The sequence below is a fragment of the Maylandia zebra genome, linkage group LG5 (genome assembly GCF_041146795.1).
Source record: "Maylandia zebra isolate NMK-2024a linkage group LG5, Mzebra_GT3a, whole genome shotgun sequence".
Lineage (NCBI taxonomy): Eukaryota > Metazoa > Chordata > Actinopteri > Cichliformes > Cichlidae > Maylandia > Maylandia zebra.
In genome coordinates this window covers 27,851,247-27,969,125 of record NC_135171.1, presented here as the reverse complement: position 1 = coordinate 27,969,125, position 117,879 = coordinate 27,851,247, and the positions used below count along the sequence as shown (strand labels likewise).

Sequence of the window (117,879 nt, the reverse complement as noted above, 5' to 3'; positions counted from 1 at the left end):
GCTGGTATCATCTCATCCCAATCCCATCTCATGGATGGGTTGTCATTTTTTGATTGCGTTTACTTTGTTTTTTGATTGATAGCCACTCCAGACACACATGTGAATTTCTGAAAGAACCAAGAAAAAGTAAGCAAATACCACAACCTTCCACCCTATTCAAGTCATGCATCGCTCCAACATGTAGTTACATTCCTCAGGGCATGCATGCCAGGTTACATAGAAGGTTATGACGCAGAGTTAAACTGGTGTAAGCTATGACCTAGATCTGACGCAGAAATACAATTCACATGGTAGGACATCTTGAGCACCAGCCAAGATGTCCTCACCCCACAAATTATAATTCACACAATGCAAATTTGTCTTTTTAATTATTAATGGATTTCCCAACCTTTTACCCGATCTAAATCTGATTGTAATCTGAACCCCTCAACAACCATCTAAAAATTGGCCTGAAAGTGAAAACTGGCCAAAGAGCTTAACCCCCAAAAGTACAAAGCTCACAACCACATAAGACTAGTTGTAAGTTATGAATACCTGTTTATTTTCCAGTCTTTTACTTAAATCTGAATCCTAAAACCAAGTTTGCAGTCTTGCCAGCCTGTGAATGTATGTCTCAAAATGAGCACTGGCTAAGATGTCCTCAATCCCCAAAGTACTAATCACACAAACACAGATCAGTACTGCAACAACATTTCCCAGCCTTTTCTTCCTAATCCAAGGGTGGAACCTAAAAACACAGGGGGGGAATCCCTTTGAATATCACTTCAAGAAGGTGAGTACTGGCCAAACTGTCCCTGTAGGTCCCCCCACAAAGATATGCGTGCGCAGTACACGCATGCACGCGCGCTCACCTCCTCCGTCCTCTCCTCCTCGCTCTCAGAGTTGTTCAGACTTGAGGGAGGAATGGCGGCCCCTCGGAGTTTCTTCATCTCTCTCTGCGGTTTATACCTGCTTTTATATTTCCCATGTGGATCTACGACATCGGGCACCAGAAGAGCGAATCAGGATCGATGCGGGTTTAAGGTAAAGCACAGAATTAAACATTATCCCTGGTGTTCAGCGACTTTTCGTTAAAGCTGTCGCTGCGACGTCTCAAGTGTCCAAAAAGTTCCGTTTTCGGAGACGGTCGTGTTTTTATGTCACTTCTGTAGTATATGCAGTCAGGTTCTTGATGAATAAGCCGCCAGTTTAACACATTCACGTGTGAAGTTAGAGTTATGCTCGCTTTTTATTTAATTTGCTGTGTTTTTAATCTCAGGGTGCGTTACCTTTACCTGTCTGTCTGCGGGGTTCTAGCTGCAGGTCTTTTGCGTAAGGCTGCGAGCCAAACTCCGTTGGAACAAGAATTAATTTATCTTTTTCTCCTTTTATTGGAAATTTGCAGCCCCTCATAAGCAACTTCAGACAAATGTCTGAATGAGTCTGATATCATGTTTAATTCGGCATATACCGGTAATAAAATAAAAATGATTTTAGTTGCTTGACACTATTATCCTTTACCTAATCTCCAGTCTGGTTGGAAGCGTAATTCAAAGAGATAGCAAGGGGGGTGTTTAAAAGTTTATAAACAAAAAAAACTTATTGATGATATTTATGTGTTGTGTTTGCCGAGTTGAACGCATATTTTTCTGCTTTTAACCAAAACGCTTTAAACATATTGTCGATATAAGTTTTGTCGCTTTGTGGCAAGTCTTAATATCCTTAATTATTAGTCATCAGTGTTTGGTGTTCCCTTGTCCTGTTCGGCATTTATGTAATGCTACAAAGTGCACATCACTTGGTTAAAACTCTAACCCTAACAGCCAAAGTCGAGGCGATATTTGCAGGCCCTGTAAATTATCGTAGGTCGTAAAGCTGATTTCCTGCCTTTTGTGTAATCTTTTAAAAGCAATTGATGTGGAAAACAGGAATATGTGAGCTGACCCACCGCCTCCAAACGCCTGTCCTGCTTTTGTACTTCACGGCAGCCTTGCTTTTGGCCATGAATGAACCAGTGTTTGGTCTGTGCCAGTTCAGAATAAGTCTCTAGATTCCGTAAAGGCCAGTGTGCATGAATTTCACTGCAATGTGAAAAGAACAAGTCTCAGAGATTTTTCATTTGTGGGAATTTCTATAGTTTCTATCCTCAGCCTTGTTTTCTCCTCCTCTCTGTAATGAATTTAAACATCATAAATGTTAGTTTATTTCAAAGGTCCCAAGGACCTCATGTTTGTGTTGGGTTTTCTTTATTACTGAAAAAGGTAGATTTTTTTTGGCCATTAGACTTAAGCTCCTGCAGTTGATAATTCAACATTGAACGTTTGTTGTTTTTGGCCAAGTAAAATTGTATCATGTGCTTAGGCTGCACAATTAAATAATTAAACAACTAAATATAGAAAAATTGATAAAGGCAGGGGAGAGTTGTCAATAGTTATTTCTTTCAAATATAGATTTTTATTTTCTTTCTCTGAATCACACCAACAGGTCAGGGAGCACAGACTAAGCTAAGATTAACTGATGAGTTTCAATCATTGCCAGTTAATCTGTAAACCCATCTCAATTATTCAGTCATTTATTTTAAATTTGGCTCATTAAAGTTGCCAAGAGTGCCAAATGTGACGTCTTCAGGTTTTTTAGTGTTGACTATTATTTACACTGATCATATACTCTGGTTACTGTCATATATGACAAAAAAGATAAGCAACCTCTCACAATGGAGAAATTGAAGTTAGAATATACTTGTCAGTTTATCTTCCATAAAATAATAACTCTATTATGAAGTGTTAAGAAACTGTTTTTTGTTTCCATGTTTTTTTTTTAAGTGAAATAAAAGTTTCTCTGGTTGCATGTGTGTCCACTCTGCAGGTTTTAATTTTCCTATGTTGATAGATGAGTCCTACATGCCTTTGATATGCTCACTCTCCTTGTGTGTGTGTGTGTGTTATCCTGGTTTCCTCTTTGGCTTTGAAGTGTTTTCTACAGGAAGCTTCACACTGTTTACTCTGCTGAAACATTCCTTCCTGCAATATACCCCCCCCCCCCACTCACCCCCCCTCCCCAGACACACAGACACACACACACACAGTCTGCCACCTCCCCCTCTCTTCTTCTGCTTCCTCTCCTTTCACACACACTTCAAAGGCTGCTGGATGGGGGTGTGAGGGCCTGCTATTCTACAGGTGTGAGGTTATTAGAGCTGTGTGTGTGTGTGTGTGTGTGTGTGTGTGTGTGTGTGTGTGTGTGTGTGTGTGTGCTAGTTTTACGTGTCAGCATCATGCAGGAAAAGGCTCCTGATTCAGGATAGATATTAAGTGTCATTTTAATAACCTCTTGGTTTCAAACACTCCATCTTCTTCCCACAGTCCAGTGACATGGATGATGTAAGGATGCGCTTGTCCAACATTTTCCACTTCCAGTAGAATATTGATACCTTTGTGTTGTGCTAAGTTATTAAGCTATATGAAGAAGAGACTGGGAATCATTCCTTTGTTAGGGACGTGGCTGCTTTGACTGTCGTGTGTCCAGGTACAGGCTGTGAATGCCAGACCTCACCTAGTGTCACTGAGCTGTATATCTACTCTGTGTTCAAGCTGTTGGTGCCTTGTAGAGTATTTTCATCAGACTAATATTCTGGCTTACTTAATGGTACAGAGCATGCAATAAGTCTGAGATTCAGTTTTTGTGAGTAAAATCTTAGTATTTCAGCTAGCTAACCCAATTTGCTAGTGCTAGCTGATGCATTAGGACTGAAGCTTTTTGATCAAATCTGGTAACTTCTGAAAGCAGAAAAGCACCAGAAAAACCCAAACTTTGAGGCGTCAAAACACAGTCTTAAGCCAATGGGTGATGTCACTATAGCTACCTAAATCTTTTATACCCAGTCTCTGGTCCTGAAACATTTGCAGATGGTACTCGTTCTTTTTTTTTTGTTTTTTTTTTTGTTAGGATTATCAGACTCAGAATAAGAGTCAGCATACTTTATTAATCCCTAAGGAAATTATGTGGGTTACAGTTGCACCATTATAAATACCAGTAACAGAAACAGACTATTTAACAATACAATATGTTAGAGATTTAAGAAATTTAGGAAATATGAACAATATATATAAAAATCGCTCAATAATAAATATCACGGATTGACAGAGGTGATTATTAATCACTCGGTACAGATATCCCGGAAAATACTCAATACCATTTTCAGTGGTATCAGTTGCTGCTTAAATAGTTGGGGGGTTTTTTGTTTTGTTTTTTTTAAGCAGGATGCTGCTGTCCTTTTTTGCTGGTAGACTTTACAGACATTAAACATTACAGATGGGCACGACTTTAAGGCTCCTTATCATTTTATTATTAGCTGCTAGCTGCTAACTTAACAGATGGCTAATGTGGCTGTCAGACTAACGGTTGCATTTACGATGTGTCTTTAATACTTTACGGACCTCCCGAAATTGCTCATGACATTTGTTCTGTGGCGTCAAGATCAACTGCTTCAGCTGCTAGTGAGGGGAGGGGCTGTGTGCCTGCCTATCTGTAGCAATTGTGTGTGATGTTGTGCATTAATACTCCTGCAAATAAGTATCTCATCTGTTTATTAGTATCGATTAATATCAGATTTTTTTGATAAACCTACTCAACATTCCTGCTTTGAAGAGCTACATGTTGGTCAAACTCAGTGAAACCTTTGTAATCCAGATGTTGGCTGCAGTGCCTCTAATGATGCTATGAAGTTTATTTAATTTAATTAGCTAATGTAGCCTGTAAGCTCCAAGCCTCTACATTTATTTTAACGGTCTTTAAATTGCTTGCTCAGATTTCTTCAGCTCCCTCTGGAGCCTTGCAAGACTATTGCAGTTTTTACAAAGATGGTGTAGTATTCATCAAAACAATTAAACAAGCTTTTATGTGTGAAAACAATTGTGTTTGTCTACATGGATAAATAGTAGGGTTTGTTTTTTTAAATTGCAAATGTGTTAAAAGGAGGTTTGATATTAATCCTGAAACTCATGGAGGAAACCTCCTTTTTTCCCTACATCATCCAGAAACCCGGTTACTGCAGAGAAAGCTAGAATGATAGATGATTTAAGTCAACGTAAAATCTCTTTTTGTAGTGAAACACATCTGCTGAAGCCATCACATCTGTCTCAGCGGAGGAAGTAACTCATTCGGCTTCCTCCTCTCTGTATCCCTCTCTGGATTCTTCATCCTCCCGTCTCTCTACCCTGCCATCATTTTTCAAATAAGGTTTCCCCTGTGAAACCATGTCACATATCTAGGGCGTCGGTGTGGTTTTGGCATCAGGGAGCCTCAGAGGACATCATGGCTGGGTAGGCGTCGGATGGGAAACGTGTGTTTTCTGATTTCTGGCGGCTGAAACAGGCAGAAGGTGAAGCGTGAGTGCTGGAGCTCCACCTCTATCATAAAACAGCTCAGGGAAATATTTTTCATCGCTGTCCTCTGAGGCTTTCTGAGGAAAAACTGAGTTTTACAACTTGAACTTTACTTACGTATGCGCTGGAAATGTCCTAAACAGCCCTGAGCAGAAGTACGAGGTAATAAAAGGAAAGCGAGGATGCTTTAAAAACTTATGCAACGAACAGTTTTGATTTATTGAGTTAATATTTTGTTCTTAAACCTTTGGAAAACTTGCCACAGTTCTTCTGTGGATTCACGCTGCCTCAGTGTGATTCCATCTCTTCATGTCTTCATGAGTGAATGATGTTAAGCTCCGGTCTGCATGCCAAAGTCTCCCTGGTACCTCCAGTTGATCTATGTTGCGTTTTTCAGAATGTGAAAGCACTTAGGTAAAGAAAAAAGTGCATGTGTGGATGGTGAGTGCTCCAGTACAGAAGAAAAGTGCTATATAACAACTAGTCCATTTAGGATTCTAAGTATCTGCTATTCTTCTGGGTGAAGATGTTTTTTTTAAAATAACCATTTCAACACATGTACTGCAAATCTTAATTTTTTTAGACACCTTAACAGAAATATAAATGATCTTCGGTGGATCTTCCGACTTCCATCGTCTAAAGTCTGTCGTGGTTTGACTAATCCTGTGAGAATGGAGCAGGTAATTGGTCAAATCACTGCAAGCTAATGGAGTCTCTACTTGGGAAGTAGTGTACTTTGAGAAGTGAGAACGTGTTGGGCGTGCACTTTCTCCTGCTGTGTGGCTACACGTGTGAAAGGGAAACATCAGACAATGTCCCGACCTGATTCCTGTGACATTGTCAGGAGCTCATGTGTAAAAGTGGGCCACAGCTCTTCCTTCAGAGTCAGTTTTGTTGCAAAGAGATGGCCCCCTGACGGTGGTGGAGAATTTGTGTATTTTTATGTCCTTCAAACAAAGAAGAACTTTGTAGTGAAAGGAAGATGTTGGATGTTAAAATCCTAAATGAAATTAAAATGGAGTTTTCTCAGGTAACAAATGAGCGTCACATGACCTCGTTCTATAGATTTGGACCGTCACTCACTACACATGTATAGTGTTGTCTAGGTCGTGTATTTTCAAAGGAAGTCAGGATTTGGCCTGCTCAGAGTCTCTTAAAGGACAAACCATCACAGCGGGAGTGAAGCAGCTCCTCCTGGGTTAGGAGGAGGAGTCCTGATGAAGAGGGGTGGGAGGGGTTGGGGGACATTGAGGAGCAGTCATGCAGGAGGAGGAAGCCGCAGGTTTTGTTCTTGCGGTGGGAAATCTCTGGTTGGCTGCTCCCGAGCTCACACTCACACAGAGTTTGTATTGTTGGACCTCACTTTTGTTTCCAGCTTTTTCTTTCTGGATTTGGTGCTGAACCGAGATCATACATGATTTCATGTTCCTGTTCAGCAGTTTGTCATGTGACAACAGATGCGTGCGTTCCTGCTCTCCATGTTTAGCCATTAATAAAACATTTTGACTGGACTGCACTCACTGATTGGCAGTTCCAGAGTCGTTGATGATGCACGGTTTAGGTCATTTCTAGTTACATTGTACAGTTATTTCATTTTTAACCTTAATTTATATTTTATTCCTTCCTAGTTAAATTTACCCTTTTAAATTTTTCATATTTATTTCCTATCTTATTCATAGCCTTTTCCTTTTTTGTTTTCTTTAGGTCACGAGCAGTTGTCCAAGCATTTCACTACATATCGTACTGTGTATGACTGTGTACGTGACAAATAAAATTTGAATTTGAATTTGAATTCTAAAGATGATTCACCAAAGTCAGCCTGTTTGCGAAATACTTTGTGTCTCCAATTTTCATCTAGCATGTCTGACCATCTTTATCAACAAGTACATGCTCCTCACTTTCGATGCACCCTCTCCTCTATGTTCTTTCTCCGGATGGATGCACACTTCCTCACTTAATCTATGATCCCACAGGGTTTCCTATCAAACTGCGAGCCTGTTAACTTGAAAAAGGAGCAGGTCTGCTGTTAGTAAATTTTACTAAAAGAAAAACTATAATAGAATGAGAAAATCAGCTAAAAGGTGTAAATTAATGTGGCAACAACCCCATCTTTAGGACACGGGAACGACTGACTGCATTTGTAATTAAGTGCTCTATTGGGTAAGCATTGGGGAGCAACTTGGGTTAACTGTCTTGTCCAAAGATAGTTTGACATACAGACAAGAGAAGTTGGGGATCAAACCACCAACCTTCTGATTAGTAGATGAGCAACTCTACCCCTGAGCTATAGCCATCTTTCCTCAGTCTTAGGCTTTTACTATCTTGTATATTTAATAAGTAGCAGAATATTTTGCTGCCTTTTCATCTTTACTGGTTAACTTATACACTAAATGCGTGAAATGATTCAATTCAGTGCCATGTGGAGGCAACAATCTAGCTGCACTTTTAAGGTGGAACACTTTCATCCATCCTACTCACACTGACTGAACAGAATCTATGAACAGATCTCAACATAACAGTTTTAACCGTGTTTTTACTGGCTGCCTTGTATTAAATATGCTTTAGTGGGGATTGAAATGTAACTGTACTATGCAAGAATCAGTTTGAGTTATTAAAAAACACTCATAGTGTGTTGGATTGGTGTGTTTTATGCATTGCATGTTGAATATCTGTTCCGTGTCTCAACAGTATCTGGTTCTTTCATCAGTATCACTCTCCCGTGATTTATGAGGATGAAGTTAAACTATTTCTCAGTCCATGCTGAAACTCCCAAAGCCCTAAAAATAAATCCTTTAACTTTTCTTCTGATAGAAGAATAAAATAAAACATGACTCCATTACATCAGAAAGATTTAATCTTTTGCCACACAGTTCATGTGTCCTGACATGATTTTAAAAAACAAAGTTCACCAGGTGATCATAATAATTATAAAGTGCATAATTTTCTCTTGTGTAAAATACCAGTTTACAGGGAAGGATAGAAGGAAAGTACATTATCAGTGTTGATTAAAGGTCTCCGTCCGCCTCAAAAACAGCCTTTTTCCCCTGTGATGATGATCACGATGATGATGCAGCGATTCGTCAGAACTGACAGTCTGCATCTGCTCCAAAACGGTATTTGACACACAGTGAACAAGATCCTACAAGACCAGCACAGACTGAATCCAACTCCGACTCAGGCGCTTTGTTATCAGCGGCCTTGTTGTGCCATATGGAAGTGTTTGGAGGTGTGTGTTTGTCTGTAAAAGGCAGGAAGACATTAAGAGGGCTGAGTTTTTAGCCTCGAGGCTTTTGCATGAACAAGGACCTCATCAGCTTCACACGGTCTCGCTGTTCTTTGTGTGCAATGAAATCCTCAGTGAAGTTTCAATGAAGATAAAAAGGTTCAGGTGGCTTTTTTGAAGTAGTTGCCATAAAGGAGCATTTTCTTTGGTGGGGTAGTCTCTGGAAGTTCGCAGAATTGCTAAAAAGTGGTCGTATTGTGTCTTATCTCATCTGCGTGCAGAAAACAAGTTCTCTAGAAGCAAATACTCAGAGACGGACTCAGGAGGGGAGATGAGTAAAAATATATCAATTATAGCTTAATAATATTGACATGATTAACATGATAGGAGTAATCGAACTCAACTTTTCACTTAAAGAAAAGCAATCAGATGTCCCCGACCACATGTAAGCACACTTCATTTTTATCATAGCAGTCCCAATCATTCCTTGGGATCAATCTAAACAAATATTTATTGATTAGACTGAATGAACTGAAATAACAGCTGGAGCTCTCTGAATGTTGATTGATTGTGCCTAGCAGTTTTGAAAGAAATAAAACAGGGGAACCAGCTCCATCTTCATCCCTCAGGTTCTTTCAGTTGGGCATGAATGTAGGATGGCTGGTTTAAGGTACAGCCTACTGGACCATCACACAAGCAGCTGTGATTACTGTGGCATATTAACATCCAGGCCTGGCAGTGGGCTGGTAGCCTCCGGGTGCTGCTCAGAGCTTTGGAGATCCACATCTGCATGTTGTAGTTACCTGAGGGCAGTGTCAAAGACATGTAGAGGCTTTTCACATTTCCTGTAAGCTACTGCTGTTTATGTTTGTGGTTTTGCTGCTCCCTTAGCATTGACTTAGAAGTTATAATAGACAAAGAACTTTATTTTATTTTATTTTCAGTGAAGTGAAACCAAGTGTTGAAGATAAATACAGCTTTAACAATGTGCTGAAGAGCTTAGTCTCATGTTTTATTTGTATTTATTTATTTTTAATTACCACGAGCCTGGAAAAACTCTCGGCCTCCTCAGCTTTTTATTAGCACTCTCCATGTGTAGCATATCTAATGTGTATATTAGCCTAACCATTAGTTAGCCCATCATTACATGTGAAGTTCAAAGTTACAGTTGTGCTGTATGATTTTTAGAAATACTTCACTTAGTACATGGTAAGTCAGCTTTTTATGGAGACTTCCTGCCTGCAATTCAGCTGAAAGCTTTACGTCTTCTTTTTTCATTGATGGAAGGATGTTAAACTTTATTGTAGCACCTGGAAGAACAGCAACACTGAAAGAGTTTGGACTGTTTTTAACTCTGTGGTGATTGCTTTTGCCCAGTGTTTGTTTGCTTTTGGGAATTCAAGGACCATTTTAATACGGAAATACCCAATGACGGCAGAGTTAGCAAGCAGATAAAGATAAGATAACATAAATGACTCTATGAAGACTGATTGCTAACCAGGTTTTAACCCCCCTTTTGTTGAGCATGTTACACCCTAGTAAAGCATATGGACAAAACTGGAGAGAAGTCTGAACATTAGGACCTGAGCTGCCTGAACTGCAGCTTGATGGACATTTATGAATTCTGGAAGAAGTGGAAAAAATGTTGTCTAAACCCAAGTAGCTGCACATGAGCTTAAATGGAACTGCGTTTTGAAATCTGTGATTTAAATCTGAAAATATCTGAGAAACAAGTGAGCAGCATCATAAGTGATGGTGCCTGACAGACGCTCTGCTCTGCAGGCACTTCAGCTCATCGTGCAGCTCTAATCTTCCTCTAATCTTCCTCCCCTGAACGGAACTTTTGTTTATGCTTCAGCCCAGGAGGAGTATGTTGATTAGAGGTCAGCTGGGAGTTTGTCCCCACATCTGGAACTGGTCTGGCTGGCCCAAACAAAACGAAGCAGAGGAGAAGTCTGCTAAGTGAACCTTAAAAGCTGTAATTGAAGAAGTTCCTGTTTAATCAGATCCCTCCTTCTCTTCTTTCCTCCTTCCTTCCTTCCCTTTTTCCTTCCCTGCAGGCTCGGTCATTACTTCTCCCATCATCCTTTACTCCCCCATTCCTCTCCTGAGTCCTTAGGTCTTTTCCTCCCTTGTGTGCGCTGATTAATTACTGTTTCAACTAACTGAGCCTGCAATTAGCTGTCTGATTACCACAGGAACTGATTTTGTGTGTGTGTGTGTGAGTGATGTTTGGGGATTCCCAAGGGAAATTCAGTGTTTCTTCAAAAGTTTTTATGTTGTTTAAAGAGTTTTGTTCTTCTTGTCTGAAAAAGTGAATTTTTTTTTTTTTTTTTTGGACTGGTTTGTTTATGTGTCTGCGGACAGGATGTCAAACAGCTGCTCATCTGGTCATTTATTGTGAGTGATAATGAACTACTTGTATTTTCAGTTGTTTACTGATGTGGATTCATGTCTGCTCGGGCCTCAGGGGATGTGCGTATTTTTGTGTGTGTGGATATTTGCAGGGGAGAAGCATAATGATTATTACTAGTGAGAAACACCTGGCAACAGGAAAAAAAAGCTTTTTGTGTGTGTGTCTGCTGTAAAGTATTAAAGTTTGACTCACAGCGGTGGGCGGTTTAACTGGTGGTGAAGAGGGGTAGAAATAGTTCGTTAATTCTGAATTATCTAAATATGCAAGTTAGTAAAAACTCCAGGTGTTTTTACACAGCTGGGTAACTTTAGGATAGCTTAGAGTTGCCATTAGTTGGAGTGTGAAATGAACAAGACACCTTTTACTAAACGCTGAGATTTAGCCCCTTAGAATCAGGGCTGGGTGGGTAAAGCACTTAATTAATGTATGGTTAAATCTACCTTGTAGTCTCAAGTAAGTTGAGTCTTCAGTAAGACTAGAAAAGTGCTACACAAATACCAGTGAATTTCCAATTCTTGTTTTATAAATTAGGTGCACCCCTTTCCTTTCCGGTGTGCCTTTGTCTCTTGCTGTTTTGTTCACCTTGACCCAAAAAGACTAAAAAAAAGGAGCCTTTAGTTGACAGGATCTCAGTAAATGTCACAACATTTTTTTTCTGTAGGTGAACCAGTCGATGCTTTTTACCTTCAGATCAACAGAGGTCTGCTAGCTGTTCAGCTTTGAATGGTACGCAGTCGAGGTGTAGGTTGGATGCCTGCTTTGGCCCTTCGTTGCTCTTCCTGTAGCTAAGCTTGTCGCATGGGCCTCACTTTTCTCTTAGTGCCACTGCAGATTTTCTGCCCTTGCACGATGGCCAATATAGTCAGTCTGGGCCTGACCCCCAATTGGATGGCTTTTACTTATTTGTTAATTATTGAAGACACAATGTTTATACCATGTTAAATGATCAACCTTAAATTTGCTTACCAAAATAACATTTGCTTTGGATTGGAAACAAATAAATTCATAATGGACTGTCAGACAGTGAAGATCAGAGCCAAGTCAAGTGTTTCTGTCCTGTAAGATGCTGGAGTGTTTGAAGAGATACAGGAAATGTTGTAATGCAAAACCCATAACAGAGTAGGAGCGGATCAAAAGTACTGTCTTAATTATAATTTATGTATTAAGACATCACTATTAAATAGACTATTACTTAGAAAAAAATATAAAAAAATTAGAATGACTGAAGTCTGATATCTTGAATAGTCAAGTTAAGTAAACATTGGTGACTTTAAGAAGTGCCAGCAGCGGCGTCACGGCACATTTATTTTTTTGCATTTTAGAATATTAAGTTTGTTTATTTGATTAAAAAAACTTTTTTTCCCTTTTCTTAGACAACGTGTGATTCTCATGAGTTATTTTATTTAATCATAATAAAACCACTGATGCTTGTCAGTTTGTCCACTGCAGCACAGCAAAATAATAACTGTTGACAAGTGAATTCAGCAACAAACACCGTGCACCGTGCATTGTAAACAAACACCGTAAACAGTGCTTACTGCTACGGTGTGACACGGAAAACTCAACCTGTCAGTCACAGAGGCTGTGGTGACAGTGCTGTTAAAACTTGACAAACTTGTAACGTCTAACTGATTCATACCAGAGTGAATTTGAGGAATTTAAATGTGTGTTCGCAATGAGTACTTGACCTGTGATGTAAAATTATTTACTTGTTATTATGTTTTATCTCGTAAGTTTTTAGCAAAAATGTAGTTCCATGCAAAACCAGGTTTTTGTGGGTCAGTGCAAGAAACCAGGAAGTCCCTTTTTTTTTTTTTCCTCCCCCTGTGCTGTTGGTGGAAAAAACGTCCCCCTTGATTTTTAATTAGCCTTTTAGTTCATGCTGCCAGCGGGACACGTGCACACACTGCAGCATATAAACTTCTAAAGGTCAAAGTTCATACAGCAGAGGCCAACTTAAAGCACAGCGTATGATTAATGCAAACATGATTAGATGAAACGTTGTGTGTGTCTGTGCGGACTATTTTATTTATTTATTTTTATCATTGTTGTGTTGCCTTTAGGTGTTTTGCGATCTGGACAATGAGGGACTTCACAAGTATGTCATTAAAAGTGTGTGTGTCTTTTTGTATGGATGGGTTGTATTTGTGAGGTACAGTGGCTGCTAATAAACAGCACACCGTCAGTAACACTCGCACACACTCAGCTGGGTGTCTCTTTGATTGGTTTCAGGTGTGTGAGACCAGTCTGACACCTCTGTAATAAACCTGAGGGGGGTGTGTGTGTGTGTGTGTGTGTGTGTGTGTGTGTGTGTGTGTGTGTGTGTGTGTGTGTGAGAACATAAAAAAGGGTCAAAGCCGTAAAACTGCTGAAACAGTCGAGGCTGAAACATGCGTAAAGAAAGTCCTCATCTTTGTGTGGGAACATGGAGAATGGGCTTCTGGGTAATTGTAGCTCACAAGGGAGCTGATGTCTCGTCTTATCTTGCTGCTCATCATGTGTTACTGTATCTGCTGTTCTTTGTATTAAATAGACCTCATGGGTGAGGTTGCAAGGATAGCCCAGTCCCGTCTATTAAATGGAGATTTGGTGACCTTTCTCAGGCGCCAGCTTTTATCTTACAAAAATGTAATTATTGCTAAGATTTCCACTGCTGACACCATCTTAAGACCAAGTCATGGCTTTTACATCTGCATGGCTAGAAAGCAAGTAGACTTAATGTCTGTTCACCGTTATTGTCATTTTGTTAAAAAGAAGTGAAACAGCCATGCTAGGTGACTGGTTTGCATAATCTTCTGCTAAAAGTTTAAGCTTTTTCACGCCTGTCACCAGGAGTGGTTACTTTCATATGTCTCATATATCTCTGTTTTCTCCCTCAGGTACCTTCAGGTGCAGATGGAGGCCGCAGGCTGGCCGTTACCTTCAGAGCCGACAGTGAGTTTCTCTTAAACATCGTAAATCTGCACAAAGTGGCTGACTAAATGTAGCAAAAATTGTAGCACACATGGTACATTTCCTCTGGTTTGCACATTGCATTGTCTGCATCAGGTGTACTCTCTTAAATCTTTACCCATTAAAAGCATACTAGGAGTAAGGAAGCATCGAAGCTCTGCTGGTGTCCGTCATATTTCAGGCCTGCTTACAGAACAAAATAATTGTGTGTTCATCAGAAGTTTGCAAGAAGATGATCTGTAAACTATTCTAATGGTCATGAAACCACTTTTATTGATACATACTTAGGTGTCGAAACTTGTCACTATGGGTACAAGAAAGGTCATCAGATGTTGTCTGAAAGGGGGGGGGGGGGGGTTGAGGTAGACTCCATGTGTTGCTGTTCAATTATAATCCTTGTTTATCTTACATTGGGTCGTAGCAAGTCCATGTATAAAAGAAGCTGCTTCATCTCTTCACCCCTCAAAGTCAGCTTCTTTCTGATTGGCTTCCCCTTGTAAACATGAGCTTTGAACTTAATGAGCTGAGCTGTGTGAGACTGAGATGGCAAAAAACAGTCCAAAGTGTTAAGACCAGTTAAATTTGCAGACCTCATTACTGGACTCTGGCCATGTTTAACATCAGCCTCTAGAATATATAACAAAAAATAATCTAATCTAGTTCTGATTATGTTTGCTCTACCTAACTTGAATTTCAAGGTATTTATTAGTTAATCCAAATAAAATCACATTATAATATCAAATTTGAAGTGTTACAGACTAGAAGAGAGCTTTCATGCAGGCATTTTATGGAGATCGTTTTGTATTTGACACGTAAAATCCTCCACAGGTGTGACTCGTTCCTCTGAGGGTAAACCTAAAATCTTTCACAAAGATCAATTTGATCATAAAATAGTTTATTTTCTGTCATATTTGATATGAAAATCTGCAAGCCCTCCTTACCCTCGCCCACATCATCTCCTCTGTCCTCCTCCTCCACCTTTTCCACCACCACCCTGCGCCTCCTCTTCTTCTTTTGTTCTTTTCTCTGTAAAAGTCAAGTTCCTGAACCGTGGCCGATCCCTCCCTCCCTTCTTTGTCTGTGACCATGAGTGAGGAAACGCTTTCAGATCCCTCAGAAAGTGTGTGTGTGTTGTCTGCAGTGTTATTGCAACCCCTGCAGCTAACAACTACATGCGGTTTAACTATGGAGTTTGCTCGTGTTGATTGAGGAGTTTGAAAAAAAAAATTGTTATATTTGTGCGATAGAGAAAAATATTGTCATAAATACAGATTAAATTTAAATAAGAAAACCTGTATTTGGATCTAGGGACTTGATACATGGATGGAGTGGACAACAACTTCAACCTTGGTGGAGATTATTCCGTGTTTCATCTAATAAATGTAAAAAGTCCTCCTTCCTCCTTCTGTAAGGTCCAAGATGTTAGTTAGTTTAAAATTGTGCATGAGGGAAAAGTGCAGCAGCAGATTTAATTTATTAACTGTTTGTGCCGTAACTGCAGTTCCTGTGTTCAGTGATTCTGAGTTGATTCACAGGTTCAGTTTTTTAAAAATTAGAGTGAGTCTGATTTCTTAAAGATTTCCTCCCCTGTGTTTGGACACAGTCAGGTCAGCTCTTTCCTTGTGTCTCCAGCACTTATGCTACGCTAACATTATGTAGGTTTGTATTTGCTGACATTTATCTGCAGATTAAACCAAATCACCCCGTATTACCCAAAATGTCAAACTGCATTATTAACAGAATGTGATTCTTTTGTCTGAGGGTCGTCTTGTGAGTTTCTTCCATTTCTCTGATTTTCATTTAATCTAGCTTTAACACATATTATGTAAGCAATGACGTGTGGGTCAGAGGTCAGAAGATCATGTGAATTCTGAAGATCAGATGAAATGAAAACACGCTTGGAGCTAAAGTGAAGCGCTCAAGTGTTTTAGCATGACAATCAGAGTGTGTGTGTGTGTGTGTGTGTGTGTGTGTCACACCTCAGTAGTTTGAGGATCAAGGAGAGCCAGAGGCTTCCTCTTTCACACCCTCTCTTTGCTGGAAGTGATGTCATGGGAATTATAAAGCAGGGTGACCTTTGACCTCCAGTAGGTTCCCTAGAAAGGATTGTAGGATCAGCAGTACGTTGAGGATAGTTTATTTATTTATTTATTTATTTATGTATTTGGTGATGGGTTTATCATCTTTGCTGCAAACACACCATCCTGCTGTGGGAAATTCTCACCAGTGATCAAAATGTTTTTTTTAATCCACACATTCAAACAAATGCACATTTAAAAACTGTGATGTCCGGGATTTTTAAAAACTCCTGGATATTTTGTCAAATTAAAACCGTACATTTGTAAGCTCTGTCAGATACCTGTCCAGTGTCGTGTTTGGGATATTTTCTGTAGCTCTAACTTACAGACGCACCCATAAACTGCTCACGTCCCAGCCGTCATTAATCGTGAAAACATTTTTGCCACAATATTAGACCTCCTCTTTCAGATGATTTCAAACCTGACATCACACTTCCTTGTGTAACCGAGGCTGACATATGAAGATAGCGAGCTTCATATAGAAGTGAACAGGTGCCTTATACCTGTACAAATCCATGTCTCCTCTGGTCATGATAAGAAAGAAGTGTGACTGCATCGAAGTCCATCCTTCAGCTCCTTCGATAACCTTAGGAAACACTTTCCTGATGAGAGGAAAGATTTAAGGTCTTTGTTGCTGGTTTCAGCACTTACTTAATACACCAGTTTCAGGGGGCCGAAACTGGAGCCTAGTTTTAAAAAGCAAAGCTAGTCAAAACATTTATTTGAGTTTTATTCTCCATGGATGATCTCAACATAGCTATGTCCACGGATTGTGCTCCAGCTGGGATAGATTCCAGCCCTCCCTAGCTGACAAAAGTGTTCAGAAAATTAACTGAATGGTAACTAATTGTTGGCTTTGGTCTTCGTTTGCTGACAGTATGTCCAGGATTTGAGCATCCAGTCGGAGTGCCTCAAACCGCGTGACATGCTCCAGAGGATTTAACCAAAACTAAAGATTATGCATTTTAGAAATCTGACAGTGCCTCACTGTCATTGAATAATTCTAATTTTTTTACTCAGACTGAAATCTGCTTCAGAAGAACGTCAGCTGAAGCTGATACTTTAAAAACAGTAGGTTCAAGTTGTCATAATTCTACTTTGAAGGATGAAGCATTGAAAGAAGATGAGGATGCACAAATAAATGGAGCAACTGTGATGGTCTCCTTCAGCCTCCTCTTCTTTCTGTGCTTTGTGTGAGCGCCTCCTCCTATGCTTCTTAAATTGGAAAGCGAACAGGAAGAAAAAAGGGGACAGCTAAAGAAAACGTTTGCAGTGAACTTTAGCCCTCTTTTCGTTCTTCTGTCTTTACACTGCTTTGTTTTATAAATGCTGAAACCAAAGATTAGGGAAGGAGGAAGAAGAGTAAAAAGAACTGCAGCCTTCCTCTCCTCCATACATCCTACGGAAGATGGAGGAAGAGGAGCAACCAGCTGTGACCTTCTCCTTTAGCCCTGAACATGACCCTGCTTTGAGGAGGATGAAGAGGCGAGAGCAAGAGGAGCAGTGACTCGTGTCTAACGTTCTCTCATCCGTCTCCATCTTTTATAAGCTCTTCTCTCCCAGCTTCTTCCTCCTCTTCCTCACTTCTGTCAATCGATGGTTAGCAGGAGGAAAGGGGAGCAGTCAGTCGTGTCTGAGTTCACGCCTCTTTTCTTTCTACATCCTAAGTCCATCTTTTTTCCTCCGATCCCTCTCGGTTCATGGCTGGCTGCTCCTCCTCCTCCGCCCCTCCAACTTCGTGTCTCTCAAGATAAAACAAGAGAAATGTTGGAGACGAGAGGAGGTGAATGACAAACAACCCAGAGCGACTGAATTAATGAAGGTGCGGTTAATAAAATATGGATGACAGATCGGACAGCTGTGGAATCTGCTAATAATGCATTTCTTAATTTAACTCAAAGTATCTCCTTAGAGGGTTATCTAAAGATAATGACACACACACACACACACAAAAGATGTCAATCGTATGACTTTTAAAAAAGTAGAGCTGTTATGTTCAGTCATTCTGGACTCTCATTAAAGTAGCTTTAAACAACTCACAGTTCAAATTAAGCCTTCTTTAACTTAGTTCAAACAAGCTGTTTTAGCTCCGCCCTTTAAGTCTAACTTTCTCCTGATTGGCTGCAGAAACTTTAACCAGGAGGTTTATGGAGCTGTTGAAATGAAAAGACGACATATGGACCTAAGAATAGAAATAAATGTCTGAGTTTAAGCCTGACCATTAAGGAAAGGTCAGTAGCGCAGAGCATCTCCCACCAGAGCTCTGGACCATAAACTTTCTTATATTTTAAATTCAGAATTACATATCCTTCATTTTAGCATGATCTTGGTCTATTGTACCTATAGTTTGTATAGTTTTATGGTTTTATTTGTTTATTTTCCCATTTTTTCAAGTTATTCTCTCAATTTTGTGTTGTTTTCTCAGATGTTTTAGCTGCTAAGTAGAAATTTCAAGATACTTAATTTTAGATTTTAACTTATGGATGGTAACAAGCTGGAAACTATAATAAAAGAATCGGCAGAGTTGACAAAAGTCCATAACCTTCCTGCAAGAATCTGGAATTGAGCCTGAATGGTCCTTAAATGGCTGTGAAGATGTTAACTGCAGTCTTTAATCTTTACTCTGTCCATCAGGCTCAGATTTCTGTTTCAAGAACCATTAAATCTTTTGTTAAAGTGCGGCTCTCTGTGCTGTTGTTAATCTCTTCATATCTCTCTGTTTCTCTCTGCAGACTGCTCATTAAACTACCCACTGGGGAAGCACATGATCCGTGAGGTCACCAACGTCTCCTTCAGTCATCTAGCCTGCGACGATCAGGCCGCCGTGGTTGTCCACTGGTCTGCGAGCCCACTAGGTCTGTTTACCTGTCGGCCTGCCTGTTTGCACGATCATCCGGAGAGACAGTTTTAGAGAGAGAACAGGGAAAGTTGAGGGAAGAGCAAGAAAGTTCAAAGTGCTCAAATCGTAAGATTACCCAGCTCTGTGCGTGTGTGTCCCTTTGATCGGGGCCGGAAAGAGAGGGAAAGAGGATCGCATCTCACACAACAATGCCGCGATTTGACCGTGAAGGAATGTGTGTGCGCACAGTGTAAGGTGAACCTCTGCTGCCTCTCCCTCTCTGTGACAAAACGGCCCGTTGTTTTCTCACACAGAGAGGGAGAGGCAGAAATCTCCCTGAAATTCTCCATGTCATACTCACATGTTGCCAGATTTCCTCTTTGAGATCTGCACAGCTTAAGGTTACTGCTGTAAGACAGCCAAGACTTTACCGACAAACCCAGAATTTATCTGAAACAAGGCTGAAGGCTGTGGCGCACCAGATGAGTAAAATTAGGGAGTTGGGCAGGAAGACTTTTTTCTTTTTTTGGTCACCCGAATTAAGGTCTGTGACTAATTGTTGTTAACTGCAGTGAGAGCTTGTTTTGCATTGCCAGCATTAAGTTGGACTCATTCTAGGTTGAAGTTGGTTCACGGATCTCATTCAGAACTTTCATGGACAGAATTCTTAAAGGGGTGGAGGTTGTCGGATTCGGAGGTCTCAGGATCTTGTGTGAGTCTGTCAGCTTCCTTGAGCCATGACCTCCACCGTGTGCTGAGTCACAAGTCTGAGGCCATGGTTCCTAGCCAGCAAAGAGTGGATTGCCCACTCTGGTTTGGGAACAAGCTGCTTCCCCCGGGTAGGAGTAGTAGGAGTCTTGCGGTCTTGGTCACAAGTGATTGGTGTGGTGTCTGCAGTGATGCTGTACAGGTTTGTTGTGGTGAAGAGAGAACTAAGCATGAAAGCAAAGCTGTCAACTGGTTGATCTACATTCCCACCCCCAGCTGTGGTCACGAGCTGTAGGAAGGGTGGCTGGACTCAGCCTTAGAGACCCTTGGGGTGAGCAGCTCTGTCACTGGGGGCAGGCCATGGACAATCTGGAGAGATTATCGCTCTCTGGCTTGGGGACATCCAGAAGAGCTGGAGGAGGGTCTGGGTATCTCTGCTTAAGCTGCTGCCCAAACGACACAGGATAAGTGGCAAATAACAGATGAATGGATAGCTGGTTAGATATTTCCACTGTGTTTTTCCCAGAGAAGGCAAAGCTTCTACATGTTACGTACCAGGGATAAATAAGACTAGTTGTTGGAGACATTTAGCATCATCACATTAAACTGAGCCTAGTCTTAGCGTTTAACTTCTTGCAGCTGCATTTAATCTTCAAAAATAATGTCAGGGAACATGAGAGAGAGATGCAGTAGAGCATCTACTGCTGATCACTTAAAGCAACTCAACTACAAGCTACTTTTACTTGTACTTTCACTCTTTTTTTCTATAGATTTTATTCCCTTGCTCACATGCGGAGCCCATATAGAATCACAGATTAACTTTAACTTGTATTTGGGGGGTGGGAGGAAACCGGAGTACCTGTAGGAAATCCTCACAGAAAGGCCCCGGGTGACGCAAGAAACTCTTTCCTGTGAGGCAACATAACCATTCATGCCACAATTCAGACTACTCGATCGACTTACAAAAAATACCGTCCACCACAAACAATAAACTCTTTACATGTGTCCGATCTTATAAAAGAGGTGAAAAGGGGTCTTTTTAGATTTGTATTTGTGATAAACAGATACTCGTGGTTCTTGTTTGATTGCTATTGAGTTTGAATAAAGATTGTCCAAATTTATACTGAAGAGAAGGAGAGAAAGAAAAACAGATCAATTGTGACCTCAGGCTGCTTCTGCTGTTAAAATGCAAAACATCCACGACTCACAAAGAGGGAGCGAGAGAGGTGTTCAGAAATATGCCTCAGGACAGAAAAACCTGTTCTGCTGCATCTCTCTCTCATGTTCCCTGTCTTTCTCCTGGAGAGCTAATATGAAAAACATGTCCGGTCGATGTATAGGTATAATTAAAAGACAGGTGTGCTTTCAAAGAGGAGTGACGGGGGTTTAAGGAGTGGAGGATTGTAGGAGAAGTGAAGAGGACTGAAAATAAGGAGGGTGGAGACGAGAGGAGATGCATGCAAATGAAGGAACAGAGTGGAGGGGGGAGAAAAATGAGAACTGGGGGATAGGCGGAGATATAAGGAGGCACAGGAAAGAAGGAAACAAGGGTAGGTTTGAGGCCTTGTTATCACTGTGTGAATTAGCTCTACACACTATTTGGTTTTTAATTGTAGCTATCTGCCGTGACTGGTTGCTGTTTAGCTGGGATGATTCCCAGCTACACTGACTGGTTACTATCTGTAATGTAAAATAAGCTGTAGAAAAGTACCAGGTATCAAAACCAGTTAGACCTTTCATGGTCTGAAAAGAAGAGTTGAGGAAAGGGCACAAAAAGATTAGCTGAAGGAAGCATCCTGAAAGAGTTGGCAAGACTGTAAAGAAGAAAATTAGGCTATTAGCTGCTATGTGCCCATTCATAATCACTGATTAAGGTATCGTCTTTGCCCTACTGCTTATTAGTGCTACTTTCCTTTCTCTACATCAAATATAATTTTTCATAACTAAATGCAAGATTTTATAGTACTGTTTAGAGTTAATGTTGACACTGCAAATCGCAAGATGTTTAGTGGTCTTTAATCTCCCAGCTCCTTAGTACAAAGTGAGAATACCACAAGTAATAGTCCACTGAGTTCACAGTAAGCAACGGTTGACCTGTGGCCTCGATTCAGGCAACACTTGCACCAAAAACAACATGTGTTTCTGGCAGTGAGAATACGTCTGCAGATGACTCATGCTTCGGAGTCTCCTGCTGTGTGTTACGTATCAGAAAGGATAACAGAAGAAAGTCCACAAACTGTATTATCCCCATGATGTCCGGAGTTCATGCACAAAAGTGGCACAACACATCAGATTCCCACCTTTTCAGTCTTTTGCCTTTTTCTGACAGTAAGTTTGTCGATTAGCTGTGACAAGCATGCACTGGCAAGGTATTACGTTAAACCTATTTCTCCTGTGTTTATATCAAGGTATGTTCATGCAACTCTACCATGACCACCTAAAAATCCCACCTCAAATCAAAGGGCTACTAATACAGTAGAACATTTACTTAACTGTGCAATAGAAATGAGTGCAGCAGAGAAAAGGGGAAAGATGGATGAAGAGGAGGGAACAAGGAAAGGCAGAAAGACGAGTAAGAAGAAGGTAGGAATGAAACTAGATCTGGTTAGGAGTGTAGTGTAGAGAGTGAATAAGGATATGGATGTGTTGGTAAAAGGCAAGGAGAAAAGACTGGTGAGGAAGAGAAAAGATGGATGCAGACGTGGTGAGACTGAACTTGCTGTTGCGTCTCTGCAGGGATTGAACACATTAAAGGCTTCAGAGTTTACCTGGAGGACAAGAATCCAGAAGGGAAACAGTGTCAACACCTCATCCTCAAAGACCCACGACAGCTCAACTTCTCCTACAAGAACACGGTAGGGCCATTTCCACAAAAACACTTTGAACTGCTGGCTTTTCACATTTCCCGCAGTAGCACATCGCTCAAAGGATAAGATGCTTCTTCCAAATGTAAGCATGTTAGAGGCGGCTATCGAGGGTGCTGGAACAGGGGGACAAGGAGCCCTGAAGAAAATGTTGTTTTGAGGGATAAGCATGTTAATCCCTGCACACTTTTTGTAAAATGAAGCAGACATGCATAAACAAGTCGAACACTCCTAATTCTTTCTATTTTCAAAATAGGGATTTGTAATTGACACCATTCTGGGTTTGCTTGGGAGTGGACAGAGAGCCTGGGTCTCAATAAGGCATACCTCTGGATCTGCATCTGCAGTTTCTTGGGTTGTTAATGCATATTAGGCTTAACATCAGCAGTTTGAATCATTGTGCAGACCTCTCAGAATATAGTTATGTGTATTTGTTTTACTTCATTCTTTTGTTTTTTGTTGCTTTTTGGCCCTCGATCGATATGAAATTATTTCAGCTCCCTTGGTGGTTTCAGTCAATCCTTTCCGCTGCAGGCTGGCTGTGTAATAATCTCCTCCTAAGCTGATGGTAATGTGCTGTAAGAGATCAGAAACACAATCTTCAGTCTTCATTCTTCCAAAATATCGTCATTATAGGACACTGACAATAAACTCGCACATGACTGCCTGGACAAAGATAAACACTTGAATCCTTGAAACATCTGTGGCCCTGAAGCCTTGAAATAATTACCACACAGTGTAAGCTGGCTCACTGAGTCACTCTTCTGTTGAGATGTTGTATTTAATAAGTCCACATACATGCTCATTAGAGTCTGCTTTTATCTTTTTTACTGCTTTTAATCAATTCATGCCTGCAGCCCACAGATAAAAAATGTTGGCACAATGACCCCAATTAATGTGCACTGTTCCCGATGAATGGATGAAGCAAACATGTTTGTGCTTTATTAACTCGGAGATTTACCATTGCTGCTAAACTGTATTATTTCGATTTACTTCATTTCCTCTGAAGACTGTCGCTCATCATTTCCTTCTAATTTCACCGTTGAACGTTTGTGTTTGTTAATGTTTTCATGTACAGAAGCTGAGCAGTCAGCCGTTCAGCGGTTTGAACTTTGACACCGACTACATGGTTCGTGTGGTTCCCTTTCCATCTCAGATGAACGAGAGCTTCTTCCCTCCGTCTTTCCTCAAAACTAACTGTGAGTCCTACACGTCTCACAAATGTATGGGACTGAGTTTTTAGCCGATCAGCTGATTCACTGATTGTTTAGAAAAGCCTTTTCAGGCGCCTCTTACATCATCTTACTGTTCCAAATCCCAAAAAGCCACCTCGAGGCACTTTACACTTTAAGGTAAAGACTTAACCAGACTCAGGGAGGGGCAGCCATCTGCCACGACTGGTTAGAGGTGAGCATAGTTTTACGTTTTCTTTGTTATAATATAATTGTCCCATTTAGGCTTCCAAGGCACGATAAAACAGAGTATGATTTAGGGCGTGGCTACCTCAGGATGCACAAGCCTCTACCATGTGAGTGTTTATATATACAGCTAGTATGTAATACATGTGACGACATAAACAAAAACAAGATACAAGATGCTTTGTTTTTATGTTTTCTTTTTCTATTTAAATCAGTTCAATTCAGTTTTATTTATAAAGTTAAAGTATAAAGACTTAATCACAACAACAGTTGCCTTAAGGCGTTTTATATTGAAAGGTGAAGACCCTACAATAATGCAGATAAGCAATCAGATAAGCAAGCACTTTGCAACAGTCGGAAGGAAAAACTCCTTTTTAACAGGAAGAAACCTCCGTCAGAACTGCAGTGACTGGTTGGGGCTGAGGGGAGGGAGACAGGATAAAAAAGGCCAGGAGATTAATAATAACTCATGATTAAATGCAGAGAGGTGTAAACATGCAGTGAGTGAAAACAGATGTGAAAAGAAACGCTCAGTGGATCATGGGAAGCCCCAGCAGTCTAGACCTATTGCAGCATAACTTAAGGGAGGACTCAAGGTCATCTGATTCAGCTAAAACTGTAAGCTTTATCAAAGAGGAATCTTTTAAGCTTGTGTTAAAAGTAGAGGGGGTGTCTGTCTCCTGAATCCAAACTGGGAGCTGGTTCCACAGAAGAGGGGCCTGGAGAGACTGCCTCCCATTCTACTTTTAAATACTCTAGGAACCACAAGTAAGCCTGCAGTCTGAGACCAAAGTGCTCTAATGGGGTGATATGGTACTATCAGGTCATTAAGATAACATGGGGACTGATTATCAAGGCCTTGTATATGAGAAGAATTTTAAGTTTGATCCTGGATTTAACAGGGAGCCAATGAAGAGACGTGACGTCAGTGTCCTCACCTCTTGAGACACTCCTGAAGAAAACAGTGTTTACTTTCATGTGGAGTCAGATGGAAACGTGTTCATTAAATACTGGAAGCAGAATAAAAACAAAAATGCTGCTAGACTGACAGATTTACTGCACTGCTCCGAGATGCATGCACCACCTTGGAAGTGAGTTTAAATGGATCACAAGACAGAACATGCATAAAGCTTAGGAGTTGCTGTGAGGTTGTGTGTTTCACTATGTGCCAAGCCAGACTAGTTTTCCCAAAACATCCCCTTTTTTTAATAAGCTGAGACAAAACTGAGGCTGTACAATGAGAACAATAAAACAAACTTTGTAACCATCTCTCTGTGTGTTTTGTTTTTTTGTTGTTTCCTTACAGCGTGTGAAATGCTCCTCGGATCAGACAACCTGGTCTGCAAACCATGTAAGTTCCTCAGTGTCGTCGTCATAACCAGAGCCACATGTAGGCCGACTTAGTCGGGAGCTGGTTACACTACCAAAGCTGGACCCAGCCCCGCCTCGCTCTTAGATCAGTTTATTGTGAATTCGTTTTTGCACAAACGATTCAAGTTTTTCTGTGTAGGTGAAATGATGAGAAATAGGGGAGGCTACGGTGACCTTAAGCAGAAAAAGACAACAATGTGGTCCTACATTTCTGAAATGTTGCTGTATTTTTTGAAAGGTTCTTCTTGTACTTGTTTTATTGCAATATCTAAGAGGTCGTGGGAGTTTAGAGTTCTTATTTCTTGTGTTTGCAGTCTGGACACCAAAGACGCTGAACGTGTCTCAGCTCGGATCGAGCCTTCATGTGGCCTTTGATCAGGCTCCGCCCTCCTTTGGTTTCCATTTCTACTACCTGTACTACAAACTGCGACCGGACGGACCCTCCAAACTGCAGCGCTGCAAACCGGTAAGATCAGCTGTGTTTAATACATTTTGACATCAGTAAAGTTCAGATTTATAAAAGTTTTCTAAAACCCGCCATGTTCGAGCAGGTTTTCGGTGACCTCTAATGAGAAACGTGACAGTTGTTGTAATAAATACTCTAATAAATCTCCGTAAACAGATTCAAATTCAAAGGACTGTGTAGGCGAATGAAAATATACTGGGTAGCAGGAGATGACAGAACCTGAGGAACTGGTATCATATTTAACCCTTTGTAATCACCATTTCCATATCTAGACCAAATAAATTATAGCAATAAGTCTTTCTGCATGCAACCGAACTTAAATATCACGAGATCAGCTGTCCCAGAGCGCTGTTTCCTTTGGTACTCTATCAATCTGACCAGCTGTTAACAACACTTGGAATATACGTTGTCACCGTGAACTACCACGTGGTTTTCAGCAACAGCGGAGAAATGATGTCATTTCCCGAGCAGCTGTAGTATTTATTTATTTTTTTTCTCCAAGGCCTATCGCAGATCCACTGCGGCTGCTGAAAACTGTTTAACTTTGTGCCTTTGCGCATATAAGCTGAACGCGTAGAACTTTGAGTGCACTACTGGAAATAGTTAATTTTGCTGTACATGCTGTGTTTCTTCAAAGTGCATATGCATTTTATTTTTAATACAGTTTATAAAAATGAGTGCATTACAAACATTTATGAACACACTCAAGCTAAATTTCCTGTTTACAGTTTTGAGGGACACACCCATGACAACTGTGTATCTAGAAAAATGTGTAAAAAAATTCACTTTTAGTAATGTATTTGGTTACTATGGACTTATTACATACACGTTATTAAAATTTGGGCTCTATCAATAAACAGTAAGTTGAATTTCTCAAAAAACAAAGGCAGTACAGCATGTAAAAATATGAAGACAAGCTTGGGTGGACTCTTTCTGTGATAGTTAAACTGGAAGAGGTTATATTGGTGCCTATTGAGTACCTGTAGACCACCAGAGATTTTCTCATGAAAGCTCTTAAGTTTTGTTTGGAAAAAAGGGTTTAATCGTTTGAGGGAAAAAGCTGAATTAAACTGTATGGAAAATTACCAAAGAATGTTTTTTCTTCTTTGTTTTGGAAAGCAGATCAGCTTGTGGGTAAAAAGTGAATGCTGTTGTTTCCAGAGATGTATTTATTTAGATTACAGAAGAGGGTTTACTCTGTCCTTTTTTTTTTCTTTTTTTTTGCCACCACAAAAAGAACTGAAATGCTTTTGTTGGTCGCTGCTGAGACCCTGTAAAGACGTGTTTTTATTGAATTCTTTCCTTTCAATAAATACATTTGTTTGGACTTGCCTGAAAAGAACATTTGAGATTGCTGGCCATTGGAGTCCTATCTGAATCTAATAGACATAGGCATCATTGGACCTTATTTTGCTTCACTTGGTGCTTTACAGTTGAGGGGTTCGCGGTAGAGTGTGTGATGCTCTAAAACATGGGCTCTTGTGGCAGATTCACCCTGAAATAGCAAGTTAGCAGTCTGTTACAAACATGTGATTTCTCTGATTCTCCAAACTATTCTCATAGTTTCTTCTAGTATTTTCTGTGAAAATGTGTGTTGTCCCTCCCCCTTCCCGGCTCTATATAATGGTCATATTTTCACTTCGCCTTCACGTGTGGCCAATGTGGAGCAGCTGTAAACACATTTTATTTGCGATGAATTTGATGTGGAAGCCTATAATTTGCCCCTAAATCTCATCCAACCACATCCAGAGTTTCTACCCGATCATGTCCGGACTGGAAGGTGGCGTGAAAAGCTTTTGTTCCAGCCTCGTCCTAACTGCATCCTCCTTGATCTCGCTCCAGCAGCTCTTTTCTTTTGTCTGTCTTCGCAGTATCAACACCATCAGGAGACACACAAACTGCACGCACACACACACACACACACAAACGGCACGCACACACACACATACACATACACACACAAACGGCACACACACACATGCACACGCACACACACAGTAACACAGCAACTCCTAAGCAATTTTGTGAAGAATGAAAAAAGGCACACCTGTCCCGTCACTATATCAGGGTTGATATTAAGGCGGCACCAACTCCCCACTGATACTGACACCACTGTTTAATACTTGTACAATAAACTGATGAATATACTGTTCCCATGTGCTTTGAAAACATTTTTAAAACTTCTTTGGCCTTCAGTTGTACCTCCTCTCCTCCTGAGCAGGCTTTTGTTTAAGTGTGTGCGTTGTCAGAAGGAGTTTGGGATTTAATCTGGAAGCTAAAATTTAATTGCAGATGTTAGTCTTTATTGAAAACTAAAGTGTCGTGTTTTACCATTTCCAGGATGTGAATCAGCCCAGAACGACATGTATCCTCCAGGACGTCACTCCAGGGACCTACACTATAGAGGTACATGAATGTAGCACAGAGCTGAGCTCCATTTAGAGCATTCACAGCTGGTTAAACTGGTTTCTGCTGGAGCCTAGTCCTCACCGAAGATGATTTATAGACCAAAAATGATCAGTTTTAAACAGTACTCTCTTCTCTTCTCTTCCTCAGTTGAAAGATGACAGCAACACCACCAGGATGCACACTCAGCACCACGTCAGCCAGGGTGAGATGCACACAACCACACAGTACGCTGTATATAAAAGACGGCCACAGACACCTTGACATCCCACCATTTCATCTTTAGTATTGTTGGGTCTTTAGTTTGATTTAAAAATACACCATTAAGTAAATATTCCTACGATGACTGCACTAAAAATAATTGAGCTGAATCCACTGTGAATAGCCCACCTGTGCAACACTGCTGTTCCTGATTTACTGACAGTCTTAATGCATTTTTTTAAAGCCACTGAGGGGCTGTCATAGTCAGACATTAATGAAATGTTTTCAGTGAATGCTCTGGTCTGTCCATGACTCTGTATATCATCTTACCACATGCTGAGCACAGGGCATTGTCCACATTGAGGAAATAGACTACAATAAAATACAATGACATGTTGGCAGCCAGAAAGGAGTTTGCCTCTTCACTAATTTGTCAGCTCATTAAGGATCTCTGACTTTTCTGATTTCTTTAACTTATAATAAAAAATTAGCACCACCTAGTGGCTGGAGGTGTAACTACAAACCAAAATTGATTCTACACAACAAAGGGGTCCAAGGTGAATTTTAGGAAAATAAAGTTCAGCATCCTGCTTCCCCCCCAGTTTAAAAAAGTATGTTGGACATTAGGATGCCTCCCGGTAGCCTCCCTGTAGAAGTTTTCCTGGCACGCTCAACTAAGACGAAACCCCGACATAGATCCAGAACCCACTGGAGAGATTATGTATCCACTGGATCTAGAAACGAGTCAGGATTACTCCAGGAATCAGTTCTCATTGTGTGCACACAATGAAACATCAACTTCAGTTCAGACCTATTGACTCTGCCCTGCCCACTACTATCATTTTTTTGTGGCAAAGAAATACTGAAATAACAGTCTGATCTAATTGCCTCACAAATGGGTATGTTTGTTTCCATCCTCCAGTCCACTCCCCCTGGGCGGGACCTATCCGTGCCATGGCCATCACGGTGCCGCTGGTTGTCATGTCAGCATTTGCAACCCTCTTCACAGTCATGTGTCGCAAGAAGCAGCAAGGTGAGGGGAACCATGATTCATATTTTAAGGGGCTCAGTTTCTTCCCATTTTAACATTGTTAGTAATGATTAGTGATAGTGATCATCTGCTGTATAAATGACTTTCTTTCCTTTAGACAGCAACTGGCCCCAGATTTACTATCTTGAGAGGTGTACACAGTATAAAGCAATTACCCTTGTAAACCTTTGCATTACAAAAGGGTGAGAATATATAAGTGTTACTTCTTTCCACTCCTTTTCAAGCACTTGTACTAGAAGACAGTATTAGCTGTATTCATGCTCGGAATAAATGATCAGTCAATCAATCAATGTGACTGCACGACATCCCCGTTATCTTAATGTTTTTGTCATTTGTCATTCAAATGCAGTTGCCGAATTTCGGTCACCATACTTTAAATTTATGGCTGCATTTTAAAACAATCCTCTCTTCCCTCCTTTAGAAAACATCTACAGTCAGCTGGATGAGGAGAGCAGCGAGTCGTCCAATCACAGCGCAGCACTGACCACTGAGCGGCCGTGGCCCCGCCCCAAAGTCTTCATCTGCTACTCGAACAGAGACTGTCCCAAACACACCAGTGTCATCCAGAGCTTCGCCTTCTTCCTGCAGGACTTCTGCTGCTGTGAGGTGAGACGATCATGAAGAAGAAACTGAGGACCACTAAAAGACTTGGAGGAAAAAAATATAGAAAACATGAAAAAAATCAATCTGATTATTTTCACTCATGTTCAGGTTGTGTTGGACCTGTGGGAACACCTGGAGATGTGCAAAGAGGGTCAGATGTCATGGCTCAGCAGACAGCTGGATGAAGCAAACTTCATCATCACCGTCTGTTCCAAAGGCCTGCGGTACTCACCTTACCCTCCTGTTTCTATAGAAAAATAAGCAGACAATCACATTTATTAGAATTTAGATTTCATTAGTTTGATTTGGTTTTATTTATTTTTTATGCTTAATTTTTATGAGTGTACAGTATAATTTTAATTAGTCTTTGTTTCTGAAGTCTCATTCTTCTTTTTTAAATTTAGCCAGGGAGACTTCTCCTCCCTGGCTCAGAGTGAATGTTTTCTTCATATTTAATTGTATTTTTTTGTGAATATTACAGTTGAGGCGCTGAAAGTGCCTTCAGCTGCAGTTCCTCAAATGGCCACTAGATGCCTCTAACACTTATCAAAAGTAAACATCAGAATTTGAACTAACAAATAAGTCAGGGGTTCAGTAGTTACTTTATAGTAAAATCTTTTAAAATTGTTGAATTAAAACACAAAATGTGTTGAAGATGCTGATGCATATATGATTTAATTTATGGTAGGCTCACAGGTTTCTAAACCTAATTGACGAGTGTGTCACCCCTCTGTCCCACCTCTTTTTACAGGTGTCATGTTTTCTTCATTGTGTGTTCACTTGTTTCCGTCTTTCCTTTGGTCTCTCTTGTCTTCTTGCCATACCCATGTGCCTTTTCCTCTTCAAGAACATTTCAGGTTTCTAAAATACAAAAAATGTTAAGTAAGGAGTCAACTAAAAATGTACCTTTATTCTTTTCCTTACCATATTTTTTTCAACCCCTTTTGTCATAACTGTTGTTTTTTTGCAGCTATTATGTGGAAAAGAAGAGCCGTCGAGGGAAGACGCCAGTGAGCCGCCGTAGTAATGGCAGCAGCTCTTCGATTACTGCGGTTGGTGGGGACCTGTTCATTGTGGCGGTTGCCATGATTGCTGAGAAGCTGCGGCAGGCGAAGCAAAGCGAAGACAGCGGGGCACAGGAGATGAACCGATACATGGCAGTTTACTTTGACTATTCTACAGAAAGCGACATCCCCACCATGCTGAGTCTGGCTACCAGGTAAAGACGGGAACAATGAATACAAACTTTAATGAAAATGATAAATACTTGCAGCCTGATAAATAATTTCATTTCCTGTTTAGGTTCAAGCTGATGGACCAGCTGCCTCAGCTCTTCAGTCGGTTCCATTCGAGTCATTCCAGTCTGACTGATCGTGAGCAGCAGCCTCTTAACATTTCCCGCAGGAACTATTTCAGAAGCAAGTCCGGGCGCTCGCTCTACGTTTCCATCTGCAACATGCACCAGCACATCAGCCAGAACCCCGACTGGTTCGAAAAGCAGCTTGCTCCTGCTGGAGCATCCTCTACCTCTCCTGACTCTTCCTCCAAACATCCGTCTCTCGCTGCTGTCCAGGCTCCGAGCCTTCCGCCCAAACCTTCCTGCTCCTTGTCATCTCAGGCTGAGCAGAGGTTTGACTCTGGCTTGGTGCTGAATGAGGTGGTGGTGCGAATGCCATCGCTGGAGAGTGGGGAGGGCGTGATGGGGAGGAACGTACTCCAGCTGGCCCATGGTTCCAGCCCTGATCCCAACCTTTGCCCGAGTCCCAGTTCCACCCCTGACCCCTGTCCCAGTCCTGGTGTCTGTCCCAGTCCAGACCTACCACACTCTTCTCTGTTCATGCTAGATCCCAATTCAAGGTAAAGGAAAGTGTGTTACACCTCATTTTTGTTTTCTTTTAATTTCACTGATATAACAGCAGGTAACATATAACTATTATTATTATTATTATTCTGACTGCAGATGCTTTTTCTGTTACAGGTCTGCTTCTGGAATATCTGGACTGTTATCCGAAGACTCTTCCTCCTCCTTGTCCTCCTCTGGTCCTTCCATCCTCCAGGATGGCATTTCCCCTGGTCAGGGACAGGCTGATGAAGGCCGCCCCACTGTTCCAGAGATCCCCCCACCTCGTGATTCAGGCATCTATGATTCATCTGTTCCTTCATCAGAGCTTTCTATTCCCTTAATGGACGGACTGTCACATGACCAGGCAGACTCCTCCTCCCTGGCTGAGAGTGAATCATCTTTCTATGGTTTGAGTAAGGCCTCAACCTCAACAGATGTTTTATAAAATCGAACTTTGCTGTTTGTTCTGTAGAAAAAGCAACATTTTCAATAACATGCATGTGCCAAATTTCCCTGACTTATGTCCTCATGTGACTTTTGCACAAAGGTAAATGATTCTTAAAGACTGAAGGTGATCATGGTGCTCACACTTGGCTATGTGTCTTTCAGGTGATGAAGAGGCACCCGCTGCCACATCGCTCAGCTGCAGCGCTGCCACGGTGTGCAAAGCTGAGCTGCACCACCATCATCACCTCGAGCAAAATGATGCTGTTCTCACACCTGTGGCATCGTTGTAGGGGTATGCCTTCAGCCAATCAAAAGAAGGCTAGCCTGGTGATGTCATCTTGTAAATCAATGTGGCAACTTGGACCAAAAAGTTGCCTTTGTGAAGAAGGCGAAGCTGGAAGAACCGGAGTGGGAAGCAGAAACTGAGTTCTGGAATGCTGATCTGTCATAACTATGTTAATCACTGAGTTCTAGAACACTATTCCATGGTAACTATGGTAGCCACTATGTTGTAAAACACTTGACCATAGTGACCATGGTAACCTTTGAATTCTAGAATGTTGATAAATAGCTATGAAAACTATGGAACCACTGAATTCTATAACAGTATTCTTTTGTAACTGTGGTACCACTGTGTTCTAGAACAGTAATGACTGTGATTGCTATAGTAGCCACTGTGTTCTAGAGCAGTATTTCCTGGTAATTGTGCTAATCACTGATTACGAGAAAACTTTGGTAATTGCAGTTCTTTTTTCTTTTTTTTTGTCCACTGGAGGATTTTTGAAGGACTGGAACTCCAGATGTTGGCAGAGGTGACCGTTTCAAACCAAAGATGGCTTCAGGCCACAGTGTCCTGATTGGCAGACAGAAATGTATGACTTGATGTCAGGTACCAAAACGTGATGCTGTAACAAACCAGCTGTTCCAGTACTGTTTTGATGTGAAAATGCAAGATAAAGCAGAACCTGATCAAAGAGTTTACTTGCTGCCCAGGACTGTCAAAGCAGTTCTTACTTAAAGCTGCTGAATGTATAAACACCTTAAAGACATCAGTCAGCACTTTTGGACCAAACACTTCTGGGAAACTCCCTCAGAGTAACTGCTCCACAGAAGTGCATACCATCAAGGACACTTTTTTTTCCCTTTTTCTGTTTGCATTCACACCTTCGGTAAAAATGCTAGCATGAAGTTTGACCCACCTGGCTGCTGTCATAGCAACAGCTATCACAATTACATAATGGAGAACACGGTGGTTGGAGCTGTATGTTTGTTGTGTGACTTTTTTCATAACAGCGATGGCATTAGAAAGGGGACAGATATAGACTTTCTAGAGGGAAGCACCAATTCTGGGCTTTTCCAGTGACCACAGCTGTTATTGCTGCAGATAACCAAACAAATCTTCCCTATTCTCTGACCAAACATGTTATCAAGTAAACCAAAACAGTTCAGATCTGCTTTGGTTGTGGTGATTCTTGTAACTCAGTTTCAGTCTCTGTTTTCTCTCTGTTTTGCTTATCGGTGTATCAAGTCGAGAGGAAAATCTAGTAAAGATTTCACATTTCTTCTGCCACATACAGGCTGGACTTAACAGATGCTTTATTTGTCTACTGTCTTTCATTTTTAGTAATCTCTGGCTTACATAGGTAATGTTTACTATTCCTATTTTATCATGGCGATTGCATTACTGAAAAGGTTCCTCTTGTGCTTTACTTAAGAGTGAAAAAAGGTCCTTTGCCCTTTTAGTTCTTGCATTATGCAAAAATACAAAAAAAGGGGGACTGCTTTGATGTAATATTATTTTGTATTATCATGATTTAAGACCAAATACTGAAAGAACTTATACTATAAGATAAAGAATCAGATGAAGCTTGTTTAAGAGGTGCCTTTTTTATTTAAATGTGCCCACTTGTTTCTTGAAAGACATTTGCATCATAAAGAGAAACCTTCTTCAAAAGCACATCTTGTTTTGAAATACTTCAAACATACTCATGCCTTATATTTGTTGACAAAGATTTATTGTTGGTGTAACAAAGTAACATGACCACTATTATCGGATCATAAAATCGAATATTTTGTTTAAAGAAGTGACATAAATGTTAGTACACCTTGCTAACGTTATGTACAATGATGGAAGACTATCATTTACGTGAACAAAGTATTTTGCTTTTTGAGTTTTTCTTTTTAAAAATTGTTTTCTAGCTCAAGAGAGTGAGTTGCTGCTGAATGCGTGAGTGAGGATTTCTGGTTCATCTGCAGGTTTGAGTTGGCTGGAAGGGACGATGTAACATTTCCTACTTGTAAATATAACTTTTATTTTTCTCTGGAAATGTTTGATATGATTTTGTATAGTTAGACTTTTATTTTAGTAAGCTACTTGTTTTTAGAAATTGTACTGTTTTATAGTACCTTTTATATAGAAAATAAAAAATCCTTATTAAAAAAAGTTATTTCTATTTTCTTTCTTTTCATGACTTTCTGCTGGGGATGATTTGGATATGAGCAAGCTTTTATTGTAGCAAAATATAATTTGGATCAAAATATCCTTTATGGCTGATCGTACTCTGACATGCTTCAAGCTGACTAACAGGTTTTAGTTTCTTGTGGTGAAACAAACACTCTTCCCTGATATAAAGGCCACTGGACAGCTCTATAGTTTGTGAGCTGTGAGGCATCCAGGCTTAAATAAACAGAAGCTACTAAAACTCAGATGTTCTACAAACAGCCTGCTTTTATTTTCAGAATAAAAGCTTAAACCCTGGCATGGTTTAGAGATGATTAACAATTAATTTAAAAAAGATTTGAGAATTCAGTAGGCTACATACTGAAAGCTTGGAGGAAACAAAAGTATCAATTCTATTGCATTAATATCAGTCCGATAACAATACCAACTTTGCTATTGATAATATAAACATTTGGATTATTCTGCCCACCTCTAGTTTGAACTTTTGGATATGTATGAGGTCATAGAGAGCAGATATAATATGGTCATCTTTGGCATAGAAGCTCCACCCACCTGCTGCTCAAACCTCTGTTTTTATGAGTGAGTATCATCCAGTCAGGAGAAAATTGGTGTAAAGGTGGAAGAACTAATACAGCTTGTTTGAGAGGATTTGTGGTGCTGCAACCAAGGAGCAGAGTCTTTTTTTTTTTTTTTTTTTTTTGACTGAATCATGCAAAGCTACTGTAGAATAAAAATAAGCCTGATCTGGAAATGCATAATACTACTTTGCATTACAACAAATGTTAAACTATTTGTTCTTGACAGTCTCTGTTTTTCAATTTTTCCTCAATGCATTCTAAAACACATTTAATATGTTAATGTTAAATGTGAGTAAGATCTTGAGTAATATCTCATTTTATCTTCAAAGTCAACCCATGCTTTTATTTTGAAGGCGAGGTTCGAAGGAAGGCGCTGCTCAGACTCGGCTGTACAGAAAAAGGAAGGATTTATCGCTCTCAGGTTGTTATCCGGCACAAATCTTCGCACTGAAGCTGGACTTTCATTTATTTTAAGAAGAAACTTTTGTTTTCACTCACTGGAAGAGCTAAACTCACTGAAGCAGCTGATCCGACTGCTGTTTTTGTTTAATCAGGGGTTTTTTTGTTGGTTTTTTTTTTTTTTAAAAAGAGGGTTTGTTTTCGGCTCGTTGGGAGGAGCTGCAGTCCGATGCAGGCAGGTGATGGATGTCAGCGGGGTTCGAGGTGAGGGGAAGCTCCTCTGTGAAGCTTGAGATGTTTTTTCTGAAGTTTTTTGGTAAAGAAAATGTATTAAAAGTTTCGGGGAAAGACATGCAATTCTATGATTAACCCTATCACTGCCGGTGTGTGTTTAATTATAAGGTGTTATTATACATGTGGAAGATTTAAAGTCAAGAGACTCTGAAGAGGCAGTCAGTCTACCAAAGAGAGAAAAAACTGAAAGAAAGAGGTTTTTATTGCTGCTTCATGAGTCACAAGTTTGCATGAGGGTGACTTATAGCTTGTGCAAACACACACACACAACACACACAAGACTCAAAGTCTATCTCTGTGAGGACCCCGAGCCTTACCCCTGAACTTAACCTGCATGGACCTCATTCACCTCATTCAATTCTGAGCCATAAAAGAAAGCTTTCAAGCACCAAAAGACAGGATCTCTGTTTTCCCAAGCTGTAAAACTCAAGCTAGTGCTAGCAAAAAGGAACACACACACACACACACACACACACACACACACACACACACACACACACACACACACACACACACACAGGCTTCTGTCCTTGAGGCCCTTGCTATGATTTTAACCTGTACCACACAGTACATTTCAGATAAACAGCCTTCTGCAGACAGTTTGCCTCTCTGACAGTTTGGTGTGAGCTGATGTGTGTTTGCTGTTTAAGTCACAGTTTTCTGATACTGTTGAATTAGCAGCTGAAGCTCTGGAGTGATGGGATGTTATGCTAGTTCGTGTTAGTTTTGGTTACTTAAATGCAAAATAGCATTTGTTGAAGCTGGTGTTTACCCACGCTGCTCCAGGATGATCTCATAAAGAACTTCCTCGGTCTTCATAAATGTTCAGTGAGGTTGAGATCATGTGATTTCAGGGAAATTCATGTTTGCTGGGACGCCTACTTTGGTTTTTAAGTAGTTCTTCAAGGCTTTGATGTGTGTTTGGGCCTCATTATCCCGCTGCTGTGCGAATCCCACTCCACAAATATCAAACCAGAAGGTGGAGCGAGTCTCTGAAGGATGGAGAGCTGCTTCTCTTCGGATTCAGTGTGGCGGTGTGGATTCATAGTCCTTCTAGAAGCAAGCCTCTCTATTTGGACAGTTATTTTTTTTATAAGTATCAGCTGAACTAACTTCTAATTTAGCTGTTCATTGGGAGCTCAAATCAGAAGTTGCTCTAAAACAAGCTTTTAAAAAAAATCTTCTGCTCACAAAATTATACTTCCATAACCATATTTGGTGCAGGTGTCCTACTCTGTGAGGCAGGCAGTAAACACAGCGTAGAAGTCAGTGTCTGAGTTTTAACATTAGCCGCCCTGTGCCCTCATACAGATGTGTTATATTTGGAATTTGGTGCTTCATAAAGACTTTAAACATTTGAAATGGTAGAAGTATTTACGTCATATATGTAAAGTACAAACGTTATATATAAATTAAAATGACTGAGTATGAGGATCGTAGCATAATCACTGAAAAAAAAGTCACTTTATTGCTGCAGTGAGAGATTATTTGAATATCCTGGATGCTACTTCATCCATATAAATACAGGATAATTTATCACCTTTCAGTAACTTCAAAATTATAACTAGCTAAAGGTTTTAGATAAGTTATAGAGTACAAACTAAAATATTAGTGTAGCATAGAAATATTTAAATAAACAAAAAGTACTTGAGATATGTTCCACCACGGTCATTTTCATGCTCTCATCCATTGGGAATTTTAAAATTAAGACAGTATAGCATTGAAAAATTTTACCCACTGGTGATCTCTAACTGGCATTCATCATAGACTGTAGTTTTTCTTCTTCTGCTGTGACTAAAGGTAGTCCCACCTTATCCCTAGCATCCCCTTCTTCACTACATCCATGAGTCTTCTCTTGGTCTTCCTCTTCTTCCTCTGACTGGTAGCTCTGTCTTCAACATTGCTTGAGTAGTATATCCACTATCCCTCCTCAAAACTCATTTCACTCACTCGGTTCACCCTGAGTGGTGCCTCTGATGTTCTCATTTCTAACCTTGTCCAATCTAGTCACTGCCAGTGAAGATCTTAACATGTTCAGCTCGGCGTCCTATCTTTTGGTCATTGTCACTGTGTCCAAACCATACGTCATAGCAGGCCTCACTCACTTGTCTTGTAAACCTTCCCTTTCTTTCTTGCTGCCATCATTCTGTCACAGCTGCTCCACACTGCCTCCACTCTCTTCTACAGCTCTCTTGTGCTCTGTCCATTGCTTTGGATGGTTGATCTCAGGTGTTTATTCCTCACAGCTTCACTGTTACTTCACTGTTTCATCTGCCTCCCACTCACTTGTACACATGTATTATGCTTTATTTCTGCTGAATTTCAGTCCCTTTCTTATTTCCAGAGCAAGCCTCTGTCCAGAGGATACATCAGATACCTTTCTGGAAGTTTCTCTCAGCACTACAGCTGTACTTTCACACTCTTCTTGTAACTCTTAACTACAACTTTCAGCCTCTGTCTTCACTCACTTCCTCTTTTTGATTTCCAAAGTAATCCTACAGACTGTTATCCAGTGCTGTTTTGCTACAGTCTCCCCTGACACCATCTCACAGTCTCCTGTGTCTTTAAATGGCACCTTCTGCATAAGCTGTTGTCCACCTGCCCGCACCTTCCTCCATTCTTTTATGTCACTCGATGTTCCTCCCTCTTCTTGAAGCGGATATTTGCCACAGCCATTTCCATCCTTTTTCAAAATCCACCACCATTTGTGTTTTTCTGCCTTTCTCTATTTGACGCCATACCTAACCTACCTTCTCATCACCTCCTCATCACCTATGGTCCCTTTGCTTTTATGTCAATTGAAGTCTACTTTAATCAACAGTCTTTTTCTGCTGACATCCAGCCTGTGGCTCATATTCACTGACAGCATTCAACATCACCCCTTCTATTTAAAAGGGAGTTTTCCCTTCCCACTGTCGCCAAAGTGCTTGCACATAGGGGGTAATATGATTGTTGGGTTTTTCTCTGTATGTGTTATTGTAGGGTCTACCTTACAATATAAAGTGCCTTGAGGAGACTGTTGTTGTGATTTGGCGCTGTATAAATAAAATTGAATTGAAATGGAACTGAATATTTCAAGCCTCACACTTGTGATCCTGTCTGGCATTCTCTTCACCCCCACAGCACCGTCATATACATTTCCTACAAGATTGCCTCTGCTCCATTCCTCTTCCTATCTACACCATAATAGAACAGCTTAAATCTTCCTTCAGTGCTTCTGACCTTGCTTCCCTTCCACCTAGTCTCCTGTACACACAATATATCCATATATATCAGCCTACTCTCATCTCCACACTCATTCCTTACCTTCTCTCTCACGGTCTCCTATCATGCCTTCCCCCTCTCCTGTTGCTTTGTCTTCAGCCATCAGTACCACAGTTTCCACAAGCTCCTTGTTGGCGAACAGCACCAGAGGCAGTTATTGTTAACCCGACTAATCCAATATGGAAATGCCATTTTTTTTATGAGCCACATGTTCAATTTGGCAACGATTTTGGGCCGGATGCCTTTCCTGATGCAACCCTTTCCATTTATCTGAGCTTGGGACCGGCAGTAGGGGTACACAGGCTTGTGGCCCCCTCGTGGTTGGGTTCATCATATACTGTATTTAAAAGATGGATGTAGCTTCCATGATCATTTGTAAATAACAAACATCACACCTGGAAGTCTCGTCCTGCTTAATAAAAAGACACCGAAAGACCTTCCATACACAAGTTTTTAGATGTAACACCTACACACACAAAGTTTTAGTAACAAAGCATGCAGTAAATACAACCTGCATTTCTTCTGTGGGATAGGCAGATCTTTCTTGTATGCAGGAATTCTGCCTTTGGGGCTTCAGCAATATTATGAATCATACGCAAATGTGTTCTGTAGTTACTTGTACGTGTAGTAACTCAAGTTTCTCCACATTTCAGGGGTCCATAAAAGGCTGACTGTCAAATGATTAACTGCTGCTTTGATACTTGTTTTCGCCACATTGGTGATTGTTATGTGATAATAGTCACAGTTCTCCTGTGTGGTTTGAATACCACTAACTTCTACTGCTCGCGTGGAACTTTCAATGATTTCTCCGAAGCTCATAGAGACCGAAAACTTTCTGTCCGTACACAAAGACACATGCAATGCTGCTGCATTTGTATTGCGAAAGCTGAACATTTAGACAATGACTGATTACTCCCATTAAGCTGCTAATTATGCAGCTCATGGGATGTACCTCTGTTGATATAATTTAGAAATAAATTCTGTAGATAGAATTAACATTTAATAATGATACAACGGGCACCCGGGCACCCGTGAGAGCCTTCCCATTCCAGAAGTTGGACTCGCAAATCAAAAGAGATGTTAAAGAGAATGTGTACATGTGGTTTATGTGCGTTTGCAGTTTGCATTTTTTCTTTTTAGTGCTTGAAATTCTGATAATTTTTCATCTTTTCTTTAAAACATTTTTTCCTAGCTTTTCCTTGTAATGGTCTATTTGTTCATTTCTGTATTCATGGTTTCCATACAATAAGATTTTACTTTTAGGTAGGTAAAAGCTAAATTTGGTCAACTTTTTAAAATTCATTTAATCATTTATTTATTTATTTAAGATTGTTTGTACTTTTTCTAAGTAATGAAAAAGGGATGAATGATATGAACTCAGTACAGTCCTATTTGTGCAGTACTTTCAGCTCTGGTTCAGTCCAACAGAGGGAAATTTCTCACTCGTTATATAGAAATATAGAAAAGTTTGGCAGATTGGTGTTGGCGGGTACTTTACAATGAGTTTATCAGCTGTCTAACTAAAACAGGCTGACACTGTGTAATGTATTTTAACCACTTTTGCTATGTCTGAAATGCTTCTCAAGAGTCATAAAACAGATGATGAACTGGGTGTGGGGAGTTAATCTCTGGAGAAATGTGGTTCTGCTGCTTTCAAGGGACAATGCAAGATGTTGTTCAGGTGACATTTTTTGTCTGTCATTTAGACATAATTGTTCCTACCCACACTGCACGCCGCTCTGCTGGTTTCATGAGACGTTTTTGTGCCTGAGCTGTGTGTTGTGATTATAGTGCTGACGGAAGTGGAAGCAGCACAAAGAATGAAAGATTTGGTTTGACATTTGAGATTGATACCACTTCATGGACCTCTCCTAAATAGTCCACTGATTTGCAGATAGTTTCATATCTGCATGTTTATTAATGATGACAACAACAGAACAGAACAATGTAAAACTCCAAAATGACTCCCACAGTTAGTCTCACTACAGCTAGCCTCCCCTTGAGCATAGTGCCCTGTTTTAGTCTGAAAACTGAATGTTTGCTGAGAAAGTGATATTAAAAACAGATGAGTGGATAAAAGATTTACCAGGAGAACAGGCAGGGAAAGACTGGAGGTGCGTGTAGCCAAACACACCTCTGATCTCCTCAGCAGGAGAGTTCAACCACGTCACCTCCCTCTTGGGAAAAAAAATGAGTTTAAAACATTTTAAGGTTTAAGGTTAGATTAAGGGTTTATAGTACATGTATTCAAGTCGGCATAATGTCCTCTGAAGTGATGGAAACAGAACTCTGTGTGCAAGTGTGCGTGCGTGTGCATGTGTGTGAGTTCATCCAGGGTGGGATGGTTTGCACTATTGGAAAAAGCCCTGCAACTCCCAGGAATGAATGAGTCACACACATAAAGGCAAACACACACACACACACACACACACACACACACACACACACACACACACACACACACACACACACACACACTTTAGAGCCATGATGAGACAGAAATTGTTTTTTGGTCTATTGATTAAAAAAACAAAACAAATACTGATGCCTGGTAGCGTCTGTAACTTCAGATCCATCCATGTCATTGTTAGAAAATTGTCATAAAACACAATGAAGAAGCAACAGAAAGCTGAGAAAAAGCAGCAATCGCTGAACAATCTGCCACCATACACTGTGTGTAAACACATTTGCATCTTATTGTTTTACAGCTGCTCACTGTTTTCCAATTCAGACCTGTTTCATCCTCTAAAACACCATCCAATCACCATCTAAAACAGTGAATGAGGTTTTAATTTATGATATCAATATTTTGTAGGCTTTGTGGCAGATGCCAGATGGTGGGAATTATTACAGAGTTACACATCAAAGTCTCTGTTAGAGAAGGGGATCACTTCTGAGGTGGGGGAATGATCACTTTTTTTCTGTGAATCAAATCACAATGAACCACCAGCACAAATGGTCTACCATCTAAAGAAAAAAGAGGGGAAAAAACTGCGCGTCCCTCAGCCCGAGTGCGTCATCTGTTGGGAGAAGTTGGCACTGGGTTATGGCATAATGAGACAAAGATGTCATTCCCAGCTAGTCATTGTTCAACACAAAGGGTTACTGGTGAGTGGGATGTATTTAAACCCAAACAAGGATCTTCTCCTAACAGCTTTAGTACTTAAATCTAGACAGCGAGTGAAAATCAAAGTAGAAAAATCAGGTCAAACCAAGTGCAAAAACATTAATGTCCAAGCAGGCTCATAAACCTGATATTTACGCCACCGGCACCCTCCAAAACTTCCTAATGTGGACATTGTGTGAGACACGGTCAGCATCTGACAAGACAGGATTATATGAGACACCCCGATGAAGTTATTTTTCAATAATAAAGTGGACCTGTTATGCTTTTCTTTAGTTTTTCTTTAGGAGTTTCACAGTGATGGATGTTCATACATACATACATGGCCAAAGTTTCTCATAGTGAGGTCAGCATAACCGAAGTAATTTTTGCGTTTACAAAGTTAGTTTACAGCAGCTTATTTCAGATAAAAGCCTTTTAAGAATGATTATTGTACTGATCTGAGAGTCATACAAAGCTGCTCTTGTTTTATCAAACCAGTCTGTATTTTTTAGTGTGAAACAAGAACTTCTGGAGCAACTTTGTTTGGATGTAACTTCATTTATTGTCATAGTTGTTTATCAGAGAGCCACACAGGCCTTACATAAGCCTCGTTCTTAAGGTAGAACTGACTAAAAGTGAGTTCTACCTTAAGTAAGAAACATCCAATCAGAGAACTCCTCAGCAGTTACCGTGCCACTGACAGCAGAGGGAAGGTAGATACTGAAGTCACAGACACAGTTAGGAGCTTCCTGGGGTGAGAGGCCAGGAAACAGAGCAGGACTGCTGTCACTCTCTGTGTCACACAGACAGAAGAGGGAGAGGCTCTAATGATGTAACATGTTTGTCTCTGGCTGTCTGTGTCCTCTCTGTCTGCTCGTTCTTCTGCAGCTTCACCAGCGTTCATAAGCCTTTTGTTCAGATTAGAAATGATGAATGTGCTATTAACAGTAAATAAAAGTGGATGGCTCTGGGAGATGCTGAAGTTGGCCTTTGCTACAATTTCTGTTACTTTGTTGAATCTCTAATTTTTGCACAGTCAGTTGCAGGACTTGCAGAAGCTCAGGTTGGAGGGAAGCTGTCAGGTTATAAGGACAGGAAACACACTTGCAGTTTCACACCAGTTATTTCCACATACCTTATGCCAATATACACCATATTTCACTTTGTCAGTTTAGCGAAGCTGCTTTATAGTTTAGTCTACAAACTAAATGTGACACAAAGAGTTTGTGTGGGTTATATTTGTTACTGTTGCTGAAAGTCTGACTACTTAAACAAATAATCTGCTTACCTTAAAAGTTTGATATCCATAATAAAAACAAATGAAGTACAAATATCCTGTATTTTCTTTAAAAGCAGTGATGTCCGGCCTCATACACATAAATGGAAGCCAAGCTTTGTTAACTCTGATGGAGGCTAAGCCATGCCAGAGCGCCTTCATTCCTTTATCTGTTCAAAATTCATAAGATTTAACGGTCAGTAAAGAATTTAACCGAACTTACACAAAATTATCACCTAAAAGATCTTCACACAAATTTTGCACTGGGTAAAAGGTCGTGGGTGTAGTGACTTTGAGAAACCACCTGGTGGAGCTCTGCCCACTTCATATTTTACACACCTTTGAAGGCTTGCCTCCTTTACTCTTCGTGACAATCTGCATAGTTAAAAAGCCAAACCTTAAAAAAAATTAACTTAATTTTCATCAAGTATGAAGATTAGTTTTCACTTAATCTTCTGTTGCTAACTGTGCAATGAAATAACTCAGCTTTCAATACTGCTCACTTTTTAATTTCTGTATTTTTTAAAAAGTTTTTAAATCCTAGTTAAGTTATTAAAATAAATAAATAAATAAATAAATAAAACAGTAATTGAAAAGCAAATTGAAAATCTTTTTTTCTTCTTTTAGTTATTGTTTGAGGTAACAGCATGCTATCATGTTCCTTTCATCCTTTATTGCTTCTCTCCTCTCCTCATCGGTCTGTCTTCCTTCCTCATTTTCTTCCTTCAGGTCGAAGCGGCAGAGGAAAACATCCTCCTTCTCTCTCCTCTCTCCTGATGGCTGGACCCTCAGAGGGGTAAGAACAATTCCCACACATGAACTTAGTCATGTTATTCCCTGCGTTACAGTAACTGTGCTGTGACTCCATTATTATATAACACAGGATTTGCCAAAGTCCATAATGAAAAAACAAAACAAATGCAGCAAAAAAACAAAACAAGACAAAAAAAAGCAGCAAGCTGTGTCTCACCTAAGTTATGTGATTTTACCTTTTCTTTATTTGATTTTTATGTTTTGAGGTTTGGAGATAAGGACATTATTTTAAACATCACACAAAAGTCCCGTTTTGAAGCCCCACATTTGCACATTTAGGCTATTTGGTTCAGTTCAGCTTAATTCAGTAATTTGTTATTGTCCCTACTGGGAAACCTGGTAAACAATACACAAGAACCACAATCCTCCAGTAATAATCACTAAATTAATTTAAAAAAACAAACACAAAAACAAGTCACTTTGCCTTGGGAGACACGACCAGCTTCAGATTCATTGTGTGTGTCTGGGTTTAGCTTTGGACATTTCGCCACATTAAGGTTACTGAGGCATCTGACCCAGATGGCTCCTGGAGGCCTCCTAGATAAGAAGTTTCAAGCATGTCCAACTGGTAGGACACCCACGAGCCATGAGCTCGTGGGTGCCTTATTTTGTCTTCCTAGACAAGGTGGAGGAGGTCTGGGCCTCTCTGCCTAGACTGCTGACTCCTGCATGAGGCAGAAAACGGGTGATTACGTTTTTAATGTTAAAGGAGATCTATTATGGTCATTTCCAGCTTTATATTTTTGCTCTCTGGCTCTACTAGAGTGGCTTTGCATGACTCACAGTTCAAGCTGGTCTGTAGAAGTGTTTGTGTGTTAGTGCCAGCAACATGAATGCCAGGACCCAGGGTTTCCCAGCAGAACACAATGCACTGTTATGCGATGATTAATGTGATTCACTTAAAGCCATCAGGGGTTTATTGGTAATATTGTAGCTGAATTCTCATTAAAAATATGTATGTTGTAATAAACACAAGAACTGTGCAGAATGTGTAACCAGTGAAATTAGAGCTGTTTCACCTTTAATAATTAGGCAAAACATTGCTGATCAGCACAGCTGGAAGCGAATTTCTCTCTGTCAGTTCATCAGTTAATAGTTTTAGCCCCACTCTGCTTGATTTTTTTTTTTTGTGATTCACACTTTTTAAGTCGTTTACTCTCAATTATATGCTTTAAGAAAAAAATATCTGTGTTGCAAAATGAAGAATTTCCTTTAACATAATTTGAAAAGGCAAGAAAGAAAGAAAATTCATAATTACTTTTTAATTTTTTTGTGTGAAAATAATGTGTGATAGATGTAAGTGATCAGTCTTTGTAAGTGTTTGTCCTGCTGCTGTCACCGTGCTCCTTCAGCTCCTAATTATAGACGTCTTGTTTCCCCCCCAACATCCGTCATTTCCTGTTTGTCCTGTGGGAACCGAGGGGACAGACAAACACACACACACACACACACACACACACACACACACACACATACATTGTAAAGGGTTCCTGTTCCTGAGGGTCTGTAGATCCACTCAGGAAGGTGGTGAGGCTGAGGAGGCTCAGACTGTGGCTGAGGTGGTGAAGCAGGAGTACGCAGGCGGAGAGAAGCAGCGGGCAAAAGAAGGTCAGAAAAGAGAAGAGGAGGTGCAGAATAAGAGGCTTTTGGATCAAGAACCTGGAGAACTTTAACAGAATTAAAAGAGGTGAAATAAAATGTGACTGTGAAGGAGGTGATTCACAGGAGGTGGGACGAACAAAGGAGAAATTATTTCGAGTGCTGTCCAGCACCAGCATGTAAAGAGGAGAAAAGAAAAGAGGGCGAATGTGACTTTGGGGTTAAAAGAAAGGGACCTGGAGGAAGAGGAGAGGAAGAAAGAGGAGGATAAGGAGCTGCAGAGTTGATTACAAGTGTGTTTGAGGAGCTGATCCTGATGATGGGCTGCTGTTTGTTTGTTTACTATCGGGTGAGTGTGAAGAATCAGAACCGCTTTGATAAAAACCTGCAGTACCGACGTCGTCCTGAAGGGGGACATGTTTCTGGATTTGTTTTTTGTGTGCATGTTTCTATATTTATTAAGTACAAGTTTGAGATATGTTTATTTCACTGGGTTTGTTCCCTTTCTACTTCCAGCACTTTTGGGAAAAACAAAGTGGGGGCTCGCTGTCAGAATGGGTGGAGCTGGACCTGCCCCCCACCTAGTCCAGCTGATAGGAGCTTGTAGTAGACTGTATATAGAAGATGGTGTCAGGTTTTAGGCCTAAAAATTGAAGCCCGTGCAGAAGTGCGTGCATTTCTAATTACCATTCTTTTGAATAACCATCGGGTGGGGCACTGTTGTGGCTGCAAAAAGAATTCTGGTTCTAAACTTCCTTGATCACTAAATGCTTTTTATGATGAGTTTAACATATCTATTTATGTTTCTTATTCGATATGACAAGATGCTCAAGCATGGTGTGCTTTTCTTTGTTATAAACAAGTCAGGTTCACAGTCAGGTCCCCATCACGTGTGGGGGATTTTGTGATTTACAAAGTCAAAGCCCACGTTCACACTGCAGGTCTTAATGTTCAATTCTGATTTTTTTGATCAAATCCGATTTTTTTTGTCTGCTTGTTCACACTACAAATAAAATGTGACAGGAAACGCGCTCTAGTGTGAACCCTCAAAGCGGCCCGCATGCACAAGAGAAGACGTCACACACAACGCGCTCTGTTTAGACACAGACCAAACAATATTGTTTGACTGATGGCTCTTAATATAAAGACTTGTTTTGGACTTTACGTTTCCCAATTTTGCTTTAAGTTGTAAAGTTATTTTGTTATTTAGATATGGCCTAATAATTATCCTTGTTGCTGTTTTAGAGGAGCGGTGCTTCAAAGGATAGTTGCAGATTTCTGTCACAATCTGCAGATTATACAGTACAAATAAAATGTTCACGTTTCTCCAACGTTGTCTTCCCAACAGTTTCACTAATATCTACACTGGATGACCAGGAAGCGTTCGCGATGTCTTCTCGGGCGCTTCTCCGGCGCTGTTTGGGGTCTGTCTTGTGTCAGTGACGTAAAAGATGGATTTAATGCGACATGACCGTTCAAACAGCAGTCACTTTCTAAAACATCAGATATGTGTTGGATTCAGTACCACATACGAAAGTGACCCAGATCAGATCTGTGCTGTTCACACTGTCGTACCATGATCGGATATGGGTCGTTTAGGGTCAAAAAAGTCGGATTTTATGCGCTTTCGCCTGCAGTGTGACGTAGCCTAAGAGGTCAAAAGTGCTTATCTCGAGATGTTACTGGACCTTACAAGCCATTGGTAGACCACGTCCATCTTTGTAGGCCTCTTTCATGACACACATTAAGGCTTCCTGTCCCACTTTTTAAGGAGTCTAACTCCATCTGGAATCATTTTTCCATCACCTGGAAAATCTATGGATTTACTGGACATGCTCTCCTTTCTCCAACAGAAGCAGGAACTCCCAATCAGGATCCACAGAGATTTGAGTTAAGATTGTGTCCATTGTTTAATAGAAAAAGCATCTATTCCATTTAAATCTCATTCAGACTAAACTACTCTCAAAGGAAAGGAAACAAGGGACTTCTTGTTATATTGTTCACCTCTTAACACCACTTAAACTGCTTAGCTTTGAAATTAGAGCACAGTTCCCTCCTCTTGTCTGGTGACCCCCCCATGACTGAGCCTTAACCTGTACAAATGCGGAAAAAAGATATAACACAATATTTTGTTAAGGGTTGAAATGTTTTTGCATGTTATTTTCATTCATTATAATCTGGGTAAATTAAACTCAGAGTTTATCTGATGGGTAACAACTTACTGAAATGTTGATATCTGAGCGGACTTGAGCAGAGAAATTTCTTATTATTATTATTCTTGCTCATTTGCTGTAAGTTTTTCCTCTCAGGATACTTACAGGTTACTATTCGACTCTGTGTTGAGTTAGAGGTTAGCCAGAGAAGTTCTTCAGACACTATTTAATGATGAAAAATGCTAAAATCTCCTCTCCAGATTGATCGAAATAAGACAAAAACAATTTGAACAATTAAACTGAACAGATTTTTTTTTCCTGCTTGCTTTTTTTGTATTAAAATATTTTAATTTATAGTAATTTATTGAAAAATAAGTCACAAATGATTGCAAGCTGCAACCAGAACAGTGAGCTAAAAAGTTGCGGTTGGGATCCATCACAAAAACTCGACTTTCACATTTCTGAATGTAATCTGATTTAATAAAAATATAAACAAATTTGAAGCGTACTTCTTAAAATCAACACCTGCTCTCTCTCGCTGATGTTTTTTATTCTGTTTGTGTTTTGCAGAAGAAGAGGAAACAGGCCAACAGAGATGCCGACTCCCTCAGTCTCTGCAGTCTGGAAATCAATGTGAGTTCAGCTCCTCTTCAAGCGTGTGTCAAACTCTACTCTTGTTTAAATAATAATGATGTGTTTGTGAAAAGCTCTGCCTTCCTCATTGTGTGGGCAGCGTTTTCACACATTTAAAATATGACCTAAAAAACCTAAAAAAAAAAACCTTAAGCTAACAAAATGATGATGTCCTACCACTCAGGAAGTGTTCGGCTGTATTTGTCTCCATTATCCTCTTATGCAGAACACAAAGGAGGCGGTACATGTGACCTTCTAATCAGGAAGCTGTTGCATGGCCTGTACATGAGAGACCTAACTTTCGTCATTTGATTTAAAATGCCAAATGATTTCAGTTTCTAACTTCAGGACAGAAAACTTAACACAAGGCATTTTAATGGTTTTATCCACAGAATCAGATAAAAAAAATGTCCATATTTTCCTACAATTGTCAGATTTTTCTCTGATGTTAAACTGATTTCTTTGCTTTTATGCCGTCATGCACTTGTGCACAATCAAAAACGGAGACATTGTTCTTCCTTAAGGGTTGAACCTTAATTAAAACAAGACTATCTGTAGTGAAACTGTGACAAGTGTGACACAGACCAGAAACTGGGAATGTTTGCATTCAAAGTATAAGCTGTGCCTTTTGAAATATGTTGACTGCAGAGATGACCTTTTTTGAGTTTCACTGCCACTTGGCCTGGAGTTGCTCGTGTTTGTAGAAAAACATCAGCATCTTCCATGAAAACTATATACCAGCAGCAATCTGCTAGCAACTGAAGTATTCACAAGAAAGTTTTTGATGCAGTACCATCTTTGTAGCTGATTTCAGTGGCTGCCAGAAACCACTAGCCACCGGTTGGTGAGTAGTTTTTGGCAGTCACTGAAATCAGCCGCAGTCTCTGAGACAAAGAGTACCTCATACATTTAATCTCACATTCTACCAGAGTAGCTTGGCTTGTTTACGGTTTGAAAATAATCCTCATTTATCTTATTTGGGCTCAATTCATTAACTGTCTGCAACAGTGACAGTTTAGCTCCTCCTCTTTACACTAACTTTCTTCTTATTGGTCACTCCTTGCAAACTGATTACTTAATTAAAATAGAACGTTTAATGCCTCTGTAAAATTATAGGAGTTCTATGACATGCATCCCTATATAAGAGAATAAAAGAATACAGCTGGAAATCTGTATCTGTAAATATTATACCACAAAACCTTCAGTATACACTGTGGGAAAGTAATTATATCTATAAAAAAGTAATATTGAATTAAGTTTCTTAAAAGTATTTGACCAAATCACAACAGCAGTCACCTCAAGGCCCTTAAGATTGTAAGTTAGAGACCCAACAATTATATAGAGAAAACTCAAACAATCAAATGACCACCGTTGAGCACGCACTTGGCGACAGTGGGAAGGAAAAACTCCCTTTTAATAGGACGAAACCTCAGGCTTTCTGCCACAACGAGTTAGAGATGATATGGTGATACAGTGTTTATTCCAGAGATCACAGAAAAACAGAAATTAAAAGTATTTTCCTGCTTTTAACAGATATTTTTCTCATCAGAAATTTGATTGCACGTATAAACTCTGAAAAGAAAAATGTTCCTCTTAGAGCATCCCCTCTGTCCAATTCAGGTTTGCTGGGGGGCTGATAGGTAACCTAAAAACTAAATTCATTTAGAGAGGAGAAGACAAATTAACGGCCCCCGGCCCTTATGTTGGGCCCCTCCTCCTGTATTTTTAGCCTTCTGCCAGGAGCCTGTTCCTTCCTGGGCGTTTCCTCCTCTGCTCGGTCTAACACAGGATGTCCAGCCTGTTCAGCACACTCCAGCGGCTCCAGGGGGACAAACAGACCCAAACACACCATCAGTCTTACTTTGTTCAAACCGGCGCTGGCAGATACTGAAGCTGGAATGAATTACACTCTATTGTTTCTGTGCTGTCGCTCAGTGAATCACACACACTTGTATTGTTTTCTTACTCAAACTCCAGGACCCAGAGACCACTTTATCTGATTTAAAAGACACGTGTAAGGACCACCGGGAAACGTGCTTTACATCAATAATTTAACCCTCCTGAGCAACTGTCTGTTTTCAGAGTGGAGATCAGTAAAGATTCATTCACTGGGAATTATTATATTTTATCAGTTCATCTGTTTAGGAAACATTTACTGCAGATTAATAACTTTATAACATCTATTTATTTTAGGACAGTTTTCAAATATTTTTACCTGAATTGATTGGCACAGCCCACATACTCACAAATGCATTTAAAACTTTTAAGATTTAATAAAATGTGACTACTTCTGACTACATAATTACAAAATAAAATAAAAACAATATGCAGACCTTTTTTTTAATACAAAAGGTAAGTGCTGTGAAAAATTCACAAAAAGTAAAAAAAAATTTTTTAAAAACCCCAAACAGGATTAAAAGCACTGAAGTGTAATCGATGTAAACAGACATTAAAGTAAAGATTTATTCCTTTATTAATAATTAATGTGGCACTATATTTTGATTAACAATAATAATATTAATAATAATAATAATGATAAATAAAAATTTAACCATGACTAATCAGATTTTCCCTCTCAGAGACATTGAATATCTTTGTTCAAACCTAAAACATTCAACTGGAATTATTTGCTATAGCCATTAATTTTATTTTATTTGTGAAAAATGCTGCTCTAGATGTAAATTAGTTGTTAAAGGGGTGATGCTGTCATTTATAATTATAATACATTTACTGTGGAAGTTTCTGTTTGGCATTGGATGTTTGTTTGTTTTTACTTGTTAATTAAAACAGGCATTCACTATTGAGCAGTTACTGATGTGGTTTAGTAACCGTGGATTAAAGATGTGAGTAGCATTCTCTTCCACCAGTGGGCAGTACAATTACCTTCTCTAATTAAATGGGTTGCCAACTGCCAGTAAAACAGAAGAAGACAAAGAAAACAAATACATAATAGTCATGCTGTGAGACGACGCAGTGCGTAATAGCAATAGATAAATGTTTGAAAAGAAAAAGTAGGGTCCTGGAGAACATTCTGACCCAGATGAAGGCCCTAGCATGAGTAGTGCTAGTAGTGCATGGGTAGTGGTCAGAAGCAAGCAACAAAGGTATACTAGGGACAAACTGAGCCAAACTCCACTATGCCATGTGCACAGGGGAAAATTATCAATTTGCTTTTTGTGACATTTTTGTTTGGTGGTGTGCCGTGTGATTTTTCTAATGTGAAATATGTGCCGTGGCTCCAAAAGGTTGGGAAACACTGGTTTAGATATACGTGCTTCACCACTTAAATTCTTGTACAGCCACTTTTCAGGTAATAGGTTTCAGGAACTGGACAATGGAAAAATCTGTGGAAATCTGGGGTTTTTTTAACATTATATTTCCTACTTTAAATCACTACATTGTAAGGTTTGTGATAAACAGAACCAGGACTGTTAAAATTCCCCAGTCTGTCACTTATCTTGGAGGCTTGAGGGTTAAATCTGATGGGGTTCTACTGCAGAAACAGGAAAGAAAGTTGCACAAGATTGTAATGTTTCCTTGTCCAAATGTGCACGTTGATTGAAATATGCACATATGTGGAGTACCATTTACTGTATTCTTCATGTTTTTTTATTAGTTTTAGGAGATGTTAATAATTGATCGATGTTTTCAAATCTTTACCATTCAAAAAGAGTGTTCCCATCTGTAAATGCTTCACCACATCCCTGTAAGGTTTAAAGACGCAATCGCTGTGTCACAGTACAGATCGAACGAGGCTGATTTGAGTTCCTCCCTAGGCGTCTACGAACGAAGCCTCCCAATAACAGACAATAGAGCTTAGTCACAGGGAGCAGCTTCTGTTAGCAGACTGTGAGGTGTTGGAGGCCAACGCTGATGCTCTGACTCTGATACCGGTCATAGCTTTTAAAGGAAACAATGAAAACACTTCTGTGAATGATGCAATCTTTTTCTGATGTCTTGTTGCTTTCAGCTGAGACGGGACGTCTGTGTTTATTTAAAGCTACTTTTCTTGGAACTTCGATGTACCGTGGTCCGTGATTATAACAAGGGTCCTAATGTACCCAAATCAGATCAGCCAAGCTGATGTATAAACATATATAGCTCATTAACATGCTTTAGTAAACGATGGATGTCCCAGCTCTTTGTTAAGCACTGGAAAAGCTTGATGAAGATCCTCTCTGTAACATCAAGTGAAGCAGTACAATTAAAAGAAACTTTTTCATAAAAGTGAGAGTGGAGTAGAGGAGGAGATGGACCGATGTGTTGACCCCAGTGCAGTGTCTTCATCTGCAGTGATGAAGACACTGCACTGATCTGTTGTAGTGACGAAAGAGCTGATTGTGAAGGTTAAGCTGTTGATTTACTGGATGATTTACTATATTCCTATCCGCATGTATGGTATGGTGATGAGATGTAGGTAGAGACTAAAAGAATAATGTCACAGACACAAGCGTCAGAAAGAATAAGCTTCCTCTGAACAGAGTTCAGCCTTAGAGACAGGAGGAGGTAGCTCTTTGTTTTAGGAGGGGCTCAGAGTAGAGCTGCTACTCCTCCACATTAAAAAGAGCCAGATATGGTGGTTTGAGAATCAGATGGATTCTTTCAGGATAAATCCTCAGTGAGTTGTTTTAGGCATGTCCACACAGGACACTCTGGAGAGATTATGTCTCTGCTCAGTACCCATCTGAAAGAGCTGGAGTAGATGGCTCGGGAGAAGGTCTGGGTGTCTGTGCTTAGACTGGACATGGATACGTGACAGAAGAAAAGATGGATGGATGTCCCTGAAAGTCTTCTCATTACTCATTATGTGGTTTCAATATGGCAAAGCAAATTATATTATTTGTAAAACACAGTAATCTTGTGGTGAATGGATGGACGGGCCTCACCTGTCCCCTCTGTTTGGACTCTGGAACAACTAAAACCTTACTGTGAACCCGTATGACTCATTAAACCGACTGGATAGAAACTAGTGGAAGGCTGGATCTGACCGTGACTTATGATGAAAAACAAGGAAAAAGCAAAAGCGAAATCTCCACATTTAAAAAGGTTGGAAGGACAAATTGATTTGAGTTACTGATTTAAAATAAAATTCAGTAAATAAAAAAAAAAACTTAAAATCTTGCTTTAACAAATAAAAAAAGTGTTTCTTTGTCCCCACAGTGGGGCTGAATAAACACATTGACTCATTGAATTTAAAACCAGGACACAGCTTTGGCTGCAGGCCTCTGTTTATTAATTATACTTCGGACTGGCATTGACTGATGAGGACTTCCCACAACCACTAGCAGTTCCAGTCAGGGATTTCATAATTTACGTTTGTCCAGATTATCGAAATACATAATAATAAACTGAGTAAAGATAATGTGAGTAATAATATACATATTAACCTTATACAATTTACATTATCATTTCTTTCACATTAAAGGTAGATTTACTTTTTCTGGCATAAAACATTTTCAGGGAATGACACATTTTAAATACACACAAGAAAAACAATATACATTTCCTTAAGTGCATTTACAAAATGTCTTATCTGTAGGATTCATATTATCTTTTCATATTTTAAATCTTCTACCAGCTCTTTTGACACAATGTGTCTGTGGCACTGAGACAATTGGTTCAATATCCGAATATCTAGAGTTTAATTTTTTAGGAGGAAATGGGGTATTAGTTTGGGTTTTTCTTTAAATAACTGTGTACAAATGTGGCTTATTAATTTGTTTTAATTTCTAGGCCACAGTAGAGCTCTATGAGATATATATATATATATATATATATATATATATATATATATGGTGGTGGAGAATGACCGAGCTAAGATCCTGTGGGACTTCCAGATACAGACAGACAAAATGGTGGTGGCTAACCAACCGGACATAGTGGTGGTAGACAAACAGAAGAAGACGGCCGTAGTGATCGATGTAGCGGTTCCGAATGACAGCAATATCAGGAAGAAGGAACACGAGAAGCTGGAGAAATACCAAGGGCTCAGAGAAGAGCTCGAGAGGATGTGGAGGGTGAAGGTAACGGTGGTCCCCGTGGTAATCGGAGCACTAGGTGCGGTGACTCCCAAGCTAGGCGAGTGGCTCCAGCAGATCCCGGGAATAACATCGGAGATCTCTGTCCAGAAGAGCGCAGTCCTGGGAACAGCTAAGATACTGCGCAGGACCCTCAAGCTCCCAGGCCTCTGGTAGAGGACCCGAGCTTGAAGGATAAACCGCCCGCAGGGGCGTGCTGGGTGTTTTTTTTTTTTTTTTATATATATATATATATACTGGAAAGGGACAGGCAGAGAAATGAAAAAGTACAGAATAAAGAAAGGAAGGAAGTTTTAAGTGACTGGGTGAGAGCGCCACTGAATAAGTGAGCCAGTGACAGAGAGAGAGAGAGAGAGCATTAGCTGCTGAGAGAGTGCGAAGGCGGACGAGTGAACAGCTACCGCTGAGAGGATTACACGATTCAGAGCTCTACACGGTCTAAACTGCAGACTAAACTTTTCCTGTATGATTTTCTGGGAACAGAACTAAATCCAGCCTCTTTTTGAACTCTTTTGTTTGGGGTCTGATGGTTCGGCTCTCAACCTCAAGCCCTCCCGGAGCGGTGTGTTTAAAAGCTCTGGTCAAAGCCAACTTGTCTTTATGAACACTGCCAGCACCGAGTCTGACTGGATATTTTGCCTCTGGCAGTACTCTTGTGGCACCAGGCCTTTTTAGAGCTGTTACGTCAACTCTTTGAAGCTACATTACAGCTATTAAGCTTTTAGTTGAACGGCTACCATTACCAGGGGTTTTAAGGGGACTATCCTCTTTCTGTACCTGTGCCAACACCAGAATTGTGCTTGGAACTCCACTGATAGCACTTTCTTTCTGGTTTACCAGCTTGTATCAGTCATCGCTTCAGTGCTAGAACAGCGAGCTGAATTGTTCCTGGACTTTGTGTCTATACTAGAAAACAGTACCAAACTCTCTTTAGTGTCACTCTGGACCCTCTGCTGTTTTCAGTCTCTCTCTGGACATTAGACTTTCATACTCCCTTCCTCTCTGCGTTTTCTACCAGTCTGAAAATATTTATGGACGCTCTCTTGGTACTGGGAATAGTTCAGATTGTGTGCTTGGCTTTGGGGTGAGCAGTATGGTGGCGGGGCAGGGACCCTTCAGCCTGCTGGTACAGCGGTTTAACTCTGGATGCTCAGTGGCAAACAGCAGCATGGGAAAAGAGGTTAAGGTAAGATGAAACATTTACTCTTCTGTTCAGCCTGGTTGGATTCAGTTGTGTTAATTTTGTGAGATAAATTGGATTCTTTTGTTTGTGTGTGTTTTCATCAGTCAAATGTATTCATTTTTTCTTGATTTGGTAGCATTTAACATTTGTAATTTTCACAAATGAAAAAAATCTTGGCAATGAAGCTGGTGACAAAACTGAAGTTCCTCTATTGGCCACTTGAGGCTGACTTCAAACTGAGTCAATCCCCATAGACTGTCATATTAGAGTCCCAACGTTACAGCAGAAATAAACAAAGAAAATAAGCCCAGCATAAAAGACATTGTACGTCATTTCCACCTTCATGCACTACACAGGGGGTTAATTTTTTAAACTAGACCATTTATGTTTTTCTAATGGTATTAAGTTACCATAGCTCGCTGTTAGGCCTCATCTCTTCTAACCGAAGTCAATGAACTGGGCGCTTTAACCTTGTTTGAGCTGTTGCTTATTTGAGTGCATTGAATATCTGATGGTACAATAATGATAAAATAATAGGGCTTGATGTGGAGTTGATTGCATTAACACAGTGTTTTATTCATGTGTTACTTTGCAGTAGTTACCAGGTGTCTGTGTTTTTGAAACACCTTCACTTTCATACTAACCAGTCTAATTTATTACCAGACATGCTCACATATAGTGCCCCCCCCCCAACCAATCGGTGACATCAGTTTTCTTATCAACACAGTATATGTTAAATATGATGTATTTATCACTTTGTTTATATTCACATATGTACTTATCTGTACAGTGATTAATTAGAAATATACAGAATCTGATCTGATCTAGTAACTTGTATTCTGGTTTTATATGATGTAATCTGATTGGGCCTACTTTACTCTATTACACGACTGATGTGAATCAATCAAATGTGATCTAATCTGATGTAATATGGTCTAATTCAACAAACTAATATCAAAACCAGCACTAGTTACATTTAATGTCATTTACTTTAAACTAAAAAGACTGAACAAGAAACGAGAAGTGAAACTATGATGAACACACCTCAAAAATGTTCTTTATAGTAATTTTCATTTCCTGAAAGTCTGGGGTCATGCCTAGGTATCACTAAAGACCTATAAAAATGCAGTTTGAATCCCTGAACTGCAACGTTTGTTCAGTTGTTTAATTTACAATGAACTTTATATCAAACGACTGAACAAACGTTGCCTCAAACTGCAGACCAGAGTCAACCTGCTGTGAACTTGCTGTAATTAAATAACCAGCCAGCTGCTGACGAGCTGTGTTGAATTGATTGCTGTCAGTTCGAATCAGCTGAAGCACCATCATCCACAGAAAACCCATTACAGTTTGTCCAATGGAAAGTTCTTGAGCATGAAGCAAATAAGCAGATAGTTTATGATCCAAACTGAACCTGAAATCTGTAACAAAACAAACAAACCAAAAAAAACCACACGAAACAGCTGCAATGCATCTAAGCTCATAACTTTCACCAGGAAATGACACTGACTTTATTTCCATGTGATTCATGAGTATTTTAGAGACTCATCACTGACTCATCATTTTTTGAGAAGTTGTTGAAAACTGTGGAAATTCTATTTCCAGATTTGGGGGGTGAACTTAAATCGAAAGGTGAAGGAAAAAAGAAAATTATCTCAGAGGTTGATTTATTTTTAGGCAGCTGGTTCCTGACTGTGAGAGCTGATGGTTCCTGTGTTCCAGTAGGTCAGCTGACAGTGAGCTGCCGGGCAGAGCTGCACACACACAGACACACAAACACGCTGATTTACTGTAAGTCTCCATTCAGTGCAGATAACCCAGAGGCAGTTTCACACTAAGAGATGTACCCTTTCCACTGCAGAAACTCCAGGTGCACACCAGGTGTCCCTATTGTTTACAAGATGCCGTCCTAATCAGGGCTTTGAGTCTGTCTGTTTACAGCCTCAGATCCATCACACTCACTACTACGACTACAAATAACCAAGTGAAAAAGTACCTAGTCTTTAACAAGCCTTTTTAGGCTTAAATGAATTTTTAATTAAACAATCAGCTACCACTTGCAACATATTAAATCTTATTTTCGAGATCCAGCTTGGGTCAAGCTGCTGCTTCTGATAAAAACTGAAAATGGAGCGGTTGCATCTCAATGCATGTGCCATAGAAAAATATTTTTGGGAGATTTAACATGTTGAAATACCTTAAATCTGATATTTTCCACACTTAAAACATTAAGCATAAAGTATGAATGCTGGGGTGACATCCCTATGTAGACACCTTTGCTTATTATTATTAACTGTGTGCATTGTTATTAAACGAGCTGTGATGCTGATTCTGCTTTACACTCAACCTTCAGTAGTTTGTTGTAACAAAATGCAGCCATAAAGATGTCTTTTTCCAGTTAATTTGCAGTAAATATAAACATTAAATAACCATTATGTTCATCAAAACTTAAAATTGAGCAAAAACATTTTGACCGTAAAGTTTATTCTGAACATATAAAACACTGTTTGCGATGAATGAGACTTAAAAACTCTCCAACAATTGAAGGACTCGACATGGTTGTTGTTTGTTTTGTGTCCCTGTATCACAGATATTGCATTGCTGATTTGGATTGGTGTTTTTTTGTCAGCATCTAGCCCTCTCCAGCAGTTTTCCAATGCATTTAAGTACCTGTAGGAGTACTTTTTCAGCCAAGAAAAAGAACAAATGCAGTTGAATTTTAAATAATTTCACTCCCCGTGGTGTTGATATTTGGAGGCATCATGACAAGAAAAGCAGCCCATCATATTTTATTTTAAATCATTCTAATTACATTTTTTACCACCTCGAAAGACGTTGAGTTGGGTTTTGAAGAGAAAGGGAAGAGATGGATAAAGGGGAAAAAGATAATGATAACATTTAAACACAAGGAGTCAAAAGAGGAAGGTAGAGGAGAAAAGGTCAGTGAATCATGGGAACTTCCCCAGAAATCTGAGCCAATAACCTAATAAAGGGATGGTTATGCGGTTTTTGGTAGTCCTGCATAGGGCTGTGCGATATGACCAAAATCTCATATCCTGATATCGTCCGATAACGATATAAATCACAAAAATTTAACATTTTCTGTAAATTCTGTGAATCTCCGGCGGCTCGATTTGCGTGAAGTGTTTCCAGCTGAGAGTCATGTACCTGGAGTTGAGTGTTTTAACCGATGCATGAAACTATATATTTTTAGACATAATTTGTAACTTAACGTTTGAATCTAAGGTTTATTTTTTAGCACCTGACGGCTCTTTTTTGCTTCTTATCCGTAAATATTTTGCATACTCTTTCACATGATGCGGTTTATTTTGAAAAGTCTCAACAGGATCTTGAGCTTTATTGTGAAAGGTTTACGTTGTTGTTGCTAAAGACAACGCATAAAAACAGGCGCTTGTCCGTCTATAGTGTGGTTATATTAAATATAAGAGAAAGAGAGAACTTTAAGAAATTAATATAGCCACTACAGTGACCATCAAAACGATGAAAAAATATTGCCGTAAACGTTTATTTTGCGACACCACGAAACAAACAATAGCGTAAAATGAAACAGACGTTTTTATATCGTCATCCGATATATCGTTATATCAACAGCCCTAGTCCTGCAGCGCTTTTAACTTTGCTCACATATGAAAATACATACATGTTTGTTCATTTATCATTATGAAATGATAATTTTACTCTTTTTATCTTCATTATGTCACTGCATATAACGAGATAGCAAAAACGGCTGTTTATCAACACCAAGTAATTGAATAATAAATACATATATTCTTCGTCTTTGCAAGCTGTATATTCATTGATTCAGACAAAGTAATCAATGACAGGCACTATTAGTGTCATTCTTTGATGAAAATTTATTTAAAGATATGTTTGAAAACTTATTCCATTGACTCCAAAGTGTCACTGCACTAAAAATTGTTTTTATTTTTTTTTATTTACAAACAACAATCTACATGTAATCTCAATAATATAGAACTAACATGGATGTCCACATTCGCTTTGAGATCAGCTGCTACACGTAATACATGAATTTGTAGGGATTTCAGTGTTATAAAAATAATTGGCTAAAGCAAAATCCATGTTAAATTTAAGCTTTACATGAAACCACAACAGCCTCTTGTCTCCATGATCATCCAGTCTCACACAGTGACCGTAACAACCGTCCTGTTTAGTGTGTGCGTGACATAAGTTAGTAAAACATGACTGCGTGTGTGATAAAGTCTGGTACTGAGGGAAAGACTTTTGAGTCATGCTATTGTATAATATGTCAACAAACCAGAGTCGGCTTTCCCACAATCAACTAGAACATTTGCACACACAGAAACCTCTGACTGGCTGATATAAAACAAGAAAAATGTCTGCTGGTATTGATGTTTGGTTGATTAATTGGTGTCCTTGTTAACCCTTTGGGTCGTTTGTATCCCAGGTGTGTTGATTTTGTGAGATAATGTAACCATGTGGCTCTGTTCACCCCTTCCAGGAGCCCAGCACCAAGCGCAGTAAGCCTGTATCCCGGGTAGCATCTCTGGCCAGCCTGCTGCCCCCCGTCAAGACAACGCCGCTGAAGAGGATTGGCCAGACACTGCAGGTAAACCAACAATCACATGTCTTCAGTTTTTTTAGTAGTAGGTTATTTAAGATGGGAAATGAGAGTGGCTCTTATCCTGCTTCCCATTTTAAGTATTAGGTTTGATGAAATTAGATCAGAGATCTCGTGCAGGGGCAGCTATGAATCCTACAGTTTAGAGTAGAAAATAGCAGTGAAGTGAGTGTGGAAGTGCCTTAAAACGACATTCTTTCTAATGGCAAAAAGACGACTGGTTACACAGAAATCTCTGAAGATATCGCCGCCTTATGAATGTGCAGCCAGATCCTGTCCGATTTCAAAACACAAAAATGGCAACACCCAAAACACTCAGCTTGACTTCAATAGCAGGTGACATTACAGTATACTGGCACCTATGCTGAGGGAGTGGAGGGAGGTCATAATTCAAAAAACAGTTTTATAGTCAAGTTATATTATTTAATAATATCATTTATGGGGAAAATTGATGATTGATGAGTTTTTACTTCCAGAATCAGGGATGGCAACAAAAGTTTTAGGCTACAGAATAGTACAATTTAACAAACAGAAATAAGTTCTAATATATATTTAAACCATCTTCTGTTTCTGCAGCGTACCATCAGTCTTCGTAATGAGGCAGAGAGAGCTGCTCCTCCTCCTCCTTCCTCCTCGACAAAGACACGTGTTATCTCAGCGACACTCTCAAACCCTTCGTCCTCCATGACTGCCCCGAGGGTTTCAACCGCAGCTGCTCCGGCCTCCAAGCGTCGGGACAGCAAGCTGTGGAGCGAGACATTTGACGTCCGACTGGGAGCGGCACAACCTCTGAGCCCCAAAGAGATAAAACGACAAGAGGTGAAAATCAGTGAATTTTTAGCAGTTTATTTCTTATTTCAATTCATTATTCTAATTTAAATACTAGAATATAGTCTCAAGAATGATCAGTAGAATAGAATAGCTCCTTTTTGTCACTGTACATGTACAACGAAATTTGAAACACTGCCAAACAACAATGATGAATTAACTTTTTGGCCTGAATCATAGACTGTATGTATAAAAAAAATGGAAGTAGCCAATGTTGCCACCCATTTGTTTTTGGACTCCACATTTAATCACCCCCTGACACAGAGAGCTGCTAATTAGTGATAAAAGTAGAAAAAGAAAAAAAGAGAACGTCCCCCATCAAAATGAAGCACAGCGTCGTGGACCAGCTGTACAGGCACCAACACCAGAAATGAGTCCAGTCCAGTTAAAGGGCCTCATACCTAACTTCACCATAGAGCCGTTATAAAGGGGGAAATATCCATAGATTCTAAAGCTGTTTATATACCACACTGTAAACATGTTTGTTTCTGCTGTAAAATTGGGCATTTTAACATGGGAGTCAATGGGGCTGACTCACTTTGTAAGTCAGCCTCAAGTGGCCACTCCAGATACTGCATGTTCATTTTTCAGCCACTGAACCAAACTAACACTAACGTCAATCTGTAGCATTGAGTTCTCAAAGTAATTGTTCTTCCTTTGCAGGCTATATTTGAGCTGGCTCAGGGCGAGCAGGATTTGGTGGAGGATCTGAAGTTGGCCAAGAAGGTGAAGTAACTTGTTTATTTATATTTCAATGAAGAACTTGCCTTCAGTGTCAGTATAGTCACCTGTGTTTCTTTATGCGTGTGCTGTAGGCCTACCACGACCCAATGCTCAAGCTATCCATCATGACCGAGCAAGAACTGAACCAGATCTTTGGTACTCTGGAATCACTTATACCTCTGCATGAAGGTAGGAAAATATTTTAATTACCACCATTTACAGCATCTTTTCACAGGAATCTTTAGTCATTTGCATGATCTTTATGTAGACATACAGATGAATGACATATGTAACAACCTTAATGCTCTTTGTATAAAAACAATCTGTAATGGATGTTTGATAATTCATTGCTTTCTTAACTAAAATTAAACCGAGCCTCATTAGCATTCAGGTGGAGGAGTCATGGCAGTTAAAGTAAAACAATTAGTTCTTTTTTTTTTTCTTTTTTTTTTTTTTTTTGGTCGATATTTTTATACATTTTTATATACACTTACATATTATCATGTTAGGCTGTGTGCAGGCAGGCAGTAAAAAGGACCCAAAATGCAGGACTCTCAAAGATGGGACTGGAACTCAAAACGCAACTTTATTGCTAGAAAAAACTCTTAATAAATTAAAGTCACCAAAACTCTGAACGGCGAAACTAAGGACTGACATGTATCAGGCGCTTGAGACAAAACAAACAGCTTACAGGGCTTAAATACACAGTGGAGTAATCAGGAAATGGAAAACAGGAGAAAGGCACAGCTGGGAGAAATTAAGGCTAACGAGACAGGGGGAAGTAAAAGTGAATACACTGACATAGGATGGGGACTATCAAAATAAAATAGGAAAAAAGAAATAATTTACAAAGACGCGGACTTGAGACAGACTGAAAGAATATAACCCTTAATACAAACCAAAACATAACTCAAAGAGCTGTGTCAAAATGACCCAGAACCATGACACATATTTGCACTTCTATTGTATAAAATATTAGAGTTTAGGTGTAAATTTCATTTTGTGGAGTTTTCCTTTCTCTGTATTACTTGATGCCCTTAAAGCATCCATTATTCTCACTCTGACGTCTCTTTTTATAAATTTTAACTTTTCTGTCTTACCTCAGATTTGCTGAGTCGCCTCCGAGATGCCAGAAAACCTGACGGGTCCACAGATCATGTAGGACATATTTTAACTGACTGGGTGAGCGTTTTTCTAATCAACAGACAGCAGAATCCAGATATTAGCTCTTCACCAAGTATTTATCAGAGTGTTTGTCTTTGTATCGCTCTAGCTGCCCTGCCTCTCTGCCTACACGCCGTACTGCAGTAACCAGGTCAAAGCCAAGGCTTTGTTGGACCAGAAGAAGCAAGATCGGCGAGTCCAGGACTTCTTGCAGCGTTGTCTCCAGTCACCTTTTAGCAGGAAGCTGGACCTATGGAACTTCCTGGACATCCCCCGCAGCCGGCTGGTGAAATACCCACTGCTGCTCAGAGAGATCCTCAAGCACACAGCCAACGACCACCCAGATCGACAGCACCTGGACGAAGCGGTGAGGAAAACTAAGATTGCAATACTTCATCAGTTTGGGTCACCAGATAAAGCCTTTAAAAAGACTAATACTCATGACTGTTACATAAACTTGCTTAGTGCAGACATGTCTCAAGACGCACCTTCATCCCAAAGACAGTCGAGGGACAGTAAGGCAATAGACAAAGATGCAGACAGAGAAAATCCTGGCTGCCTCTTCAGTGTGGGCAGAAGATTGAGAGCTGTAGAAGTCCATGACTGTCCAACCATCCATCAACTCAGCTGACCACAAATGTCAGATGAGATAACAGTGTGTTTGTGTGTCTGTCCCACAGATGCTGATGGTTCAAAGCGTGGTAGCGGACATCAACAGGCAGACAGGAGAGTCGGAGTGTCAATATTACAAGGATCGTCTGGTGTACACAGAGGACGGACAAAGGGACGAACTCATCGACCGCTCCAAGACCCTCAGTTGCCATGGAGAGCTGAAGAACAACAGAGGACTCGTCAGTACAATTCTACAACTTTATCGTCCTCCCTTCCCCATTTATCCATTCTTTAATATATCCAAAGGTCAAAATGGACCTCAAAGTTTTAGATATTTAAATCGTTGTATGTAAAAGTAATCCTTATGAATGGGAAGCTCAGGCTTCAGGCTGCTCTGCTGTTTAATTGCACCTGATGAGGTGTTGATGAAGAAATGCCTGAAGCCTATTGTAGTCCCACTGCAAGGTATACAGCAGGGGGTTCAGAGGGGCGTAACATAGTTTCACATGGGTTTTTTAGTCTTGGGTATTTATGATGTCATAGAGAGGATTGTTGCCATGGCTAAAATATTTACAACAACACTGATTAAATCCAATCAATAAAACATGTTTATTTTCAACTCACTCTTGAAATCAGTGATATGCATTATATGAGTTTTCATGACATACGTGAGCTTTTTAAAGGTGATTCCTTAATTTGGTTGATTTTAATGCTACACAGAAATGCTTCTAATACTTTCATAACATTACCATTTTATGACCAAAATCACTCATAAATATCATCCATATATTTTATTGGTATCTCTAGAGGAAGAAATTAAAACCTGTACTCTGTCTGATTCTCTCTTTCTAGAAGCTCCACGTGTTCCTTTTCCAGGACGTCCTGGTCATCACCAGATCCATGTCGTCAAACGACCAGCCAGTCGGCTATCAGCTCTGCCGCCAGCCAATCCCCATTCGTCAGCTGGACCTGGAAGACCTATCAGATGGCGAGATAAGAGTGGGCGGATCCATCAGAGGGGCCTTCAGCAACAATGAACGAAGTCAGTACTGGACACAGCTATTTAAATCAGTGTCAGGTGTGCTGCATGCTGAGGATGTCTTTGTGACCAAAGTTAAGGTTACAAAAGTGTTTTTGTAGTTCTGCGTGGTAGAAACTAAATGTGTCATATTCTGCACTCACCACATGAACTAGTATGCTGATTGTAAGCTAGTATTTAATGTTGGACCTCAATGATCTTGTCCTGAACGCAGTGGACGTCCGTGTAGCCAAAAGATTGAATGTCTAGTGTCTGTGACTGAAACCAGAGGAACCTGTTGTAGCACAAAATTTACATGAGTGATTCCAGGATTTTTTAAACTGCCCATTCTGGGAAGGTAGCTACACTTTATGGGTGTCCCTGAATGTGCCACATGAAAACAATCGTGAAGTTACAATTTTGATAAGAGGTGTGTCATTTGTCAAATGACTCCAGAGACAGAAAAATGCATTAAATTATATTAAAACATGCTGGTAGAGCTGTCCATGTGATAATCAGTGGGTGTATAAAATCAGAGTGATTAAAGTTTGTATTATGTTGGATTTTATGACCTGCGTTATCTTTTCGCCTGCCTTTAAAGGGCTGTTTTAAGGGTTAAATCCATTTTTTAGGTTTAAAGTTATTGTTAGGGTTCTGAACTTAGTAGTGACAATAAAAATGATAGATGTATTGACGTACCATCAAACCATAATGTTCAGGTTGTGATCTAGTGAAATGGTATATCAAGGAAAACTAAGAGACTTTGTGCTGTGCTATAAAACTTGTGCACAGCTCACTTTTGCTTTAGTAAATATACACCTTTATTGGTCATTTGTTTGTTTTTGTTTTTATTTCTGATAATAATTTGGCAACAATGTTTACATATCAGTTTATTCTGTTTATTATAGGATTTTTATCAAATTCCAGCTTATGTTCACCACCTCTGTTTCCTGTTTCTTCTTCCTCATTTTCTCCTCCACACAGCAAAGAACTTCTTCCGGGTTTCATACCGTACTGGAGGCCAACTGCAGAGCCACTGCTTTCAGGCTAGTGACGCCTTCAACAAACAACAGTGGATCAACTGCATTAGACAAGCCAAAGAAGCTGCAGCACTGACTAGAGACCAGCTGCCACAGACGGGACATTGTCCAGAGACGGGGGTCAATGAACAACCAGGGCCACCTGTTGAAACAGTGGGGCTGTGGGGTGTGAAAGGACAGGGCTTGGAGGGAGAGGCAGGTCTGCATGGACAGCAAGAGCTTGGACTGAGGGATGGAGATGGGCTGGGTTTAACTCAAGAGACAATGACGGGGAAGGAGATGGAGGCAGATTTGGGTTTGCATGGTAAGTCAGAGATGGACGGAGCACTACAGCTTGTGATCAGTGAAGCAAAGACAGGTGTGGAGATGGAGGGAAATCGGGGTGTTGGTGTGGAGATGGGAGCTGAACCAGGAGCCACTGTAGACTTTAAGGTGGATGAAGCGGGACAGACTCTCACCAGATGTGAAGATGCAGTTTCCATTTCCCTCCTCTCCTCTTCAATTCCCAAACAAGTGGAGGATGAAGTGATGGAGGAGGAGTGGAGCAGTGCTGCAGAAGAAAGAGAGGATGGTATGGACACTGGCGAGATGGACTCACTGCAGTGCCACAGGTGCTGATAGGACAGCATGAATCAGGACTGGAACTAAACTCAACCAACTTTGGTATTTAGTAATGATGTAACTAACAAAAAGCCAAATGAAACGTATATGAACAAACTTCTTGGGAGAAGTCACGAGACCAACCGGTGCTCACTGCTCACAGACATACTGCTCAGAATTAAGCTGAAGGTGGTAAATGCTGTGATATGTATGTAAGATGTTAAGTCCAGGAGATATGGTGAAGTAACAAAAATGTGCTCCAGGTGAAATAAAGACTCAGAAAAGGCCAAATTCAAACAACATTAGATCAAAAACATTAAATAAAGAAGACAACTGACCACTGTATCTGATGAGAACAGAGATAAGATGACAGCAAACATTACACATTTAGAAATAAGTATATCTCAAGGAGATGAGTCAGGAGGATACACACTTATTCTCCACATCGGAGTAAACAGTCACTCCCTAGCAATGTAAAAACATTGTTAGGCAGGCAGTGAGACACTCCTCTCCCTTAGGTTAAATACTCCCAGGACAGTCTCACTGCTGCACCCACTCTGGTTGACCAACGGATGCAAAAATAAAAGTCCCTATAAAAACCTTGGTGAATTTAGAGTTTTGACTGTTTAAGGAGAATTGAAAAAGTGAAATAGAGGAAATGATGTTAGCAGTTGCTAAATGGTGTGTGCAAAGGTTGGTCATAAGACTGAGGATTGGAAGTAATCGTCTCCTGTGCTGCTATCTGCTGTGTTCTAACTGCAGTTAGCCATGGATGTTGTTAAGAGGACTGGATACCACACCCTGTGGAAGTTGCTCACCAGGCACACACTGCTGAAAGACTGCTCAAAGGCCCTCCCTCACAGGTTTCCTTTCCAGCTCCCCCCTGGCTCCATCATAGCTAACATTAACTCACATTTTGTACTGGACCCGCCTTTGAAGAAATAAATCCTGTTCCAACCACCCCTTACCAGCAGCAGAGCTCAACAGTCTTTATAGTGGTGACCAGGCTGAGAACACTACTTTCACCGAATGATAACAAAACGTATGTCTCCATTTACTGTAGAAATCATCAGTTATTTGGTTACTCTTATGTTTGGGGTTATGAACACAGAAGTATGGGGGTTGCTCCTGGACAGGCTTCTCCTGGACAGGCTTCTCCTGGATAGGCTACTGCTCACCTCACTGGTCCTGTGAGGTGAGCAGTAGTGGAAAACAGAAAACTGGGAAATGTGAAAACACATTTTTGCTCATTGGTATATTTTACATACCAATTCTGTTGTATAGATTGGTGGAGACACAGACTGTATGTAAAACGTGGATTCTTCTGGTTGGAAAAATAAGTCTGCAGAAAGCCATAATTTCAGTCTCCAAAACTAAAGAAGAGATGTGTTGGATGGTTTGTACCAAACAGGAAATTACAGTATTCTTAGATAATTCCTTTAAAAGCAAAGCAACAAATCCCCTACTTTGAGCCCAAAAGCCCCCCCCCCCCCCCCCCCCCCCCCCCCCCCCCCCCGTTCAGTTGTTATGGAGGGAAAGAAACTATTCAATGAAGCCAAAACATTAATTGTACCAGGCTGTAAATATGTGGTTGTTGGGCATCTTTGCATGGGGAGACTATGGGGATTGATTTCCTTTTGGAGCTAGCCCCAAGCGGCCATGAGAGGAACTGCAGTTATTGGCATTTGTACATTGGCTTCATTTTTCAGCTCTGGCGGACGTCACTTGGTTTTCATCTCCTGTTTTAGTTTTCTTGTCAGATGTGGGATCGCTTCCTCCTCTGCTGCTATGTTTCAAAAACTTTTTAAAGCATGTCTGAAAACACTGGAGAGAACTCAGCTGTACATTCCCTTTTAATAGCAGACTTTATTTATCTTCTGTGTTCTGTAGATTTACAGTTTTTATCATGTATCCCAACAATATTTTGTTAAACTGAAGTAGCCTGCAGCAGCTGAAGCTGCTGCTAAGTGAAATGCTCTGTGTTCAACTCTGCATTAAAGAAGGAGCCTGTTGTACATGTACTGTATGTATATAAAGAATGTATATGAAGTATTTGTGTAATATGAATGAAGGGGGAAAAAAAACAAGCGCTACTGTTTGTTATATTCGTGCTTACATATTACACACAGAATGATTCCTGTCATCAATGTTAGCAAGGCTGAAGATGCTAATAATGACATTTACACTTAATTAAGGCTGCCATTTTTTTTAAATGAATTACACTACTGTGTAAAAGCTTTGAACCACCCCTTCATTTTTCTATATATCTTGCTAGGGAAATGGGAAATAGGTGCAGCACTTTATTCAAACATGTAGAAGAGTACATGGAAATAGTGTTTATAGGGCAAAAAAAAAAAAAAAAACCCTGGAAAGTCAGTATTTGGTATGAACACCTTTTCTTAGGCAAGTTTTCTAATAATTTCTTTATGCAGTCTTTGGGAATAGTTTTCCATTCCTATTGAATGAAATTCAAAGCTCTTCTTTGGATGTTGGCTGCTTTTTGCTCCATTCTCATATTTTTGTAGATTAAACCAAAAGAAATGGGACCAAATGGTGTATTTCTGCTTACTTGTTATATGTAGACAACACTGCTACATCCATTGAGTTAGATGCATTTTTAGTGCTTGAATGTTTCATAGGTCAATGCGAAGTGGTTAAATAAACAGAGAAAAACATTCTTCTGAAAATGTTCAGGTACAAGGACTGGACTGAAAATTAGTGAAATAGCAGCAATTTTCCAAAAAGACTAATTTTTCACTTATTGGGAGCACAATGTAAAGAAATGAGAGGTGGCTCAAAACTTTTGCAAAGTCCTTATAAGAGGAGATTTGGACATCTCTGCTCAGAGAACACTAACTATTGTGCAAAAACGAACAAGGTGATTATAAGTTGAAGTATTATTGTCTGGAACAAAGCATTAATAAATTGTTTTAATAGAAAGCCTTTCATTGGATGAATGGTTACTGTTAGTTTAAAAAAAATTCCTATCGCCTTGCACACACAGAAATGCAATCACTCAAATGCACAAAAGCTACAGTTACAGCAAGCTATTCTGATTGCCTTCAAATCTTCCAAACCAGGGGTAAGTCAAACAACAACAAAAAAAAGACAGATCACGACGGATGTCATTTTCATGGCATTGTTGTGCACCAACAGGAACCACTGCACACGCTGGTGCATTTCATCTTAATACCTAACGGCAGTCAAAATACAAGTGACCTCCACCTGTAAAACCATTCCTGTTTTGGGGGTTGTCTCATTGTTGCACTTCTATTGGTGTCTGTGAAGGTTCTCAGTCATCCAGGTCATCGTAGTCAAAGGAGCTTGCAAAGAAAAGCGTCTGGACTTCTTTAAGTTGCTTGAAGACATTTCACCTCTCATCCGAGAAGCTTCTTCAGTTCTAAGGTCAAATGGTGGAGAGTCCCAGATATAAACCTAGTGGGAGTGACCCCCCACAGAGGGACAAAAGGACCCCCTGATGATCCTCTAATCGCCTGAGCCAAGGTGGGAAACTGGGCGTGGGTCCCAATCAGCCAGAGTTTCGGGTGTGTTCATTGTGAAACCTGGCTTCTATTGGTGTTAAACTTCTATTGGTGTTAATGAAATTACCAATAGGTAATTTCATTAACACCAAAGCAGCTGAAACTGATGAACAACCCCTCTGCTACTTAAATTATCAGATCAATGTCCAAGAAGTTATATTGACTTGTCACTATACTATGAATAAAAAGTGTTCCTGTCATGTTTTTGAGCAGTGTACATCAAGGAACCCAAACAAGTTCCTCATCAGGTCAAGGCTCCACAGTCTATTTACACCTAAAGTCCACTGACCACCCTTTCAGTGATGAGAATGTACACATCCTGGACAGAGAGGACCACCGGAGTAAAGAAAGCCATCGATGTAAAAAGTAAAAACCCATCTCTGAACCAGTGAGGGGGATTTGTACATCTTCCACCACAATGCTGTAATTGCAGCCATTTCCCGGCTTTCTGTGAATGACTGCTCATGGACATTGATCCATAGTCATGTAAATTTGCATATTAACGATCATGAAACTGAGCTCACAGCCTATTGTTAGTCAATGGCCATTATGCAAAAGTACTTTTCAAAGGTATAGGAAAGCTACAGTCAGCTGAGACTGAAAAAGTCACTTAGACGGGAAATATTTCTCTCACAGATGTTAGAACATTGTGTGATTTCCTTACAGAGCACGCATTAAGACACTCCAGCTTAGTCCACTACTGCGAATTAATGTTAACCGTGCAGTGCTCATTACAACCTCAGAATAGCATGACATCATTTTCGTTCACTTGCTGTAAAGAAATATTCTCAGTATGAAATAATCAGATCATGTACAGATAAACTGACTGCTCAAATAACAATGACGCATTGGAAATATTTCAAAACGAATCTCACGTTTTTCCTCTCAGTTCTTTTTCACTATAAAATACGTTTATTATAAATATCCATTTATTTCCAACTGGAAAATACAGAAACTGCATCTTTAGAAAGCAAGAGACACCATGTGCTAAACTACATTTGATGTGTCTGTTTGTATTACTTGAACCAGCCAAACCAGAAACAGTAGTGCCGTTTATGGTCGCCCCCCTGCTGCAGAGCTGCCTCGATGGCTGGAGTATTTGACAGTCTGTCCATATCAAAGCATGAACGATGTGCAGGAATAAAGGGTACATTGTGTGCAGGCGGGATCTCACTGCTGGACGTTTGGACATTGTGAATGAAGGCGGTCAAGGCATTATCTACCTGCACCAGGCACGTGCAGGGGGGGGGGGGGGGGGGCTGGAGGGGCTTGAGCACCCCCCCTTTCCTGATGGGTGCCCAAAGTGCCCTTTTGTTGAGGCAACTTTTCAAAAAAAAAAAAATATTTTTTGTGTGGGCGTGCGGAGTCTTGTCTGTGCCCCTCAACAATAATGTATACTATTAATCACAGTTTTACTGAATAAAAGGATCTGGCTTGCATCAGTCACATGATAGTATAGTATTTGTATTTGTATTCTATTTTTATCTTATTGTATATTTATTTTATTTTATTCTACTGTATATAGTATTTTATTTTATTCTATTCTGTACAGTTGTGTACTGTATTTATTCTTATTGTATTATAATTTTTGCCTCATAACTTTTGCACTGTCCACTTCCTGCTGTGACAAAACAAATTTCCCACGTGTGGGACTAATAAAGGTTATCTTATCTTATCTTATCTTATGATCACATTTAACCAATGATCGCTCTTGACGGCAGAACGCGCTGGTTACGAGCCGGGAACGAGCTCACAGAGAGCACGCGCATTTTTTGCAGTCCGGAGCTGTAGGAGAAACACAAATTAACTCAGAGACACAGACTTACTATATTTCTTCCATACAGACTGATGCGACAAAACCAGTAAGTAGGTGTACAGCGTACACTATAGTCTATAGCACACAGGAGTATTGGCTTATTACGTACACGTTGGTAAGTTGTCTTGTGGCAACTGACAAACTGAAACAAATGAGCGTGCTGTGTGTGCAACAGCGCGACAAACATTACCTGTCCTTTTATTAACTGCACATGTAGTGCTGGTCATAGCTGCTAGCTCACTGGTTAAGGCTGTCATGGGTCTGTAGCTCTGTCCACCGTTTTAGGGAACATATTTAGTTTTAAAGTAAGTTTCCGGGCTTTTCCTGCCTTTCTGGAGGGCTTATATTTCACTAAAAAACGATCTAATATGCATGTCCACATAATTATGCATTATTATAATATTTTGAAAAAACACACGCTGTATTTTAAAGAACATACATTAAGAAGCAGATTATATTAGATTTATATTTTAAATAAGACAAAATTTGGATTTTACAGCAGTAAAATGATTGTATCTCTACAGTTTAAAAATGTAATAAGCTTTGCCCCTGCACAGAGTGGATAGTGAAACAAATGGAAGCATCATAATGACATTATTTCATATTTATTACTTCCCCCTCCTCATTGCTTTATTATTGTAGCTCTAGTAATAAATAATAATGTAAGGATTCTGGATCAGCACAGTGATGCCCATAGTACAGTATTCTGAAGAAGGTCTAAAATGTCACTGTGTGTGCGTGCATGTGTTTGTTTTATGTATATGGATTTTTTAAAATTATTACTCTCATGATATAACATTGTCCAGACATGCCTGGTAAGGACATGAGGAGGAAACAGTAGGAGCTGTGTGAGGCTACTAAAGGCAGTGCTATAACATTTTTCTGTCATTTTATTATAGATTAAGTGCAAGAGTTGTTAGGTGTGGATAATTAGATTATAGTTTATTGCAATAGCAAGTTGTGCCTTGTTCTCAGATAGACAGCAAGTGGAGAGTGATATATGAAATGATGGGATGGAAGGAAGAAGAGAAGCAAAGAGTGATTCACAGGCAGAGCCTAATTTATTTCTCACAGTTTTTTGTTGCCTTATGGTTCCAAGCGCTGTCACCAATCTTTGCATTTTGTTATTATGTCATGATACTTGTTTAATCAGCTACCATCTCTCCTATGGACTTTTTAATGTCTACAGTCTCAGATCAACACAGCCCTGCCCTCCAGCACTATCAGCAGCAGGAGCAGCAGAAACCCCTCAACAGCAACATTGTACCCATCAGGTAAAACATAGGCTACGTTTGCTTTGCATTGTCGCCACCTCACAACAGTGATATAGTATGATGCGATCCCATATTAGATTCTTGATGAATGAATGTGTGTTGTTGTTATTCAGTCTGGTTCAATGTGCCCCTTTTTAACTTTGAGCACCCGCCCCTTTAAACGTCTCTGCACGGCCCTGCTGCTCGGCTTCTTATTTTCCCTTTCAGTGGCCCTTTATACCACCATTTTGTGCTACACCGTGGAAAAACATCGTGGGAACTGTCGCAGTTTTAGGCTCGGGGCTTTGTCCTCCCTGAACCCTGACATGCTTTATTTTACAGTTTATTTACCCATCGCTGTTCTGCGTCCACTGAAACCGTAATGAAACTGTGGGGATGGGGTTCGTTTTCCAGAAGATGGCAGCATTGAGATAACCAGGTGCAGCTAAATCTCAGTGAAGAAGATCTGCGCCCACAGGAAGCATGGTGCGGGTTGAGTGCTGCTCCGACTCCCTCCGCTGCGGGATTAGGAGGTAACAGCGGTGTCATCGCGGGACTGTAGCAGAGACGAGGTGCCGGAGTGACGGTTGAGGAGAGACTATTCCGTTACGTCCAAAATACATACAATGGACGACAGCAGCCTGCCCCGGAGGGAAGCAGGTCGTTCGAGGAGGGTGTCTGCTGCTGCGGAGCTTGGAGCTAATGTTAGCCTGCAAGATGGCGAGGTGATCGACCTAACCCCTTCCAGAGAAAGTCAGCCTGGAGCGGACAGACCGGGCGCTGCTGGCGGGAGGATGGAGAGGAGGAACTCGGCACCTCACATAGTCCATAAGAGGCATATGCCCAAGGAGCCCTACAAGTTCCACATACCGAAGAAAACTGAGGAAAAGAAAGGTGGGCCATTGTGTCTGTATATTAGTAAAATTACACCATAGCATTCAGGACTTCTCTGTGCTAATTTGTTTAGATTTGTTTTTTACACCTGAAACACTGCCCTGAACCTGAGTTAGCAACGGGGAAGTTCCATTATCGGACGTGCGAGTATCAATTCGAAAACGTTGTTTTCTCTTCTTACATCGCACAACATGACGGTTGTGTCCACAAATGTGTATTTCATATGTCCAGCCCTACTGTCACCATCAGTTTTACGTGTATCAAACTCCGTACAAGCTCCAGTGTGTTTGAGTACACGGTTAGGCTTAGTGAGGGATGCTAGGAGTTAGCGTCACCAGCCAGTTAACATTAATTACATGCTTGTAAGTGCAACAGGTGTTTATTTTTCACTTTATAGATGATTTTAGGCTGTTTGTGAGTGAAAGTAAATATCCACGCATTCATGTACGAAATTATAAGCTGCATTTTCCCCTTTATGTTGACATTAGCTTCTGCTAACGAGGGTTAGCTAAAGCGAGGTAACCGCCTCCTTGTTTACATTCCAGTTATAAGTGTCCAAGTGCTCACATGTACTTTGCGCTTTCTGCTCTTGTGTTTATGGCTACTGTCATCGTGTCGACCCTAAAATGGGATCTTGAGGACATTTTTTGGCGCTTTTTACAGAGTCTACTATAAGATTAAGGCTAAAAGTTAAATGAGCTTTGAGATAAGGTTTGGTGTTGTGCTTTTTAGGGATTGTTGGTAGGTCAGAAAGATGTAAGCCTGAGACCATGGTAATTTATTTTTGCCTTGATTAGCACCAAACCAACACAATAATTTTGGCCCGGGAGCCAGTTTTAAAGGATGTCATTGCATATATATCCCCCATGTACTCCATGCAACTCCCTATCCTATCCTATCCTATCCTGTCCTACTCAAACTGTTATGTTCCTTGGTACCTTCCAAGCAGTCTTTCCAAGCCTAATAGACCACTCCTACTGAAAAAGCCTCCTTTAGTTCAAGAGAAATCTTAGTTATTTTCTTTTTCCTCCTTTGAATGCATCATTTAACAAACATAGTTAATAACCACCATGCTGATGATTATAGGGTTTTTTGAAGCAGTAAATTCAAAGATAGTCAGGCTATGCTGACATCTTCTTTATGTATTATAGCTGTCTGAGACCACAATTTGAAACTACCACCACATCTTTTTGGCTTGTGTTTGAATATTTTGTCTCAACCCCGGTGTTGTAGCTGTGGAACGGACAAATATGTTGTGGGTTACTGGGGGCATTAGCTCTTTTTGTTAAATCACATATTAGTGTTTGATGCTCCAGCTGAGCCCTCTCCACTCCGAGGGAGGCAGCTGCTACAGGTTTTTCCTGTTCTCCTGAGAATCTGGCTAAAAAAAGAAAAAAAACAGCACCTGTCCTGTTGTAATTAAGCCAGTCTGTCAAATATTTCTGTGGGCCTCCTTATGAGGAGCCTTTGTGCTCAAAGCGACATAAAGGGTGGGGCATATTGGTGGCTTTATTTCAAATTTTACAATTTTGTCTGATATACGTGAACAGCAGGGTTACTGACAAGAGCAGTAATATTCTGTACAAGCTCAAGTTAAAGTCCTGTTATTTGACTTGAGTTTATGGTCCTTCTAGAGGCAAGTGTGTTAAAGTCAGTGATGACCAGGACTGACCAGGGAAACTGAAGATACGGTTGAAAGAGCTCCCCCTCAGCTCGTTATATGCCTGTTACACATACACAAAGCAAGGCATCAAGTTCAGTTACCTGCAAACTAGGGGTGTCATGATATCAGCTTTTCATGGAATTAATATTGTGGCCCATTGCTTACTAAATCTGGCCCCTTATCTCTTCCTCTGTGGACACCCCAAAAGAAGTTACATCATCAATTACTTGTCCAGTGGAAGAAAATGTTATGTTGAACAGAGAACACTGCAAACAGCCAAACACACCTGTTTCTTGCTATGAAATAATGAAGACAGTGTAAAGGTATATATGTAAATTATAAAGGTAAAATGGATTCATCATTCTGAGGGATTATTTGTGAAAGTGGTTTTTATTGGCTCTAATCTCTCCGGTCTTTCTTGCAGCTCTGTTCCAGTATGTCTCCACTGAGTCCAGAGAGTATGAAGACATGATGACTATCCTGACCTCCAGCTACATCGACACTAACTCTGCTGGATGCTTTACGTACTCCATACCTCGGCTTGTCTACAGTGAGCTGCTGGAGAAAGAGGTGAGAGATAAACAAGTCAGAGTCGTGAATTCATTAAACAACTAAATGGGAGGGAGGGGGAAATCAAGATCACCGTGGGTTACGTGCAGGGACTACTTTACTTGCAGGTTGTGACCACACGTCTTTGCTTGGATGGTCTGGTCAAGTGGTTTTGTAACAGTTTACTTTGTGGGCAACACAGATGATAGTACTAAAAACAAAGAAAAACATTGTCTCACCTTTCTTTCCATATAAAGAAGTTTAACTACGCATTTAATGCTTGATATATCTTAAGACAAATAACCGCAATGTAAATCTTACTTTTATAATGCAGAAAAACTGCCTGGAATATAAAATAAAAACCAGAAATCTTTTTAGTCAAAGAAAATGTCTTTTTTAATGCAAACCGCCTCTTAAAAAAATCAAATTCTGTAGTAAATATATATATAAAAAAAAAAGGGAATTTGTATGTTATTTTAAGGAATGCTGACAGTAGACAGCAGCTCATTTTATGCCCCTTAATGGTTCATCATTTACTTACAGGCTGTAGTTGATGTCTTTGTCAGTAAGAACATTATAAAACAAACACAAGATTTAACATTCTCCAAAGCTGTGCTGTGGGTTGGATTGGACGATTTGGTGTGTTGATTTTGGTTTCAGGGCCTTATGTTGAAACCGCTGGTGTACTCTGACTATTCATTTTCTAGATCAAAGTATCACAAAACCACTCTGCTGTCTTTTTTTTTTTTTTTTAACACCTTGCTTGGGTAGATAACTTCCTTTCCATGAGAGAGTAAAGAGCAGTCATAAGCAAGCTTCAGCTGGTAGTTGGTGACGTAACTTCTTATGGGGCGTCCACACAGGAAGAGAACAGGGGCCAGATTTAGTAAGCAATGCAAATTAATGTGATGCCACAAAAATTATGCCAGTATTACTTAGCTGTAGATCCTGTTAACACATCTGTCAGTTAGGGAGGTGAATGAACAGACATTGTCACAGTACAGTAAGCAGTATAACTGATTCGATTTTAGGAAGAAAAAAAAAGTAATTTTAATCCTGAATTCTGAAATCATATATTTCAATATTAAAGGAAGTAAAAGGAGATGTTAAAGGAGATTTAACCTCGACAAGCTAATATAGTTAGCTTAGTTAAAACAGAATCAGTTCTTATTTAGTGTATTCTGCTCTGTGTATTTGTCTTGCACGATCACGCAAAATAGATTGTTCATCTTTTAAAAAAAAAAAAAAATTCCTGGTTAAATAAATAAAAGAAATTAAATAGAAATATCGGGATTGGGGTACCATGGACATGTGCAAGTGTCAGTGCAGTGCTCAGGAAATGAACAAATCAATATTTCACTCAATAAAAACTACTGTTTATTTACACTGAAATGAGCTGAACACATGTGAATGTATTGCCTGTATTTGCATGGTAGAGCAGCTATTTCAGAGGCCATGTTTGTGTTGTGAGAAAATTTAGGTCTTGGAGTAAGAATTATGAATTGGATAGGTTTGTCATTAGGAAAAGCTGTTTAGAGAGATGATATTGTTTGTTTAGTGATCATTGTACTGATCGTTTTTGTGTGTGTTTGTGTTTATGATTGATCACATTATTTGTGTGTGTGTGTGTGTGTGTGTTTTTAAGTTTGTGGAAAAAAGGAAGGAGATGAAGGCAGAGGGGAGGACCGATAAGGAGCTGGAGGAGTGCTACTGTTTCCTGTTGACAGACACTCAAAAGGTAGGAGTGACACCGAGCTATTGGTTCAGTTAACAGTGGTTTTGTTTGTTTTGGCCTTTATCCAGAGACATAGTCAATTTACATAGTTGATTTACTTAAGGGAAGTATGTATTTCTTAGAAGATTTCTTCTTAAGAAATTAAGTTTACAGGGAAAAGACACTGCTTGTAGTTGTTCCTAGAAAACTGAATGACTGTGTTTTCTCTGTAAAATAACTGGGATCACGCCAATAAACCATGTCCTTTAAGACTGAGCTTTCATTATATCTGTGATCTAACTTGTGTTTTGTTTATTGTTTTAGCTTCCCCTGCTCTGTGAGAAGGGACTGTTTGTGGGTCAAAGCTGGATCACAGTGTTGGGAAACCCCAGTAAAGGTAATAGTGCACAAATGATCTACATATTGAGTTATTGTATGCTAAAAGGAGAAGTCACAACAAGCTGATATTGAATTTATTTTTTTGAATCAGCTTTCCAGTAAATATACAGTTGTGCCTTGACTTATGAGTTTAATTCGTTCTGTGACGGAGCTTAAAACTCAAACTACTCGTATGCCAAATCAATTTTCTCCATTGAGATAAATGAAATGCCATTAATCCGTTCCAGGCCCTCAAAAACGCCGCCTCCGGATGGTTGGAAAAGCAAAGTTTTGCAAAATAAATGTAAGAACAACACTGATAACCGCATAAGGTGAACGAGTGAAACACGACATGCTCGGCAGATGTTGCTCTAAATTTCAGCTCTAAACTCAAAATTGTACAAGAGACTGGGCGTATCTCGAAAAACTTGTTAGTTGGGGCACTCTTAAGTCAAGGTACCACTTTAAAAAAAATTCTATAAGTAGTAATTTTATCACTTTGTGTGTGTGTGTGACATATGTGTCTGCATATGTTCTTAGGAGTGTATCTGTCAAGGTACTCAGACCTGCTGCAGATGAGTTCCTTAACACCAGGAACTACGGGGGAGATTGTCATCTTCAAAGTGATGAAGGTAAGTTACAGGGTTCATATGTGCGTGGAAAAGCTGAGAATGGTCAAGGAATTTTACAAACCTCTAAAAATGTTGGAAAGTTCAATAAATCCACAAAGTCTAGGAAAAGTCATGGACTTATGTTTCACAAGTACTTCTGTAATAGAGTATTTGGGATTCAGGTAAAAAAAAAATCTGTATTGGTCAAATAATTGTATTTTATGAAAAATCTATCACTTTACTCAGCTCCATGTTATTCTCTGTTTAGACCCCAGCACGAGCTGAAGCCTGCACTTTGAGGACAATTGCACAAATACTAAAATAATGCTTCATTAATGTCTTGCTGCATTTATAAAAGCACAAAGTAAGAGCAGAGAAAAGCAAGGACATGAGACATGCAAATTGTTGATTTTGTAGAAGGGATAGTCATCGTCATTAGTCATCATTTGAATATTCAAAATATTAAAAAAAAAACCCTCAAGCAATTCTAGCTGCTATTTTTAAAGTACATAGTTTTTCTTTCATTGACCAACACTTAGTAGGATATAATAGAAAAGTGCAGTATTGAGTCACTGATGTAAGTCAAGAACAGAGTTTGTGAGGAAAGCTTTCTTGTAATTATCGATTTGATTGCTTATTTTATGTTTCTTTGTGTTTTATTTATTGCTGAGTTGTTGTGACTGTGGATATGTCATTTGTTAGATGGCTCACTCTGTAGATATTTAAATTATATATAGGTTAAACATCACAAAACTATTTTGACAACCACCAAACAGCTAAAACAGCAAATGAAAGCAGGTAAACGGAATCCGCAAAAAGACGTAAATACAAAGCGCAGATCCGACGCATTAGAATCTGTGAGCCCTGATGGCGTGTACGTGTCGTCGGGTGAGAAAGCCGGCAGCACACTGATTCTGATAAATCTTTGTTGTTAAACTCAATACGTAGTGGTAGAAATGATTGTAATCTGCAGTGGAATTCTTTGTTTGGCGTTTTAGGGAAAAGTCAAGAGCATCTATGAAAACATGAAAAACCTTCTAGATCCAACGCCTCGCTTTGACAGCCATATCTCCAAGAACGCCAGCAAAGTCACCTCGCTGAACTCATACCGCGCATTTGAACTCACACAGGTAAATACACTCAAACACAGAGGGGAAAAAAAAAACTGAGAAATGGACAACTTACTCTGGGACAAACATAATGTCCCACACATTTTACACACATTTTATCTGTTCAACACAGAAAATTGTTTCAGTGCTTTGAGATGTTTTATAGTCAACAGGAGTCTTTCAGTTGGTTCTGGCGGTGTTATTGGGGTCCGGTTTGTGTTTGGCAGGAATTGAATGTCTGAATTTAACTTTAAAAACAATATCCAGAGAGGATTGTGTGGAAATGACTCAGCTGTTGAAAAAGCAGACCTAAAATTACACGTCTGTCAATATGTATTTTTTGTTTTAAATTGAACAAAATGACATGAAAAATATCTTTCAGCTTCAGATGGTTTATTCGCTAAAACAGGTTTTCTAGTTAAAATGTTTTTGTTTGATGATCAAATTTTTAGTTTCCATATTTGTACTAGGACTGACCTGAAAAATAAATTTTCCATGGTTGGGTTAGGGCTCATATTTAATGTGTGTGTGAATTTCATTTCATGGGTCAGTGTTGTCTGAAATGGAACAGGCTGGCTGTACACTCACACAAATAACAGTTGCAGCATTTGACTCTGATTGTTGTGATTGCCACCTCATTTTGTCAAAAACTTGTCCCATCCATGCACCCATCCATCTGTTTTGGGTGGATCATTGCCAACATGTCTGCACTACCTCTGGATACCTAAGCCCTTTGCACACTGATATAAATGTGCTACCAAAATCTCACTCAAGACGCTGAAGCCACCTCAACTTGCTCCTTTCATCATGGAGAAGCAGCCACAGTATGCTGAGCAGCTACCGAAGGAGCATAGAGAGGTGCTCCGTTTGGAGAAGGAGGCTCATCTGGTGTGTCTGTGATCCCATTTTGGCCCTCTTTCGAATTTTGTCTTTCTTTGTCTTTGCCTGGAAAATAAAAATCAGTTCTATCTGCTGATGAGGATATGTTGTCAGCGCTAATGGTGACATCGTGATCAGTGCATATGACTTATCCTACTTTTACTAGCTGGAATTAATTTGACAGCACCTCTTTTTCTACTCTGAGCCAAGATGGTGACCACTAATCATTATCATTCAAATTATTTTTCAGGTGTTTGTAGTGAGATTCATTTAGTTTGTTCATACTTGTTGTGAATCTACTTGTAGGCAGTGCAAGTATAGACACAGCATGTGTAAATGTGAAAAAGTACTGACATATGCAATCACGTCTGGTTATTGAAGAGGAAAATAAGCGTTTGGGAACCTTGTGAGTCTTTTAAAGAAGCAATGACTGCTTTAAACAAAACCGTTTTCTTGATTATTCCAGCAATACTTCTACGAGTATTCATTCGACGAGCTGCGACAGCGACCTCGCCAGGTGTGCCCGTACGCTGTGGTCTCCTTCCAGCTTAAAGGAAAAGACTCTCCTCTTCCCAGTGCACCTGTAGCACCCATCAGGTATGTGAAACATGTAAATTGATGCTATTCTAGCGAGATGACACCTAAAGAGAGTGTTCGCAGGTTTCCAGGAAAAAGCAGCCAGAGCAGCTTCAGTAATTAACTTTAGAAATGGAGTCTTTTAATGAATGTGCTCTTGTTTTGTTTTTTTTATATTTTATTCCATAAAAGTCTGACGGACATTTTAGACATGGAGGAATCAACAATGGTTCTGAGTTTTAACCTCTATCTCTGTGCCAAAACTGACATGAAGTTTGTAATTTGTGTTTGGTGGGCAGGTCGAACAGTCAGTCAGCAGAGGGGAGTAAAGGTGAGCACTGGTCCCTGTTTTTTGTCGATGTAATCACACCTGAATGTGAAAGGTCACCTACACTGCTTGGATATAAAATAGGAAGCTCTGTGTTTTTTGTTTTTTTTTCTTTTCAGTCTTGCTCTGGTGCTGATGAGGTTTTATTTTTCTCCCACAGAGCATGCTCAGTTCACAGTGTGGACTGGAGACCTGGTGAAAGGCGACCGAGTGCTCTTTCAGATCTCGCTCTGTTCCCTGTCTCCTCCCTTCCTACCCCACAAACTGTGAGTACTGAGCTGACCTTTAGGCTGTTTAAAGCAGTGGTTCTCAAACTGTGGGTTATGGAGTTCCTGTAGGTGGGGTGTGGATGACCAGAAAAGACATTAGTTTGCTGACTTACTGACCAACATTTGTGACTCCTCTTTATCTTTAAAGATGGATTGAAATCTAAAGTGGGTTTTAGATAGACTTGAATGATATAATCAGCTACTTGTGATGTGAGTCTTCCATCCTGCACGTGAACTCCACCATCTTGGACCACAGCTAGCGAGAGTTGAGTTTGGTCTAGTGAAACATAAAATGTTAGCGTGGCTATGTCAGTGCGCCCCAGGGTGGCTGAGGCTACATTGTAGCTTGCCATCACCAGTGTGTGAATGTGTGTGTGAATGGGTGGATGACAGGTTGTGTAAAGCGCTTTGGGGTCCTTAGGGACTAGAAAAGCGCTATACAAATACAGGCCATTTATGTTGCAGATAGGCACGCTAACATTTAGGAGTATATTCGATTCCATAGATCCTCTATCTAAGCTGAATGAGAACCACCACATCAGCACCCTGGCTTACAAGCCCGGAGGTAGGGCAAAACAAAAAAGGAAGGGCTGGGAATAGCCGGTTAGTTGTTACTGAATTTAAAAATACGACTGAGGATATTGGCCACTGCTAAAGTGCTTATGACGTTTTTCTCTCAGACAGATGGAAAAAATAAAAAGCGAGTCACTGAAAAATAATTAGTATATCTCAGCAGTCTGACTGGGTAAAGTGTAAGCATGGGAAACACTGGATGGGGGTGTTTCTTAGAGTGGGGGAAAAATAAAAAAAATTTGAGAAAAGGTTTCAACTAAAATGAAAACACACACAGACATATTCCATCAACACCTCGAAAGCTTACCTGGCTTAGCTGACTAAATTCCATTGTTGGTGTCCATGTTTTCTGTGATGCATTGCGCTCAACTCTTTAGCTTAGCCTTATAAAATAGCTTACCAGCCTGCCTTTAATGATCTGTAATCCCTCGCAGTATAATTTTTACTTTTACTTACTTCGAAAAAACTGCATGCACATTTAAACAAATGCATCCTTACCATTTTAAAATAATTCGCTCTGTGTCTGTCTCACCATGATCCTCCCTCAGACCAGAGAAGCTGGAAATTGGTCATTTGATGAGGCTCGACCAGGTGACCAACCTCCTCCCTGCCAGCCTGTTCTCCTATAACCTCTACAACAGCAGACAGGAGGGTAAGATCACATTAATCCTCTTAGTGATGCCACGTTACACACCAGAACTACAGTCACTTTAATGTTACATAAGATTCTAGTAATCACCCTTTCTGTAACAGCATTTTCACCCTCAGATATTGCCAAAAATCCTTTCTTAGTTATATTTTCAAAATGCATGTGCATTGAGCTTGAAAGAGGAAGTGGATGGGACTTATTTTATATTTTCTTTTTGGTAGTTGTGAAGAACGGCTATTACTGCAGTCTTCTGGAAGTGATGGACAGAAATCGGTCTAAAACCAGCGTGACGAGACTGCTGCATGAGCTGGAGATAAAGCGAGTGGTGGGTTCTGCTTGCTTTAATATCACAGAGGACTAGCAGATTCTCATGTACAGTGCATGGAAGCTATATATGGAAACTATATATCTGCCAGAGTCTTTATTTACCTACAGAGAAAAGCAGGTTGCCTTTATTTGAAACGGCCTCACATCAAAGGCAGCTATTTCACTTTGATATTGCAGGTGAATAGATTGTGAAGTTCTGAGCCATTATCAGCTGAAACTCTGTGATACAGTGATTTTTACTCTATTTTTGAACCTTTACTTGGTGTAAAATGTATGTTAGACAGCAGTTGAATATTCTTGAGTTATCTTGTTATGCTGGTAGGACAATGGTTTGTAATTAAGTGTCCCAGTAACTCATTTTTGACTTTCATTGTGATAAAACTACAAAAAGATTATAAGCAATGCAAAATGATAAGTGGATTTGTGGAAACATTATTTTATCTTAAGAAGTTGTTTGTTGTTGTGTTTTTTAGTTGTTTGGAGAATTATTTTCATGCTTTGCATCACTATTGGAGTCTCAGAGATACTAAAAATTGTAAATATGTCCCACAGACAGCAGCAGTTTGAACTAAGTGTAGCAAGGAAGACAAAAATAAAATGTGAAGAATGACAGGAAGTGTTGAGTACAAGTTGTCTGCTCTCTTTACAGGTTATAGTGACTCCGCTTATAGATAAAGGCTTTCTGTTCCTGTTGTCCAGTGTTCAGATGGCCACGCCCACAGGTAAGGCATGGGACTATGAGTTATACTGGTAAATTGTATGCAGGATAATATTTGGATAAAAATCAAGAGTAAAAATAAATAAATACGCATTTCTCACTATTCAGCGTTATCTTCTCATTCAAATCCAGGCAGTATCTAGCGCTAGAGAAGTCAGATCACTTCTCTGTCAGTCCCGTATTGACCCATTTCATGTTTGCTTCTGTAAATTGTTTTCTTTGCTAATTTCAAACTTGGGCAGATATCAGTTTTTATGTAAGACCGTTCCAGTCTTCATGTTTAGAGTTATTGCCAGCATGGGGTTTGAAGCACAAGCAGAAACATGCTCATTAATGTGTTTGATCCATCCCTCAGGCTGAGCATTCAACTTACTGTAACATCCTCTGATGGAGAGTGTGAATGAAATGTGTCTTGAGGCCATCTCACCTCTTCTAAATTGATAGTAAAATACTGGAGAATAACTTTGAAGGGGAGGGTGACCAAATATAAATCCTCTTTATTGGTGCTTTCAGCCCATTTCAGTGCCTTAAAGGCAGATTTGGCACAATCCAACCCATCGTAATTTTATTCTTGTTTGAAGTAGTTAACCTTAATTTTATCACTGCTGTGAGTTTTCTCTGCAAAGAAAATATTGGTAGATGTCAGTGAAATGTTCATGTACTATGTTTTTGCTGGTTGTATAATTAATTATGAATTTTCTATAATGAAAGTAATAGAGTGAGCTAATGTGTTTTCAGAGAGAGGAGAGAACTGGAAGAGGTGTCTTCAGGCATTGTTTGTTTTCCCAGAGACCAGAGATGTGTCCAAAACTGGTGAGTATCGCCGTAAATGAGGGGCATTCATTTATTGTAGTTGCCTTTTGGTACAAAGTAAAGTTTTATATTGAAAAGAAAATAACAGGAGCATTAATGGTGTCCCTGAAAACCAATTTTTGATGAGCTAAATTAAATTGAGTCATCATACAAGCATTTTTAGTGTAACCACAGTTCACAGGACACTGAGCCTAAGTGTTAATACTGATCATTGACTCTGCTGACAGGGTTAAACAGCTGAATCAACATTATTTTCAACCTAATGATGTTTTCCTTGTTTGTTTGTTTTTTTTTCCCATGTAGCACCGCACTCTGGCTTCTCTTCCCATGATGCCTCTGAGTCTCAGACATCTGGTGCTGCAGTAATGTCACGGCTAAGTCAGTTTATCCCAGCAATGCATCATGCCCTGCTCAAAGTTCGTGCCAACCCCCCTCCTGAGCTGTCTGCTGGTGTGGAGCGCCAGGCACGGGAATACCTCATTGGCCTGAAAGACGGCAAGGTACGACCCAAATCTCTTGAAACTGGCTCCTTCAAATATCCACTTCCCCTGGGGACTGTAACGTTTCTGTGTTTGCTCCCAAGGTTCGACAGTACCCAATGGGTGAGTACGATTCCCAGATGGATGACAAGGAAAAGTCAGTTGCTGCTCCCATACACCATCGGGTGAACTTGGAGGGTTACCTGCGCTCCTACCTGTACAGCCCCGCCTTCTACCTTCTATCAGCAGCTCGGGCCAGGCTGTTATTAGAGGCGCACTGTGGAATTGAGCAGCCGCATCAGGAAGCAAGAGCCAGGAAAAGAGACGCAACAGAGAAGGAAGCGACAGGAAATACTAGGCACGGGCAGACCAACACACAAAAGGTGAACAGTCACACAAAAAAACATAACGCAGCTTAGTAAGTCCACTTGTACTGGTCATGTCCATAAGTATTTGGACAGTGATACAGCTCTGTGCACCAATATTATTTATCTGAAAATTAAAGACTCAAGATGTTATTTTAATGGTATTGAAATTATTATATTGTAATTCAAGATGTTATTGAATTACGGACTTTCAGCCTTAATTCAAGGGGTTTAATAGAAATATTATTCAGTTTGCTTAAAAGTAATTCAGTTGTTTTTTGGGTTAAATGGCTACATTTGGTAGCAGTTTATGGGTGCTCTCAATATCCCCCTCCGGGCCAGAAAGCTCTGGGGAGAACTCTGGGTTAGATCAGTGTTGGAGACCTTCAGCAAGAACAACTTAAATGATCACAGTCTTTTATTTTAATGAAATCCTGTTTCAGCCTCTTCATTTTCCCTCTTCATTCTCTCTCTGCTTCCCTTTGTGGTGGATGCCCGGTAACAAGTTGATGGAAAATTATGGCAAATATATTTTTTTAAATATATATTTTTATATACTCATTGGTTTATTTCTCCTTGTTTCGTTCAGTTTCTTGAAGCAAACAAATAGGCATGTTGATTACATTGCGAATATTTACAAATATTACACTTTTCAAAATTCTACATGAAATCTTTAACTGTTTACCCCTTGAAATCCTGGAGTAACCCTTGAAGCTCTTTTCTGAGCTGAGTGGTTTCTGTTTATATTTCAGCCTGCTTATGGAACCAACTGACTGTGTTTGCATCAGAAGTTAGTGAGGGTGGTCTCTGCCTATGCTGCTACCCCTGGAAAAACCCAGAAACTATTCTAATGGTAGTCAAACCAAATCTTTATTGATCTATACTAAGAATACAGGCGAGGCATTGTTGTTAGAATGTATATTCCTAATATGCTCTGGCTATGAGTAGAGGCTCTAATTCACCTGCTGTTCAAATATCATATCAGGTAGCTTCAGATAGCAGCAGGCTCAGAGGGATAGGGAAGAATCAGAAATATGAATGAGGATTATTTAGATTTGTGAGTCATGTAAAGCTACTTCAGTAGAGTCCGGAAATAAAAATGCGGAGATTGAAATGTGCAAAATAATCCTGCGAAGCAAAATAGATTTCCTTGAGTCATTCACCTAAACTTAGACAAACAGAGCATACTTTTCACTTACTAGTGGTGAAACTGAGGGCTGAAAGACCCACAAACAAGCAGCAACTTATAGTAGTAAAGACCTGACAGGAAATCTCAAGGGAGGAAACTCAACTTGGTGGATTCAGATTTAAGGCAGTTAAGTTGAAAGTCTGGTCAACACATTATGATGTCACATTTTCAGTTTCACAGTTGCATCTGAAATGAGAGCGAGAGACCCACAGTGGGTGGTTTACTGAGGTAAAGTGACAGAAATTGTTTTTGTCCTATGGGGTTGATGAACTCATACCAGTGATGCTTGTTGCTCAGATGCAGCAGCTGATCGACCTTGTTCTGACCTGCAAGAGGAATGCAGAAAATGAGGTGAAGAGGGAGGAAGGAGGGGGGCTCCAGGCTCCAGGGAGGAAGAGGAAGATGGAGCAGCAGGCGGCAGAGAGGGCTCTTAAATACCTGAAAGCATCCCAGGAACCCATAAGGCACAGCAAGATCCCAGGTGAGGAGATGGGAAAAGCATGTCTGCGTTTTTTGATATGACCTGATCCCAGGCTTCATGAAAATCAGCTTTCAGGTCCTCAAATGTAACCTCTAAAGTCATGAATGAACTTAGGTTTGACAGCAAATCCTCATGAGTGAGTCATATTTGTATATTCATGCAACATCAGGGGAAGCTCTTTTTCTTTCGATGATTCTTTTTTGTCAAATTTCCCTCTAAATTTTCTTAAGAACACCAAAGATTGTTTGCTTTTTTCATTTTGTTAACAAGCTCACAATCATTGACTGATGACATGTTTTCTCTTTGGATTTGCCTTCTAAGTTGAAGGAAACCAAGTGTCCTTGTCTCCTGTCTCCTTCACGTCTGTGATTGGCTCATTGGGTTTGAAGGATACTGATTTGAGAGAAGACGGATCTGAACTTGCCACCAAACTTCTGAGCCTGCTAACAAGTGAGCGGATACTCGGACAACATGCTGAAACTTTCCATTCTTCCTGCTCTTCTTTTGGCTCCTTTGTTTAACCAGAATCTTTTAACTCTGTTTCCTTCTGTTATGGAGCAGCTTGCTGCTTACATCTTATTTCAGTTGATTTTTCTGCTCATTTCCAGGCCTCGACCAGGCTGCCAGAGGAACGGCTAATCAGAGCCTTTATGAGGCACAAGAAGATGGGCTGAGGGGGTCGTATCCGTTTGATAAGCTGGCTACAAAACTAGGCCTGCCCACCAACTGTGACATTGATCTGAGAAAGCAGGATGAGCTGGAGGTATTTGATGTTTATGGTGTCTGTTCACAAAATTACTGTCTAGATCAGCGATGTCAAACATGCAGTCAGGCAGCCAGAACCTGTCTGCTGAAGGGTTCAATTCAGCCTACTGGACTACTTTGCAAAGTGCAATTCTCATTAAAGTGCACTTGTTAGTTTGTGGGTACCAGTGTTACACACATTTTTTACCTTCTGTTTCCTGGTAAATTTTTAGAGATGCATTGCAAGGGTTTTCTTTTACTTGTTTTGTTGTTGTTTTTTAGTTTACAGTGAATAAAGCGAATACTGGACTGCAGAACAAAAAGCCTATTAAAACCTGAAGCATATCACAGCTGTGATACTGTTGTGGTTTCCTGTCAAGAGCTTTTAAGGGTCGTTTATAAAATGATCTCAGTGGTTTTTAGAGTGTTCTTAGCATCTTAAGACCAACAAGAGATAAGGAAGATGATACCAGTGCAATCACATAGGTTGTTATGTATTATTTCAATGTATTAGTCATCTTCTTGCCTGCTTTCTACCGGGTGTCCTTCAGAACAGCTTAATTCTTCATGGAATCGATTCAACAAGGTGCTGGAAACATTCCTCAGCGATTTTGTCCACATTGACATCCACAAAGTGAATTTCCTATTCCAACACTTTACAAAAATGGTCCATTGAATCTGGTGACTATGGAGGCCATTTGAATAGAGATGTCATGTTCAGGAAAGGAGTTTTAGATGATTTGAGCTTTATGACATGGTGTGTTATCCTGCTGGAACCAGCCATCAGCAGATTGGTTGTCTGAGGTCATACAGGGATGGACATGGTCAGCAGCAATACTCAGGAAGGCGGTTACCAACGTTTAAACAATGCTCAGTCACTCCTGAGAGTCACAAAGTGTGCCAAGAGCTATCCTCCATGCAGTTACACCAGTGATCCTTTCATGTTGTTTACACCAAATGTTGCAGCAGAAATCAAGAATTACTGGTTGGAAAATTGTTGTTATAAGGCTTCTCATCAGCAGCTCCCAACACTGATCTGTTGTTTTAGGCACCCAGGTGGAAAAAGTCTGACTCACCGAACCTAACAGACGGCTTTATCAAAGTTATTTAATGTTTACACTTAAATAATGAAAGTAAGCAGCTGGAAATTAGCATTACCTATCCCTCTTATGAATATTAGTATAATTATCTTTTAATATTTTATCCCCAAACCAATGTTGTATTATTGTCTTATAAATATATAAGTACTTGCATATTTACCTGCTACAAAGCTGCTTCTATTTGTATTACTTCTAAATAAAGCTCCCACTCTGGATAAGCTTCTTCCGGAAAGTGTCATAAAACAAAACCATTTGAAATCGAGCAGGTGAGATTACAAAGTGTGTTTTCCTGTGTTTGTAGGAGCAGACGGCAGGTAGCGTCAGTAGTTTGGAGGGATTCAGTCCCAGCTCGCACAGCGGGGAGATGAATCACCACGGAGCAGCAGCTCGAGGAGGAAGAAGAGAGTTGGGGAAAAAAATGGAGTTTGATGAAGATGACGATGAGGAATATGAGATCCCGTGGGTCCTCATCCCCATAACAGGTGTATCTGTCTGCTCAGTCAGACATCTGTACTCTAAAACAGACCGTGTGCATTTTACAATAATTTAAAAAAAACAATCAGCAGTCATACCACACATTTAAATACTGTAGATTTTAATATGAAGAGTAAATTAAAGTCAGAATAAAACTCAAAAAACGAAAAAATGTATGAACAATAAAAAGATAAGGGGCCACGTTGTTTACTAACATCCATCATAGGAATAAAGGTTTTTGTGCTAAAACCGTGTCCAGGTACAGTTAGGATGAATACAGCAGCCTGTAGTTTAGATTGCAGATCACAGAGTTGGAGAACTAATCAGACTGAAAACTAAATGTTGGTGTTTTCCGTCTGCAGGTCTGAATTCAGAGAGGTACGCCCTGGGAGACAGGAACATCCCTCACGATCCTCGTTTCCTGCACCTCACCATGGCTACAAGCATCACCACAACAACCAACCCTCCCAGGCAGAGCCCCACCTTGTCTCCTGAGCCCAGATCTCCTCCCTCCCCCTCCCTGTGCCCATCCCCTGAGGCCAGCCTGCCTCCATCCCCCTCCCAGTGCCCCTCACCTGACCCCAGTCCTCCTCCTTCACCCTCGCAATGTCCTTCTCCAGATCCCAGTCCCCCACCTTCCCCGTCTCAGTGCCCATCTCCAGAGCCCAGCCCTCCCCAATCTCCCACACAGTGCCCATCTCCTCAGCCCAGTTCCCCACCTTCTCCTTCCCTGGAGGCCAGCCCTCCGCCCCACACATTCTCCCAGCCTAATGAGCTCAGCCTACTTAATAAGAACCACAAAAGTGCTAACGAGGAGTTGTTAACCTCCATGGCCTCCAGGGAGTTTGCAGGTAACATCACGCAACCTGAGAGCATCTTGCTTAATGTATCAGTGAATTCTGGACTTTAATGCCACCTGCAGTTTTGATCGCCAACTGCAAATTTAAAAATTAATCCAAGTTTATTTTTCCATTTTATGTTGCACCTTTAAATTCTGGGTTATCAGTTGTGTAAATCATTGTGACTGATTTATTTATTTATTTAACAGCTTTAATATATTTGAGGAAGCTATGAAAAATTTACTATTTTTGCAGTATGAAGTACGATTTTATTTTTACCCGTGTTTCTGAGCACTTCTGACATTTAAAATTCCAGATCTGAACAGGAACCTGAGCATTTCAGATGTGTTAAAGGCTTCAGATACCTACTGCAAACTAAAGACAAAGTCCCTCTCACAGTCTGCGATCCATACCGTTCATTTAAAATATGACTATTATAGGCTACTGATGCGCCTGCTCTCAAAAGGTATTAAGACAGAAAAAAGGATATTGTATCTAGAATAGTGTGTAATTACATCCTACATCAAACTGATGCATTCTTAACTCTAAACTTATATTTAATATATCAGAAATACATAGGAGCGGGCGCCAGTTTGTGGAAGCTGCCATGTTCCCCTGCCCCTGAACTTATGGCTAACTGCGTTTTACATATGTGGCTAAGTGTGCAGGAGATGAGCCTTGTTAGTAGAGACCTATTCCCTGAGTATTTCCATGTATTTATTTATTTATTTTCATTTATTAATTCAAACATTGATATTTAGTGTTCCTGTATTGATTTTAACGACTTGTAACGCAGAAAAATTTCATAGTATGAAGATCACAGTTTGTAAGTGTAAGGTGAGACTTTTTTTTTTTTAAACTTTATTATATTTTACATCAGCAGTCGACTGATGTATAGTGCCAGTGCAATCACACGATCCTCATTGGTTCTACTCCTGTAATCCTTCCCTCTTGTAATATATGCTTGTTTTTAAATGGGCTGACCTTCGTGTACAGTTAATAGAATTTGTCTCCAGTCTAACACTGTCTTCTCCTGCAGCAGCATCCAGTGACAAAGGGGAGAAACCTCAGGGTAAAGAAAAGAAGACTGAAGAGCCATGTGTTTCTGCAGCCATCCGTCCATCTATTCCTCCATCTCCAGAGAGAAGGATCTCGTCACCATCCACTGAGCGAGTGAAGGAAGCAACAGAAAGAGGAATGGTTAAAGTGAAAGAAGAAGCGGTAGAAGCTTTGGTGAAGGAAAAAGAAAGTCAGGCAGGTGAAAAGGTGCAGAAACGAGAGATAAAAGCGACTGATGATCATGAACAAGATTTGGAGATCCAAGAGATGGATTGTAAAAAGGGAAATGTGAAGGAGCTGGTAGGTGGTTCTCCCTCCTCAGCCTCTGCTTGCACAGATATTAACAGCATTGTGGACAGACATCTTGGTGACTTCTCCTCTGAGATTCAGCTGCTCCTGCAGGAGGAGAGCACCCACTATAACTTAGCTCAGTATCCTCACTCGACTTTAATCACAGCAACACCTACACCACAACACACAATGTCCTACGCCTCCGTGTCTCAGTTTTCACAGTATGTGTCCTTCTACAACCCCTGCCCTTCCGTGCAGGACTACGTGGACTCACTAAAGGACGGCATTAACAGCATGATAACAGAGTTTGATGATGGCTGGCGAGAGCGCAAGCCCGAACTCAGTGGGACTAACCCTGACTCCACTTTAGCGAATACAGTCAGTGCTTTTGTGGCCAGCGTTCGAGCAGCTAATACTACAGGCAGAGATGACGAGGGGTCTGCTTCCTGTGATGAGTGGACAGCTGCTGACTCTGGCACCACAGTCAGTCAAAGCCTAGCGCTCTCCAGAGGAAATGAAGCGTGGCTGCCAGACAGCACAACCTACAGGAATCCCACAAGTTCTCATGTTTCTTTATCAATTCCTACCCCCTCATCTGGTTTGATCTATGAGCCTGCAAACACTTCTGTCCTCTGCCCTCCACCTAGCACATCACCACATTCCCAGTGGACACCACAGCAGAATGAAACTGTAGAAATCAGCAGGACAATCACTCAAGATGTCAGCCAAACACAGGAAAACAGCACCACGAGGACTGTGCTATGTACTGCTGCTGCTGACAGTGGGGGTGTTCTTCCAGCTAAAAACATTGTTGTGACTCTGCCGGGGCTAGGCGGCACTTCTGACCCTTTGGGAGAAGCTTCCAATCCCTCTAAACCGGCATCCAGCCCGAGCTCTGTACCTGTCGCCAAGCCCAGTGTGGGGACCGCACCCCCTGCCACAGACCTGAGCTCCCTGATCAGCCAGTTGCAGCCAGATGTGTTCAACAGCCTGGTGGAGATCATCAAAGAAGTCAAGAAAAACTCCCTGCAGTTCTACATCCACTGCACTGAACCAGGAGACAAGGTCACCAAAGATATAAAGGTAGCCTCATGGGCAGCTCAGTTCACACTACACGAAGAGCCAAAGGAAAGTCCCCAGAATGTTTTTTTATTTTTATTTTTTAACTGTTTTTAAATTTGGATTTCCTTTACTTATTTATAAATAAACAGCTTGACTACTTTGACAAGATGATCTCAAGAAAATCGCAAATAGAGACTGTTTAACATGTCAAATATGAAAGAGGTAGTGCCAGTTATATTAATGCTAAAGGAGCTAAACACAAAGCTGTTGCTGCTGCTGCGTACGATGAGTTGACCAATTTTCTTTGTTGGTATAAATGTGTATAATCTCTGGTTAAAGTGAAGAGTTATTTTATTTGTGTTTATGTTTTGTGTGTGACGTTATGTTGTAGGAACTCCTGCTGAAGCAGGGTAACGTGGAGCAGAATCCGATCACCTTTCTGAGCCAAGAAGACCCTGACAACAGGCTCCTGGTCATCATTAAGAACAAGGACATAGCTGGACATGTACACAAGGTAGTTAACAGCTGTAAAGTCTTGACGGACTCTGCTTTAATCCACACGTTTTGTCTGATGATGACTGCGCCGGTTGTGGTTAAGTGGAGCTTACTGTGGTGTACTGTAGACATCAGCTGTTTTCACTCAAGCTCTCCAGGCCTCGTTTTTTTTAAGACACCAGGCACTGCTGCATGTGAGTGAACCTGCAGCTTCTTAGTACAGTGCAAATAAAGGGTCTAGTAGTCCCGTGCAGTAAGAAGTCTCATGTGTCCTACCTCCTACGCAGAATATTTCCAGCAGTGTCAACATGTTTGAAGCGCAAGTGGTTTGGGCTGTGAGTTTACCTTTAAGGGAATGGGATTATATTTTATGTACTGATTTTGTCATCTTTGTTCTTTCTAAATGTACTTTAAGAAGTTTGTAGTGCAGTAAGGGTAACATGACACGACACAAAGATTAAAAAAGGGTATTGATTTGTAAATAATTGGACATGAGTAACTTAAGCTTATTATATAATATTATACTACTGTATATTTCAAATGACCTCAGCAGCTCTTTCTCTTTCTCTAAAGATGTAATGCATTCTGGGGTCAGCTTAAAAGAAAGGCATATGTGAAATGTAAACCTGAGGTCAGAGTTCAAATGTGATCTTTGGATGCAAACTATAATCCCAGAGTTTTAAAAATAAGTTTAACGTTATTTGACCTTGCAGAGGTCAAATGTAATGTTGTTGCTCACTAGCTGTATAAAGTTTCTGTGAGATTTGTCCATTTGTGTAGCTCTTCATTATTAACCTTTATTTAACCAGGAGTTAACAGACCTGTACAAGCACCCCTTTGATCACACAGAACCAGAATCAGTTTTTATTGAGCAGGTTGTGTACACATAGAAGGTAGTAGGGCTCCGATTATTTCTTTGCTGTTTGCACAATACTGACAACGTGACATCAACATGACACAATAACGACATGTATACCAGATTTATGTGCAAAAGTGCCGAGTCCAACCCTGTTGGAATAAATTTTGGAATATATATATGTATGTGTATATATATGTATATGTACTTTTATACTGCAAAGTAGAAGGAGTAAAACCAATGCAGAGGCTCGTGTGATCACGCTGGCATTATGCATCAATTATGTGCTGACTTGATGGCCTGGACAGGAAAGACCAGCGCACTTAGAGCTTAAATGCTCTAACACAACACTTGTGTGCACTTTTAAATGTAACACTGCAAACAAACAATGTCTGTTGTGATTTCTGCCTTCTCTGTGGCAGGCGCTAACTATAGGACAAAGATTAGTACAAATACCAATGATAGGTTTTCCACATATTTTTGATTTTAATATGTATGTGCAGTATGCTGCAGAGGTTCCTGCAGTACTTAGCTGTCAGCGGCTGCACTTTTTATGTGCCACTGCTGTGAGGAATTGAGTTTTTCATGCTTGACCGATGTTTTGCTGTAGATATTGAGTCATGAGAAGCCCACATTGAAAACACACATACAGCAGCTTTGTTTATGTGTTTGTGTTGCTGTCAGATCCCAGGGCTGGTGTCTCTGAAGCGACACTCCGCTGTGGTGTTTGTGGGAATCGATACGCTGGATGACATCAGGAACAACAGCTACAATGAGCTGTTTGTAGCCGGAGGCTGCATCGTATCAGACGAGCTGGTCCTCAGTCCAGACTGCATCACTCACGGTAGGTCAGAGAATCAGAAAGCAGCCATGTAAATGTATGTATGTATGTAAATGTAGTGGGAAAAAATCACATCTACACATGGAGAAAATTTTGTTTTTCACAAAGATAAAAACAGATTTTATCTTTTCTGTCAATCAAAACAAATGCATTACTTATATAACTGGAGTGTTAATTAATGAAATGCTTTTCTACAGAACGACTGGCGGCACTGCTGATGTTCCTGGAACAGCACAGTTCTCTAGAGAATGTTTGGAGGTGGAAGATTCACTGCAAAACGCACAAAAAATTAAAAGAACAAGCCAGGTAGTAGATCTGCTTCTCACTGTGTAATGAACAGCCTTTAGCCATTTTAGAAACTATAGGTGTCACATTTCAAAACAAGTTTCTTTTAAATTAGTTTAGGCTTTACAGATTAACTGCTATATAATTCTAGCAGGATATATAAATTTTACTTTAAAAACTTTAAAGGAATTAAAAGAATACATGTGAAACTAACCTTAACTGTAAACAGGTCATTGGTGACCTTGTGGATAAAATGTCACACTATTCAGTATTCCAAGCTGGAATACATTCTGACTGGAGAGGTGTGGTTGAATGGTAACAAAATACATAGTATAACGAGATTAAAACAGCTTTATAAAAGTGCACATGTGCTTTAACACATTATAAGAACTATACAATAATTTAACTATACACTTAATTTAAATATATAAATATAAATACACAGTACAGTACTGGTACAGTATAGTACAGAGACAGACAGGCAGAGAATTGATGAGTTGAGTATGGTGATAGCTTTGGGGAAGAAGCTATTCCTGAGTCTGTTTGTTCTGGCCCGTATGGATCTGAAGCGCCTGCCAGAGGGCAGTAGGTTGAAAAGATGGTAGCCGGGGTGGGTAGTGTCCTTCAAGATGTTTCTGGCCCTGCTGAGACAACGGGAGTGTTAGATGGCAGACGAGGGCAGGGGACAGCCGATGATTTTTTTGTGCTGTATCTACCACCCTCTGCAGTCCCTTCTTGTCTTCCTCCGTGCAGCTGGTGTGCCACACTGTCACTGCATAGGTCAGCAGGCTGTCGATGGTGGATCTGTAGAAGGTCACCAGCAGCAGGGCGTTTAGTTGCTTCTTCCTGAGCACCCTTAGGAAGTGTAGCTACTGTTGGGTCTTCTTGATTAGGGGCGTGGTGTTAGCTGACCAGGAGAAGTCTGCAGAGTTTTGGACGTCAAGGAATTTGAAGGACTCCACTCGCTCTACACGTTCTCCGTTTATGTGCAGGGGGGCAGCTCTGTTCCAACAGTAAGATGTTTGAAGAAGCATCTACATCCTCCTGCTGGCTGAACGTGGATGATTTGTGTATGTTTGATCATCAGATTCAGGAGAGAAGCAGCCAGCCTGCTGGATTTGCTGTCAGCTTATCAGAAGCGGCAGATCGTGGAGTTCCTCCCTTATCATCACTGCGACATGATGAACCGTCAGTCGCCTGACCTGGACTGTCTAATCGAACTGCAGGGACGATACACGCAGTACCGACACACGATCTTCCTCACAGGTACGTATATGTGAGCAGGCGTGACTCTCAGGGCACCTGATTAATACTGGTGACTGGTTACCTGATTGCAAACTAAACCCAACTGAACTGCATAAGCTTTTACTTTTTGCCTTTCCTATTTCACTTGACTTAAAACCATAGGAGCGGTGTGCCTGAAGTGCATTTATAGGATGATAAATTCCACCAATAAACATTTGATCATTTGATTGGTCGGGTGGTTAATCAAATTTTCATGTTGTTCATGATTTTGGCTTCAATTAGTTATGAATGACAAATCTTCATGTTCTGTGCACAGTATGACTGCATGTGCAGCGGCTCAGCTGACTGTTAAGTTAATATGTCATGTGATTAACATGAGAAAATAATCTCATCATTCTTTTTTTAAATTTTTTTTTTATTCAGAGCATCATAATGAGAAGTTCACGGCCTACTCCAGCGGGGGCATCATTGTTGCCAATATCGATGAAATTCTGCACAACTTCTCCCAAATAGTTGGTTGTCATGACATCAAGGCAAAGCAGCCAATCATAGATGACATGTTGTCTCCCAAAGGTGCCAAAGGTTTGAAATGTCTGCTCTACCATCTCTCCATCTTTTCTGTTTCTCCTACTTTACTCCTATACTGACACTCCTTCTCTCCTTCCGTCTCCTTCTCTTCAGAGTCATGTTTTAAAGTCATGTTTTAGAGATAACATGCATTCATTTAACTTTAAATGCAGCCCTGTCATCCATTCTGATGGGAGTACTCCTCTCTCCTCAGGTGTCGGGGGTCAGCTGAGTCATAGTGACTGTGTCTCGGGTCCTGAATGCTCCCTGTCCATCTTTCCAGAGCACAACCACTCGCTCTCCTCTATCACCCAACCACAGCAGCTTCCACAGCCCAGCTCCGGCTTCCCAACCTCTGTCCCTCACCCCTCTGACCAGCTCGTCCCTGACGCCTCCTGTAAGGACGGGGTCCCTCGCCACTCGGACGCTGACTGTGAGGTTCTTCGACAGGCCATCTTACAACTGCGGGCAGAGCGTCAGGCGCAGCTGCAACAGCTTCAGCAGCAGCAGCAGCAGTTGGAGTCCCAGGCAGAGTTGAGCATTAACCCTGTGAAAGGCTTCCTACACAGTCCCTCCTCTCCTTTGGGTCAGGGAGGTCCTCCTGACGCAGTACAGCTTACTCCAGGCAGGAAAGCCGTGGCAGCCACACTGGACTCAATTCACTCCGTACTGCAGCCAGAGCTGAGCAGCAGGAGAGAGGACAAGGTGGAGCCTGGTACAGAGGGATGGAGGAGAGGAGGAAGTGCAGGGAGAGAGGCTGAAGATCAGAGAGGCAGCACTCCAGTGCGAGTGGTGGGCTCACAGGCAGGAAACCAGGCTACTGGCAATAATGGCACGCCAGCCTTTCCGAGCAATCAGAACGCAGCTGTAGTGACAGCGTTGAGCAATCAGACACACAGCGAAGCAGATCAACATGGAGAGCCTGCGTTTTCCAAAGCAGACGAAAGTAGTGCACCGCCCTGCACCACCTGTCCAGCAGAGGGCGAGGACAGAACAAGGTAACATAACACGCTGGTTTGAGTCCTGCTCTTTTTTTACAGGCCAGTTTGTAATATGACTGCAATATTAACACTGTTCGAGTATTCATATAAAATACAAACAGAATTTTTCGACTTACCTTTAGAGCCGCAAGTGGCCCTTAGTGCAACTGCACTTTCTGGCACTTCTGTGTACACTTCATTTTGTGGCCCAGAGGTTTCCATGTGATGCTGACATGCATCCATAAAAGCTGTGCTGATTTCAGTTTTCAACCTCTGACAGTCCGGTTCCTGCTCAGTCTCTTCTTCTGCTTCTCTTTCTGTAGTGAAACAAAAGCCAGCTATGAACAGCCAATAACAGAAGAGGCAGCACCACCGGGCAACAGTGAGGTACCTGGAAACATCACCTCGGTCACAAACCACGAGAGTGTCTCACATCCTGCTCTGCCCCAACTACAAATCCAGCACCCTCAGCAACATGTGAGCGAGCAGCAGCAGGGTGCTACACACCTGCAGTACCAACCGCCCAGCCAGCGGGGCATTGGTCTCCTTCACCCCCACCTACCTCGAGTCCACAGACAGCCTTTTCACCGGGCCCCCATGCTGGGGCCCCTGAATGCCCTGGGAGGAATCAGGGGCCTCCTGGGGCAGCCACCCCTGTGGCCTGGAGGTTTAGGCCCTGTAGGTGCTGTCCCGCTGGTCTGGGGTTTCCAGCAGGCAGCTATGGACTTCACGGGTCCTTCACTGCTGGGAGGGTACCACAGCCCTGCAGGTCCGGGCGGCTTCAGGTACAGAGGGGGGCAGCGAGGAGGCTTTAATGGGACGTAGACAACCAGCAGATTAAACTATGACCCCAGAAAACTAACAGCCTGGAGTCTGAACAGGCCAAACTCTGACAGGTGTCCACGCTCTGTTTCCAACAACAAAACAAAAAAGATCATCGTTTTAGCCAGGTTATTGCACCACAAAAAAAATTCATGTTGTTTGTGGTTCAAAAGTGGAGTAGAGTAGAGTCTTAAAGTATGCAAGCTTCAGATGGTTTGTATAGTCTGCTTCTGATCCTGAATCATCCCAGGAGGTCAAAGAATCTGCATGTTTCTGTCAGTCAGGGCTCATCACCTCTTTTTATGTGCAAGACCGTGTCTTGAAAATGCCGCACACTAATTTTATATCAGTGCTGCAGGTCTTTGTACAGTATTCAAACTTATAAACACAAACTTTTTCAACCTGTACTCCTGCAGGGCTGTTCTTAAACCCCAGGAGATATGTGAATGTGTGAATCAGCAATAAGTTGTTTTCTTTTAAATCAAGTTTCTGATGTTTTTCATTTAAAACATCAAAAATGTGAAAATGTTATTTCTCACATAAAAATATTGACTGTCAAGCCCTCCTGTAGTTGTTTTATGCACCTAAGAGTGACTGAAATGTCTGAAGACATTTGTCTCTGATGGCTGGCAGTCTGAGATCAGATCAAAAAATGTTGTCCTCAACTATTTTCTGTCTCTTACTGAAGTTCTGCAGCCTCCAAAAACCTCAAAGCACCAAATATGTATGTCTGTTTGAAAAACACTGAAAGATGAAGCCCTTTCTCAGTTTTTGGACATGATCGAGAGATAAAAACAAGCACAGCAATTGGTGTACCTCAGTCACAGAAGAATTCAGTACTGATGTGGATACAGGGCAGGTTCTGACTGAATGAAGGGTCTCATTTAAATCAGTATCATCTGGACCTTAAGTGTGACTCTTATTACTCTGAGTGGTAGTCCCATTTTCCCAGATTCCCTGAACGCACCAGTTTCACACTCTGGGAACGTTTAATAAGTAAAGTTTTTGTTTTGTTGTGAAGATGTTTTGTTTTTGTGGAAAATGGCACTGCAGAGTAACCTGTACCGGAGGCTGACAAACAGACTGCCTCATACCTGTGGACGATGTTTATATCCTGTAAAAAAGTTTAGTTTGTACAGAGTGTTTTGGTTGTTACACTCTGAGCTGTTTGTGTTAAATTTTATGTAGGGAGAGACTCTGGAATGGACCGGTTTTAACTTAAAGCATTTTTTATGTTTTCTTTTTTATATCAGATTTTTTTGTATTAAAATAATAAACGTTATATAAAACTTTGTGCTCTGAATGCAGTTCTAACAGTCGGCATTAATGTTGAGGTTTTCCAAAGTTTCTGACTGATATCTTTTTCCCTTTCCTCTTGCACGGTGCTGCTGTGGCGCTCTTTCTGCCTGCGAAAATCACGCAGTAGCTGCTCCGAGTCACTGGTGTCAGTAATTCCAAACATTGTAACAGGTGGATGAAGCCACAGTGATGTTGATATTATTTATCATGAAGACATCAAGCTGCCAAAGTCCTGAATGCTTCATGTGTTTACACACTGTTTAAATACGTTAACCAAGACTCACAGACAACTCTTCTGGCGCAGTGTCAGTCAGTTTGGATTCAACTAGAAGAAGGGCTGTGTGTTGGAGATGACCCATATTATTAGAGATATCCCCTCACTGTTACTGCCTGAAACTCTTCACAGTGCTCTCCCTCCTGAGCTTCTGGCTCACAGGGATTACTGTACATACACTTACCTCATGTAAAACTGTCTCAGAACCAGGGAACCAAACCAGAACAAAAATGAATCTGACCAGAATGAACTGGTGTCAGCATGTTTTAACTAACTATGCATAAAAGAAATGAAAGTCAGTATAAACCACAGGTTTCCAAACATTTAATTACATTTAAAATAAATTAAAAAATACATCAGCACAATGAAAATCACACAGAAACACAGCTTCTTAGGCAGCAGAAAATAAAGAAACATTTGTTCCTCACTTCTCTGCAGGAAAAAATGGAAAAACTCAACAGTTGTCAGATACCATGTCATTCTTATAAAAAAAAAAAAGTGCATTTAAAAATAAAATACGTTCCTCATGTAACGCAATTCACCAAGAAACTCAGCCAGTGAGCAGCAGGAGAAAGACTTCCCGTTTGGAGGAGGCGTTTCAGTGCTGTCTGTTTGAATCAACTTTTGCGTCTCTTAGAGAAAACCTCATATTTGAAGTTTTAGCCACTAAAATTTGATAAATTTTCCCATCAGGCTGTGAACTCTAACAGCCTCCCTCAGAGAAAAGGGACAGATTTTTTACTTGAACTCAGGGACTTGTGAGGAACGAACAAAAAACACAGCAAAAATAAACTGAGGCCACAGGATGATATACGTCACCTCATTCTGCCGTCTTGTTCCAAAAACAGCTCCCAACGTAACCCACAATGAAACTCAACCACCAACCTCAGCAGAGATGAGTTGTATGTAAAAGATGGACATCCAGGTCTGAGAGGTGAAACTAACACAGTTGATCAATACAGAAGCTGGCATTGCTACAGCTCGGGTTTTGATTATTGCAGATAACAGGCTCTGTGGGAAAGACTAGTAAAATTCACTAATTTTACTGTTAAACTCAAAACAGACTACACTACAGTTACATGACTTTAGGGGTGTGGCCACTGAGCTCCTGTGTTTGGCTCGATTAGACTTAATGTTCCCCGACAGCTTCTGTCGTCTTGTTAGCAACCTGTTAATAAAGAATCTTCTTTAGGGCAAGTAAAAGCTTCAAGTATTTTAAGTAGAACTAAATGTAAAAATGTCTAAAAGTCCTGTTGAGCACCAACCATAAGTAATTAAAAACATAATTGAAACTGAAGACTGCATGTTTATGGTCACCAGTCAAAAAAAAAAAAAAAAAAAGGATAAAATTTTTTAAGGCGGGTGTGACATGTCACTATCCTACGAGCATTTTAGTTACATCCACACCTCATCTGCAATGCCTAGTTTCAAAAGCATCAACTAACAAATGGGTGATGTCACAGTGGCTATGTCCATCTTTTATATACAGTCTAAGGCCACCCCTTGTTGGTGGTCTGTAGGTGGGGCCTCGATACTACAAAGGATTTCATCTTTAGCTATGATGATTATCATCAGGCTTTCATATCTGCTCAGTGCCCACGTCCACATCACTGGTTCACTGTCACATTCAAGTACACCTGCAGAGCGCTGGACGTTGCGTTCAAGTACACCTGCAGAGCGCTGGATGGTCAGTTTCCCGTCAGAGTCTTTAGCTCTGAGCTTCAGCCACCACGGCGTCCGACTCGTGGACCACTCCCCTCTGCAGCTCTGAGGGATGAGTTTACTCTGACATATTCACACCAGTTCAGCTTTTATGCAGCATGAACCTTTTTTTAAAGGCTTTTTTTTTTTTTTAAGGACGATTATAAACCAGGAAAAAAAAAAAAAAAAAAAAATTCCCTGGTTTAGAATGACCCCCAAGAAAAGGGCAAACTTTGTATGCCTATCCAACCAGAACATTTTCAAGAATCCTGCTAGTAGACAAGCAACATTGCAATTTCAGCTTTCAGCTTTAACAGAATTTAAACTTCGCTGTGTCCCCAATGTTAAATAAATGTAATATTAAGAAAAATAATGATTTAATTTAGGTTTTTTATAAAAGAGCAGCTCATGAGAGCTACAACCATCTCTGGAATATTTACTCTTCCTTTTTGTGCAGTGGGAAGAAGAGTTTATGGAGAATTACACTCAGTGACTCATTCAGGGGTTATTCTGCTTGAACTCATTGTTAGATTGTTACTGTTTCACTGTTAAACTAAACTGTGTATCTCCTGGTCATAGGTGCAGGGGAGTCAACTACTGATTTGTGACATTTTAGTACGCTGATCATCTGTCCCCTCAAGGGTTGGACCTCCTGAGGTCATCAAGTCTGAAGGACTCTGTAGTATCAAAATAAATGCACTCACATGAGAGTGCTGAGGTTTTATTTGACACAGGTCGGAGGTCACGTGCGGTGTGATGTCGAGGGAATCCGGTGCTTGTCGTGATGCTTCCGGGAAGGATTCAGATCTGACTCTAGCTCCCGCTGCTTCAGTAACAAACCCTGAGAGCACACAAACACAGTTTGTACAGGTGAGGATGCTCATCACTCATCGTCTTCATGTGGATCAACACAGGCGTGACGGGGAAACTATTCTGCTCATTTTGAGGCAACTGAATTTACTGAGAAGAGGAGAGCGGCAGACTGCTGGGTTTGTAATACACTGGCGGAAACACTGTAACAGACTCTGTAACAAGACTTCAGGAGAATCAGCAGATAAAGACAGCAGACTTTATCTGCTAACCCTGGTTTCAGGGTCATCATACATTATTAGTGAGTAATAATGAATGATGACCCTGACAAAACTAAGTCGGAGAATGATTACTTCCTGGCTCTCTTTCACAGTGTGTCTTTTGTCCCGTCTCCCTCCCCCAACCCCCTACCAGCAGATGGCTGGCCCCTCCCTGAGCTTGGTTCTTTAGGTTTAATCCTGCTAAAAGGGAGTTTTTACTTCCCATTGTTGCCAAGCGCTTGCTCACAGCGGGTTGTTTGATTGTTGGGGTTTTCTCTGTAAGGACACCTTGTGTGTGGGGTTTTTTGAGTGTGTTACCTGGCGGAGCTGAGCCAGGCCTCTGAGGATCTCCTGCTGTCGGTGTATGTGGGTGTTACGAAGCAGCTCTGGGTGGAGGAGGGGGTCTCGATGTGATGGAGGAGGCGCTCCTATAACAGGAGAGAACATTTATTTAGATGCAAACTGATGCACAGTAACATGCTCAGAGGTTTTTCTCTGCATTTATGTGCCGCTGTTTCCAAGTTTGCTACCTGAAAAAAGGTTTTAAGTTACTCCCAGAGGAGTGGATTGTTTTATCCAACTAAAGATCAGGCAGTTATCATGATTGTCTAACAAAAAGAAATAAAGATTTATCTGTTTCTGTGCAAAGACTTTCAAAGTGACATTAGATGAAAGTTATGGAAGTTATGGGAATACAAAATGGACCCAGCTTCCAGGGTCAGAATAATCCTGAATATTTTTTTTAATGGCCACCAGAGGTGATACCTTTGGTTATATAAAGATTATGTAGAAGTCTGTGGCGAAATGACCCTCAGTTTTGACCTCAGTAAACACTTTCCTGATGCGTTCACGAGCTCATTCACTATTTTCAGGTCACACTGATAGAAACATTGAGCCTATTTTGTAAAGTCTGGTGATTCTAAGAGTGAGAAAGGAGAATTATGCAAAATATTTCTTTTGTCAGGCAATTAATTGATTGGTTTTCAACGTTTTGGGGACTTGTGGGATAAAACTCTGAACAAGCAGATACAATTATGTTACTCCATCGTGTAACAATACTGTACTTACATGAAGGCTTAAACTTGAATAAGCATCTAGTTTTTGTTGTGACTTTCAAACCCAAATCATTTCCTCTACTGTATCGTAGAATTTGTGTCAATGGCGAGGCTGGAACTTGAAAATTTTGGGGATCATTACATCTAGTTTGGTGTGTCTAACCTGAGTGTGTGAGGGGTGGAGGAGTGTCAGCGGGCTCCAGAGGGTCCAGGTTGAAGACTTCATTAGTCCTGACGTAAGGAATGAACTCCGAGACAAGAGGAAGAGTATTGGAGGCATGCTGACTCTGCGCTCTGTGTTTGACTGCAGGGACAGGAGGAGAGCGCCCTCTGGAGGACAAAAAACAAAACAAAACATGAAAAAGCCCTTTACATTTCTTATGTTTTAGTCTAGAATAAAATGCACAACCAAACTACCTGAAAACTGGCTGAAAATACAATCTTATAACGATTTTAATTGTGGGCTGACCAAATTTAATACAGTTTTCCATTTGTTCTATTAGTTTATTCAATTTAGTTAGTCTTATTTTTCAGTTTATGTTAGTTTAAAGAGTGAGTTTGCAGGTAAGTTTTTATCATTTTGTGTATTAAAATACACAGAACACTGACATCCAAGTCTCAATAAACATCTACAACATTCACCACACAGACTAAAACTAAGCACATAGTTGTAGTGGCACACAGTTTTGAAGAGGGAGTCCCAACCCCGCCATGCACAGCTGCTGGACTAATTACTAAAAATTAGGCTTTCTGGTTACAAACTGCACAAACTTTTTTTTCTGAAATTTTTAATCCTCCTAAAAAAAAAATTTTAAAAAAACTTTCAGAATCTGTTCAAATATTAAAACCTTCTGATTGGAGTCTACTGTCCGCTGCTCACCTTTCAGCGTTTAAGCCTGTGGAAATGATGTGCCCTCTGGAGTTGGCTTCCACCTGAAACAGCAGCAGTCATCAACACACACATCCACCTGCAGCTGGGAGGGTTACAAATGACCTCCAGCCAGCAGAGAAAACTAGAAGTAACAAAAGTCTTTTTAAGAAGCTGGTATTGGGGGGGGGGGCTACCTTCCTGGTGGGACTGGTTCTGGTTTGCATGATGTCAGGGCACAGGCAAAGCTCCTGGGGTGGAGGAGGAAGAGGAGGGTCGGTCCTCGGCAGACAGGTCCTCTCCTGCAGAGCGAGGAGCTCAGCTTGCCTCTTTAGTCGACTCTCCTGTCTGTTCCTCTGCAGAGCAGCTGGGTAGCGCTCTGAGGCTGGAACGAATTGACGGTTTGGCCTGAAGCAGAGCATGTGTAGGGAGAGATTTTTAAAATATTATCAATACAATCCCTGTTTCAGATGTACTAGAGTGTGATGGTCTAGGAGTTTCTACCTCTGAGTGTTCCACTCAGGTCTCCTCTTGTCCCTCCTGCTCTTCTCTGTCCTGGCAAACGGCTCATATGGGTCTCCTCCTGCTGGCAGACAAATGTTCTCCTTCCCTGTTCTCAACGCTCTGCTCCTGCTGTTTGGAGGAGGAGCAGCAGTGGGCAGAGATGGAGGAGGCTGCGCTGAGACATCTGGAGTCTGAGCTCTGAGCGGCAGAGAAGGAGCAGCTTCTGCACAGAGACAGGGATAAATAAAAACATACAGATATGAGGCCTTTCAGCAAATATTAAATAGGGCTGAACCAAAAAAATGATTTGTACTGTACAGGAAATAATGAGCAGCTTTCTAGAAATATTGCTCCTTCACACAAGGAAAAAAAAACCCCAAGAATCATTTAAACAAATTTTGAGTCTGCCTGTTCAAGTTTGTAGGACCTAAGAGGTAAAGATGACACCGCTACAACTTTATCAATATATTGACAGAGAGCCTCTTTACTCATTTATCTTGTAGAAAAACAGAAAATATAAAATACTGCAAAGGTATTAGATACCCATAGAAAGAGAGGGCAAAAGAGCGAGAGAGACAATCGTGGATATTCATATTAAACATGGACACATTTTCCAACAATGACATCACCTCCAGCAGAATTCAGACAGTTCTGTTTTCCTACACTTAGATATGAATGACGTCAGAGTGGATGTCCCTAATACGGTCATATTAGACACACAGCTCCGACTGTGACCACAGAAGCCAAATTTGCTTGCTGTTCATGCAAAGCTTCTTTAAAGAGAAAAATCTCAAAATGGGCAGAATGGGTCAACTTTAATTAAATCTTGCTAATTTAGTCATAAACTAGAAGGTAAACTGGTAGTTACAGTGCATTCTCTGCTCTAATTGAGGACTCAAAGCTCTTTTTACTCCACCTTGATGCTGCACTGAAACATTTCAATCTCACAAACATGGAAACAGATTTTTTTTAGTGGCTCAGTGCAGATAGACGCAGACATACGGTCTCCCACAGCAGCAGTGTAAGTGGGTGTAGTAGCATTAGATGCATTACCTGTCTGTACAGCAGCGTCTTTGTAAGAGGAACCCGAAGTGCTGGTGTCCTCCAAATCTTCAGCCTGCCTGGTAACTGCTGAAAACAAAAACAGACACACACAGAGCTGATTATTACAAACATGTTTACTTCAACATCTTCTGCACCTCAATTTATTTTAAATCAGCTGTCACCAGTGCTACACAGGAGGGAGCAAATCCTGGAGCAGGTGTGTTTAATAAACAGTTTGGGAGTGAAACGCTCTCTTCTGTCAGAAACCAGAAAACATTAAACATAAATGAGCACAATGAGTTGGTTCCTTGGTAGGATACTAATGAAACTAATTCCTTTGGGTGGAAATCACTTTCATTGCTGTTTATCAGTCTCTCAGCAACAGTTTTGGTTCGTGGCAGAAGTGGATTACATTTCAAGTTTTTAGAAAATGACTCCCTCCATAATCCTCACAGTGGTTCGATCTACTGTTTGGCATTGATTAACTCTGCAAACTATTTCTGAGGCCACGTTCTGTACTTCTGCCACTCAGTAGAATAAAAGATATGTATATTTGGACCCAGACTCTATATTTTTAGCAGCATTACCATGTGGTTGAATCCTGTGCTTCAAAGCATTGATTCATTACTGAGCAGGCAGAGTAAAAATATACTTTTGGTGCATATTTTCAGATCCAAAGTGCAAAGACACTGCAAAAGTCTTACTGACCGTTGGACTCCAGTTCCTGATGCAATCTGCCATCATGGCTGCTTTTTTTTAGCTGCTCCTCCTGATTGATCGATTGCTCCTAAAGATGAAGAACACAATGAAACAGTTTCAGATAAGTACAGTTAGCTTCATCCTCAGCAGAAAATGTTTAACAGAAAATATGAGAAATAAAGGAGTGCAGAGAGTTTACGTAAATGTTTCTGTATAATAGTCTGTCTCTGACCTTTTCCCTCTCCTTCAGTGTGTCCATCTCATACTGTCTCTGCAGCATTTCCCTTTCCAGCACCACCCTCCTCTCTTCTTCCTCCTCCTCCTGTCTCCTCTTCGCCTCCTCTCGTTCCCTTTGCAGACGACGCTCCTCCACTTGGGCTTCGATAGCTCGCTGGTAGGAAAAGATAAAATTTAGGGAATCTTGGTGAGAAAAACATTCACTGATCTCTTCTCTGTGCCTCCTCCTACCTGCTGTTCAAGCTGTTTTAGCCTCCTCCGCTCTCTCTCCTCTATCTGGGCAGGATCCAACAGAGAGGTCATGGTCCTCAGATAGCTGTACATACCACAGGAAAACAAACAAACTAAATATATACACTTATACATCTGCAGCTCATCACAAATAAGTCACCATGGATCGTGTACAAAGAGTCTTTTAAATATTTGACGAGACGTTCCTTCCCACCTGGCCCTGGTTGGGTACCCACGGGTTGTATCCACACTGTTTCCTGCGACACTGTCTGCTCCACAGCTGCTCGTAGCATCCCAGATGAGGGAAAGGCTTGACAAGGGCTCCCACTCTCCCCGATCAGAGCTGCTGAACTGAGCCGGTGGCAGCGCTGATGGAACTGTAGGCTGGACAGGCGGCCTCCTCTGCAGCGAGTCAAAATGTGTAGCCCAGAGCTCGTGGTCCTCCGCCTGCAGACACAACAACACCAGACTCAGGGGGACAACTTTGACCTCTCAAACCTGCCTGGTCTGTGCCGTGTCCCCGCTGTACCTGACTCTGCAGCACTTTCTCTCGTCTCCTGCGCTCAGTCATCTCCTCTCTCTGACGGTCCAGCTCTTCCAACCAGCACCTCTTCTGCTCTTCTCTCCTCTCCACACTTAGCATCTCCTCCTCCATCGGAGTGACCTCCTACAGAGATGCAAGGACTTAATTTTAATTCATATTTTTTGTTGCCTAAACACATCCTTAAGATCACAGTTAAGTTTTGTTGTGAATAAATCTTAAACGCACACAGACACATACACACAAAAAAATATGCTCGAATTCAGTCAGCAGCAGTTCTGAAATGAATAACCCTGAACTGTATAGATAAACAACACTTGAGAGAAATATCAGATTCAATAAATCTTTTCTCGTTTCACTCTCTCAGTGTCATATAAAAAAAACAAAATACAAAAAAAAACTGCAATGAAAGCGACATTTTTTTGTACTATAAGTTAGAGAGGGATTAAAAGGCAAATAACAAGTTAGGGAAAGTTATGTTACTGAAAATCTTCAACTGCACTTTACTCTTTTACTTTACTCTTAAACAGTAAGGTATAAGAAAAAAAAGCAGATAAATGCTTCGTTTGATTTAATTAGTATTTAAGGTGAGATGAACATGTTTGGTCTATCCCAAAAGTTCTTGTTCCAGCGTTCAAAACAGGAAACAACCAGTAATGAAATAAAACAGCTATTATTGAAGCAAAATGACAAAAAAAAAAAAAAACTGAAGAAGAGCTGAACTAAATACAATAAAATAAGAACCAAAATCTGTGTAATACACATTCACTTACTAAGTAATAAAAAAACTAAATATACAATTAAAAGACTTCAGTAAAATAAACCAACAGAATATATTTTCATTTTCATTTTTAGTGTTTTTTGTAATTGTTTAGTCACCAGGGTCTGATTTAGACTGCAGGTAATCGTATTCACGTTTTAACCTGAAATGGACAAGTACCAGCATAATTACCCGTGTGGTTGTATTCTGGTGTTTTACATCACATTAATATCATCTCCAGAGATAAGATATCTAACTATAAACCACCACATGCAACAAGTACTAAAACACATTTTGTAAGATGCATAGGATGATAAGACAAAGAATCCAATAAGACCAATCAACCCAATCCAATATAAATAAAAAAAAATTACTGATAATTGATTAAATATACTTTTTCTGCTTGTTACAAATTTAACTGATGTTTAGTCTTGCTGAGGACAGAATGGAAAGTTGGTGTTCTTACATCAGTTAAAGTGTGATGGTGTGAAGAAATGAAGAAAAAAAAAAGAAAGAAAAAAAAGCATGGCTGCTCCAACCTCAGTGTTGATTTTATCTGTGAAAAGTACTTTTATTACCCCGAGTCTGAGGCTGGATCTGATGGCTGGCGGCTGCTGTTTGTGGCTGATCGAGCTCTGCACTGATAACACACTCTGTGTGTCCTCCTCAGCCTGAAAAACACACACATAGACATACACAAAAGGCTTTTACACATGCTACAAATAAAATAAAATAAAATATATCAACCCAGAGTCCAATCACAAGTCCTGCATAAGCCTGTATTCTTCTTAACTGACAGTAGAGGGCGACAGCTTCATACTGAACAAAGTATGATGCAAATAAGTCAATTTTGCACATTTTGGCTATTCTAAGAGTCGAGCCCACTTTCCTAAATCAATTCATCCATTCCAACTAATTCTTGAGCATTACTTAACACAATTCAGCTTGTAGTTCTAGTTGTAAAAGTTCTAGTTTTAATATTTTTGGAACAGTTGGTAAAATTTTAAATCAGCAGTTTAATTATTCAAAAAAAAAAAAAAAAAGAAGAGAATTAAAAAACAAAATGAGCACAGGAACTCAGAGGTGACTGTACCTGCAGTCTGCTGGGTGCTGAATGTTGCTGCTGCTTTAGGGCCACCTGTTCATCTAACACACACACACACACACACACACACACACACACACACACACACACACACACACACACACACACACGTTTTGCCTCTTTGATAACAGGAGTCATTGCCAGTGTTGACCTATCAGTATGTCATTTCAGGTTACCTATACATTAAAATAAACGTCACAAGGTTAAACGCTGATTTTGGAAAACAAAACAAAACCAAAAAAAAAAAAAAAAAAAGGGGGTTTTCAAAAGTGTTGAAAAGTAGTACTCAGAGTCAAAGTCAAAATCTTACTTAAATAACACTACAAAGGTTTTAACATCGAGTACTCATTATGCACACTCTGGTGTAATTGTGCTCTTGGAGCCATTAAATTGTGACCATATAAAGAAATGGTCATCAACAACAGCCTGTGGTGTTCACATCATGAGCAGTTGGCATTAATGGACTCAAAGTGTGCCAAGGAAACATTCCCCTGAACATTACACCACCAGCAGAAGCTAGGACTGTTGACATAAGGCTCCATGGAGTCAGGTTGTTGTTTCTGACTGAGCATCTGCAGACTTGGTACTACAAACTACATTTTGCACTTTGGTTTGTGTTACCAGTAGGTTGGAGCAGATTCTCTGTTCAGCAAAAAAGGGACTGAGTAAATGAAATCTATCCTGTCTGGCTTCTGACCTCTCGCTGGATGTTTTCCCCTCATAGTTCAGTACATTTGTGCTGAAAATCCAGATGGTCTAACTAATAAGTAATAATCATACATTAGTGAGGTGTGTAAACACTAAATTTACTTTTTTTTCAGGCTATGAAAGTGGCTTTCTTTTTACCTGATAAGACCAGAGTAACTTATGTTGAATATATAACACAATCCAATTTAAAATAAACTTCCTTTAATGACAGCATGCTCAAAATGCATTTTACATTCTCTACAGACAGAATATATTTTATACATGCAACCTGTGGAGCCATATTTTACTGACACCACTGAAGCAAGCCTTGCTGCAAAGTTACTGCAGGACAAACTGTTCATATTATATTTTCTCAAGAATTCAGTTTCTAAAGCAGAAAATGCATAAATATAATTTCATACTTTAATCTGCTGCCAATTCTTTTTTCCCCCCACACTTCTCACATTATAGCAAATACAACAAAGAGTCATGTGTCCACAAACTAAAGGCACATTTGTAAATAGGCTGTGGCACAGAGTCTGAAGCTACTGATTATAAAACGGCATGTAAATGGATCAAGTTTAAAGTCTCAGAGCTCTAATGTGCACACAAGAAGTACACGTAATGATTTTCTGCAGCATTGCTCACTTGGCTTACATGCAGCACCTGTGTTGTCCTTTGCTGTGTCATTATTTTACATTCCTTATGTTTGTCTATTGTCCATTCCTCTGATTAGGATTCCTAAGTAAGCAGAACGATCAATTACGTGCAGAAGGAAAGTGACATGACAAGCAAAACACCCCCGTTAATGTGCAGCAGAAAGTGATAACCATCATCATATTAATGGTCATCTCTTAACTTTGGTTTTAAGCTTTGTCAAGACAGCTACCCAAAAGAAATTACAGCTGTGTCTAATTGCTTCGTAGTACGCCTCTCTGCTGTTTCATAAATAGCAAAACCAATGCAAAGTGACTGACATTTTTCCTCATTCTGATTTTTTAACATCAACTGAGGCTTGATTTCAGGCTGAGGTGAGTAAAGACAATATAAGATAAAACAATAATTAAACTCTTACTGTGTTTGCTCTTTGCTGTTCAGCAGGTTTATCAGAGCCATACAATGATGCTCAAACTCTCTGGTATAACTGTCACCATTCTTAATATACATGAGGATTACTGGTTTAAAATGCCTGCGTGTGTGTAACTGTACGTACCGAGTTCTTTCTTCCACTGAGCCTTCTTAGCTTCGATGGCTGCCTTGCTGTCTGACTGTCGCTCTTCCAGCCAGCTGAACATACCTCCAGACAACCTGAGGAACAACAGCATCATCACAACATCTTAAAAACTTGATTTTTTTTTTGGATCTGCTGTAACAATGATGTGACATTTGTGTTGTCTAATTATATTCATGCTTGAATTAAAGAGTCAGCTAAATTTCCAGAGTCCTATACACTGACTGCCATCTACAGTAGGTATCCATCAAGAGGAATTTGATTTTGCTACAAGAACTGTGACAAGCTCCTCACTTGTTGTCTTTCTGTTGTGAGGTTCCCATTGAATCTGTTCCTTCTCCATCTCCTTTCTTTATTCCCTCCCCTCCTCCTCCTCTGTCTTCCTCCCTCATATTGCCTCCTCCTCCTTCATTCTGTGAGTAGCCAGATTTTGAGCTTGTTTGATTTCCTGAAAGGGTGAAAAAAAAAAAAAAGAACTTTTTAAATTGCTCTTCACTCTGTGCTTCAGTCCTTCTCAGTGCACCACTCTACCATTGCTTCCTTGAGTCTTGTCATCCTCTGGTGGGTGCTGCATATTGTTGGAGGTCTGGACAGTGCTGAGGATGTGCTGCAGCTGCTCACTGGTCAGACACACCATGCTGTCCTTCAGTGCTGCATCCCTACTGGCTGCTGGGTCTTTAAATCCTGCCTTTCCAGCTCCTCGAGTCCTAGTGTTTCCCGCTTGTCCCGTTTTCTCACCGGCTCTCAGGGGCCCAAGAGTAATACTGTGTTTCTGCCTGTCTGACTTTACCTTCAGCAGAAAGACAGAAAATCAATGGTTGAGGGGAGACAGTTACAGAGTTATTTTAAATTTAAGGCAACTTACAATACCCTATTTTATAAATAGTGCACAGTATGGACAGTCTGTTGTGGTGAAGAGAAAGCCAAGTGTTAAGGTTAAACTGTTAAATTACCGGTGTACCTGTAGGTCTTTTGACGATGACCTACAGATAGTGCCTGAATGAAAAAGATCGCAGATACAAGCAGTACAAATTAATTTTTGCACAAATGTGTCTATGTTCAGTCATTCAGGAAGAGCTCAGAGTAGACCTGCTGCTCTTTCACATCAAAAGAACCCATGGTTAAGGAATATAATGGGAACAACACTTGCAACTGGTGTTTTAGGCATTTTCTACTAAGAGATGACCCCACAACATGCTGGGGAGATTGTGGGCCTCAGCAGGCTTAGAAAGGCCTTTGTTTCCCCACCCAGAGGAGCTGGATGAAGTAGGTAGGAGACGAATATCTAGGAATCTCTGCTTAGGCTGCTTCCCCCATTGCCTGCATCCAAATAAGTGATAGAATCCAAAGAACCCCAAAATATTTGAACTAGACAGTAATAACTCTAAACCAGTAGTGCATCAACAGAACAAAAATACAAAACATGAAAAACACATACATACTTCTTATATACATATGTACATGAGAATTTATAAGAAATAGTCCCATTTTCTCTGCTATAATGCATCTCCTCCAGTATGTCAAAGCAATGATCCTTGAAATTTATTTTCATTTTTTTTATGAAGTAAACAAAGTCACAGGAAAATATATGTGGAAAGTGAGACAGTTGGTGAGCAAAGATTGTGTTGGTGTGGCAAAAACCCCTCCCAAAACTGCTGTGTTTTTAATGTGCTGTGTGCCAGCATATGATGGCACCACAGTTCAAACCCTTTCAACCAAATGCTCTCTGTCAGATGCCTCAGGACACCTGACAGAGCATTCAGCGGAAATGTTGACAATCTCACCCTAGGAGACAAATTCAGTGAATCATGGAAAAAAAAAAAAAAAAATGTAATGAGCATGCTCCTAGTCTTGCTTTTCACTCGATGGGCTGCCTTCTGGCTTGGAAACTGTGGAGTCTTGTCACCAGCAATGATCCCTCACACGAAATTTGTGCAAGGTTGAAATAGAAGTTGATGTTTGCTCTCTGTGCATGTTTGAGGTCTATGATTAAAGTATAGAAGAAAAGTGGCACAAGTGGTCATAACTGGTCTTCCAGAGAGTTCTGAAAGTGGTCTTTAGATGCACAAGAAGAAAAGAAGGTCGATCACATTTAGATCACAAAAAAGAAGAAAATTATCTTCAGAACAACTGAAGTGAAAAAAGTAAAGCAAGAAATTACAATATTAACAAAAACAAAGGAAAATGTAGTAGGAAACTGAATAAAAAAAGCAATACAAATTGGGAAAAATGTCTATAAATAGAACAGCCAGTTAAGAAAAACAGTAAAAAAATGTGAACAAAAACCATTGAAGAACTTCAGATTCAACAGAAAGCAAGTGAGACTAACAATATCCTGCTCACTCACCTTTGGATTTTATGTGTGAGTGGGACCAAGTCGGAGAGGAACAAATAAAAAATGTTATGTTATCATTTTATTATTTCATAGAAGCTTTTTTGAAAATGTGTCCAAACCTTTACAGGTATGCTAAACCAGATCCTTACCTTGGCCACAGCTTTGACGATGCCAACTTTGTGATGATCATGTGTTTTCATTGAAGTCAAGCTGGCACTCTTCCCTTCAGTATTGGAGGTGACAGATGCACCTGCTCCTCCTGCCTTACTCCTGGCCCCTCTGTGCCTCATTGCCAGCTGTCGGGGTGGACGCTCCTCCCCCTGTACATCTGACACACAGGAGGTCTGCCGGCAGCTGAGGATGTTTGCTGCTCCAGGCCTGAAGGACAGCTGTGAGGAAACACACCAGATCAGACAAAACTATAACAGTCATAAAGCCGACAGACCATCATGCAATTGTTACTGATCATTAGAAACATAAACAATATGTCACCAAAGGTATTTGGATAAACACATTTTCATGAGAATATAATAGCCCAACTTTAAATTGGAGTCCTACCTTTGCTGGATTTTTATCAACACCTGCAGTGGAACAGGCATGGGAGTAGTAAGTATAATTTTGAAAAATAGGAATTTTACATAAAGTAATCTTCACAGTGTCAAAACACAGCTTTACCAGGAAGGTTAACTGACTGTTAACTGTGCGTTTGTTAACAGGATTACTCAAAGAGCTATGGATAGATTTGGATGGAAAACATTATTTTTCTGCACATCCAAAATGAAGATTAAAATGTAGATTATAAAAGCTTAAAGGTCTCACCATGACTTAGCAAAATCAACTTGGGTTTTCCATTTTCAAGTTCAAAAAGCAGGCCGTCCCTGTTCACAAACACAACATCGATTAGGGCACAGAAAAAACACAATAAACACCAAAAATTATACTGTAGCTGTACTGCACCTACAGAACCAACTGTTTCTACTTTCATTTTTCAAAGTGTGTTTTGTCCAAGTCCAAATATGGGATCAGGATCACTGAAACAGCACTCAAATAACAACAGTCCAACCACAGGAGGGTCATGGTTTTTCTTCGCTTAAATGTCCCATTTATGAAACGTCACACAATCACATCTTATGAGTCAGTACAGGGCAAAGATCGATACTGTATTTAAGTCTCATTATCTAGTCTAAGTGGTTGGTGTATGCTCAATTTCCACTCCATATTTTTTATTATTGTACTACAGAAGCTTTACATATTCACAGTTCAAAATAATCCTTATTTATCTTATAGTGATGATGTGAGAGCTGACAGAAGTAGTAGGATTAATTCTGAAGTGTACCAAGCTTTACTCTGCTGATTCAGACAAATGCTGCAGAACTGATCACACTGTGCTCCACAGTACAAATGAATAATGACCCAAAGCATACCAAAAAAGTATTCCAAGAGTTTATCAAGGCACAGAAATAGGATATTGTACAATGCCCAAGTCAGTCACCTGATCTCACTCCAATAGAGCAAGCTTTTCAGCTACTGAAGACCAGACTGAAGGCTTAGAAATCCACAAACTAGCAGAAACTGAAGGTGGCTGCAGTAAGTCTGCAGAGCATCTCAATTGACGAAAAGGATTGTCATCCAAGTATTTAAAATTGTGTTAGTTTGCCAAATTTATTTTGCGCACATACAAATGTGTCTAAAAACAGCTGCAATTCCCAAACAGTTAATGCAAAACCTGGAAAACTCAATTAAACGCTGAAAACTGATGTACAGAACCAAACTTCTAACTGTTCGACTATACTTACGGCTCCAAACCTTGTGCCCGTAAATCAATACAATGTTAAGATGTTTTGATGCACACCAGCCTCACGGTGAAATTTTCTGAGTTGTTTGTAAGAGCTGTAGTCAGGTTCATGGGGACCCTTGCAGGTTGACCTCCCCTCTTTTATTGCTGCAATGTAGTGTTTTTAAAATGGGTCATGTTATGTATTGATTCTCTTCGGTTTTAAGCTAAAATAATCCCCTTCATTTCACTGCGACATATTCGACCCGTGTTAGCCTAAGCTAACTCCCCTTACCGTTATAAGGAAGACTCACCCGAGATTCATGCCGACAGAAGACGGCTACGCGTCTACCTAGGGCCGTATAAAACCAGATGTGGAAACTCAGCACATGACGTACAGCTTTATAAAATCGCTTTTGTCAGGCTCTGACTGGCCAAACTGCTGGTTCCTCTATGTACAAACAGTGTATGTTCGTTGCTGGCGACGACCAAGAAAAGTGTCACTGATTGGCTAATTCTTTATCATGTTTAAAATTAACAGCCAATCACATGTCTTCATTAGAAAGATTTAAACGATGTTGCATTTAAAGTAACTCGGAATTAGGCAAACGATTAAGCCTTTTCCCATCAGCTTGCTACCTCTATTAGCTAGGTATAAATGGTCCACCACCTACCAGGAGGCAGTATAAATGTTGTGTGAATGAGGGTCACAGTGATCACCGTGATCGACTTGATTTTTTTTTAACTTTTCAAAGGGTTTCTGAAGGTAGCCTCCAATTATTAATGCGTTGTTTACAGTGAGACGAATTTATGTAGTCATCCTTTTAAGTCACTCATATTTATATATATTGTGGTTTGTTCTTTATATTGGGACAGCTTTTTTGTTTGCTTTTTTATGTCCCCACCTCGCTTACAGTATCATAACATAACTACTGAACATAACTACTGTAACAAAAATAATTTCCCAAATATGGGAT

At 40.4% G+C, this 117,879-nt stretch overlaps 4 protein-coding genes and 1 long non-coding RNA gene across 15 annotated transcripts; 3 read left to right on the top strand and 2 right to left on the bottom strand.

Annotated features, from left to right (window-relative positions):
• Nucleotides 1–826: 826 nt before the first annotated feature.
• il17rd (interleukin 17 receptor D) lies at nucleotides 827–34,696 on the top strand. Its single transcript, XM_004548796.3, has 16 exons — nucleotides 827–1,023; nucleotides 13,882–13,936; nucleotides 18,765–18,887; nucleotides 22,316–22,434; nucleotides 23,522–23,642; nucleotides 25,168–25,212; nucleotides 25,547–25,698; nucleotides 28,039–28,104; nucleotides 28,255–28,309; nucleotides 29,228–29,338; nucleotides 29,778–29,962; nucleotides 30,068–30,183; nucleotides 30,930–31,178; nucleotides 31,262–31,816; nucleotides 31,938–32,215; nucleotides 32,412–34,696. The coding sequence occupies exons 1-16, from the start codon at nucleotides 904–906 to the stop codon at nucleotides 32,537–32,539; spliced, it is 2,478 nt and encodes an 825-aa protein (XP_004548853.2). The 5' UTR covers nucleotides 827–903; the 3' UTR covers nucleotides 32,540–34,696.
• Nucleotides 34,697–35,681: 985 nt separating this feature from the next.
• arhgef3 (Rho guanine nucleotide exchange factor (GEF) 3) lies at nucleotides 35,682–68,739 on the top strand. Of its 4 annotated transcripts, XM_076884168.1 has the most exons (12): nucleotides 35,682–35,951; nucleotides 44,357–44,423; nucleotides 48,763–48,825; nucleotides 60,548–60,655; nucleotides 61,244–61,486; nucleotides 62,159–62,221; nucleotides 62,311–62,407; nucleotides 63,324–63,400; nucleotides 63,492–63,749; nucleotides 64,063–64,233; nucleotides 64,847–65,036; nucleotides 65,997–68,739. In XM_076884168.1, exons 1-12 carry the CDS (start codon nucleotides 35,917–35,919, stop codon nucleotides 66,668–66,670), a joined length of 2,046 nt encoding a protein of 681 aa, XP_076740283.1. In that variant the 5' UTR covers nucleotides 35,682–35,916; the 3' UTR covers nucleotides 66,671–68,739. The 4 variants fall into 4 exon arrangements, with proteins under 4 accessions (XP_076740283.1, XP_076740285.1, XP_076740284.1 ...); XM_076884170.1 differs by lacking the exons at nucleotides 35,682–35,951; nucleotides 44,357–44,423 and adding an exon at nucleotides 45,923–46,388 and having other exon boundaries at nucleotides 48,766–48,825; XM_076884169.1 differs by lacking the exons at nucleotides 35,682–35,951; nucleotides 44,357–44,423 and adding an exon at nucleotides 45,923–46,388.
• Nucleotides 60,511–62,909, bottom strand: LOC105940873 (uncharacterized). The gene is made up of 4 exons (XR_001167519.4): nucleotides 62,713–62,909; nucleotides 62,284–62,397; nucleotides 61,249–61,456; nucleotides 60,511–60,649 (listed from the first exon to the last, which is right to left on the bottom strand). It is a non-coding gene; the product is annotated as an uncharacterized LOC105940873 (long non-coding RNA).
• A 4,995-nt stretch (nucleotides 68,740–73,734) lies between the features above and the next one.
• On the top strand, nucleotides 73,735–100,790 carry tasora (transcription activation suppressor a). 3 transcript variants are annotated; one of them, XM_023154959.3, is made up of 28 exons: nucleotides 73,735–74,157; nucleotides 76,245–76,390; nucleotides 78,015–78,107; nucleotides 78,408–78,480; nucleotides 79,002–79,093; nucleotides 80,071–80,202; nucleotides 81,527–81,657; nucleotides 81,936–81,967; nucleotides 82,125–82,230; nucleotides 83,355–83,458; nucleotides 83,677–83,780; nucleotides 84,432–84,504; nucleotides 85,239–85,313; nucleotides 85,617–85,813; nucleotides 85,897–86,175; nucleotides 87,644–87,827; nucleotides 88,149–88,277; nucleotides 88,436–88,590; nucleotides 89,973–90,153; nucleotides 90,508–90,996; nucleotides 92,027–93,417; nucleotides 93,788–93,910; nucleotides 95,432–95,591; nucleotides 95,786–95,894; nucleotides 96,961–97,139; nucleotides 97,542–97,700; nucleotides 97,900–98,683; nucleotides 98,989–100,790. In XM_023154959.3, the coding sequence occupies exons 1-28, from the start codon at nucleotides 73,890–73,892 to the stop codon at nucleotides 99,488–99,490; spliced, it is 6,450 nt and encodes a 2,149-aa protein (XP_023010727.3). In that variant the 5' UTR covers nucleotides 73,735–73,889; the 3' UTR covers nucleotides 99,491–100,790. The 3 variants fall into 3 exon arrangements, with proteins under 3 accessions (XP_023010727.3, XP_014268414.3, XP_004548847.3); XM_014412928.4 differs by having other exon boundaries at nucleotides 92,024–93,417; nucleotides 97,542–97,691; XM_004548790.6 differs by having other exon boundaries at nucleotides 92,024–93,417.
• A 579-nt stretch (nucleotides 100,791–101,369) lies between these two features.
• Nucleotides 101,370–117,380, bottom strand: ccdc66 (coiled-coil domain containing 66). 6 transcript variants are annotated; one of them, XM_076884165.1, is made up of 22 exons: nucleotides 117,217–117,380; nucleotides 116,925–117,070; nucleotides 115,948–116,006; nucleotides 115,687–115,709; nucleotides 115,278–115,517; nucleotides 113,325–113,583; nucleotides 113,088–113,241; nucleotides 112,776–112,870; nucleotides 110,864–110,916; nucleotides 110,349–110,441; nucleotides 108,999–109,136; nucleotides 108,684–108,916; nucleotides 108,470–108,554; nucleotides 108,234–108,392; nucleotides 108,011–108,089; nucleotides 107,312–107,389; nucleotides 106,259–106,481; nucleotides 105,952–106,162; nucleotides 105,767–105,819; nucleotides 105,050–105,216; nucleotides 104,150–104,259; nucleotides 101,370–103,602 (listed from the first exon to the last, which is right to left on the bottom strand). In XM_076884165.1, exons 5-22 carry the CDS (start codon nucleotides 115,416–115,418, stop codon nucleotides 103,504–103,506), a joined length of 2,430 nt encoding a protein of 809 aa, XP_076740280.1. In that variant the 5' UTR covers nucleotides 115,419–115,517; nucleotides 115,687–115,709; nucleotides 115,948–116,006; nucleotides 116,925–117,070; nucleotides 117,217–117,380; the 3' UTR covers nucleotides 101,370–103,503. The 6 variants fall into 6 exon arrangements, with proteins under 6 accessions (XP_076740280.1, XP_004548843.3, XP_004548842.3 ...); XM_004548786.4 differs by lacking the exon at nucleotides 115,687–115,709; XM_004548785.4 differs by lacking the exon at nucleotides 116,925–117,070.
• Nucleotides 117,381–117,879: the final 499 nt, after the last annotated feature.

What these genes read in the sequence shown, in the direction of transcription:
- il17rd (XM_004548796.3), top strand. Translation starts at nt 904, where the DNA reads ATGGCGGCCCCTCGGAGTTTCTTCATCTCTCTCTGCGGTTTATACCTG. An exon ending in CGTTACCTTCAGAGCCGACA is followed by an intron (nt 13,937 to 18,764) that starts GTGAGTTTCTCT and finishes TTCTCTCTGCAG; the next exon opens with ACTGCTCATTAAACTACCCA. An exon ending in ATGCTGAGTCTGGCTACCAG is followed by an intron (nt 31,179 to 31,261) that starts GTAAAGACGGGA and finishes TTTCCTGTTTAG; the next exon opens with GTTCAAGCTGATGGACCAGC.
- arhgef3 (XM_076884168.1), top strand. Translation starts at nt 35,917, where the DNA reads ATGCAGGCAGGTGATGGATGTCAGCGGGGTTCGAG. An exon ending in ATCTGAAGTTGGCCAAGAAG is followed by an intron (nt 62,222 to 62,310) that starts GTGAAGTAACTT and finishes CGTGTGCTGTAG; the next exon opens with GCCTACCACGACCCAATGCT. An exon ending in ACTTATACCTCTGCATGAAG is followed by an intron (nt 62,408 to 63,323) that starts GTAGGAAAATAT and finishes GTCTTACCTCAG; the next exon opens with ATTTGCTGAGTCGCCTCCGA.
- tasora (XM_004548790.6), top strand. Translation starts at nt 73,890, where the DNA reads ATGGACGACAGCAGCCTGCCCCGGAGGGAAGCAGGTCGTTCGAGGAGG. An exon ending in TCATCTTCAAAGTGATGAAG is followed by an intron (nt 79,094 to 80,070) that starts GTAAGTTACAGG and finishes TTGGCGTTTTAG; the next exon opens with GGAAAAGTCAAGAGCATCTA. An exon ending in GAAAGCAGGATGAGCTGGAG is followed by an intron (nt 88,591 to 89,972) that starts GTATTTGATGTT and finishes CTGTGTTTGTAG; the next exon opens with GAGCAGACGGCAGGTAGCGT.
- ccdc66 (XM_004548785.4), bottom strand. An exon ending in TCGTCAAAGCTGTGGCCAAG is followed by an intron (nt 113,584 to 115,277) that starts GTAAGGATCTGG and finishes TTTCTGCTGAAG; the next exon opens with GTAAAGTCAGACAGGCAGAA. An exon ending in GAACCAGTCCCACCAGGAAG is followed by an intron (nt 105,820 to 105,951) that starts GTAGCCCCCCCC and finishes CTGCTGTTTCAG; the next exon opens with GTGGAAGCCAACTCCAGAGG.